General features: G+C 44.4%; 1 protein-coding gene and 1 pseudogene across 6 annotated transcripts; one reads left to right on the top strand and one right to left on the bottom strand.

Moving 5' to 3' along the window:
* Positions 1-33968: 33968 nt before the first annotated feature.
* On the bottom strand, positions 33969-113251 carry MAN1A2 (mannosidase alpha class 1A member 2). 6 transcript variants are annotated; one of them, XM_084835265.1, is made up of 14 exons: positions 112306-113251; positions 92993-93248; positions 91632-91728; positions 81198-81316; positions 78659-78739; positions 70461-70555; positions 70028-70151; positions 69791-69884; positions 67680-67795; positions 64182-64401; positions 62123-62295; positions 49892-50007; positions 47313-47378; positions 39471-39826 (listed from the first exon to the last, which is right to left on the bottom strand). In XM_084835265.1, exons 1-14 carry the CDS (start codon positions 112614-112616, stop codon positions 39805-39807), a joined length of 1890 nt encoding a protein of 629 aa, XP_084691391.1. In that variant the 5' UTR covers positions 112617-113251; the 3' UTR covers positions 39471-39804. The 6 variants fall into 6 exon arrangements, with proteins under 6 accessions (XP_084691390.1, XP_084691395.1, XP_084691391.1 ...); XM_084835266.1 differs by lacking the exon at positions 39471-39826 and adding an exon at positions 45243-46915; XM_084835264.1 differs by lacking the exons at positions 39471-39826; positions 47313-47378 and adding an exon at positions 33969-35476.
* LOC146352955 (signal peptide peptidase-like 2B pseudogene) lies at positions 84304-86058 on the top strand (annotated as a pseudogene).
* Positions 113252-121778: the final 8527 nt, after the last annotated feature.

The following is a 121778-nucleotide window of genomic DNA, read 5'->3' as shown; positions in this document are numbered from 1 at the left end:
AGCCGGATTGCGCCGTGAGCGTCCACAGCAGCCTTCCCTCAGTGTTGCTATGTACGTACAAGAGCGGGAGTTGCAGCAGCTGTCCTGAAAGTGGCTAAACTGGGCTGCTGCCAGTTGTTCGTTGTTTCCTCTGAAATGGGACGGTGTGAAAGCCAAACGCCAAAACAGTGGCACGTGTTAGAAACACTTGAGAACAATATTTTAGGACTGAAATCCTTGCAATATTATATTATTATCAATCCCATAATGCACAGAACAGAATGGTCCAGAACGGCAACGTCCAAGCAAGCCAAGCCAACCAAATTCACCAGTCACACATAGAATCATAGAACAGTAGGGTTGGAAGGGGCCTATAAGACCATTGAGTCCAAATCCCCTGTTCAATGCAGGAATCCAAGTCAGCATTCCCGACAGATGACTGTCCAGCCTCCTCTTGAACACCTCCAGTGTGGGAGAGCCCACCACCTCCCTAGGGAATTGGTTCCATAGTCATATTGCTATAACAGTCAGGACGTTTTTCCTGATGTTCAGCCGGAATCTGGCTTCCTGTATCTTGAGCCCATTATTCCGTGTCCTGCACTCTGGGATGATGAAGAAAAGATCCTGGCCTTCCTCTCTTTGAGAACCTTTCAAGTATTTGAAGAGCACTATCATATCTCCCCGCAGTCTTCTCTTCTCAAGGCTAAACATGCCCAGTTCTTTCCGTCTCTCTTCATAGGGCTTTGTTTCCAGTCCCCTGATCATCTTTGTTGCCCTCCTCCCTCTCCAGCTTGTCTGCATCGTCCTTAAAGTGCAGTGCCCAGAACTGGACACAGTACTCCACATGAAGCCTAACCAGTGCTGAGTAGAGGGGAACTAGTACTTCCCAGGATTTGGAAGCTATGCTTCCATTAATGCAGCCCAAAAGAGCATTTGCCTTTCTTGCAGCCACATCACATTGTTGGCTCCAGCTTGTGATCTACAACAATTCCAAAGATCCTTCTCACTTGTAGTGTTGTTGAGCCACGTATCCCTAATCTATCCAGATCCCTTTGAATTTTGTTTCTGTCTTCCAAAGTATTAGCTATCTCGCCCAATTTTGTGTCATCTGCAAATTTGAACAGCATTCCCTGCACCTCCTCATCCAAGTCGTTAATTAAAATGACAAAGAGCACTGGGCCCAGGACTGAGCCCTGCGGTACCCCGCTCATTACCTCTCCCCAGTTTGAGAAGGTCCCATTGATAAGCACCCTTTGAGTCCAATTCTGTAGCCAACTGTGGATCCACCGGATCGTTGTTTCATCTAGCCCACTTTGAGCTAGTTTGCTCATCAGGATATCATGGGGCACTTTGTCGAAAGTTTTGCTGAAGTCGAGGTATATGATGTCTACAGCATTCCCATGGTCCACAAGGGAGGTTACTTGATCAAAAAATGAGATCAGATTCGTCTGGCAGGATTTGTTCTTGACAAATCCATGGTGGCTTTGAGTAATCACTGCATTGTTGTCAAGGTGCTTACAGATGGATTGCTTTATAATCTGCTCCAGAATTTTCCCAGGAATTGATGTCAGACTGACTGGTCTGTAGTTCCCAGGTTCCTCCTTTTTACCCTTTTTGAAGATAGGGACACTTAAAATTCCAGATTTTGTTGTACCTCCTTCACTTCATGGCTGAGTGGGGACTGGAACCCAGATCACCTGTGTACCAGTCCAGCACTATAACCACTACACCCCTCTGGCTGGTACCATGTCCCTCAGATCAGCCTCTGTACTCGAGGGGTGGAGAATGGCTAACGTAATGCCAGTTTTTAGAATGGGGTCAAGGGGGGATCTTGGAAATTGCAGGCCGGATAGCTTAACATCTGTTCTGGGTAAATTGGTTGAAAACATAATTAAACATAAAATTAGTAAGCATATAGGAGGACAAGCCCTGCTGACAAAGAATCACTGTGGCTTCTGCAAAGCAAAGTCCTGTCTCGCTAATCTTTCAGAGTTCTTTGAGAGTGTCAGTAAACATGTGAAAATAACAAAGAGTCTTGTGGCACCTTAAAGCCTAACAAATTTATTGTATTTATCACGCAACAACTTTTGAGAATAGCAACCGTTAAGGTAGTTATCACTGTGTGTACTTTTTCTGCATTTCAGTTCCTTCTGATAATGCTGCTTACAGCTTTCCCACCATTCCCTTCATGTTATATAGATCATCCAGTGTGAGATTCACGCTTCATGTATCTTATGAAGTAGACAGTGTCCACAAAATCGTATGCCAGAATAAATAAATGTGTTAGACATTAAGGTGCCACAAGACTCTTTGTTGTTTTTGGTGCTAAAGACTAACAGGGCTACCCTTCTGGAAATAAACATCTGGACAGTGATGGGTATTGGAACAAGGTTTTAGTAGACGTTTTGTGGCTTTTGCATCGCTCCCATACAGTTATGTGTGGATGGTAAGTTTAGTAGGTTTGGTTCACTTGGAAGTTGCCGTTCTGGCCTTTTTTTCAGAATATGGTTTATTGCCTGGAATGGGTACCAAAACATGGTTGCTGTGAAAGTTTTGTGGCTTATTACTCCCCCCCCCCCCGCCCCCATCCAGTTATGTGTGCCTGGTTAATTTGGTTGATATGGGCCACTTAGACATTGCCTTCCAAACCATTTTGTGGAATATGGACTATGGCCTGGAACAATTACTGAAATGTGGTGCCTGTGGAAGTTTTGTAGCTTATTGTATCAATCCAATCTAGTCATGTGTGACAGGTGAATTTGGTTGATTTTGCTGTCTTGGAAGTTGCCATTCCAGGCCATTTTTCTGCATTACACACTATTGCTCAGAACGGGTGCCAAAACGTGGTTTCTGTGGATATTTTGTGGCTTATTGCATCCCTCCCATCCAATTATGTGTGTCTAGTTAATTTGGTTAACTTGGCTCACTTCAAAGTTGCTGTTTTGGACCATTTTGCAGAATAAGGACTATTGCCCAGAATCACTACTGAAACATGGTTTCTGTGGACTGTTTCAGCTTATTATATCAATCCCATGTAGCTGTGTATGAATGGTGAGTTTGGTTGGCTTGACTCATTTGGAAGTTGCCGTTCTGGGCCATTTCATTCTGTTCCAGATGGGTTCTGGGTATTATGGGGTTAATAATAATATACTAGTGCCAGGGTTTCAGTCCCAAAAATATTGTTCTCAAGTATCTCTAACATGTGCAATCGTTTTTGGCATGGTTCTTCTTTGTGGCCTCTGTGTATCACATATATGGGGCTCTGTGCCTGTGCGGAGCCTCTTGGGAGCATTCTGTAGCTGGGGAAAACATTTTCGGCGGGAACCCTCCCCCACTGTCTACTGCGCATATGCAGCAGGTTCCCGCCCGTTCCCTCAGTTCTCCTTCAACCACCTTGCTGCAAGGATGCTTCATTAGGACTTCTCTGTTGCTACACCACTGAGGTAGTTAGGAGCTCTTCTTTCTTCCTTTGCTCTTTCATCTATCTATCTATCTATCTTAGTTTAGCTAGTTAGTTCTCTTTTTGTCTTTTCGCAATCTTTGATCACCATTTGGCAATGCTTGGCCGTGAAGGCTCCCTTTCGTAAATGCATCCGGTGCAGCACTAAACTACCTCCCGCTGATGGATATTCATTTTGTTTGTTTTGCCTGGGGGAATCTCATGTTTTCGAGACCTGCAGACATTGTATGAGCTTTACAAAGCAAACTAAACACCACTGTTTAGACCGCTTAAAAGCAATCTTGTGGGGGGAAAGCCTTGGAATCCATTGATTCGACAAAGCCTTCTACTTCTCAAATGACAGAGAAAGTTTAATCACCATCTGTGGATCGGGCCAGGACTCCGACTCTAACCACGGGTCACACTGATCCTCCCACCCCAGGCAGATCTTTGACAATCTCCACAGCAAAAAAGCTATCTAAGAAAGCGAAGGCTCCAAGGGCTTCTAAGATGGTGACTGAGATTCCTAAGAAAAAGAGAAAGAAGGATCACAGTTCCGGTCTTTCTCCTACTCAGTCTGCTGATCAGCACCAATTGCTGATCCCACCCCCCCCTCCACTTTTGGACTCTCCGATACAGAGAGCTCCTTCGATTCCATCGTCGAGAGCCTCCTCAGTACCGTTGCCTGAACCATTGCACACGGCATCGACGTCCGAAGGAGAAATCAGGGAAGTGTCGCCACCGATAGTTTTGCATGACTCCCCTCAAGCACAGTTGCTTCCTCCACCGGTACTGAGAGAGCGTTTTTATAGAGAAACTTCACCAGAATCATTTTGTTCTGGGAGATCTAGCATGCCACACTGTGATCACTATGAGAGGGATGTGGGCTATAGATCCCGTTCACCAATACATGATTGGGACAGATATGGTGACTAGTCTTTTCCACCTACAGCACGCTATCAATATGATGATTGGTGTTATCATCATGAAGCTTCCCATGATTGAACGAGGTATCTGGGAGCGACATCCCCTCGAGATCGGTCGGCATTTTCAGCATCAGTTGCAAGACCACCTAGAGAGGAGCCCTTTATGCATCCTTCTCCGGTTCCGGCACGTTCGACTTCTCTGAGGGGGCCATCGACTACATGTGTCTCCTGTCCACTTCTGCCTACCTCAGTACAGAAGGAGAAAAACAAAGTTCAGGATTGAGCAGAAGCAACGTCCCACCAATCCATTGATGATTATTTGGCAGATTCAATGTCTGTATTCTTGGTACTGCCTTCAGTCTCTTCCCCAGATGATGCAGTGGGTACAAGAGAGGGAATTTCCCCTTCTGAGGATCTTTGCAATTTTACTGAGCAAATACTATGGATAGCACAGTCCTTGGGCATCGAAACCCAACAACACACTGAAAAGTTACAAGACCCGGGCTTTGATGTGGTATACATGGAGGCTTTGGCTCCAGTGTCCATTCCCTTCCTTCCAACTTTACTTCAGACTGTTAAGGGATCCTGGAAGGCCCCTTCTTCGATGGCACCCATGTCAAAACGATTAGAATCCCTGTATAAGGTGGGAGAGAAGGATGTGGGGTTCTTATTCACTCACCCTCGCCCTAATTCTATTATAGTATCATCTCAGGGCAAATTCCAGAGGATTCATGCTTTGCCAGCTGATAAAGAGGGACGTAGGTTAGATTTATTGGGCAGAAGAGTTTGTTAATCCTCTGCACTTGGTCTCTGCATGGCAAATTACCAATCAATGATGTCAAGGTATCAACTTTTCTTATGGGAAAAAATTGGGTCTTTATGTGGCTGTCTCCGAGAAGACCAGAGAGAACTTGCTCGACTTTTCCAATCAGAGGCAGTAAAGTTGTCTCGACAACAGATCAACACCACTTGCCACCAAGCGGATTGTGATGCGAAGGTGATGGTGGGGGCTGTAGCCCTTCCGCTTGGCTCAGGTTGGCAGGCTTAATGCCAGAGGTGCAGTCATAGAATAGAATCATAGAATAGTAGGGTTGGAAGGGGCCTACAAGGCCATCGAGTCCAACCCCCTGCTCAATGCAGGAATCCAAGTCAGAGCATCCCTGACAAATGGCTGTCCAGCCTCGTCTTGAAGGCCTCCAGTGTGGGAGAGCCCACCACCTCCCCAGGTAATTGGTTCCATTGCCGTATTGCTCTGACACTCAGGAAGTTTTTCCTGATGTTCAGTCGGAATCTGGCTTCCTGTAACTTGAGCCCATTATTCCGTGTCCTGCACTCTGGGATGATCAAGAAGAGATCCTGGCCTTCTTCTCTGTGACAACCTTTCAAGTACTTGAAGAGTGCTATCATATCTCCCCTCAGTCTTCTCTTCTCAAGGCTAAACATGCCCAGTTCTTTCAGTCTCTCTTCATAGGGCTTTGTTTCCAGTCCCCTGATCATCTTTGTTGCCCTCCTTTGAACCCTCTCCAGCTTGTCTGCATCCTTCTTAAAGTGTGGTGCCCAGAACTGGACACAGTACTCCAGATGAGGCCTAACCAGTGCTGAGTAGAGGGGAACTAGTACTTCCCGGGATTTGGAAGCGATGCTTCTATGAATGCAGCCCAAAATAGCATTTGCCTTTTTTGCAGCCACATCACATTGTTGGCTCATATTCAGCTTGTGATCGACGACAATTCCAAGATCCTTCTCGCTCGTAGTGTGGTTGAGCCACGTATCCCCCATCTTGGAACTGTGCATTTGGTTTCTTTTTCCTAGGTGCAGAACTTGGCATTTGTCCCTATTAAATGCCATTCTGTTGTTTTCTGCCCAGCACTCCAGTCTATCCAGATCACTTTGAATTTTGTTTCTGTCTTCCAAAGTATTAGCTATCCCTCCCAATTTTGTGTCATCTGCAAATTTGATCAGCATTCCCTGCACCTCCTCCTCCAAGTCATTAATAAAAATATTGAAGAGCACTGGGCCCAGGACTGAGCCCTGTGGTACCCCACTCGTTACCTCTCCCCAGTTTGAGAAGGTCCCATTGATAAGCACTCTTTGAGTCCGATTCTGTAGCCAACTGTGGATCCACTGGATCGTTGTTTCATCTAGCCCACTTCGAGCTAGTTTGCTCATCAGGATATCATGGGGCACTTTGTCGAAAGCTTTGCTGAAGTCGAGGTATATGATGTCTACAGCATTCCCACGGTCTACAAGGGAGGTGACTTGATCAAAAAATGAGATCAGATTTGTCTGGCAGGACTTGTTTTTGACAAATCCATGTTGGCTTCATGCATAGAGGATCTTCCATTTGACGAGGAAGGCCTCTTTAATTCCAAGACTAATGAAGCAATGGATGCCGTTCAAAAGGTGAAGAGCACTACAAAGAAAATGGGAAGTTCGCAGCAGTAGCACCAACAACCATTCAGACAGAGGAGATGGTATCAACAACAGCAGTTCCACAGGAGCCCCATATTCTATCAGCAACAACCACAGAGGAAGCCACCCCCTGCTAATCGTTTTCACCAACCATGCTCCAAAGGGGACAATTCCTCTAAGCAGTAGCTTTGACTCCACCAAATGCCAGATCCATCACGACCTTTTTTGGCCCATTTTTGGCTCCCTCCTGTCTCACTTCCACACAAATTGGAGGGCAATAACATCGGACAAATGGGTCCTCGACATCATTCACACTGGATACCATTTGGAGTTCGAAGTCCTCCCTCCACTCGGTACCATCCATGGTACACTACCTTTGGAAGCTCTCCAGCTGGATACAACCACACTTTTAGAGAAGGGAGCTATCAGAAGGGTTATACCGTACCAAGCAAGGAACGGAATTTTTTCCCGTTACTTTACGGTACCGAAAAGGGATGGAGAACTTCACCCCGTTCTCAGTCTCAGAAACCTCAATGTATTCCTCAGGACAAGAAAGTTCCAAATGACTACTTTAGCCACTGTTATCCCTCTTCTTCGTCAAGGTGTATGCTTTGCTTCAGTGGACCTCAAAGATGCTTACTTCCACATAGCCATCAGGGAAGATTACTAGAAGTACCTTCGTTTTGTCATAGGAGATCAAATGTTCCAGTTCACAGTTCTTCCTTTCGGACTGGCAACCGCTCCATGCGTCTTCACCAAATGTATGGCAGTGGTGTATGCATATATTCGCACTCGAGGCATCAAGATATACCCGTACTTAGACGACTGGTTAATAGTGGCACTGTCAAAACCTCTTCTTACTTGAGCAGTTCTTCTCATCCAAAACCTATTGATCTCATTGGGGTTGTTAATAAACGAGGAGAAATCCCAATTGGAACCCACTCAGGTGATCCACTTCATCGGTGCAGTGCTGGATGCGACAACTGCAAGAGCTTATTTACCTCAAGACAGACGTTGAGCTTTAATGGAGTTGGCTTCCAAGATTTCTCGCTACCGCAGAACAACGGCGTTTCAAATCCAGAGGCTTCTGGGTCTCATGGCGTCTGCAGTTTATGTTGTAGCATGGGCGAGACTCCACATGAGGTGCCTACAAGGTTGGTTCCTGAAACCCTTCGATCCCAAGGCCAATGCCCATAAGGTGCACTTGGTACTACCAGATGAGGTAGCCCACAGCTTAATTTGGTGGATGCAACCAAGCAATCTCTTGGCAGGCATACCGTTCACACTGCCAATGCCATCTCGAACCATCGTGATCGATGCCTCTCATCTAGGTTGGGGAGCCCATTGCAGATCTCTTAGGATTCAAGGTCTTTGGCATGGATTAGCTACATATCAACACATGGGAGCTCTTGGCAGTAAGAAAAGCACTCCAAGCCTTTGAATCTCACCTTTCTCACAGGCATGTCCAGGTATTAACAGACAACAGTACGGTACTGTGGTATTTGAACAACCAGAGGGGAACTCATTCTCCAACCCTAATGGACATGACTGTTGAACTTCTCCAGTGGGCAATCAAGAGGGGGGGATCACATTCACAGCCCTTCACATAGCAGGGAGGGACAATGATCTGGCAGACTCTCTAAGCAGAACTTATTGGCTGTCGCACGAGTGGCAACTGTCACGTCCCATCCTCAGATCGCTCTTCAGGACGTAGGGACAGCCATGGATGGATCTCTTTGCTATGGCTCAGAACACAGTATGCGACAATTTTTGTTCCAGAGGGGGTCTGGGCGAGAGATCACTAGGAGACACCTTCCAGGTTCTTTGGTCGAAGGGTCTTTTCTACATGTTTCCACCATTTCCTATGATGCCCAGGGTTCTGCAAAAAATTTGGATGGACAACACAGACTGTATCCTAATAAAGCCATGGTGGCCAAGGCAACCGTGGTTTGCCCCCCTGTGCAGTCATTCAAACATGGAGTACTTACAGCTGCTGTCGATTCCAATGTTGTTGACCAAAGATCACGGTCGAATCTGCCATCCTGACCTCGACACCCTCCACCTCACATCATGGAGAGTTCAGTCAATCTGACAGGCTTATCTGTGGAGGTTCAAATGGTTCTGGATTCAAACCATCTACCTTCAAACTAGGGATGGCGGAGAATTCTGCCATGAACCCCAATGAGACCAGATTCTTTGGATTCTCTGGCCTCTGGAGTCTGTGGTGGAACGGGGCACTTACCTCCACCTCCCTCCAGAATCCGTCCAAGCCGGCTCCTCTGTGCAGCGATCCTGCGGAGCTGGCCACCGGGTCCACATTGCTGGTGATATGGCCAGCCGCCATTGCCGTGCTGTATCGCTGGGCTAACTCCGGATGCAAATGGCATCCATTACGCCGTTTGCGGCTGTAAAGCTGTTAGGTTAACCTAAATTCAGCCGTAGATGGCTGAATTTAGGTTAACCTAACAACTTTACGGCCGCAAATGGCATAGTGGACGCCATTTGCATCCCGAGTTAGCCCAGCGATACAGCACAGCAGTGGCAGCCGGCCATATTGCCAGCGATGTGGACCCAGTGGCTGGCTCTGCAGGATGGCTGCACGGAGGAGCTGGCCCAGATGGATTCCATGGGGAGGGACGGATCACTTCCCCCCAAGGGCGGAATCTCACCCAGACCAGCGGGTAGGAAATCCGCCCATCCCTACCTCAAACCACCTACAAGATGAGTGTATAATAGTAACTGGAACAGTTTTTCCACATTCGCTTCTGCGTGAGGCCTTGATCTTTATTTAGTACTGTTACCGACTGTACTTACTTTTCTTCATGGTCTATTCCAAAAGGGATTGAAACTTGCTTTGGTTAGGGTTTATTTAGCCACTACACACTCCTGTAGATGGCTTTACTGTATTTTCACATCCACCCACGCAACAGTTTTTGCAAGGACTAAAGAATTTGGCCCCTCCATCTCGACCTTTTGTTCCAGAATGGAGCTTATCCAATGTATTGAAGATCCTGACTTCGAAACCGTTTGAGCTGCTAGCAAAGCTCCATCTTTGACTTCTGTCTTGGAAGGTGGCATTCCTAGTAGCTATAACTACTGCATGGAGGGCGAGTGAGTTATGTGCTTCGTATGGATAAGCCATTCCTTATTTTTCGTAAGGACAAAGTGGTGTTAAGAACTGACCCCTCCTTCCTCCTGAAGGTTGTGTCTGATATTCATGTAAATCAAGATATTGTTCTTCCCGCTTTCTTTCTGGTGCCGTCCTCTCAACTGGAAACAATGCTCCATACTTTGGATGTACATCGAGCGCTGGCTTTCTACAAGTCTAGAAAAGAATCCTTTCACAAATCCCAAAGACTCTTTGTTTGCTATGGAGATCCTTAAAAAGGGTTGCAGGTTTCCCCTCAGTTTGCCTCTTGGATTGTACATACCATAAGGTTAGCTTATGAAATTGTGGTATTGGACCTTGATGATCACATCAAAGCTCATTCTACTAGAAGTGTGTCCACTTCCACAGCATACAGTTGGGAAATGTCGATACCGGACTTGTGTAGAGCTGCGACATGGTTGAAGCCTTCACCCTTCATCTTGCACTATAGACTTGATGTTTGGGTGGGAGAGGATTGCGGTTTTGGCTGTGCAGTCCTGTCATCGATCCTTCAATAGGACATGACAATATTCTACCCCCCTCCAGTACATAAGCTTGTCAATCACCCGTATGTGTGATGCGCAGAGACCACGAAGAAGAAATGCAGTTTGCTTACCTGTAACGGTAGTTCTTCAAGTGATCATCTGTGTATTCACACAAACCACCCACCCTCCCCACTTTGATGTCGCTGTCTCTATTGTTGTCGATGTCAGAGTGAGGTAGTTTCCTTGGTAACGAGACCATAAGCAAAATGCTTATAGAAGAGGTTGCATTAAACCACAGTTCAATCTAAGATGAAATTTATAGATATTGGGGGTTTTGCTCCATAGAAGAGGTTGCAAAATGCTTATAGAAGAGGTTGCGTTAAACTGCAGTTCAGTCTAAGATTAAACTTTATAGAAATTGGGTTTTTTGACATGTATGTCACAGGCAGGATAAGCTCCAAGTCTTGGCAAAGTGAGAGGCAGTTAACAGTCTGACTGAGGCTTCATGCTGTCAAGATGGATCTTCGTGACAGGTGATAAAAAAAAGTTTTATTTGGGGCTATACCGACTTTTACCAGGGTGGGAGAGGTTGAATGATTTACAGAAGTGGCTCACGTGGGTCCTTCTCTGCGTATGTTGTAAAGCCGAGGTGCAGAACCAAAACTGGGTGGGGGAAGCCCCTTTCCCAAGGAGGTAGGGTGGGTGAAGCCAGGACAGAGTCGGCAGCAGTCCCCATTGCTCCTCCGTTGGAGGACTAAGGGAGCTTGACTGCCTCGGCTTTGCTGTGTATGGGGCGTCCCTAAATAAGAGAGCCCATGAGCAATGAAGCAGCAGTGCTGTGGAATGCCCACTGTTTGGAGATCAGAGAGAACTATAGGTATTCCTCTCCCTGCGTCCTCCCCAACCCCATCCGGGGCAGGGCTTATAGAGGGGTGGGGCTTGTAGTGCTGATGCAGGGTCTGCAGAGGTGGCACAAGCCTCCGTGGGCCGGATTAGTCCTGTGGGTGGAGGTCCTGCACCTTGTATTGGCCCCAGGAGCGTAGCCAAGTCATTTATACTGTTAAAGGGGCCTAGAGATCCATAATGCTTGCATAAGTTCATTATTGGTGCAATTCCAATGCTAGTAAGCCTCTGAACCTGTGCAGATGAGTCAAAAGGCTGATAACAGCCTTCTCAGAACATTTCTTGCTAATGAGGAGAATGTCTTATCACTGATGAGCCTGAGAAGCAGAGTTTGTTTACCTTAAAGCTGCAGGTGGCTATGCTTGAGAACCAAGTGCTGTTAGTTTATGCTGAGAATGAACGCTAGGGGTGCGTGCTGCTGAAATGCTGCTTATTGCTAACCTGTAGAGTCTAAGACCCATTGTACCCAGTGGCTCATTGTTCAGAGAAGCTGTCTGATCCAACCATTGGGTACGCCCGTGTGCTATAAGTCAGCGGTCCCCAACATTTTTGGCACCAAAAACCAGTCTCGTGAAAGACAATTTTTTCATGGACCAGGGGGGTGATTTCGCTGGTGGACTTCCGGCCTCCAGGACGCAAATGGGATTTGCGTCCATGTTCTTTGCAGTAATAAGCTATGTAAAGATTTACATAGCCTATTACTTGAAGAACAGGGATACAAATGGTGTCCGCTACGTGGATTCCATTTGCTCCCAGCAGCTGGAAGTCCACCAGCAGCTGGAGCCAGCCAGGAGCTCCACAGACCCGCCGCAGAGCAGAGCCAGCAGGGGCCAGCGAGGATTCGGGGGGGGGGACGGATCGCCTCCCCCCCACCCCGTGGACCCAAGGTAAAGGGGTTTCGCACACTCCTACTGAGGCCTAGTTCCTAACAGGCCACAGACTGGTACTGGTCCATGGCCTGGGGGTTGGGGACCCCTGATGTGTTGTTGTTGTTGTTGTTCAATCGTTCAGTCATGTCCGACTCTTTGTGACCCCATCCCGGAGTGTCTTTACAGCATCGGATTTTCTTTTCACCACCAGACACATCCACAGCTGAGTGTCCTTTCGGCTTTGGCCCAGCCGCTTCACTCTTTCTGGCGCTACTTGGAAATGCCCTCTGCTCTTCCCCAGTAGTATATTGGACACCTTCTGACCTGAGGGGCTCATCTTCTGGTGTCATATCTTTTAGCCTTGTGATACGTTCCATGGGGTTTTCTTGGCAAGAATACTGGAGTGGGTTGCCATTTCCTTCTCCAGTGGACCACATTTTGTCAGAACTCTCTGCCATGACCTGTCCGTCTTGGGTGGCCCTGCACGGCATAGCTTATGGCTTCACTGAGTTATGCAAGCCCCTTCGCCACAACAAGGCAGTGATCCACCCAATAAAGTACTCCTTGTAAGTAAACCTTTGAGTCTGATTTATCACTACCTTGGCACTTCTAACCTAAGAATTCAACGCCCACTGCAGGGGCGACACACACCCCAATTGTACAGGAGATGTAGCCATTTGAACATTTGGTTGCCCTTCACATAAAATGTTCCACCTGTGTAATAACACAGTAATTTGACAGCTGGAGCTGTGTACAGAATAAAACATAAGAAGCAGCCCATAGAAATGGCAAGATTACAATAATTATGTAAATCATGAGTTTATGTAGTGCACAAGCCATTTAGGGCTGTATTAATTAAACGTAGAACTTTGAATTTAATTATTAATTTTTATTTAAAATTATTTTTAGGCTGCCTTTAAAGGTAGAACCCACTCAAAACAGCATACAAGATAAAAACCATACAAAACAAATCCAATTTTTAAAAAATCAATACATACATGTACAATAAAAATCCAAGAAAAACAGTGGTTATCAATAAAACCAGCAGTTCAAGAACTATGAAAAGGTCAGTGAAAACAGGTGGGTTTTAAGCTTTCCTGGAGACCTGCAAAGCCGGGGCCTGACGAATCCCAAATGGAAGTTGATTGCAGTGGGCCACCACCGAGAAAGCCCTCTCCCTTGTACTCACCAGCCTAACATGTAACCCTATAAGACATGCTGAAGCATTGGTGCAATATGCTCTTGATGTCACAATACTGCCTGCAGGTTTGTCACTGCGTTTTGAACTTGCTGAAGCTTCTGAAAACTCTTCAAGAGCATCCATACACAAAGAGCATTGCAGCCATCAAGTTCTGAGGTTATGAAAACATGAGTAATGGCAGTACAACTATCCCTGTAAGGTAGGAGACGTTAGCAAGTATTGGGAGGTGGTAATTCCTTAGAAGGAAATACCAAAAAGAAATTCCAGATACCATGAGGCACATGATCCTATTGAACAAGAAGTATTCAGCCTCTAAGCTGACCTTTGGTGAAGTAACTTTCTATTACTTGTAGGACTAACTCTCTCTCTCTCTCTCTCATCTCACAGGTTTGTTTCTGCCATCTGAGGTATCTAGGGGCAGATAACATCAATCTCCTGGCCTACTCTTCCACTAGTCTGTGTTCCTTGAGCATCAGAAAACCATTGCATGTTTTAAAGATAGTTTGCAGCTCTCTGCAGGATTTTTGTGGGCTAGAATTGTTTTCAAACTTTTCATCATATATGAACTTTTCTGTTATGTACTTGGCCACTCTGAGTTTTTGAAAGCCTCCTTACCTTGTATAAAACTTAGTTGAATACCATTATGACAGAAAAACATTTGGTGAAGGAGAATGAATATATTAAGATTACGATAGTCTAGGGGGGAAAGGATGGTAGAGAAATGTGTGTTCTTGACTGGCAAAAAAAAGACAGCCAGTTACATCAGCAAAATAATCCTTTTAGTCTTTAGGAAGTCTGTCTTAAAATTGTTTATGTAAATTTGAGAAGGGACCCTGGTTTGAAAGGATACTTCACAGTTCCGTAATACAGAGTTATTTGGGACACTGTTATTTTATTTCAGCCCCCACTTCTTTTTTCAAGGGTTAAATGTTTTGCTTTAACCTTTAGATCTTTTTTATATTGGTTATTTTAGCAAGCAGCATTCTTGGAAATGATATTGTTTCCCACAGAAATACTCACAAGAAACAGTTATTTCATTTGCATCCTAATTCATTCCTGATCTTATGCAGCTATGCCCAAAACAAATGTCATCAGTGAGCTCCTGCAAGCTTTCATGTCAGCCGGCAATGTGGCCAGAGTCCTACTCAAACAAATCCTGGATGACCTGAAGAAGACGCCAAGATCACATGGTTAGACATTAAAATGTAGCTAGGCCAATTCATGGATCACTGCCTCGTTGTGGCGAAGGGGCTTGCGTAACTCAGTGAAGCCATAAGCTATGCCGTGCAGGGCCACCCAAGACGGACAGGTCATGGCAGAGAGTTCTGACAAAATGTGGTCCACTGGAGAAGGAAATGGCAACCCACTCCAGTATTCTTGCCAAGAAAACCCCATGGAACATATCACAAGGCTAAAAGAGATGATGCCGGAAGATGAGCCCCTCAGGTCGGAAGGTGTCCAATATACTACTCGGGAAGAGCAGAGGGTATTTCCAAGTAGCGCCAGAAAGAATGAAGCGGCTGGGCCAAAGCCGAAAGGACACTCAGCTGTAGATGTGTCTGGTGGTGAAAAGAAAATCCGATGCTGTAAAGAACAATATTGTTTAGGAACCTGGAATGTCAGATCAATGAATCAAGGTAAGCTGGAGGTGGTCAAACATGAGATGACAAGATTGAACATCAACATCTTGGGAATCAGCGAACTAAAATGGACAGGCATGGGCGAATTTAATTCAGGTGACCATCATATCTACTATTGTGGGCAAGAATCCCTTAGAAGAAATGGAGTAGCACTCATAGTCAACAAAAGGGTGGGAAAAGCAGTACTGGGGTACAATCTCAAAAATGACAGAACGATCTCAGTACGAATCCAAGGCAAACCATTCAACATCACAGTAATTCAAGTCTATCCCCAACCACTGATGCCGAAGAAGCTGAGGTTGATCGGTTCTATGAAGACCTACAACACCTTCTAGAACTAACACCCAAAAAAGATGTCCTCTTCATCATAGGGGATTGGAATGCTAAAGTAGGAAGTCAAGAAATCACCGGGATAACAGGCAAGCATGGCCTTGGTGTACAAAATGAAGCAGGACAAAAGCTAATAGAGTTTTGCCAAGGGAACACGCTGATCATAGCAAACACTCTTTTCCAACAGCACAAGAGACGACTCTACACATGGACATCACCAGATGGTCAATATCGAAATCAGATTGATTATGTCTTTTGCAGCCAAAGATGGAGAAGCTCTATACAGTCGGTAAAAACAAGACCTGGAGCTGACTGTGGCTCAGATCATGAGCTTCTTGTTGCAAAATTTCAGCTTCAATTGAAGAACGTAGGGAAAACCACTAAACCATTCAGGTATGACCTAAATCATATCCCTTATGAATATACAGTGGAGGTGAGGAATAGATTTAAGGGATTAGACCTGATAGTGCCTGAGGAACTCTGGACGGAGGTCCGTAACATTGTTCAGGAGGCAGCAACTCAATCCATCCCAAAGAAAAAGAAATGCAAGAAAGCCAAGTGGCTGTCTGATGAGGCTTTACAAGTAGCTCACGAAAGAAGGGAAGCGAAAAGCAAGGGAGAAAGGGGAAGATATATCCAACTGAATGCAGAGTTTCAGAGAATAGCAAGGAGAGACAAGAAGGCCTTCTTAAATGAACAATGCAAAGAAATCGAGGAAAACAACAGAATGGGAAAGACTAGAGATCTCTTCAAGAAAATTGGGAGATCTCAAGGGAACGTTTTGTGCAAAGACGGGCATGATAAAGGACAAAGAAGGCAGGGACCTAACAGAAGCAGATGAGATTAAGAAGAGGTGGAAAGAATACACAGAAGAACTATACAGGAATGTCCCTGATAGCCATGATAGTGTGGTCACTGAACTTGAGCCGGACATCCTCGAGAGTGAAGTCAAGTGGGCCTTAGGAAGCATTACTAACAACAAAGCTAGCGGAGATGACAGTCTTCCAGCTGAGGTATTTAAAATCCTAAAAGATGATGCTGTTAAAGTGCTGCATTCAATATGCCAACAAATTTGGAACACTCAACAATGGCCGCAAGACTGGAAAAGGTCAGTTTACATTCCAGTTCCAAAGAAGGGCAACGCCAAAGAGTGTTCAAACTACCGCACAATAGCACTCATTTCACATGCCAGCAAGGTGATGCTCAAAATCCTACAAGCTAGGCTTCAGCAGTATGCGAACCGAGAACTACCGGAAGTACAAGCTGGGTTTAGAAGAGGCAGAGGAACTAGAGATCAAATCGCCAACATTCGCTGCATCATGGAGAAAGCAAGAGAATTCCAGAAAAATGTCTATTTCTGCTTCATTGACTACACTAAAGCCTTTGATTGTGTGGATCACAACAAACTGTGGCAAATTCTTAAAGTGATGGGAGTACCAGATCACCTTACCTGTCTCCTAAGAAACCTGTACGAGGGTCAAGAAGCAACAGTAAGAACCAGACATGGAACAACCGATTGGTTCAAAATTGGGAAAGGAGTACGACAAGGCTGCATATTGTCACCCTGCCTATTTAACTTATATGCAGAGTACATCATGAGAAACGCCGGGTTGGATGAATCACAGGTCGGAATTAAGATTGCTGGGAGAATTATCAACAACCTCCGATATGCAGACGATACCACCCTAATGGCAGAAAGCGAAGAGGATCTCAAGAGCCTCTTGTTGAGGGTGAAAGAGGAGAGTGCAAAAGCTGGTTTGAAACTCAACATTAAAAAAACGAAGATCATGGCATCTGGCCCCATCACTTCCTGGCATATAGAAGGGGAAGAAATGGAAGCTGTGACAGATTTTACTTTCTTGGGCTCCAAGATCACCGCAGATGGTGACTGTAGCCATGAAATTAAAAGACGCTTGCTCCTTGGGAGGAAAGCTATGGCAAACCTAGACAGCATAGTAAGAAGCAGAGACATCACCTTGCTGACAAAGGTCCGTCTAATCGAGCTGTGGTTTTCCCAGTAGTAATGTATTGCTGTGAGAGCGGGACTATATGGAAGGCTGAGCGCCGAAGAATTGATGCTTTCGAACTGTGGTGCTGGAGAAGACTGTTTGTTACGAGTCCCCTGGACTGCAAGGAGGTCAAATCAGTCAATCCTAAAGGAAATCAACCCTGAGTGCTCATTGGAAGGACAGATACTGAAGCTGAAGCTCCAATATTTCGGCCAAATAATGCGAAGAGAAAACTCTCTGGAAAAGACCCTGATGCTGGGAAAGACTGAAGGCAAAAGGAGAAGGGGACGGCAGAGGATGAGATGGCTAGATAGCATCACCGATGCAATGAATATGAACTTGAGCACGGTCCGGGAGAGAGCGCAGGACAGGAAGGCCTGGCATGCTATGGTCCATGGGGTCACGAAGAGTCGGACACGACTGAACGACTGAACAACAACAACAGGCCAATTCAAGAGATGGTGAGCGTAAACTCCTCCTCAATACTGAAATACTATAATGTCTAACAAGTCAAAAGAGATTGCGGAAAAATGTCCAGAACATGCAGCGAGCCATGCGTTCAAATAAACCAGAGTTCTGTTTATACAAAATTTCATTGCCTGGTGGGCCCTTGATGAATTTACATCAAGCCACACTGTCTTGCCTGTAAGCCTTCTACACAATCCCAGGTGTACGGGCATGGTGCTTGGAGATACTCAGAGATGAAGAAACAATATGCCAAGTGGCACTCTGCATTTGCTTTTGTTTTGAATTTATTTTCATAAGAGGCTCCTTCACACTGAGATTGAGATTGCTCCTTCACGGGAGTTTGCCGGCTCTTTACATGACGCTGTGATCATTCAAGGCATCTCCTGCACTAAATGTCCTTTGTTCCATTTTTAAATAGACCACAGATAATGAGCTATCAAATTACCCCGTTGTGCTGCTTTTCCTTCCTTCAGAGGAAAAGCAGCAAGAAGAGGAGAGAGATCAATGAAAGATAATGGAAGGCTCAGATACGGGGAGAAGGAGGGGGAAGGGGGTGGGAGGAAAGGAAGTATGTGAAAAAGGGAGTCATTGTGATCCTGCATTTAAAACGGAAGGAGAAAGCTCCATTATAAATGCAGGATTTTAGGCCGGTGTAGAGATGCCCAAGGCCTAAGGTCTGAACGCTGAGATTGAATGCTGATTCCTGGCTGACCTCTGGCTTGGATCAAGCCCTACACCAAACATTATGAAATGACCAGTATGCTCTGAAAATGTCCCCTTATTCCTTAGACCAAGGGGGTGTCTCCACAACAACAGAAGGAGAAGCCAATGGTGGCTTACCTGGATTTTGTAAGGAGCCGGCTTTGATCCATGCAGGGCTCCATGAACAAGTGCACCACACCATTCTAAGTCCCTTCACAGGAACATACTTCTGGGTGGGGTGGGGGGATTAGAGTGAATGTCAACAGACTGGCAGGGGCTGAGGAACCAATGCAAGAGGCTCCCCCCTCAATGTGAGAGGCTTCCCCTGTCCTTCCTTACAGCTGACAAAGCTGCAAACGATCAAAGCTTCAAAGCTTTGCATTAATTACTCCCTTACAGCATTAATTACTCCCTGGAGCTAGCTCACAGCAAATCAACCATGAAGACACCCCCCAAGCCTATGTAGTTTGTGACATCTGTGGATGCACTCAGAGATATTCTGGTAGTCTTCAGAACTACTTCCCAGCACAAGTGACCATCAAGCTGCTAAAGTCCTTCTAAGACCAGCTGCTATCACAACACAGCGTCCTTGGGTCCTCAGAAAATGTGAAAGCAAAGGTAGCATTTCTCATCCCTAATATCTTTGTTATTCTCATTGTCACATATTTCATATTATCACAACAGCAAAGGGCAAACTCTTGGTATGTTTGCATGACATCTCAGATGATTTTTCATATGTTATTGAAATATATATTGATAACTGTAAAAACAAACAAACCTGGTCACATGACTGCTAGAGTGAGCCTGAGACCTCAGCCCTGGATTTGCCAGGCTCTACCCATGATCCTCCAAATTCTTTCAGATTTTGCCTTGGATGAAAGCCTGCACAACATCGTTGTGCACAGGACATTGCACAACATCATCACTCATCACAAGGCATGTCAGTTAAGGCTCTAGATTTATATTCAAATTTCCTGGATTTGTGGACCTGGAGCAAACAAGAGATAGCTTTAACTCTGGTCTTAAATCAGCAGGCTAAAAAAAAAAACCCAATTGAATATAAATTACACTGGTTTAACAACAGACAAATTTAATGTCAAATGCTACTTGGTACGACTAAAAGTTAAAGACACATGTTGGTAATTTTTGCGGTGGGTTTGATTCTGTTATTGTAATATACATTAAATATGGCTTTTAATTCCTATATTGAGTGGTAGCATTTGCTTATGGCTTATTGTATCACTTCCACCTAGTCATATGTGATCGGTGAGTTTGATTGATTTGGCTCACTTGGAAGTTTCTATTCCAGGCCATTTTACAAAATACAGACTGTTGCCTGAAACGGGTACTGGAGCACGGTTTTATAGTAGTTTTGTAGCTTAATATATCACTCACATGCAGTTATGTCTGGCTGATAATTTTGGTTGATTTGGCTCACTTGGAAGCTGCCATTCCAGGCCATTTTCTAGAATACGGACGATTGCCTGGAACAGATATCCGAACATGGTTTCTGTGGATGTTTTGTGCCACCTATGTAGTTATGTGTGACTGGAGAATTTGGTTGAGCTGGCTGACGTGGAATTTATTTATTATTTATTTTATTTATTTATTTCATTTCTGTACCGCCCAATAGCCGAAGCTCTCTGGGCGGTTCACAAAAATTAAAACCAAACAACACACAATAAAACAATTTAAAATATATAGAACATTAAAACCACAATATAACAATACAACCACAATAAAACCTAGCAGCAGTGCAAGAGTTTAAAATACAGATTTAAAACAGCAAAGCTAAAAATTTAGAAAGCTAAAATGCTAAAATGCCTGGGAAAATAAAAAGGTCTTCACCTGGCACCAAAAGGAGTACAATGTAGATGCCAGGCGAACCTCACTAGGGAGCTCATTCCAGAGCCGGGGTGCCACAACAGAAAAAGCCCTCCTCCTAGTAGCCACCCGCCTCACTTCCTTTGGCAGGGGCTCACGGAGAAGGGCTGCTGATGATGATCTTAAGGTCCGGGAGCTCGCAGGCCAGTCCCTGTTAACAATCTTGCTGCCCTATTTTGGACCAGCTGAAGTTTCCGGACCGTTTTCAAAGGCAGCCCCACGTATAACGCATTGCAGTAATCCAGATGAGAAGTTATCAGAGCATGGATAACTGTAGCTAGGCTATCTCTGTCCAGATAAGGGCGTAGTTGGTATACCAGCCTAAGCTGATAAAAAGTGCTCCGTGCCACTGAGTTCACCTGTGCCTCAAGTGACAGTTCTGGATCCAAGAGCACCCCCAAAATACGAACCTGATCCTTTAGGGGGAGTGCAACCCCCTCCAGAACAGGTTGAGTATCACCTAGCCGGGCAGACGAACCACCCACTAACAGTACCTCCATCTTGTCTGGATTGAGTTTCAGTTTATTAGCCCTCATCCAGTCCATTACCATGCCCAGGCACTGGTTCAGAACAGCCACTGCCTCACCTGGTTTTGATGAGAAAGAGAGGTAGAGCTGGGTGTCATCCGCATATTGATGGCACCTCAGCCCACACCTCCGGATAACCTCCCCCAGCGGTTTCATGTAGATGTTAAACAGCATGGGGGATAAAATAGAGCCCTGTGGAACCCCATGGCACAATTGCCATGGCACAGAGCAATAATCCCCCAGCACCACCTTCTGGAATCGGCCATCCAAGTAGGAGCGGAACCACTGTAGTGCAGTGCCTCAAACTCCCAACCCAGACAACCTATCCAGAAGGATACCATGGTCGATGGTATTGAAAGCCGCTGAGAGGTCCAGGAGAATCAACAGGGTCGCACTCCCCCTGTCCCTCTCCCGGCAGAGGTCATCCCACAGGGCGACCAAGACAGTTTCCATTCCAAAACCAGGCCTGAAGCCCAATTGAAATGGATCTAGATAATCCGTTTCATTCAACAGTGCCTGGAGCTGTCCTACAACCACCCGCTCAAGCACCTTGCCCAGGAAGGGGATGTTGGCCACTGGCCTATAATTGTTAACATCCTCTGGGTCCAGGTTAGGCTTTTTCAGGAGTGGTCTAATTACCGCCTCTTTTAAAGCAGCAGGCACCACTCCCTCTCTCAAGGAGGAATTTACAACCTCCTGGACCCAGCCAAACAACCCCTCTTTGTTTGATTTAATAAGCCATGAAGGGCAAGGGTCAAGCACACAAGTGGTCGATCGGACTTGGCCAAGCACCTTGTCCGCATCCTCAGGCCTCAGTAACTGAAACTTATCCAATAAAACTGGACCAGACGGTGCTCTGAATGCCTCTACCAATGGAACTGCATTAATGGTGGTGTCCAATTCATGACGAATCTGAGCGACTTTATCCTCAAAGTGCCGCGCAAACTTGTCACAGCGTGCTACCGAGGATTCCACCGTCTCTCTCCCTGGCCCAGAATGTAACAGGCCGCGAACCACTCGGAAAAGGTCCGCTGGACGACACTGAGAAGATGCAATGCTGGTGGAAAAGAACTGTCTCTTTGCCACCCTCACCGCCACAGAGTAGGCTCGATAGTGGGCTCTTACCTGTGTTCGGTCAGACACAGCACAAGTTTTCCTCCACCTGCATTCTAGCCGTCTCCCCTCTTGCTTCATTGCCCTCAGCTCAGGTGTATACCAAGGAGCTGGCCGGGCTCTGCTCAGAGGGAGAGGGTGCTTGGGCACGATCGTGTCAACCGCCTGAGTCATCTCTGCATTCCACAGAGCGACCTGGGCTTCGACAGGAGCACCAGCCATACCAGCAGAAAAATCCCCCAGAGCCCTCTGGAATCCATCGGAATCCATTAATCTCCGGGGGCGGACCATTTTAATAGGTCCCCCACCCTTGCAGAGGGGAAAGGCCGCCAGAAGTCTAAACCTCAGCAGGAAGTGATCTGACCATGACAAAGGGACAGATGTTAATTCCTCCACTTTCAGATCACCATCCACCTGCCCAGTCGAGAAAACCAGATCACGCGTGTGTCCTTTTATATGCGTTGGGCCGATGACATGTTGGGACAGCCCCATGGTTGTCATGGTGGCCATGAAGTCCTGAGCTGCCCCGGATACAGCGGCCTCAGCATGGAAGTTGAGATCCCCCAGGACCATCATCCTGGGGGTCCTCAACACCAAGTCCGAGACCACCTCCGTCAGCTCAGGCAGGGAGTTTGATGGGCAGCAGGGTGGGCGGTACACCAACAGAATCCCTAATCTGTCCCGGGTACCCAACACAAGGTACAAACACTCAAGATCTGCACTCGAATGAGCAGGAAGCCTGGAGAGGGAGATTGAATTCCTATAGACCACGGCAACCCCCCCTCCCCGACCCTCAAGTCGGTGTTGGTGCTGCACCGAGTACCCAGGAGGGCACAGCTGGGAGAGAGTGACCCCTCCCAGTTCCCCCACCCAGGTCTCAGCAATACATGCCAGGTCAGCCCCCTCATCCACAATCAAATCATGGATGAGGGAGTTCTTATTTTGGGCCGACCTGGCATTCAGCAGCAGCACCACCAGACCCGAGGGCAGACTGATAAGGCTGCCAGGAACCATCAGGTTGGGGGAAGAACCAGAAGAGGGGACAGCTGTAAGATGTCTAGCTCCTCTTCTCCTCAGCTGGCCTGTTAATCCCCCAACACCATACCTACCCCTGCCCGTGACCACAGTTATGGTGGCACCTCCCCCACCCCCTGAGTTGCCCAATAGTCCTCCCAGGCACATATTAAAAGGTTAGGATATAAAATGCACAACAGTTTAAAAGAATATAAAAGAGATAAAAGAGATCAGCAGCTAAGAAGGAGCAGATAGTCCACGTTTGCCCCTTCCCCTTGTCTTTAAAGCTGCTGCCCTCTGCTGCTGCTATTTGCTGCTGGTATTGTGGCTGCTGGTGTCTCTGGAGAGGCAGGTGGGTAGATCTTCAGATCCTATGCGACTCCAAGTGCGACGCTAAGTGCTCCTTCCTGAGCAGCCTCTGGCAGCCCCGTCTTAAGTACCTGTGGGCGGGGGCAGAAGCAGGCTCAGGCTCAGGATCCACCTGGTGCAGCTGCTGGCTGGTCCTCCTTCCCCAGGCTCCTTCCCTGGAAGTTGCTGTTCTGACCTGAAAACCAAAAAGGACACATATAGGAAGTGGAAGGAAGGCCAAGCAAAAAAGGAAGAGTACGGGCAGGTAGCACAGAATTTCAGGGATGGCGTCAGGAAGGCTAAAGCTGAGAACTAGCTGAGGTTAGTGAGGGATCCTAAAAACGAGGGATCCTAAAAGCAACAAAAAGGCTTTCTTCAGCTATGTGCATAGTAAAAGACAGAGGAACGAAATGGTGGTTCAGCTATTAAATAAGGATGGCAAAATGATAAGAGATGACACAGAAAAGGCAGAGGTGCTCAATTCCTACTTTGGCTCAGTCTTCTCCCAAAAGAGGGTCTATTACCCCCCTGGCAAAGGTGAAGTACAGGCTGTAGGGGCAGGATTGCAGCTTGAGATCGATAGGCATATGGTCAAGGAACACCTAATTACTTTGAATGAGTTCAAATCTCCAGGGCCAGATGAACTGCATCCTCGAGTAATAAAGGAACTGGCAGAAGAACTCTCAGAACCGCTGCCTATTCTCTTTGAGAAATCATGGAGGACGGGGGAAGTGCCAGATGACTGGAGGAGGGCTAATGTTGTCCCTATCTTCAAAATGGGTAAAAAGGAGGAACCTGGGAACTACAGACCAGTCAGTCTGACATCAATCCCTAGAAAAATTCTGGAGCAGATGATACAGCAATCCATCTGTAAGCACCTTGAAAACAATGCAGTGATTACTCGAAGCCAACATGGATTTGTCAAAAACAAGTCCTGCCAGACGAATCTGATCTCATTTTTTGATCAAGTAACCTCCCTTGTGGACCGTGGGAATGCTGTAGACATCATATACCTCAACTTCAGCAAAGCTTTTGACAAAGTGCCCCATGATATCCTGATGAGCAAACTAGCTCAAAGTGGGCTAGGTGAAACAACGATCTGATGGATCCACAGTTGGCTACAGAATCGGACTCAAAGGGTGCTTATTAATGGGATCTTCTCAAACTGGGGAGAGGTAACGAGTGGGATACTGCAGGGCTCAGTCCTGGGCCCAGTGCTCTTCAACATTTTTATTAATGACTGGGAGGAGGAGGTGCAGGGAATGCTGATAAAATTTGCAGATGACACAAAATTGGGTGGGATAGCTAATACTTTGGAAGACAGAAACAAAATTCAGAGTGATCTGGATAGACTGGAGTCTGGGCAGAAAACAACAGAATGACATTTAATAGGGATAAATGCCAAGTTCTGCACCTAGGAAAAAGAAACCAAATGCACAGTTCCAAGATGGGGGATACGTGGCTCAACAACACTACAAGCAAGAAGGATCTTGGAATTGTTGTCGATCACAAGCTGAATATGAGCCAACAATGTGATGTGGCTGCAAAAAAGGCCAATGCTCTTTTGGGCTGCATTAATAGAAGCATCGCTTCCAAATCCCGGGAAGTACTAGTTCCCGTCTACTCAGCACTGGTTAGGCCTCATCTGGAGTACTGTGTCCATTTCTGGGCACCACACTTTAAGAAGGATGCAGACAAACTGGAGAGGGTTGAGAGGAGGGCAACAAAGATGATCAGGGGACTGGAAACAAAGCCCTATGAAGAGAGACTGAAAGAACTGGGCATGTTTAGCCTTGAGAAGAGAAGACTGAGGGGAGATATAGTAGCGCTCTTCAAGTACTTGAAAGGTTGTCACAGAGAGGAAAGCCAGGATCTCTTCTTGATCATCCCAGAGTGCAGGGCACAGAACAATGGGCTCAAGTGACAGGAAGCCAGATTCCGGCTGAACATCAGGAAAAACTTCCTGACTGTTAGAGCAATACGACAATGGAACCAATTACCTAGGGAGGTGGTGGGCTCTCCCACACTGGAGGCGTTCAAGATGAGGCTGGACAGCCATCTGTCAGGGATGCTCTGAGTTGGATCCCTCATTGAGCAGGGGGTTGGACTCAATGGTCTTGTAGGCCCCTTCCAACCCTACTATTCTATGATTCTATGAATGCAGTAATTACTCAAAGTCAAGATGAATTTGTCAAGAACAAATCCTGCCAGACGAATCTGATCTCATTTTTTGATCAAGTAACCCCATTTGTGGATTGTGGGAATGCTGTGGACATAATATACCTCGACTTCAGCAAAAGCTTTTGACAAAGTGCCCCATGATATCCTGATGAGCAAACTAGCTCAAAGTGGCCTAGATGAAACAACGATCCAGTGGATCCACAGTTGGCTACAGAATTGGACTCAGAATTGGACTCAAGATGAGGCTGGACAGCCAAGGTTCAAGACGAGGCTGGACAGCAATCTGTCAGGGATGCTCTGACTTGGATTCCTGCATTGGGCGAGGGGTTGGACTCAATGGCCTTGTAGGCCCCTTCCAACCCTACTATTCTATGATTCTATGTTCGGGGCTGTTTTTTGAGAATGTTGACTATTGCCCAGAACCGATATCCAAACGTGGTTTCTGCAGAAGTGTTATGGCGTATTGTATCTTTCCCATACAGTCATGTGTGACTGGTGAATTTAGTTGATCTGTCTCACTTGGAAGTGGCTGTTCTGGGCCCTTTTTCAAGAATGCAAACTATTGCCTGGAATGGGTACCTAAACGTGGTTTCTGCGCAAGTGTTGTGGCTTGTTGCATCAGTTGTATGTAGTTATGTGTGACTGGTGAATTTGGCTGATTTGGAAGTGGCTGTTCAGGCCATCCCATTCTGTTCCAGATGTGTTCTGAGCATTATGGGGTTAATGATTACTTTTTCAAGGGTGTCTGTCCTAAAATATTGTTCTCAGGTGTCTCTAACACATGCCATCCCGTTTGGCATAGTTTGTTTAAATAAAGGGGCGTTCCAGCCCATTCCATTCTGTTCTGGCTTTTACATCATCCCTCTTCAATGCCCCTTTTAAAAATAAAAACCTTCCCTTTTCCCCTCCTAATAAAATGTCTGTGAACAGCAGGCACTACCGGTCTATCGACCAACATCACCTCATTGCCTGAGACAGCTCTACGAGCCCTGCTCAGCAAATCCATCAAGACATATTGTGAGTTTGACTGTTTCGTGCAGGAGTTGCTTTTGCCCGAAGCTTTGACTGAAAAGTGTCACCTGATAGATGAAGGGAGCCATCCTATCTGGGTCAATAGTTGCCTCTGAGCGTGGGGGCGACCACCTAGCCCATGCAGGGTGGGAGAACTGGTGAGGAGCAGATCTCCTCCTTGCTCACCCCCACCCGGCTTTCGCAGCTAAACAGCAAATCAACCCTGACTGCTCATTGGAAGGACAGATACTGAAGCTGAAGCTCAAATATTTTGGCCACCTAATGCGAAGAGAAAACTCCCTGGAAAAGACCCTGATGCTGGGAAAGACTGAAGGCAAAAGGAGAAGGGGACGGCAGAGGATGAGATGGCTAGATAGCCTCACGGATGCATTGAGTATGGACTTGAGCACGCTCCGGGAGAGAGCGCAGGACAGGAAGGCCTGGCGTGCTGTGGTCCGTGGGGTCATGAAGAGTCGGACACGACTGAACGACCAAACAACAACAAAGCCGTGGGACCTCGGAGCGCGGGAAGCAGCAGCCCGATGACACATAGGATGTGTCGTGGCAGCATTTCCAACTTCTCTGCCCCAGCACGCCCCCAGGAACGCCCCGTTTTGGTCGCTCTGTGCTCCTCTTCCGAGCGCGGAGCACAAGGGTGTTCTGTGCTGCCTATGAGGCAGTGCGGGAGGGGGTGCTCAGAGTGCGTGCTCCGAGGTCGGTTCCCAGAAACCGACCTATCCTATGGCCATCTAACCACTGACTAGCAGACACAGTGAGAAGGGAGAAAGCTGGCCCTAATTATTCATATTTTAGTCTTTGCTTATCTTAATTTCTCTCTCAGTGCACACAGTCCTTTGACTTTGAGTCTAGGGCAGCAGTAGTTTTTAGAAAGATCGCACTGCTCATTTGCCTAAAAACCAGGGAAAGTTCTAAAAACACAACATACATTTAAAAACAAGACTGAAGAACTAAAAGGCCTGGGGAAATGAGGCACGAACTAGGAGATTGCCTTTTGACACTCAGTTCCTACTTACTGAGTGGTCATGCTCAGATGCTAGACGGTCATCCCTACCCACAGCAGTAAAAGTGTGTTAAGGAATTTCAGTAAGTTCATTAAACTGGAGTAACTGTAGGACCAGCTCAACACAATCCTTCCTTCGAATGCCACATACTGCCATATAGAGCCACCATGAGAATATCCTGTATACTAATAGCCAATTTATTCCGTGTGCCAGTTCTTATGTAGCCAAAATGGTACCATGCATACATCAGAGGGAGGTGTCAGCAGGCTTGGGGAACCTCCAAAGTTGGCAAAAGTACAGAACTTTAGTACTCTGGAAAAGGGCATGGCTGGGTGGACCCCTGAATGGGAGCACTCCTTACTGTGACATTTTGTAGCAGATCCAATTGTCTCTTTAAAATAAGTAACAACAGGGATCAACTTAAGGCTTCACTTCCAGTCTTCTGCTGAGTTTCTAATAAATAGGAAAAGGAGTCATTTCAGTTAAATAAATGTATATAACAACAATAAAAACGATTCTAACAAAAAACTGTGTTCTTTGTAGTCTGAACATATGGCCACAGGATTAAGGCCACTATTCAATATGCAAATATGCTGCTAGTCTTTAATACTGTGACTATATGATACTTTGTGTTTCTTTAGTTTAGCACATAAGTTGTGGATTCTGTCTATTTTCTCCTACTTCTCAGATGGCAAAAACTAAGATACATGTGCTTAGGGAGCATAGGGCAGTATCCAGTGTGCCGCAAGCACTAATGTAAATCACACTGTGCTAGTGTAAGGGTACCCCCCCCCCGTTTTCTCTGGGCCTTCACATCTAATTGAAATGAGGGGTGTCCACTTGACCAGTCAACCCGTGTCAAATTATTAGAGGCAGCCATGGCAAGCAGCAGTGACTGATTTGAGGCACCACGGAAGGGCAACCACGAAAGGGGAGTCAGATCTGATTCAAGGGAATTTGCAATGAGAACATCTTGTGGATGATGCCTCTGAGAGATTTATGCATCTTAGGGAAATTTCAGCATGGCAGAACACAGCGAGTTACTCTACTAACTGAATGAAGCCAATCCCGCCCACTGCCCACATCTGTATTGCCATATCCTATTCAAAAAAGCAGACGGTCAGAGCAAACATTTTCTTTTAAAGACATTCTTTATTTTTATATACAATATTTTTAAACCTTTAAAAATTACATATGCAGGATGTCAGGTCAGAAGCAGCAAAACGTTTCCCAGTTCACAAGTCTGATTCTTGCCTTTTTAATATTTCAGAAGAAAAATATAAAGTTTAGGAAGTGAAATAGAAGCAGGATGACCGGCCAATCTCCACTATGAATAACAGTGTTTAAAAGTAGATCCACCAAGAGTCCTAGTTACCTGGGCGTAAGCTCTTTTGAACTCAGTGGGATTTACTTCTGAGTAGACATGTATAGGATTGCACTGTAGATCAAGTTGAGGCCAGTGCTTGTCAAAAACTGCACAAATATAGCTTGACATCTCAGTCGTAAGAGTGAGCCAGGACCAATATTATTTAATCAGTAATGGCAATCCAAAACACATGTGCTAAAAATACTCACCAACAGGATACATGAAAGACTAGACTTTTAATTGTCCTGTTATCTCCCCATTTTTTATGGTGTGAAAAGTAACTGTGAGTTACACAAGCAATCCAAAGAGTATTATGTATATAGAGTGCCTGAACACAGCATTAACCTACCCCTCTGCTGACTGGGCCCTTAAATGGATTATGCCCAATATATTTATGCCTTTTAAACATACAGGAAAGTTGCTGAGGGGAGGGGGTGCATAAATTCTTCCAACCAGCTAAATATAAAGAAGTAGGAAAAGCACATTCCTGTTGAAACAAACATCTAGCCTACTAACTTTTACCACTGGATGATCAAGAGTGATTTAAAAAACAGCTGGGGCACCTGTTTCTTTGTTTAGGTAACATCTACCGTGTGTGTGTGTGTGCGTGTGTGTGTGTAGCCCAAATGGATGACAGAATATGTGGTGTTTAAATTACTTTGTGTTCTTGGTCTAGCATAGGAAAAAGACTGCACATCTGTTCTCACAGCCCAGACACTAAAGCACCATCCTAAACACAATAGGACTTACTTCCAAGTAAACATGCATAGTACTGACCTGTAAGGCCTGGTTCACATTTGCGTGTGCAGAATTTTACGACTGCAAGACCAAGTGGTGATTTGTACACATAAGTGTGCCATCAGAGATATTACATCACACAGAGCACTTGCATCTCACCTCACATAATCTCAAACAATACTTTTCTATATAAAATTGAATCATATATTCATCTGCCAGTCAACAAGTGCACAGTAGCCTCATGCAGAAAAAAAAGTGATGTACGTGCATGCATGAACTAGCCATAATAAACCATACGCTCTGGGATATTCCATAGAAAGACATGTAAGTAGTAGATTTTCAGGAGTTGCTTTGGGGATGGGGAGTGGGCACATTATAAAAATATGGGATTAGCTATTACTGCATGTTTGGTTAGAATTTAGGGTTTGTAAATAACAAAATGCAAAATGTCATTTAAAAAGCCTACAGCAATGTTATGTAGGATGTCCGCAGTACTGTTTTCTTCTGTAAAACAAGAACTCAATACAATTATCTACTGCTGTTGCAGTGAGTCTACAATAGCTAGCACAATACATTGTTTAAACAATCATTATAATTATGTACTTCTTATCATAGATATGGTCCCAGTCAATCTGTGCTGACTTGATGCAGATACTTTTGCATGTTTACATTATCAGGTGACAACTACACGCATCATCTGAAAGTAACAGGGTATGCATTCATCCCTCAGTTTATTTTAATTTTGGAAAAGGAACAAGAAATTAGTGTGAGCAGTTTTGTAACTCAAGCCACAGCAATGGGAAAGCAAGCATCAGCGGGCATGAGGAGTTTGGACTCTTCTGGCTTGAAATCATTCTGTCACTGAACTCTGAATATAATTCGGGCAAGTATTTTATGTTTTGTATGTTCAGAAGCGTAAGAATGAACTTGGAGGGATTACAGTGCTTCCCTCTCACGCCTCCTGATGCAAATGAGGACTGAACAAAGTAACCAAGGGCAAAGCTCAAATTACTAGCAATTATAGCACGAGTGGAAAATCTAATTTTAAACCACTCCTTTAAAATGGAACAAAAGTACTTGCCCAAAGTCATTAAATACTAATTAGATAATTAGTTTTAATGATGCTAGGAAAGCAATTGTAGCAATTTCATTCAGCTTCTGGTTTCTAGTAAATAGTCATGCAAGTCAGAATTATAGTCATGCAAGTCAGAATTAACTTGAGTGGCTATTAATTATAGTAGTAATTATTTTTAACTACAACTTTTGTTTTTGTGATGTCAACTAAAGCAATAGATTTACCTGTACCATAGGAGAGCTCACTATAGGTCTTCTTCAGACTCTTCCCCTTCAAGTCTCAACTTTGGAGCAAAACATTTTTTTTCATTGACTTTGAGTACAGACATTTTAGGGTATAACTACGCATTGCCCTAATTCACACATAATGCTAACCCCTGATTTATTTAACCCATGGGTTGTTGTGATGTGTGAACCCAGGCATGCTAACAAACCATGGTTAACCACAAGCAACCCAGGAAAAGAACCCGTGGTTTGTTGTGTTGTGACCTTTGGGTTGTTTAACCCATGGGTTGTCATTATGCTGCACCCAGAAATATGAATTGTTCGTGTTTTTTCCCCCTCAGGCTACAGAGGCAGTGGGCAAGAGTGGGAAATAAACCCAGCCGCTCTACATGCCAGTACTATTGCAAAGGTATTTGGGATACAGCAAGGGCATGGCCAGAGGACATTAACAACCCAGGGATTGAAAAAACAAACTATGGTTTGTTTGATCATCTGCCAGGCAAACACTGAATAGCATGGTTAGTGTTACATACAAACCAGGTATTGTGACAGACATGGGGATACTGCTGAAAATGGTATCCCTTTGTCTTCTCTTCATGTCCCTCTAACATGTTACAATGTCATGACATAGTGCTTCCCTGTCCCCATTCCATGTCACTGACTGCTGGTGGTGGAGGTGGGGAACCACACTGTGGTTAAAGATAAACAGAGGCATTGTCAGCTCCAGGCATTTTTGAAGGAGGGGGGCTCTTAGGCAAAAGGCCCCCAAGATCATCCACTCCCTAAGTAGCCCCACCTCTTCTTCATTATTGCTGCTACTCATTCACTTGCCCTGCCCCTTAGGACTAATCTACATTACTGCCTAGTGGGAGACGGTAAAGTGAGTGGAGGCAGCTTATCTGCTGTTCCTTCTCCTTATTCATGTTCCCTCACTTGGAGGGGGCAGGTGAACAGATGACAGCAACATGTAGCATGGTCAGGGAGTTCTGGGGATGGCAGTGGGCCCCTGAAGGGATGTCAGCCCCAGCAGGTGCCCAACAATGCTGGCCCTGAGTGGATGTCCAGTAGGTTTGTTTGTTTCATAGGTTGGCTCTGCCCTACATGCGCTGACGGCTAGTTTAACCTGAAGAATGTCTAATATTAATTTTTGAATGCGTGTATGCATATTTTGCTGCAGTTGTTTGTGTCTTTTTTCGTCTTCTCTTTCCCCCACCCTCTTTACAAATTATCTATGCATGTGAGCACATTAATACACAATGCAAAAAGGAATGTAGATGTGATCCACAGTCACTTCAGGATTCCTTTTTGTACTGTGATTTCATAAATGGACATTGTGTACGTATAGCCATCACATCAGTATTCCTTTTTGCACATGTTTTTATCCAGGGGTAGACAGATCAGCCTTGTGGGATCTTAAAAAAACCCAAAAAACAGAATCCATTCTAAGGCCAGCGCAAAGTAGTGCTGTGGGAGGGTGGACATATACTTGCAATTAAGGAACAAGGACCCTCATAGCACATAACTTAGCCCAGGAATTTGTTTTCAGTACCAGATCTGAGATCATAGTCCTTTCACATAAAAATCCACTCCTAGTTTCCTTCAAGCTTTCTTAGTTTCAGCACCCTGATTCAGAAAACTGTGGGGTGGGGGCGTGGGGGAGGGGAAGAGAAGAACCTGTTAGTTGTTACTTACTGCAAGTAGCCCAGAGAACTACTGCCCACCTTTTTTAATCAATGCACTCATGCATCCTGGTAACCAGTAAGGGGGAGGGGGAAAGAAGCAAACTGGAAACTGTGGCAAACTGCATGCACAGTAGTCTGAATTTTTTTTGAAGGGGGAGAATGGAAGGACAATAGATCACTAGCACCATCAGGGCTACTCCACAAACAAGATCAGATCATCCCTATAAATATTCCTAGACATAACATTGTGTTGTTGTAATGTGTAGCTCTACTCCAAAATGGAAAAGGAAAAGATATTAGTCTGCACATTAATATCCAAGGGGAAGACAAATTTAGCAGTAATGTACTTCTAAGCACAAGGATCCAAGACTATATGTTCTATGCACTGTTTCCATATGCATGAGGTAGCTGAAAAATATTCAGTTTAATTCCAAACCCAACTCAATTAGGTTGGTTTTTTAGGTTGAGAACCATTTTAGCCACCCCTTGTATATTATTTTTCAGCAAAACACTTTGGACATCATGAAGAGTTTTTCCACCAGTTTCCATGTGAATACTCCAAATTAAGAGCAATAAAAGCAATAACGGTAGCTTCTGGAGACAGTTTCATTTTTCCACCCTGTACCAAACACAATAACTCTAGACTTCTGTGGTAAATATATCAATTTCTACACCTGGACTGTAGAATTGAAAGAACTTGGACTAAATTATTTAAAATTGTACATGCTGTTATTGAGATATTTTACTTGTTTTTTCATGCAGAATTTAGAATTCTGAGTTTATTGAGGGGCTGGGAAAGGAAAACGGGAGGAAAAAGGTGGGGTTTAGAAATGTGAAAAACAGATCTGGAGGGACAGTAAAACATGGGCTAGAGGCCATGGGTGTGTCTGGTAGCTGTGCTGAGGAAATCTCAACCTCCTGAAGCCTGAAATTCCACCTAGATTATCTTCTACGTATTCCATACATACTCCCAATATGTTTTTGGGGTTTATCTCTGAAACTATGTGGGCTCGAAGCATTCACAAGATACTGGATTTCATATTAGAATGCAGCATGATCCTCGCCAGACAGATCCCCAGCTGTGGATAATGTGCCACTGCAAACTGGTACAGTGATCTCCAGCATATGTACTGCAATATGCAAAATACATTTAATGTAGATTTCGCTACAATTGGATCATGGGTTTGTTAACAGTTACCTAGTTAAATGGTTTGCTGAGTTGCAGATCTGTTATGTCCTTGAGGCATGGTAAGGTCCCAACAGGATAACTTGGTCAATACAAGTTATTTTTAATCAGACTTTTGGATTTCAGCACTCTTTTTAAAAGGTATGCATACCAACAAAAAATAAAGGTTTGTTATCTGTATTCACCAGGAAATCAGATTCTAATAAACATGAACAATATTCACATGAAACGTTTAAATATCCTGCTCAGAAAAACAGATGCCCAAAACTTCTCTTTAATTGAAGCTGACAAGTCCATTTTTATAAATCAAAGCAGTTTCTAACCCAAATTGTTGTCAACAGCATCTAGTAATGATAAGGATGCACTGCAAAGTAAAAACCACTTTCAAATTCCTATTGATCTGTACTCTAATATGACAGATACCAATAGGTGTCATGTTTCCAGTTACCTGGAGATCAAATGGGAGGATTTCTATTGTGTATATGAAGATTGACAGCTCCTCCTCAGACTCCAGCTTTTACAAAAGATCCAGAAACAACCAGTATTACACTCAGGTAAGTCCTACTCAGAGGACTTAAGATTGGTAAAAAAACCACCCCTTACAAGGCAGTTCTTCAATTTTTGAATACTGTACAAATAAAAAGAGTGAGATCTGAATGAAACTCCAGGCTTCATAGACAAAGTTATTGCAGCTTAGCTGAAGGAATCTTGACCAAGTGGTAGACAGCATTGGGTAATTTCGTCATGATGGTTTAAAGAACAACTCTGCAGTGAATGAAGCTTTCCAAATCCTAAAATGACAGATGGAGGTGCTGATCCTTTCCATATCCCATTTACTGATGAACAAGAACACATGGCTGATAATTATTATTTTAATTATTATTATTTTATTATTATTAATAATAATGAGGCAAGGGTCTCAGAGGCACTGGGAATGGCTGCCAGTCTGGACAGACTGATGAAGAGTAGAAAATTCAAAACAAGTAGAGCAGCTTCAAATCTGGGTGCTATTAGTGCACTTTTGTTGCCTGTCATTGTTTTGCTCATGCCATCACCGAAAGAAAAAGCAAAGGACAAAATATCAGGAATCCACATCATCTGAGCAGGAGACAGATCACTACAAAGATCAAGAGTACCAGTTTTAGCTCACTCCTGTAATTGGGCAGGAAGTATGTTCCCTTAGCCTTGGAATCCTTAAACACCATGTTCCACCTTCTCAGTTGCAAATATACAAGGTCTCTTACTGACACACACTGCACTAGATTGTTTTGGTCATGTATAAAATGGAATTTTAAAATTTATCTACATGCTTAAGAGTGCAGTTTTGATCCTCTCTCTTGATTCAATGTTCTTGATTAATTAAACTCACATCAGTCTTCCCTCAAGGCTTAAGTCTGATGTGGTCCATGTAAACAAAACACAGCTAAAATAAAGTATTTTATCCTTGTCCTGGAATAGCCTCTATCGATATGCAGGATTTCCTGAAAGTGTTGTGTTGGCTAGATGTAAAACAGGCAGGGGATGAGCTTCTGTGTTAAAAACCCAGTGATCCAAAGGTAGGAGATCATCCCTGGAGAACAGCAAATACAAATACCTGCGAAGACAGAGAAAGCCCAAGTGAGCAACAGAAAGTTTGACACCACGTCTGGTCTAAACAAGATAACTTCAAACTAATTATGGATTATCTGGTTTAAAGTAGGTATATAACCTGATTAAAGAAACTGCAGCCAATCACTTAATCAATTAAATGTGCATAAATTTGCATATGACAAGCCACATTTCTGAAGGCAACATTTTAGATGACCAGGCCTGTGAAGATGCATTCCCCCTTTTCTTATATAGGAAGGAATGCTTCTTCGATGACGATGCCTGCCATTCAAAAATGTTTGCTAGTGCTTGCTTTAAAAAACATAATTCCAAATCTGCTGCCTAATTAACTTGTGGAACTATTTTAACAGTTAACAAATTCTAGTTCAAATACATTTTTTCATAATCTAATTTGGATTTTTTAGAAAGCTATTATACTGCTGTAAAATATAAAATATGAATTTAAGTTGAGCCATAGATTATCATCTTTGACTTCTGTTCTGTATAATGAACAAAACTATCACAGTAAGGTAACAGCTTGAGTGATATCTTCATTTGGACACATTCTGGAATGGTCTCAAATATGAACATGTTTAATAATGCTGTATTTCTGAACTTGGAAGAAATTGGTGAGTTATTAGATGGAAATAGCCCCCCTTTGTTTCAGTTTTTTCCCCCAACTATAGCATGTTGCTGGTGCTTTAATTAGAAAATATGGGGATCTGAGATAAGTCTGGTCAACCACCTATGTGCTCAACCCTTGCTCTTCATAGCTTATCACATCAAATAAGAACGGGATATCCGGCCGGGTCCAGGAGGTTGTAAATTCCTCCTTGACAGAGGGAGTCGTGCTGCCGTCTTTAAAAGTGGCGGTAATTAGGCCAATCCTGCAAAAGCCTAACCTGGACCTGGAGGAAGTTAACAACTATAGGCCAGTAGCGAACATCCCCTTCCTGGGCAAGGTACTTGAGCCGCAGGGCAATTCCAGGCACTCTTGAATGAAACGGATTATCTAGATCCATTTCAAGTGGGCTTCAGGCCTGGCTATGGAATGGAAATTGCCTTGGTCATCCTATGGGATTACCTTTGCTAGGAGAGAAACAGTGCTTTTCCAGCTGTACTGGCTGCCAGCCCATGTCTGGGCCTGATTCAAAGTGCTGGTATTAACATTCAAAGCCTTAAATGGCTTGGGGCCAAGTTATCTGAGGGATCGTCTCCTCCCATACAGTGCCTTGAGGAAGTATTCACGCCCTCTTGAGTTTTCTACATTTTGTTGTGTTACCACCTAGAATTAAAATGGATTTAATTAGGATTTCTTATCACTGATCTACAAAAAATAGTCCATAATGTCGAAGTGGGGGGAAAAATCTACATATTCTACAAAATGATTTACAAATGAAAAACTGAAAAGTCTGGATTGCCTAAGTATTCACCCCCTTTAATGTGACACCCCTGAATAAGCTCTGGTGCAACCAACTGCCTTCAGAAGTCACATAATTCACTGAATGGAGTCTACCTGTGTGCAATTCAAGTGTCATATGATCTCAGATTAAATACACCTGTTTCTGGAAGGCCCCAGAGTTTGTTGGAGAGCATATCTAAACAAACAGCATCACAAAAACCAAGGAGCTATTAGAAGAAGTCCGGGATGAAGTTCTGGAGAAGCACCAATCAGGGTTGGGTTATAACAAAGTATCCCAACTATGAACTTCCCCTGGAGCACAGTTAAATCCATTATTCCAAAATGGAAAGTATATGGCACAAACGAGACGCTGCCTAGAGAAGGCCATCCACAAAAACTCAGTGACCAGGTAAGGAGGGCATTAGGCAGAGAAGGAACCAAGAGGCCAGTGGTAACTCTGAAGGAGCTGGAGCGATCCACAGCTGAGAGGGGAGAAACTATCACCCGGATGCTCCACAAAGCTGGGCTTTATGGAAGAGTGGGAAGAAGAAAGCCATTGCTGGAAACAACCCATACCAAATCCTGTTTGGATTTTACCAAAAGGCATGTGGGAGACACAGCAAACATGTGGAAAAAGGTTCTCTGGTATGATGAGACCAAAATTGAACTTTTTGGCCTTACTGCAAAATGCTATGTGTGGCGCAAAGCCAACAGTGCTCATCGCCCTAAGAACACCATCCCCACAGTGAAGCACGGTGGCGGAAGCATCATATTGTGGGGATGCCCTTCATTGGCAGGGACTGGGAGACTGATCAGGATTAAAGGCAAGATGGACAGAGCCAAATACAGGGCAATTCTAGAGGAAAACCTGTTTCTGTCTGCAAGGGACTTGGGACTGGGGCGGAGGTTCACCTTCCAGTGTTGCAGAACCCAGAGTCAGAGAGACCACGGAGTGAAGGAAAAAGAGATTCTTTATTTAACGCGCGGGCTTAAGGCTGGAATCATTTCCAAAGAGCCAGAAGCCCCGATTTACATTAGCACATTGGTTTTATAGACATTGTGACACATATGAAACGGCTCCTCCTCCCCCTCCCGCATGGGGTTGCAATCCTCAACATTTCTTCTCTTAGCACTATTGTTTATAATACAAGAACTGGGTTATAGGGTAGCCATGATAAGGAGAGAACAGAAGAGAACAGCAGAGAACAAGATATACAACTGTATGACCTTTGACAAGATAAGGAATTCCTGTGTCTCGTCAGCTTACAACAATATATTCAAGGGAGAAAGAGCTCAGCAAGAACATGAAGCATGAGACTGCATGAGGCTACTTAGTCTGACCCCTGATATGGCTGCTACATTCCCCCCTTAAATGCATAATTTCATTACAATTATAGCATTACTGATAACTATACAAAGCTTTTTGTAACATACATATTACTTAGCCTCTTGTTGGGCTATTAGAGCATAGAGGGCAGCAGTTTTACTAGCTGAGACATAAAACAGATTGGTTAAACAGCGCATAAGACAAGGAACGCAGAGACATAACAGAACTTTTATGAACAATACTGGTAGAATTAGGATGAACAATGCTTTTAAGCTAGCTAAGATCTGGAAGCCAAGGGGTTAACTAATTGAGCTAATTGTTTTGTTTTATTGTTTTGTAAGCTACTATATTGTGCAGCTTGTTGATCTGTTCATCTACAGCATTGCCATTATCAGTTAAGTTAAAACAACAGAGCTTTTGGTGTGTCTCACAACTTAAATGATGAAGAAGGAAGAGGTAATCTATACCAGCTTTATTTTCTAGAACTGCACCTCTTAGATCACGCAGCTTTTTATTTAACAATGACAATGCTCGTGAGGTGGCATTTATGCTTTTGGCTAAGCTGCAAGCTAACCAGTTGTTCTTTAGACCATTAGCCAAGGCTAAACCTGGAACCCTAACTAGTGACATTGCTAAGGCCAATTTTTCTGAGTCAGAATATAACTGCACATGACTATTACAATTTTTAGTTAGTTGGAGTGCTCGAGGCTGCCATTGACGGATTTTTTCAGGCTACAGGGGAAGAATTGGCACCAGTTCAATTGGCGGCTGAGGCAACATGGGTGGTTATCAGACAAGTTGGCAGGAATGAATGACCAAGTGCGGGAATTACATGTCTAAAACCATCCATGAGGCAAAAGTATGTGGGCATCATTAAAAGATATGTTTTGAATTTTATTACAGTGGAAGGGGGCCAGGGATAGCTTTGTATTTTCTGGAAAAATTTTTGACAATTAAGCATTTGTGCACACGTAGCATTTGTTTCAGCAATGATGGGGGTGCGTAGAGTGAACTCTGTAGGGGGTAGGATCTTTGCAACCACGCCCCAATTAGCATTTTGGGAATAAGTTAAACTTACACCATAAACTTTTAACATGGTATCTTTTTGAATTTTCTCAGGATGTCTACAGACAGGTATTAGGCAAGAGCTAATAAGCCTGTTTGCAGGTATACCTCTTGGCAAACAAAAATGTTTTACTCTCGTGATGTTAGCCAGGTGAAGCCAGTAATTATCAGCAAATCACTGGGACAAACTTCTTTTTCCAGGGGCAGACCCCCCTTTTTCACCTTATTAAGGAAACACAATGCAACACTACTAACACTACAACACTACAATACGCATGTTTGATCTTCTTTGGGATCTGACCGTACGCTGGGCAGCTATTCACCTGGCAAGCTGCAGTAGGGTCTAGTCCCCTTCTTCAATTCTCCAGTTGCAGGTCTGACCGTACGCAGGGGGACAGTTTCCCGGTGTGTCCACAGTAAGGTCTAGCCTGAGTCTTCTTACTGCTTTTTCAGAATGATTTTTAAAGGATTTTCAGGATTTCTGTTTATGGTCTACTTTCCCCCTCTCGCTCTCTTGACTCGTGTCCAGTGTATCCAGGGTTTAACTCCAGCTGCTTTCATAGCTGTGGGGGTGGAAAGTATGACAGTTTTCAGTCCTCTCCATCTGGGAGTCAAAGGGTTATTTTTCCCTCTTTAACTCATACTTTAACTCTTGGTTGGAAAGGATGAACTTCTGTGATGGGAATTGGGGGCTTATTTTCTAAGACAAAGCGAGGCTGGGCTTGAAGACCTTTGCTCAGTGTTTGGACTTCTTGTTTAAGGCTAACGTTTGCTTGCTCTTGATGCTGCTCCAGTGTCAATTATGAAGTCAATGTCACGGCCCCTCACAGTCAATGTCACGGCCCTTCTCAAGCTGTCTCCCTCTTCGCCCATTCTGGCCCCTTTGTTTTCTCTTTTGTGTATTTGATTTATTTTATTTGAGCATTCATGCCACTAATGTCCATCTTGTCCACACTGGGCACACTGGTTCTTTTTTAAGAATCTTCTGCCTCTGCTGGGTCTTCTTCTTTTCTTATTTCATCTATGTCTTCTTGGGCCTCTGGGTTGAGGGAGGTATACTGGCGATAGGCATTTGAAAGACGCTCCAAGTACGCTCTGGGGCCTTGGTGGCACCTTGCAGCACTTTAGACACTTTGGTCATATTAACTGACTTCTTCATACCTGCTTTCATGGCTTTTAACAGCAGGGTTTGATACTGGGTGAGGCGCTCTAGCCCAACTTGTGTTTTGGGATTCCAGCGGGGGGGAGATTTATTTACAAGGAGACTTTATTGGGTAACTTACAGCACACAGGCGTACTTAATGGTTGGATCAGACAGCTTCTCTGAACCACGAGCTATTGGGCTAAATGGGTTTTATACCATACATGTTACCCATGAGGCAGCACAACACTAGCAAGCATTTTCAGCATAGGCTAGAAGTGTTTGGTTCTCAGGCACAGCTTCCTGTAAACAATTTCGCTTCCCAAAGTGCTTGATAACACTTTTATTTATTAGTATGGGAAGACAAATTTTTTCTCTTTCTTTTGCTTTCTTTTTCTTTGCTGATCTGCCTGTATTGCAGATCATGTTTCAAACTTTTTACACAAAACTTTCTGCTCCATGCACCAGCCTTGTCCCTTTATTTGTCTTTTTCAAGTTAAACTTACTTAAACTTTTCTGCCTTACACTAGTCCCACTGACACACATTTGGGATAGGCTCTTCTTCTCCTTCTAGTTAGATTTTCTTTATCTTAAAGAACTATTACATTATTGTGGCTACTTTACCCCAGGTAATAAGCTCCAGGCACAATCAGCTGCTTTTAATTTACCCTGGGGGCAACTATGGCCACGCTTCTTTTTTACAAATGTTTTTTCTTTGCCTTTTGCCTTTTCTTTTTCTCTCTTCTCTATCTGTCTTCTACTTTCTCTATTTTTTCTTTTCTACTTGCTTTTGTCTTTTCTCTTCGTCATCCATTGGGAACTACACTTAGTATCATTTGGAGTTGCAACTAACACTAATTTGCAAATATCACATATATTTCATGATATTTAAGAAATCATAAAATATACACAACAAACTTTTTCTGCAATTTAACACAATGAATGGAAAACACTTTTTGCATGGTAAGGCATGATGGAGCAGATCCAGCAATTATACTGCTCTTCTGGCTGAAAGCTCAGGGCTCATTAAAATCAAGGGACGGGCATACCCACACATGCAGAGTTCTAGGTCACCATTTTTGCATCAGCAACTCTATGCTGCATGAGTTTTAGCAGAAGGAAATCTAAAAGTTATAAATCAAACTTAGCCTGCTGTACACTGAGCTGACTACAAACATAGACACATGGTCCACAGCGATGAGAGTTCAAGTTTATCAAAAGCTTCACAGCACTGTCCATGGCAAGTCTTTGACAATTTAAAATTTTAGTTCATGTGCAGAGTGTCTCTAAAAAGCCCAGATGATGATGGAGGCAAACAGTGAAGGCTCTGGGCAATGAAGATGCGATGTTTCCAGCAAAGGCTCTCTACTTTTGCATGAGTTTAAAAAGGGAAAGTGTGGCCCTACACCCCTTTTGACAGACAAGGGCCTTTAACTTTTTAGCAAGGCCTCTGTCTAAACAGAGCGGCACAGCTCAGCTCTCTAGCCATGACACTTTAACTTGGGCAACTCCTCTGTAAATTTTATTTTACTTCTGTCAGGTTCTCTCACAGACATTTTAAAAACTTACTCTTTTTTTTTCTTTTCTAACCTGGTACACGAAAGCACTGAAACACTGAGTGCCGAAACTCAGGACGCTGGGGGGTGATGGGCATCGCCTTATACTTGCATTTTTCAGGCAGCCATTAATCTTCGGGGAGGCGGTGGGGTGATTTGCAGGACTTCAAAGGCAGGCTTCTCAGTTTGTTTGTATTTGTAAATCTCAAGCTCAAAACAGGACACGATGAGGTACAGGGCCACCAAATTCTTGCTTTGGCACGGGCAACAAATAACTCGGGTCAGCTTTCTTCGCTGGGGTCTCAAACAGGAAAACAGTCTTAATTTAAAGTTGTAACATCACTGACAGCGTCAGCCAGCCAGCTACACAGATCTCATTGTTTTTTAAGACAGTTGCTCCAATATTTTCTTTTCTTCTCAATCAGGTTGGGTCTCCCAGCTTACACAGTTTATTGCAGCTTTCAGGAGCATGGAAGTAGCGTGATTTTGGCTTGGCCAGGAACATGCTGTCTGGTTTCTCGGTCTCTTTAGCACACACACTTTGGCAGTGTAACACTGGACACTCAAATCAGTGAGATTTCTTCATTGCAGGGAATCCCACGGCAAAAGCTTAATGGTTACGCTCTTCAGAAATCATATAGCCGATGGTCAGTAGCTACAGGCTCTATGCAATTCTAACACAGTTCAAAGCTAAACACGGTTACCTTGACAGAGATCTTCAACATGGTCTCTCCGCTTCATTCTGCTTTGGGACAGTCTTATGGCACACTTTTCACTCGAAGAGGGGTCTAGCCTGTGCTCTGGGGGCTGATTCTTCACCTTTATTTTCTATTTTGCCTTCATCTTCTGGGTCTTCATTTTCAGTTTCCATTTCTTAGGGATTTTATCTCAATTAGGCGAGGTGATGATGTTGCACAACTCAGAACGTTGTGGGCAATTTTCCTGCCCCCCCCCCTCTCGGCGCGCTAGGCTAACAGCTACGTCTTTGGCCTTACACTCTCACGCTCCCACGCTTTGTTAAAAGCCAGACTGTCCTGCAACATTTTTCTAATTAACAGCCTCAGATCTTGTTTTTTTTCCTCTCAGCTCGACCTTGAGCTTTTTGCTGTTTTCTCTCTCTATTCTGAATCTTTTAAAAAAACCTTTTTCCTTCTTTGTTTGACATACATCTCAAGGGGGTGCAAGGTTTGCTTCCCCCACCACCCATAGCCTCCCTCCTAAATTGAAGACAGACACAATTAGGGAATGGGAATTGGTCAGTGAGTAAGGGGTCTCACTGGCCGACACAAGAGGATTTTTCACATCACGCACTTTGCTACTGGCCTGGGCACCCGGACGGTCAACGGTATGCGTCAGAAACCGCAGTAGCCACTCACACAATCATCAATCTCTCCACTACATCCATATGTCCCTGCCACCCACTTTTCCCACTTTTTACCAGAGCGGAAAACGGCTTCCCCAGCTTCCTACTGAGTACTGGCGTGCTAGGTACTGGCGCCCACTCGGGGGTGTGATCAAGCCCCCCTTCTACCCGCAAGGAGTAGGTTCTTTTGTATACGTATACCACCAACACTGACCTTCTTCATGAGGCGGGGCCCTCTTTTTTTCTGCCCAGTGGCCTTTCTCCCTAAAGGCGGGGCCCTCTTTTTCCCATATACTTGCCTTTCTCCTGAAGGCTTCCAATGTGGGTTTCAACTCAATTGCAGCTGCGATACAGGCAGGGCTCAAGTTCCTTCCTCCGTTTCCCAAGGTTCTCTTGCTGCTCACTACCGTTTGGGCGATCCCGGTGCAGGCTTTCTCCCATTCACTCGACAAAAAGGTCGGTGGCGCCAAGAAAGGGAGGCATGCGCCGAGCTCGTCTTCCCGGTGCGGCGATCAAGAGCAGGCAACTGCCACCTGTCTGGCTCAGAGCCTGCCACATCCGAGTCACGGCACCATTTATGTTGCAGAACCCAGAGTCAGAGAGACCACGGAGTGAAGGAAAAAGAGATTCTTTATTTAACGCGCGGGCTTAAGGCTGGAATCATTTCCAAAGAGCCAGAAGCCCCGATTTACATTAGCACATTGGTTTTATAGACATTGTGACACATATGAAACGGCTCCTCCTCCCCCTCCCGCATGGGGTTGCAATCCTCAACATTTCTTCTCTTAGCACTATTGTTTATAATACAAGAACTGGGTTATAGGGTAGCCATGATAAGGAGAGAACAGAAGAGAACAGCAGAGAACAAGATATACAACTGTATGACCTTTGACAAGATAAGGAATTCCTGTGTCTCGTCAGCTTACAACAATATATTCAAGGGAGAAAGAGCTCAGCAAGAACATGAAGCATGAGACTGCATGAGGCTACTTAGTCTGACCCCTGATATGGCTGCTACACCAGCAGGAGAATGACCCTAAACACACAGCCAAAGTTATACTGGAATGGTTTAAAAACAAGAACCTGAATGTCTTCGAATGGCCCAGTCGAATGGCCCAGAATGGCCTCATTCCAATTGAGAATCTGTGGCAAGACTTGAAAATTGCTGTTCACCAATTGGCCCCATCCAACCTGACAGAACTTGAGCAATTCTGCCAAGAAGAATGGGCAAGAATTGCAGGATGCAGATGCGCAAAGCTGGTAGAGACTTACCCAAGAAGACTCACAGCTGTAATTGCTGCCAAAGGTGCTTCTACCAAGTATTGACTCAGGGGGGTGAATACTTATGCAACCAACAAATGCCAGTTTGTTTTTGTTTAACTTTTGTGCCACAATACAAATATTTTGCACTTCAAAGTGTTAAGTATGTTGTGAAAATCAAATGGTAAAAAATGCCAATTAAATCCATTTTAATTCCAGGCTGTAATACAACAAAATGCGGAAAGTCAAAGGGGTGTGTGTGAATATTTATGCAAGGCACTGTATCTACCTGCCTGGACCCTAAGATCATATTCAAGAGTCCTCCTCTGGGAGCCCCTGCCGAAGGAAATGAAGTGGATGGCTACCAGGAAGAGGGCCTTTTCTGCTGTGGCACCCTGGCTACGGAATGAACTCCCTAGAGAGGTTCGCCTGGCACCTACATTGTACTCTTTCAGGTGCCAGGTTTAGACCTTTTTATTTTCCCAGCAATTTAGCATTATAGTCTTTTAACTTTGCTGTTTTATCTGTAAGATAAAAGACTGCTGCTGTAAGAAGATTTTCTTTAATAAGATTTTCTATTGGTGAGCAGAAGTCAAAGATGCCATTTTCCTCCCCCATCCACTTTGTGCTGAGGATGCCTGAATTTAGATGACTAGTACCGTCGGCAAGGTGTCTGCCTCTGCCTCTGTTGCTGGAATGATGCCTGTTGAGGCTGGAAGGAAGCAGAAAATTGTCGGTACCAGCGCCTCTGTCACAGTTATTGCTGATGCTGCTGTGTGAAGCCCATCCATTTTGCAGTTGTTCGAGCCTTCTGAATTGAGTCTAAGCCCTCATCTGTTTTTGGTATTAAATAAACCCTGCCCGCTGAAGGGCAGGTCCTCAATTCTTGAGTGCGCCTCATGAGAAAGGCCTGCCGACCTCAACTATGCATGTCAGCGCAATGCTATTGCTTCTGCGGGGACCTTAGAATCACAATCTATTTGATGCATCACTGTGTGGATTTGCTGCCTCGATAATTTCTGTGCCTCAGCATGAAACAGGCGTGCCAACTCCTTCTTATCATCCGGAAGGTGATCCATAAGCTTGCTAGCCTTATCCCAGAACAGGAGTTGATAGCCAGACATAGCAGCCTGGTAATTAGCAACTTTAAGTCCTGGTGACGCCGAAGAATACAGTCGCCTGCCTAAAAGGTCAAGCTGACGCCCCTCCTTGTCAACAGGGCAGGAGTGCTGTCTATGAGATTTAAGCAGCTGTCTAAGCAGCTTCCACTACAACTGAATTTGATGCTGGGTGCTGGAACAGGAATTCAGCATCTGCCTCTTGGATCTTATATAAACCTTCTCATCTTTTAGATGTAGGTGGCATAGATGAGAGGCTTTTCCATGACTGCTTAATCACCGTAAGTAGTGCAGGCAACATTGGAATCGAAACTGGCCACGGCGATTCTGTATTTATGGCATCACATACTGGATCTTGCGCAGCAGGAGTCACTTGCTGTGCCAATAGTCCCAATGACTGAGCCATTCAAAGCATTTGTGCAGCAAACTGTCCCAAATCTTCTGATGGGGAAATGACCTCTTGCGATGCCACGGCTGAAGAGACAGAAGGCTGACAAGATGAAGGCAAAGTGGACTCTGTCAAGTACTCTTCCGATACCGGAGATTCAACTGATGGTACTAAAAAATTTGGGAGTTTCTGATAACATCTGAAACTGAGTAGGTTCCCCTGAAAAAGATCTGACAAGTCCTTTGAAGAAAAAACTGTCCGAGAAGGAGACTGTATAATGTCTGTAAAACGTGACGTTTGAGGCAAAGGTAGGATGCCATCCAATGGTACTGATGGTGGAGCCACAGATTCTGCCCTATCTGCTCCCCTTCCCCAATTGTGATCGAAGGGGTGTTGTCTGTATTGTTTTCTACCCCGATCATGAGTGGTGGTTTTGAACTCCTCGATACTGTAGGTGGGGCAAGGAAAGTACCTTTGTTACCAGGCAGTACTGACACTGTGGCTGATGGTCTTTGGTAATAGCGATCATCATCTGGGTAGTCCCATCTTTGATAACGCCTATCGTTTTAGCCCTTTTCCTTTTGGGCTCAGTCTCCATTTTACTGATCTGCTTTGAACTCTTAGCTTTTTTAGTCAATTTTTTGGCTAAGGTTAAGGCTAGCGTCCAGCCCGGTGTTGGTGGCAGCTCCGGCGCAGATATATCTTGAGCAGAGGCTCAAGGAGAAGTTGGCTGTATTTGAGGAGATTGGGTATTAGACATTTCTTCTCTCAAATTTGCTGATGACTTCAGCTGGCAATTCGGGCACGATTCTACTACTTGCCTTTCCTGTAAGCACAGAAGGCATAAGGAGTGGCCATCTGAGGGGGGCAGCTTACTCCTGCACTGCACACATTTCCTAAGGGAGCCCTGAGGTCTATATGCCCTCACGGGCGATCAGAGGATCACGGTAAACAAAAGAAACAAAAATTCAAACATGAGCAGAGAAATAACTAAGAAGGAAAAGCAAAGAAAAAGAGAGAATAAAACGCCAAGCAAAAACAACTATACAAACTGATTCCACGAGAAGCTTCCCTATGACGCTTCTGCCCCCGCCAACAGGTACTTAAGGCAGGGCTGCCAGAGGCAGCGCCTCGGCATGCGCCTCGGCGTCGCGCCAAGTGCGAAGCTAAGTGCGCACTTAGTGTCGCACTTGGAGTCGCGAAGGATCTGAAGACCTACCCACCTGCCTCTCCAGAGACACCAGCAGCCACAGATACCAGCAGCAAATAGCAGCAGCAGAGGGCAGCAGCTTTAAAGACAAGGGGAAAGGGGCAAACGTGGACTTTATCTGCTCCTTCTTTATCTGCTGTTCTCTTTTATCTCTTTTATCTTTTATATTTTTTTAAACTGTTGTGCATTTTACATCCTAACCTTTTAATATGTGCCTGGGAGGACTATTGGGCAACTCAGGGGGTCGGGGAGGTGCCACTATAACTGTGGTCACGGGCAGGGGGAGGTATGGCGTTGGGGGATTAACAGGCCAGCTGAGGAGAAGAGGGGCTAGACACCTTACAGCTGTCCCCTCTTCTGGTTCTTCCCCCAACCTGATGGTTCCTGGCAGCCTTACCAGTCTGCCCTCGGGTCTGGTGGTGCTGCTGCTGAATGCCAGGTCGGCCCACAATAAAATCTCTCTCATCCATGATTTGATTGTGGATGAGGGGGCTGACCTGGCATGTATTGCTGAGACCTGGGTGGGGGAACTGGGAGGGGTCACTCTCTCCCAGCTGTGCCCTCCTGGGTACTCGGTGCAGCACCAACACCGACTTGAGGGTCGGGGAGGGGGGGTTGCCGTGGTCTATAGGAATTCAATCTCCCTCTCCAGGCTTCCTGCTCATTCGAGTGCAGATCTTGAGTGTTTGTACCTTGTGTTGGGTACCCGGGATAGATTAGGGATTCTGTTGGTGTACCACCCACCCCGCTGCCCATCAGACTCCCTGCCTGAGCTGACGGAGGTGGTCTCGGACTTGGTGTTGAGGACCCCCAGGATGATGGTCCTGGGGGATCTCAACTTCCATGCTGAGGCCGCTGTATCCGGGGCAGCTCAGGACTTCATGGCTGCCATGACAACCATGGGGCTGTCCCAACATGTCATCGGCCCAACGCATACAAAAGGACACATGCTTGATCTGGTTTTCTCGACTGGGCAGGAGGATGGTGATCTGAAAGTGGAGGAATTAACATCTGTCCCTTTGTCATGGTCAGATCACTTCCTGCTGAGGTTTAGACTCCTGGCAGCCTTTCCCCTCTGCAAGGGTGGGGGACCTATTAAAATGGTCCGCCCCCGGAGATTAATGGATTCCGATGGATTCCAGAGGGCTCTGGGGGATTTTCCTGCTGGTATGGCTGGTGCTCCTGTCGAAGCCCAGGTCGCTCCGTGGAATGCAGAGATGACTCGGGCGGTTGACACAATCGCTCCCAAGCGCCCTCTCCCTCTGAGCAGAGCCCGGCCAGCTCCTTGGTATACACCTGAGCTGAGGGCAATGAAGCAAGAGGGGAGACGGCTAGAACGCAGGTGGAGGAAAACTCGTGCTGAGTCTGACCGAACACAGGTAAGAGCCCACTATCGAGCCTACTCTGTGGCGGTGAGGGTGGCAAAGAGACAGTTCTTTTCCACCAGCATTGCATCTTCTCAGTGTCGTCCAGCGGACCTTTTCCGAGTGGTTCGCGGCCTGTTACATTCTGGGCCAGGAAGAGAGATGGTGGAACCCGCGGTAGCACGCTGTGACAAGTTTGCACAGCACTTTGAGGATAAAGTCGCTCAGATTCGTCATGAATTGGACACCACCATTAATTGGACACCACCACAGCACCGTCTGGTCCAGTTTTATTGGATGAGTTTCAGTTACTGAGGCCTGAGGATGCGGACAAGGTGCTTGGCCAAGTCCGATCGACCACTTGTGTGCTTGACCCTTGCCCTTCATGGCTTATTAAATCAAACAAGGAGGGGATGTCTGGCTGGGTCCAGGAGGTTGTAAATTCCTCCTTGAGAGAGGGAGTGGTGCCTGCCGCTTTAAAAGAGGCGGTAATTAGACCACTCCTGAAAAAGCCTAACCTGGACCCAGAGGATGTTAACAATTATAGGCCAGTGGCCAACATCCCCTTCCTGGGCAAGGTGCTTGAGCGGGTGGTTGTAGGACAGCTCCAGGCACTGTTGAATGAAACGGATTATCTAGATCCATTTCAATCGGGCTTCAGGCCTGGTTTTGGAACGGAAACTGCCTTGGTCGCCCTGTGGGATGACCTCTGCCGGGAGAGGGACAGGGGGAGTGCGACCCTGTTGATTCTCCTGGACCTCTCAGCGACTTTCGATACCATCGACCATGGTATCCTTCTGGATAGGTTGTCTGGGTTAGGAGTTGGAGACACTGCAGTACAGTGGTTCCGCTCCTACTTGGATGGCCGATTCCAGAAGGTGGTGCTGGGGGATTATTGCTCTCAAACGTAACTCAAAAGTAACTCAAAATGTTACGTTTAGGACGCAATCCCATGCATGTTTAGACAGAAAAAAGGCTGGCATGCTGGAAGTTGTAGGACTTTTTTCTGTCTAAACATGAACAGGATTGCGCCCCTAATCATTTAAAACATTTTATACTGCCCTTCATCAAGATCAATTCCAGAGTAGTTTACAAAAAAATAAAAAATACAGCATATGAGAAAAATAATAATTAAATGAACAACAATCCTATAAGAACGGCATATCTTAACATTATCTTCACAGTTCCAAGCTTCCTCAGACAAATATCAAGAAGAAAATCTGCTTACTTTAGTGTTTCAGCAAGAAAGAAGCTTTGCTGGACATCATCGTAAGTAGGAGCTGAGGAGTAGACATCCTTCACGCCAGAAAATCCACCACTCACTCGGCAGTACTTGTCAATGGCCTATACAAAAGGGGGAAACATAATAAATGCTCCACCAGCCCAAACTTCACAAATGGGTCCAGTTAGGTCCCATTCAATGGTATCACAGTGTGGAATACTACATAACCAAAATGCGGGAAGGCAGGAGAAAAATAAGACTAACACCAGGTATTTGTAACTGCAAGAAAAGGTAAAAGTTGCACAGTGGATATGAGCATGGCTCCTTATGATTATGGTAGCATAGTACCAACTCTTGGACTACTACAGCCAAAATGTCTGTTTAATCTGTTCTCACAAACCAGTAGAAATATGGAACATTATTCCTAAATTCCTCTTTTAAAAGATTTTGTACCCAACTGTTTTTGTAATTTTTAAGGAACATCTTCAGATCAGAGACAGCATATTAAGGTTCATCATAAGTTATGGGATGCCTCTTGTTCTTATGATTATTTCACCAGTAATTAAACTGTGCTATTACACTTGATTGCCCATGCAATACTACTAAGGGTTTCTTGTATGAAGCGTGCCACATGAAGACATCAGTCTAAAAAAGGGAAAGTGTTCCTTTACCTCCTTTATCTCATTATTTGGGATCAAAGCAACAAAGCTCAGAAATTCTCATACTGTGTATTTCTGTCCTCTGAGCATGACAGAGGGCATTCCTCACCTTGGATGGCACCTCCTCCTGGAGCAAACAGGCAGGGTACACTTCTATGGCAGTACCCAATACTGCTGTTGTGCTTCCACTCATTCCATTGTGCCTGTAGGGCCCACTGCTAGCGCAACAGTTAGCACTTCCTAAAGAAACCCCAGAAACACTCATTTATGGATATGGACAGATCTGTGGAGCTCCCTCCTGCAAGCTCCACTGACCCTCTCCATTTGGGAAATGACCGTTTCTGCTCATTTTCAGTTGCTATAAGAACTGCTAGCTACTCGTTTCTCTAGCCATGGGCCTCGCTGGCGTGTGGGCAGCACTGGACACTGCCCCTCATCTTTGCTCTCTCCAAGGGGAGAAGCTATCCTGATCCCCAGATTGACTGGAAGAGCAAGACTGCCCCTTGACCGCTTTCTCTGGAACAGTGCCATCAACAGCCTGTCCTCTACACTGACACCAACCATAATTTGGTCCCTCACTGAGAACTGCTATGGAACAATAAAGAAAGGTTGCTACCTGTAACTGTAGTTCTTTGAGTGGTCATCTGTGCATTCACACATATTGGCTCTGCGCCTGCGCACAGCCTTGATTCAGGAAATTCTAAAGCTGAGGAGTTTTAGGTGGGAACCCTTGCCCCACTGTCCAGTATGCATATCCCTAGTGGATACCCGCCTCTTCCCTCAGTTCCTTGAGACCGACGTTGCGGCCTCATAATTGAGAGAAGTATACACTTCAGTGCCCAACATCGAACTTGAATATGACACTGAAGCGGGGATGGTGGGTGGATTGTGTGAATGCACAGGTGACCACTTGAAGAACTACAGTTACAGGTAGCAACCTGTCTTTCTTCTTTGTGGTCTCTGTGCATCACATGTATGGGTGAGTAGCAAGCTAACTTACAGTGGAAGTGGGCTGGTGTCCTATTACTATACAGATGAAAGGATGTCACAACCAAAGGCACAGTCAGCTCTTGCCTGAGTGTCCAAAGGTGGACGGTGTCAGCAAGGTGGCCATGCAGCACAGGTTGGGGCTGGAAACCCCTCTGTTGAATGCAACAGACGTCGCTGCTGCACGAGTAGACTGAGCTCTAACTCGGGCAGGCAGTTCAAGCCCAGCCAACTCATACAACAGCTCGACAATCTTAACAATCCACGAAGCAAGGCGCTGAGTGGACAGAGGCTGGCCCCTCCGCTTACTGCCACAGCAGACGAAGAGACGAGGTGACAAACGAAACTGTTCAGCTCTCACCTTGTAAAAAGCCAGGGCACAGTGCACGTTGAGTGTGTGTAGGGTCAACTCCAAAGGCACAGATGGGGAGGCAAATAAAGCAGGCAAAACAACATCCTGATTCAAATGAAACTCTGAAAAACTTTGGGTGAAAAAGCAGGATCAGGTCGAAATACCACTTTATCTCCATGAAAATTGAGATATGGCTGGTCTACCCTGAGCGCACAAAGCTCGCTGGCATGACGTGCAGATGTTATGGCCACCAGAAATACCACCTTCCAGGAAAGGAGACATAAGTCCACAGTAGTGAGTGGCTCAAAGGGTTTTGATGAAAGTGCACAACAGAAAGGCACTTGGTACCGCAGATCGGGGTGGAGGTGCCAAATTCCTGATCCCTTTCAAGAATTTTTTCACTGTCAGATGTGAACAAACTGAAAACCCCCCAACAGGAGGGTGAAATGCTGAAACAGCTGACAGGTAAACTATGAGGGAGGAGAGTTTTAGTCCTTTCTCAAAAAGGGAGAGGAGAACTGGAGAACCTGGTACACTGAGCACCGTCTTGGGTGAAAGCTCTTTTGACAAGCAAACACCACAAAAATAGCCCAGTTCCTTGAGTAGGATTGCTGAGTAGACGGCTTACGTGCAGCATTCAAAATTCTCTGTACCACAGCCGGGGCTATGGGAATATCAGTCAGTTGATCCTCCATGCTGTCATGCAGACAGTGGACAGATTGGGATATTGAATCCGGCCATTCTCCCTGGTGAGAAGAGATGGCGTTGATAAGACATGTTGGTGCTGACCTTGCGCCATCTGCATTAGAGGAGCAAACCAAGGCTGGCATAGCCACCAAGGTGTTATCAATATGCAGACGATACCGTCTGTCGCGATCTTTGCCAGGACTCTGGTTATTAATGGGAAGGGAGGAAACACGTAGAACAGAGCTCTTTCCCACTGAAAAACAAAGGCATCCCCTATCGAGCCTGGACCTTGTCCAGCTCTGGTGCAGAAGTTGGGGTGCATGGCACTGTCCACAGTGGCAAACAGAATCATAGAATAGTAGGGTTGGAAGGGGCCTATAAGACCATCAAGTCCAACCCCCTGCTCAGTGCAGGAATCCAGGTCAAAGGATCCCTGATGGATGGCTGTCCAGCTTCATCTTGAATGGCTCCAGTGTGGGAGAGCCCACTACCTCCTTGGGTAACTGGTTCCATTGTCGTATTGCTCTAACAGTCAGGATGTTTTTCCTGATGTTCAGCTGGAATCTGGCTTCCTGTAACTCGAGCCCATTATTCCATGTCCTGCACTCTGGGATGATTGAGAAGAGATCCTGGCCTTCCTCTCTGTGGCAGCCTTTCAAGTACTTGAAGAGCACTACCACATCTCCCCTCAGTCTTCTCTTCTCAAGGCTAAGCATGCCCAGTTCTTTCAGTCTCTCCTCACAGGGCTTTGTTTCCAGTCCCCTGATCATCTTCGCTGCCCTCCTCTGAACCCTCTCCAGTTTGTCTGCATCCTTCTTAAAGTGTGGTGCTCAGAACTAGACACAGTATTTCAGATGAGGCCTAACTAGTGCTGAGTAGAGGGGAACTAGTACTTCATGGGATTTGAAAGCTATACTTCTATTAATGCAGCCCCAAATAGCTTTTGACTTTTTTGCAGCCACATCACATTGTTGGCTCATATTCAGCTTGTGATCTACAATAGACTGATCTTTGGCATTCCCAGAGCCTGAAGACATTGCCCAGAACAGACCTGTCCAGTTCCCATTCATGGGAGGTCAGCACTGTCCAACTGAGTAGATCGGCCAGAACATTGTCCACACCTGTGACATGAGTAGCCACTAAACCTTTCCAACGTGGGATGCACCAGTCAAAGACCTCAAGCATAAAGGCCAAAAGTGGAAACAACCTGGTACCTCCTTACTTGTTCAGGTATGCAGTCACGGTCGTGTTGTCTGATGTTACTTGGACCTGCCTGCCTGTCGGGTCCAGTTCAAAAGCACAAAGTGCTTTGTCCACTGCCCTTAGCTCTAGAAGGTTTACATAGTGAGCAGCTTCACCAGTGGACCACCTGCCATGTACTGTCAGAGTTCGGCAATGTGCCCCACTTCCCAAAAGGCACGCATCGGTAGTCAGAATCACAGATGGGGGAGGCTGAAGGAATAGGAGCCCCCAATCCAAGTTGGTTGGTACTGATCACCACCACAAGGGTTCTGTGATGTCAGATGGAAGTCACAGAGTCACTCGGTGAGCTCGTTGTTGAAATGGTGGATGAACCAATTTTGTAGGGGTCTCATCTGTAAACGCACATAGCAAATGACTGCCGCTGTTGCCATCATAAACCCCAATAAGCACTGAATCTTGTACGCTGTGGTCGATTTGCTTGCCAGCATCTCTGAGGCACAGACAACTAATATTTCCAGTCTGGTGTCAGGTAGGAAAGCTTGTCCAACTTGGGAATTCAACAACATCCCTATGAACGTTATGTTCTGGGTAGGCACAAGATGAGACTTCTCCAAGTTGATATATAGTCCCAGACTTATGAGAAGACTGCAGGTCACCTCTATGCACCTCAGGAGCCGAGTTCTTGTTGACACCACCAAAAGCCACTTGTCGATGTAGGGGCAGACTTTCACACCCTGAAACCAAAGATGGGCACACATGACTGCCATACACTTCATAAATACTCTTGGAGTAGTGGCAAGACTGAAAGGCAGAATGCTGAACTGGTAGGCATTGGTACCGATGGAAAAGCTCAGGCGGCGTTGGTGGGACCGGTCGATGATGATGTGGAAGTGTGCGTCTTTGAGGTTGATAGAGGTGAGCCAGTCTCCTCGGGAGAATGGGAGCCAGTGTAACCATGAGGAATTTCCTGGGTGAGATATACTCGTTGAGTTGCCTGAGATCCATTATTGTTCAAAGGCCACCATCCCATTTTGGTACCATGAAGTACTGGGAATAAAAACCGCCCGTCAGTTGGTTGTGCAGGACCGGCTGGATGGCTCCTTTGTTGAGGGGGGTCTGAACCTCAGTAAAGAAGGACTGGAGATGGAGCCGTCACCTTCACAGTACTAACTGGAGGGTTGGCATTGAATTCAATCTGATATCCTTTCCGGACTATAGTTAGGACCCATGAGTTTGTTGTGATGTTTCGCCAGGCTAGATGGTATTGTGACAGGCTAACCCAAAGGTTAGAGGTTGTTGGTTGATTGAATGAGGAGAAAGCAGGAGGTTAAAGGTACCATTTGCCCCTGCTGTCAGGTTTCCTACGGTAGTTATGGGACCTGGATAGCTGGAAAGACTTTCCTTGCCTGCTCAATTGTGGTTGTTGCTGCTGACCCAATCTTGTGTTGTAAGGTTGCTATCGAGGGGTAGAAGATTAGTACCAATGATGATACCTAGGTTGCTGCTGTTGTTGCTGCTATTGCAGGAGAAATCCTATCCGGCAGGCTGTGGTACAAGCTTTCTGGACTGTGTCCAAAGCTTCATCCATCTTTGCATTGAGCACTCCTTGCCCATCTTTTATTAGATCTTTTATTCTTGCCCTTGTTTCTTGAGGGAGACTAGAGTATCTAAGCCAAGCATCGTGTTGAAGGGTGATTAAGCTCACCAAGACTTTCGAGTTGTAATTTGTCTGGTGGCAAGACATATTTATCTGTTGTCTTGATAATTTAAACGCTTCGGCTCTAAAGAGGCAACCCATCTCCTTTTCATCACTGGGCAAAAGATTGAGGAGCTTGCCCACTTTGTCCCACAACAGCAACTGGTAAGTTGACATTGCAGCTTGATAGTTAGCGATCTTCAGGCCTATCATAGCAGAAGAGTAAAGTTTTCTGCCGAGTAAATCTAACCTTCTCCCCTCCTTGTCAGTGGGAGAGGAATGTGCTTTCTCTGACTTGCCTTGTGCAGCCTCAGCTACCATAGAATTGGGTGTGGGATGCTTGAACAAGTATTCTGCATTAGGGTGCTGCAGGCGGTACATACCCTCCAAGCGCTTCGATATTGGAGGCACCATGGAAGGGTATTACAAGATTGTTTGATGGTTTCATTGGGGGTAGGCAGCAAAGGAATAGCCACTGGTTTATAGGTTTCTGCATTTATGGCATCAAACACAGGATCCTGGATGGACGGCGTGGCTTGCTGTGTTTCAAATCCCAGAGCTTGTGCCATTCTGAGGATCTGGTCAGCAAATTCCCCATATCTTCAGGAGAGATGGATTCATTGGTCCCAACCAAAGTATCTGGAGAAGAGAGTGAAAGTGGATAGGGCGACTCGGAAGTAGAGTCAGATTTGTAGCCTTCTATTTCAGACAAATGTGCTGCTCATTGAGGAGCAGTTTGTGGTACCAAAGGTAGAAGAGATGGTAGGGTTTGAAACAGGGTTTGTGCTAAACTCTGTTGCGGTGGTGCTGGAGGCTGAGTCAGTGGAGACCTATGCACGGGAGGAGGAAGGACAACCTGTGGAAGGGGCTGCAAAGACTCTGGCGTGGGCAGCATGGAATCATTTGGTGCCTTCAAGATGGTACCTGACAGCCAGATCCAGGGGCAACCTTCCTTCCATACCGGGTGTTCAAGCAAATGATGATACTGCCTTACACTGCCATCCGGCGCAACCCATTGCCATAGTCTTATGGAGCCAGTGAGAGGGATGTCTTTCCCATTCAGAGTGTGGGGACCTGGAGTGCTCCCGGTAACAGTGATGGCCCCAGCTACTTGATTCGTATGACCGGTGAGACGATGTTATGGAGCACGCCAACTCCAGCGAACGTGGATGCCTGTCTCATCTGGGATTGTGATGATCATGCCTTGGCCAGGGCGGGTGAGGTGGAGGCTTAAGTGATGACAGCTCTCTGATCCCACCCTCCGATATGGATGTTAGGAGGAGGGGCTCCCTCTGTGGGGCCGGCATGGTTTGAACAGGTGACACCAAGAGCAGCGGTGTGGGTACTGGCACTGGTACCGATGGCGTCGGTATCACTGGTTGTCAATCCCGACGCATTGTTGGGATGGAGGCAGAAGACTCATCTCGAACAGACGTGCCTGGTGGTAGAGGAGGCAGCAGCTGGATTCGAGGAACAGAAGGATCGGCATGCGAGCCCTTAACTCGGTCCCAAGGAACGTCATGAGCCTTCTTGGTGGTCTTCTTTCGCTTCTTTTGTTCAGAAGACAGAAGGGTAGATTTTTAAGAACTTCTTACTTTCTTTGAAAGTCTTTTTTGTGAGTGTTAACACTTAAGACCGACCTGGTTTTGCGGGGGTTGGGTGCCTGGTGAAGCACAACGTTGAGGAGATTTGGACCCTGCCACTACAGGCTCTAGAACTGCCAGCTGTGGTGGAAAAACAGCCTCTGCCATTTTCTTAGGGCCCTCGATGGACTCTAATGCTCTTTTCCACAATGCAGCTTTTAGCCGATCAGAGTGATTTTTCCTTGCCTGTTTGGAGAAGGTGTTGCAGTGTTGACAAGTTTCCACAATATGCCCTTCTTCCAGGCAAAACAGGTACAGATTGTGTCCGTCCTTGTGGGGTACCTTTGCCCCACAATGGGTGCACTTTTTAAAAGGCGCCCTGAGGGCTATATGCCCATGAGGGCAATCATGAAGAAGATGAAAAATAAAATTTAAAAAATGTAGATAAACACAGAAATAATGATAGTAGGAGAAAAAGACAGAATAAAATCTCAGCTTTTTTGTTTTTAAAAGAGCTTTGTCAAAGACAAAACATAGAGAAGTCCCCATGAGGCACACGCAATGGTGGTCGAAAGATAACTGAGGGAAGGGGCAGGAACCCGCTAGGGATATGTGCACTTGGACGGTGGGGGAAGGGTTCCTGCCCAAAACTCCTCCGCTTTAGAAGTTCCCCAAATCGAGGCTCTCTCTATGGAGGCGCAGAGCCCATATGTGTGATGCACAGAGACCACGAAGAAGAAACATCAGTAATTCGGAACATGACAGAAAAAAGAACAACACTGGAAAATCCCTGGAAAGCCCTGCCTACCACCGCGCATGTACAGCGATGGCAGAAGCCTCTAGATATCACTGGTCCTGGCAGAAGAGGCAGATGGAATGCCCTCCACGACACTCAGAAAACAGACATTCATGGTAAGAACATTTCCATTTTCTTCTGAGCATTTCTCACTTTGGGATGAGAACAATGACTGTCCTGATTGGGTTTTCAAGGATCAGCGGTGTCTACCCTACACCTCTTTGCAGAACTTTGTGCCCAAATGCCGCAAAAGCAGAAGATAAGTTGTTCCTGCCATCCAGGAAAGAGACAGAGATCCAGTGGAAGCTCTCACTGGAGGGAAGGGGGGGTGATTTTTGCCAGTTCCCCCTTCCTTCTGCAGCTCCCTGCTCCACCTCCTACAGTGTTCCAGAGGGTCTATACAATGTCAAACACCATTGAGACCACAATATAAAACAATTATCTCTTGATGTACAAACTGCAGCTATCAACACCTCACCACCCTAAGTATATGCCCATAACCCCAAATACAGACTGCTTGTAAGACTCTTTCCCCATTTATAATAGTTTCAAATGTGAGAGAATAAAAAGTCCTACTTCTGATTTTCTTAACCAATGAGACAAAAAATGCCTGACCTTAAAGTGTTCAAATGGGCAGAGGGGGCTATGGTCCCTCCCTCAATTCTACCTTGTAATTCTGTGAAAATAATTATTTGAACATTTTTATCCAGTCTCTCTACTGATGGATCCAATCTATCAATTGGTAAAAGCCAAGGCCTGTTACGTTCTTGTTCTTGTTAAATTCTTCGTCAAATTATTGTTATTTAATTACTACAATACAGCTACTAGATTTATATAGACGCCCATCAATACATGTTGTCTAGGCAGCTTACAAACAAGAAATAATACAATACCAAAAATATAAGATAATAAATTTAAAAACATCAAAACCCACTAAAATCTAGCATTTAAAAAATCTCATTTCTACTGAAGGAAAATACAATCAATTAAATTGCAGCTCAATTTACAAAATAAGACACACCTTACATAGTGAAAACCAAGATGTTGTTTTAAAATGCTAATTGTTTAAACGGAGGGTCAGGGTCAAACAAAACTGGAGAACATCCAAAATAACCCAATAGAACAAAGGAACGAAATCCCAGCATGTTGAAAAAATACATAGTTTTATTCCTTGAAGCGGGCTACTTTAAGGAATAAAACTATTCTTTTCAACATCCTGAGACGTTGCCTCATTGTTTTAATTATTTAAAAGGCCTAGATGAATAAAAAGGCATTCACTTGAACACAAAAGACCAAAAAGAAAGACCAAAAAGATGGTGCCAGATGAGCCTCTCCACCAAGAAGGCCCCCTCCCTACTGGCCACCCACAGAACAGGCTCTCTAAAGAGGCTTTCAAGGTCCAGGGAGGTAAAGGCAGTCTTTCAGGTAACCTGGCCCCAAGTCGTTAATGGCTTGAAAGGTTAAAACCACCAGCTTAAATTGGGCCCCAAAATGCAGCCAGTGCAGCTCATAAAGCACTGGTATAATATGACTGAACCATCAAGTGCCAGTTAATAATCTGGCAGCCCTATTTTGGACAAACTGCAGTTTCTGGACTATTTTAAAAGGCAGTTCCACGTACAATGCACTACAACAGTCAAAACAGGTTAGAACCTATATAAGATTTATCCAAACACAAAAATTTCCTATATTTGTTCCAGGATTTCCACACAAGGTATAATAACGCTGCTTCCATAGGCTCAGTTTCTCTCTTTGGAATCCAACCATAATGAAGCATTCAAAGGAAGCTTACTTTTTAGAGTATTATTTGAAAATAATACTATATTTCTGCAAAATGCCTAGATCCAAGATATAAAGATAGTAATGTTAATGATAATAGCATTGCTACCAAGTTTGTCTAGATTACTATAAACAAGCAACTCTTAGGACTGATGTTGGAAAAGTGCCAAATTTCAGAATAAAAACATTTTGGGGTATTTGGAGCAAAGTAGAAGTTTGTCAAATACAATAGGCTGAATCCAGCTCCTTTTTTACCAGCAGGAGCATACCCTGAGTGGTGTTCTGCTCAGACGCTCCTGCTGGCCAAAGGGTGGAGGTGATCTTTGCCAGTTCCACTCTCCCTCTGGAGACCCAGGCGCCACCTCCCCCACTGTTCGAGGGTCTCCCAACCCTAGGAAGCATATTAGAGGGGGGCATAGCAAACTCTATGGAGAGAGGGGAAATTGAGGATCCTCCCCCACTTTCCACCAGAGGGATTCCTCCACTGGGTCAGAAGCTTCATGCAGACGGAAGGAGCCCTTCCACCTGGAGGAGGCTTATACTGGATCCAAATCATTGCTTTTGCAAGATTGTGCAATGCCGGGCTACGACACAGCCTCTGACACCTCTGCTTCTCATCTGCCTCAAATCGCTCCACCATTGCATCAAATGAAGTAAACTGATAAATGTTTGAAAGCACACCCATACAATCAAGGAACAAGCTAACATGTGGCACAGTTGGGAAGCTTGTTTCAATTCATGCAGCCTTCTGTTTTCTGAAGTCCATGCAACTCCCAAGTGAAAGTTCAAAATCAGAAGCTATGGATCTTTTAGACACTGATTGACGCTAAGTGATGCTAAGGTATTCACGGATATTGTGTTACCAAAACGGAGCGGGATATAAATAAATATGGGTACATGATACTAATTTGCTTTACAGTTACTGTGGTCACTTGCAGTCTGATCCTATGCAAGGTTACTCCAAAACAAGTTCCATTGAGTTCAGTGGGCTCGCTTCCAACTAATGCTGCAATCCTGTGCACATTTACTATGGAGTAAACCCCACTGAAGTCAGTGGGGCTTACTTACTCCTGAGTAAACATGCATAGGCATATACTGCATATGCATATAGAATTGCAGATTGTGTTTAATGCTGATATACTGTAATAAAATTTAACCGAATATCTAAATGTACTGCCACTCATCAATTACATTAGAGGAAAGGTGTCACCAGCAGCGGCCATTCCAGCAGGCTGTACTGAGGGAGATGAGAGAGGGAAGCCCCGCTGAAAGAATTAAAACTGTCCCTCTTCCCTCCGCAGTCCTTTTTCTTGGTCTGTCATGTCTTTTTAGACTGTAAGCCCTCAGGCAGGGACTGACATTTAATTGATCATATATAATCTACTCTGGGAGCCTTTTTCACTGAGGAGCAACAAAAAATGCTTCAAATAAATAAATAAATTTGTGAGCTTTCCCCTCTAAAATATGAATTTCTTCTGTTTCTGCATGATCATATTTAGGTTTACATTCTGTTTCTAAACCCAGATAATCAAACCTTCCTTTGTTCATCACAAAGTTGATAGTTTCAATTTCAACTTTTATTTTAAATTTCATCTATTTTCTTAATTGGCAAAGCTGCAATCCTATACCCACCAACATGGGAGCAAGCCATGCTGAATTTACTTCTGGAATAGATCTGTATAGGACTGTACTGTAAAAAAAAATATACCAGGTACATCTTAAAATGCAGCTACTTACAGCTCCATCTCTAACATGACATACATGAAGACTTGCTAAAATAGCCACACCTAGGCCTATATGTAACCGATGGCTTAGAATTGGAACACAGAATAAGGAGAATTGCAACAGAGAATAAAGAGAATTGCATGCTGCAGCTCTGGATTGCACCATATCAGACTGCAATGGGAATATCTAAATCATACATAAATCCCTTCTCTGCATGTCATGTCAGGCTCTCCCTGACATACTACCTTTTTGGTTGTGGGAAGATTCTTATATGGGACATCATTCAGACAGGTTCCCCCCTCACCCACTTCTGGGGGTGAGGGAGAATGGTATGTCTGGTCTGGAATGGTATAACCCAGCGAGAGTGATACTATTCTCTTGTGTTTCAACTCTCATGTTATGTTCCAACAAGCTGCCACTGAAAAATTGTATGAATGTACAGAATTGCTTTTATTCCAATGCTCATTTTACAGCTCAATTTTGTTACTCGTAGAGCAGGGCTTTAAAGTAGCACTTTTTATCATAATGTCATTTTCTAGTGTAGGTAAAGCTTTTGTGACCAATTGATAGGAAGAGGAACGAGGAATCAGAACTTTTGATATTCCATTCTTAGTACTGAGTTGATGGGTAGTTAGTTCATTTTCCCTACCTTTTTTTTTAGTTTCACCACCTGTGAAGCAGGCAACTATCCAAAAACAAAATACTTCACACGTGAGATGGATTGCCGCTAAACATTTTGACTTTCATACGGAAAAGCAGTCAATAGTTACCTGTGCTGCCTCCCATCCCCACTGCCTGTATTTGGGATCATGTGTGAATCGCCACATATACCAATAGGTTTCTATCACCTCTGGTCTTAAAATGTAGTATTTTTCATTCTGTCGCACTGCTACTGCCTCCACACCACCATCAAATTTGAAAGCTTCAGGACCCAGTTTTAATGCTGCAGAGGAAAGATGGGGGAAATGTAATCCATCAAAACTTTATAGAATTTCTATATCACATATGCTAGTTAGAGGAAAATATTAATCTACGTTTGTTTTTAACGGACACAAATATTTTGTCTACTAACATTTGTAACAGTTCCTGCAAATTTGACCAGCCCTTTTGTAACCTGAAAGAAACCTAAAACCCACTGAAGTTTAGGGAAATCTAAAGCCCACTCAGAGTTTTATATTCCCATCCTCCCTGTCAATTTTCAGCCCTAGCACTGGCTCCATAAAGAATGAACACTAAAGCAAAACATTTAAATTATGTCTGGACAACCTCTAGTGATGAATGAGTACCAGTTTGCTTACCCAAAAATAAACTGAGCCCCTCAACAGGATTTTGGGCCACTCAAGGGGAGCCTTATTCTCTCTTTCCTCCCCACCCCACCCAATTTATTCTTATTCTCTCCTATCAGTCAATTCCATCCCACAAGTGGCAAAAGCTTACCCTGGGGGCCAGGGGGCTGTGTGGATGTGAGAAGCCCACCTGGCCTCCCACTCCATACCCTCCATTTTGTTCAAAAGTGGAAAGAGATTCAGCCAATGCCTTGATGCTGTGACATCTTCTTCTGCTTGGGATCATGGGAGGTGAAGTCCACAAGAAGACATTCCAGAGTCCCCCTTTCGAGGTCGTAGCAGTGCCTATGGCCTGGCAGGGGGGTGCTCCAAAGAATCCTATGGTCCTTGGGACACTCTCTGGGGACCATAGGATTACTCTCCCCTTATCTCTTGCTTCTAGACATTCTGGCCCATTGTTACAGTTCTGTTCTATGCATGTTTACTCAGAGGCAAGTCTCATGTTGCCATTAGTTAGTATGCATGCCTATTCAGGAAATATATTCATTTCAAAACAAGAAAATTGATTTAAATCTATTTTTTCTTGGGAATTTAACATCAATCCACCCTGGTTGGAATGGCCTACACATCTTCCCAAGACTCACAGATCGCAAGTGTGTGCTTCCCTCATGCTGCTGGCAGATATCCCCACTAGCCTATGGCCCGGAAAGACAGGGAGTAGGTTTCTGAAAAAAAACAGCTTCTCAGAACTGAATTCCCTGTTTGCCCAGTTCCCTTCAAGGATAGAAGGGCCCAGCTTCCATCCACTGCTGAAGCAACCACAGCATGGGGTGGGGTTAGGCTCATTAAAAGTACACCCCTCAGGGCACTTCTGAGCCAAACCCCTCCAGTCTTCAGCAGTGATAGTCGCAGCTATCAGTGCTACCTTGCTAGTATTCAATGTAACTATCTTTGGAACATTCAGGCAATTGTTTCTTATCCTTCCGCAGGGTCCAAGAATGGATTTCATGTTGTATCACTACTAGCAGTTATACAAGAAAGGCCATAAATAACTCGGCCCCTATTTCAAGTGTTTGTCAGAAATCTCAGCTTTCAGGAAGACAATTTTGGATTATTTAGATTTTGCTACCTGCGTCAAGAAAAGGACAGGCAGAATTAACCCCAAAACATTTGGGCACAGATAGTTTCTCAGCTTTTAAGGATTTTTAATCTTAAGAACCCCCGTACTATTGTGGTTACCAGTGTTACAGGATTTTCTTGTTGGATTTAATCGCTTCATTTTCTAGTTTTCCCACAAATAATGACTATCAGAAACCTATGGTGCTTTTATGTAGTTTCCCTTGTCAAAATTAGGTTTAAATACACATAACACATTCTCCATTCAAATCAAATATCAGAGTCATGAACTAAGAACAAATCTCTTACAAACTTTATACCCTCTCCCCACTTTTCTTCTACACTCAACTGCCCCAAATCAGTCCCATTTAGGGCAAATAGTAAGGAAAACACACACTCAAAACCCAAGATGGGCAAGGATGCATACTTGTCCTGTCATATGATTCATGACATGTATGTGCAATCTCTGCTCCAAGCTGAAGGTAATGTCCAGCCTTATCGTCTCGGGAACCATCTGCTCCAAGTGCAAACATTCCACCAGCAAAGCATGTGAGATGGCCCATCTTTCTCTCAAGATGTCCATTCTTCCACTCCCCAATAAAAGTTAGGCCTCCATTGGACTTTCTGATAAGATGCTTCTCTATGGCCTGCAGAGAGAAATCAATACACTCCAGTTACTGGGAATGGCAAAAATATTCCATATTGTAACTGCATTTTATGATTTGTATTAAAATATTTTCCAAGATTTTTCTCTCTTGCTAGAAACCAAAGAACTACATACATATGCATACAATTGGATACACACAATAAACTCACAGAAGGGGAGCTGGGAGCTAATGAGCTGCTCTGCTTCTTCCCTCTCTGCCAAAGGGCGCAGTCGTGAAGGAAGTAATGTAGTACTTGCTCTGTCACACATGATGAGAGTTAAGCACCGAGTCCCCTTCATCCTTCCCCAAGAAAAGGTGTAGGGGGGAGCAGAGTTATAGCTTAGAGAGCCATACCTTAAATTCTTCTTCCCTTCCCCAGAGACTGGTTGGTGTGGGTATGGGCTGGTTAGCATTAGTGTGGAAGCAGCTTTTTTTCCTAAAGCAGGGGTGGGCAAATTGTGGCCCTCCCGAAGTTTTGGCTTTCAACTCCCACCATTCCTCACTACTAGCTATGCTGGCTAGGGCTGATGGGAATTGTAGGGCATTGTGTCCCCTCTGTCTAGCAATTCACTGGTGCTGTGTTCAGGTTGATTCCGTGCTTCGCTGAACTCTATTCTCATTGAAATACACAAATACACTCTGGCTTCTGTAAGACCTCTGGCTTCTGTAAGACTGTAGCACTTCAGCCAACAGACAGGAAGATCTACAAGACTATGGCTTGTATTTATTTTCCTGAGGTTGCTTCCATTTCTTCCCCAGGTTACTGTGAGGATGTGTGTCTGATTTTTGCACTAACCGGTAAGATTACTGTTCCTGCACATCTGCCTGTTTATTACTGGTCAAATACTGTTATTTGGCCAACTATTATTAACTGTAGAAAAAATATTCCATAAAACTAAGAACACTTCTGTTTGGGGGCAGTTTACCTTTTTAAATTTTATCATGGTGTCATTTGGTGGCAAGCGCATGAGTGAGGGCTACTTGCCCTGTAGCACTCAGGGCAAATCTTACAGCATAGCAAAGCTTCTCTCCAGTGGCTACCTCCTAGCAGTTAGTGTTGGACTAGGAGACCCTGGTTCAAATCCACATCCACACTCAGTCATAAAACCCACTGAATGACTTTGGGCCAATCCCTCTCTCAGCGTAACCTATCTCACATATTGTAAAAAAAAAAAATGGGACGGGAAGCCAAGTATGCTGCCCTGAGCATTCTGAAGGAAAGGAGGGGGATGCGGCTGGCATCTCCAAACAAGAAAAAAAATGTTTTCATTAATAGAGACCTAAACTAATATTCTTAAAAGTTATACATTAATTACTTGTTCTAATTTCATTGTTTCACAATAATAATTAATTTGTTTAGCGTAAGTATCAGTCCTGCTGTTGTTGTTGTGTTGCTAATGCTATATAAATAGCGGACTATTTTTGCACAATATTTTGGACAGTCAAATGCTGAGCCCTAATCTGATATCTTGTTCAGCAAGCTAGAAGTATAATAAATACCCTACTAGCAGTTCTTAAACTACTTTGCTTAGGACAATTTTATTATTATCATTTAATATTTATATCTCATTCTTCTGCTCACAGAGCATTCAGGGCAGTGAACAACATTTCCATGTAATGAAACAAATTGAGGCAGTCAGGGTTCTATGCTGTGTATGCAAAATTAATGAATATGGCTTAGAAACCAATCCTAAGTGGAGTTGGGGTGGTGGATCCTCTGCCACTTCCAAGGGAGAAGGGTGGCACTTACCTGTTTTTTTGTTCCTCGCAGCATTCCCACCCACCCACCCACCCACCTTTTCCTTCCTGTTGCTTTCAACAGGAGGTAAGATATCTAGGCCAGTCTGAGGCTGGTGTAGATAGGAAGTCTGATCCTGTGACCTCACAAGGCAATGCTCTGCCACTGGAGTCACCCATTTAGGGGTCTATCGCATGTGGTGTTCCCACCTGCAGACCCCTCCACAAGCTTCTTGACCTGATGTGCTCCCCCACCAGCAGAGCCTCTGTAAGCAGAAGGGCTTGTTTGCCCCATCCTAACCTCTACCATTCAGCGGATCTGTTAGTCACTACATTCAAATACTGATATAAACCCCTTGCACCTCAAGCAAATAAGTTGATGTGAAGAAAACTATAACTTGTTTGTAAACATTTAAGATGTGCCTGATCTCATCTGATCTCGGAAGCTAAGCAGGGTCAGCCCTGGTTAGTATTTGGATGGGATTCCGCCTGGGAATCAGGCTTCCTGCATCGAGCAGGGGGTTGGACTCGATGGTCTTGTAGGCCCCTTCCAACCCTATGATTCTATGATTCTAAGTCTACAGTCACAAAAAGCAGCACAAACCTGTGGATCGTGCTCTTGAATTTAAAAGCATAAATGATTCTTAGCATTATGTTGAAGATGCTAAAAAATACACCTTCTAAAACCCATCACAACAAAATATGTAGGTTGAACCTTCTATCAATGCTGATTAACTGAGAAATTCATGATTTAGAGATAGATACAAATTCTACCAATAATGTAAAAAAATTAATCATAGCACTGGCTGTAAAAGGAAGCAGAGCCCTGATACCTCTTTCTGCCAACCTCTTAATGCTACCCCTTGCAAATGATGTTCTTTGGAGCTCTCTGATTCAACAGCTACTCTGACACTGCAGTGCTTGTAGGAACCAAAAGGACCATAGTACTTTGCTTAAATCGAACCTTTAGGGTGCAATTACATAACTGATTGCACATGCTTAGCCATTAAAATGAATGAGCCTAGAAAGCCAGGGTCAGGATAACTATTTGTTCAGTTACAATATTGTTGAAGCAATTCAGAGTGGGAAGTCACAATCCAGTTCTTGCTATGTTCACAGAACCTACACAGCTGGTCATTTATGGTAAAACGTGATGCTTAATGGAGGCCTGCCCAACTTGTAATCTATCAGTCCCAATGCAACCCACTAGACAAGTGTTGTGGCCTGTAGGAGCTTGATGAACCTCCTGTTTTTGCCAGCTGCCTGAGACTGCAAAAACAGGGGTGGCGGGCGGGGGGAGTAAAGTTTATCAAGCATCTGGTAGGTCACAATATGTTGCTAGCAGGATGTGTGCAGTTTGGTGAACTTCATGTTTTCACACTAGTTTCAAACACTAATCAAAACAGAGAAAAATCTTGTATACCTGGCTGCTGTGAAAAAAGTTAAAAAGTAGATTATTTTGATTCTAAGGAAAAAAGTTTTTTTTTAAAAAAAATCAACATTTTTATTGTTGGAGGGGGGAATCAATGCACTATAATCACCTCAATAGCATCATCATACATTTTCCTTGCCTCCATGTCCATCTTATCTGACATCAACCAGGCTTTCAGCAAGTACTCATAGAAACTGTCTCCCAAACCACCCATGGATGTGTGATCTGCAACAAAAAGGGAGAGAGTATGTGTGAAAATGGGTGTATGCAATACTACCTGGATTTGCAAAGGCAAAACCCTCAGTCTGGATAAACTAATGATTTAAAACTATTTTAATCCACTCCAGCAATAAATTCAATAGAACCGAGGTTCTCCTGGTTCTCATTTTCTTGGAACCTACTTCTACAAGCCTTGTGGTTTAAATATTTAGCATTCTGAATACATATCATTTTGCATCACTCAATTAGACGAAATGAACTTCAACACAAGGAGAGAAAAGAACTTTGTTTCTATGATTGTTCACAATCCAGTAGTTGTCCATTGCCAAATGTTTGACATTCAATGCTCAGACTAAACCCTCCCACCATCAAAATGAGGAACAGTGGACTTTTCTGCATAATGTATAGTGGGGAACGGATGGCCTATGGGCTGGATCTGGCCCATGGGGCCTGCCTGTCCAGCTCCCAGCCTCTCCTCCACAGCCCTGTCCCCTTCTCCTCTGCCCCTCTCCTCCCTGCATGATGCCATCCCCATGAAGATCACCGCTCCCCTGGCTGGCAATTAAGACTTGAAAAAGCATCCCATCAGTTCCAATGGGAGGCTTTTTTCAAACCTAATTGCTGCAGGGGATGGGGGAGAGTGAGAAAGTCTGGATGTATGTGAATATGTATGAATGGGTGTTCTCTGGATGTGTGTGCTGTGCATGTGTGTTATGAGTGTGTATGTGTATGGATGAGATTACACCATGCTTTTGAGGAACAGGAATGAGCAGGAGCAAGCCTGAATTCATTTACTCCCTTCTCCACTTCCCCCATGCATGAGAGTAGGAGATTAGAAGTTTGCATTTCTAGTTAGCAACAAACCATAGCTTGTGTTTCATCTGAATAGAGCAAGCTATGGTTTACACAAGCTATAGTTTGCCCTCAAACCAGGATCCCAGGCCATGATTTAATTTTGATTTGAGGACATACCACGTTTTGTGAAAACGTATTATGCTATATTTAGACAAAATTTGCTGCAAACTAGAAGCAAAAGCTTCTAATCTCCTCGCTTGATGGGCAAAGAGTGAGCCCAAAGCTTGCTGTGGCTTGCTCTTGGAACAACATGCCAGCAGCTTAATCAGTGTTATAACTTCTGAGTGGAATCTAACATTGCACAAGTGGATGTCTGTTTGTGTGAAGAGACTTTCTCCTCTTCTTGCCATGCAACCCCCCATACCCCACAAAAACTGTTCCAGAGGGTTTTCCAACCCTCTGGAGCAGATTTTGAAGGTGTGTGGGGGGCTGCAAGTGGGAAGGGGAAATCCCCCCTCCCCATTCTGCTGGCAAAAGTTGTTCCGTAAGCAGGATGAGTTAACTGGATTCCACCACCTATATTTATATCTACTCAATATGGCACCTCATCATGCTTAGCTCATTACACACTAGTTCCACCGCATGCATTATCTTGGTCCCCCTCATCCGCAGCCTACTCAAATGCCTTGCTCTTCTGTCATTTCCTTAAAACCCTCATGAAATGCTTGATACATTTGCTTGATTTGATGGATACATTTTATTAGACAACTGTGCACCTTGATTTTTCCTTGGGTTCATCGACCTCTGTGCAGATGAGATGTACAAATTTCCATTTCACTATTACAGTAAAGCTTTCCTTGCTTCTTTACACTGTCAACGGGCCCATGGCTCTCTATTTGAGCATATGCTGTGCCTATAGAATGTTTCAGTTCAGTCCTAAGCAACTCCAGTGAAAGAACCTCAAGTAACAGACTAGAAAAACACTTGGTTTCCAATTCTACTTCAGAGGCAAATGATGCTTCGGACACTTGCTTTGGACATCCTGTCAAACTGTAATTACCATCAACCAGGAAGCTGGAGCATGAAGTTGGAGCATGCAAAGGGAGGAGGGAACATGGGAGCATGAAGCCTGTTCATGATGGCTAAACCATTTTTTGGCTGTGATGTCTGAACTGGTTTTGTCATTCATGAGAAGGAAATACTCACGCTGCCCCCAACGCCCAGTCCTTGGATTCAAGTAGTTTGGATAAAGCCCATTAGGGCGGTCCATTTTCTGAAGTAGTTTACGAATATGCATGACCTAAATGAAATAAAAAAGTCATCACCACAGCATATATATTTAGAAGTATACACATTTTAACATTAGTGCATTACTTCTATGTTATCATGTCAGTGTCATGAAAAATCTTAAAACCCACACCTGAAAGGAAGTACAAAACTAACCTTTTCATAGTAGACAGGATTGCCAGTTAGGTAGCTCAGGTGTACAAATTCCATGTGAAGTGTACCAAACTCTGACAGGATGCTGCTGCCAGCAGAAGCCCAGCCCCAATTGCGACCTACACCACTGGTAAGAGAAAGAACTAATTGGAAAGTGAATGGAAAAAACAAAGAAAAACATATATGTGAAATAAATTAAGAAAAAACAATGTCGAAGAACCAACAGTGAAAGTATCACACAGAATCTTGAGTACTGCAGACAGCTTAACATGACACCACAGCTGTTACAAAAAGAAATGCATCATACCATGTATATACTGAATATGCAGAGAATCCCTCAGCAGCCCTTGAGCGGTCCTAATCTACTAGGAATTGCCAAACATATGCTTTTCACTACTGCTGATTGCCAGTATGCTCCTCTCCCTAAATCTCATACCTTTTCAGATTCACCATTGCCCAAGGAATCCCTGTGGGTGTATTGAAGGCAGGAAGAAGTTTTCCTGCTAACTGCACTGCTTTTGTCTTGAATACCTGAAACAGAAGAAAGATGGTTGAACCATTGTCCATTATTTACAGTGCAATCCTGGACACATCTGTTCAGGAGTAAAACCCACTCAGTTCAATGTAACTCACCCCCAGGTAAGTGTGTATAAGTCCATAACCCTTTCTTGGAGCTGAAGGAACACTCCAGCCACACACTCACATACACCTGTACCTAGTCCTTAAGGGAAAGAGACACCCTTCTATAAACAGCCCCTTAGCCATCTCCTCCTCACCTCTCCACTGACAGGAAGGTGTGGGCATACAGAGATCCTGCCTGCTAATTCACATATACCCAGCCATGGCAATACTGACAACACTTCACTCCAAGCCTCTGGACAATTCTCCCAGCAGGTATAATACTTATACAGGTACTAAATAATATCAGTGTCAACATCTTTCCATCGCTGCTTGCAAGGGCAGGAAGCTCTACAGCGCTGCAAGCCAAGTGAGACCCAGTGCTTCTGCTGCTGCTGCCTTGCTGGGGTTCGACCTCCACCTGTGGGACTTCTGCTCTGCCTCCTTGCAGACCCAGGTCCAGCCAAGTGCCTCCCCACTCCCAGCTGCAACATTTGTGGGAGCTGGGGCATAAAACACAGGCTCCAGTGGGGGCAGGACCACCGCTGGCGGGAGTCGCCAACTAAGGGGGTGACACCAAAGGGGGGTCACCCACTGGGGAAGCCACTTTGGGGGAACACGAGGGCGAGGGCCGGTCCCCCTGCTTGAAAGGAGGGAGGGGGACTGCTTGCCTCAGTGTGGACTGCAGGATGCCTGCACTAGAGAGTCTGTTTCCCGCCTCCCAGCTGAGCAGAGCAGAGCAGAGCAAGCTGCTCCAGCTGGTCCAGGGACTACAGAAGCAGGCAAGCTCCCAGAGAGCGAGTGAACAGGGGGAGCAAACAGGAGTTGGCCAGGGGAGTTGCAGTGGTTGAAGAGACAAAGGAGACAAAGGAGACAGAGGCTAAGAGGTAAGTGGGTTGCAGGAAGCCCAGGGCGCTGCCCTTTATCCTTCTGACTGGCTGTGAGCTCACCAGGAGCTTCTGAGAGCTCCAACTGAATTGGAGGGGTGTGGCCTGAGTACTCCCAGCAGCTGACTGGGCGGGAAGCTTCAGTCTGTTTCCCGCCTCCCAGCTGAGCAGAGCAGAGCAGAGCAAGCTGCTCCAGCTGGTCCAGGGACTACAGAAGCAGGCAAGCTCCCAGAGAGCGAGCGAACAGAGCGAGCGAACAGGGGGAGCAAACAGGAGTTGGCCAGGGGAGTTGCAGTGGTTGAAGAGACAAAGGAGACAAAGGAGACAGAGGCTAAGAGGTAAGTGGGTTGCAGGAAGCCCAGGGCGCTGCCCTTTATCCTTCTGACTGGCTGTGAGCTCACCAGGAGCTTCTGAGAGCTCCAACTGAATTGGAGGGGTGTGGCCTGAGTACTCCCAGCAGCTGACTGGGCGGGAAGCTTCAGTCTGTTTCCCGCCTCCCAGCTGAGCAGAGCAGAGCAGAGCAAGCTGCTCCAGCTGGTCCAGGGACTACAGAAGCAGGCAAGCTCCCAGAGAGCGAGCGAACAGAGCGAGCGGACAGGGGGAGCAAACAGGAGTTGGCCAGGGGAGTTCGGCAGGGGAGGTCAAGGGGGAGGCCCCTAACATTTTTTTTTTATTTTTTTTTTACTAACTTTTTTTCATTTATTTGTCTTGTAACACACACTTCCACACCAGTGGGACTCTGCTTTTAACCTCTACTGAGTAGAGGAGCAGGCACAGGCTAGTCTAGAACAATCACAAAGCTAGACACAAAAAGGGAAAAGAGGCAATGGAAGGACAAGACTCTCCAGTGGTGGTGACCTGCAAGGTGTGTGCAATGTTTGTTTTCTTGCCTGAGAACAACATGGCCTACACCTGCAACAAGTGCAAGTTGATCACGCTGCTGGAGGAAAAAGTAAGTGGACTGGAGCGGCGACTGTCAACCCTCCGGGGAATAAGAGAACACGAAGAGTTCTTGGACAGAATGGGGGAACTACAGCAGCAAAGGGCAGACCAGAAGCTTGAAGAGCAACAGCAAGATGAGGCAGTGGGAAATGCTGAGATGAAAAAAAATGGAGTAGAGGATACTCCGTGGAAAACGGTGACAGTTAGGAGAAGAAGAACTAGACGCCACTCTGCACCAGTGGAAGCGGTGGAGCTGTGGAACCGATTCCAGGTACTTGCAGATGAGACTGGAGGACAGCCTGCAGAGGAAGAATCACAGGGGAACCTGCATGAGAGTGAGCAAGAGGCTAAAGGTCAGTCAAACAGAGGCGATGAAACCCAGGCCTACAAGAAGAAGAAGAGAAGAGTGGTAGTAGTGGGAGACTCCTTGCTGCGTGGGATCGAGACCCAAGTATGTCGCGAAGACCCGTGGACTCGCCAGGTATGTTGTCTCCCGGGAGGACAGATTAGAGACGTGACTGAAAGGTTGCCTGCACTCATAAAGCCCACTGACAGGTATCCCTTTCTTCTCATCCATGTGGGAACAAATGATACTGCCAAGCGGAGCTACGAAGAGATCACGTCAGACTTTGAAGCTTTGGGAAGGAAACTCAAGAACTTTGGGGCCCAGATAGTTTTCTCATCCATCCTTCCAGTAGTTAGAAGAGGGATAGAAAGGGAACGAAAAATACTCCGGGTGAATGACTGGCTACGAAGGTGGTGCCGACGAGAGAGATTTGGATTCTGGGACCACAGGCTATACTTCCTGGAAGATGGGCTGTTGGCTAGGGATGGGTTGCACCTCACAAAGGCTGGGAAGAATGTGTTTGGCCACAGCATGAAGAACTTCATCAGGAGGGCTTTAAACTGAATCCTACGGGGAAGGGAGATGTAATGTTGGGGGTAACAATGGACGTAGGCGCATGCACTGCAATGGAGAGAACAGCTCTGATAGCGCCCAATAATAGTCTTCAGACACAGGTAGGAAGAAAGCCAGACTATGAAGCACATGGTCATCGATGTCTATATACTAATGCCCAGAGTATGGGAAACAAACAGAACGAACTTGAACTCTTAATACAGGAGGGAAATTATGACTTGATAGGTATAACTGAGACTTGGTGGGATGACTCTCATGACTGGAATACAGCAGTTGAAGGATATAACTTGTTCAAAAAGAACAGGAGGAACAGAAAGGGAGGCGGGGTTGCACTGTATGTGAAAAATACATATCTCTGCACAGAAATACAGGAGGAGGAGCTTGGTAGCCCCATCGAGAGCATCTGGGTTGAAATAAATGGAGCAAAGAATAAAAGGAACCTGGTGGTCGGAGTCTACTACCGGCCACCCAATCAAGGAGAAGACAAGGATGAAACTTTTGAAAAGCAAATAGCCAATGTTTTAAGGAAGCATGATGTAGTAGTAATGGGGGACTTCAATTTCCCCGATATTTGTTGGGAGACAAATTCTGCAAAACATGGCCCCTCCAGGAAATTCCTGACTTGTGTGGAGGATAACTTCCTCCTACAGAAAGTAGAGGAAGGAACTAGAGGATCGGCTATCCTTGACTTGATCCTAACCAACAGAGATGACTTAGTGGATAAAGTAGCAGTTACAGGAACTCTGGGGGAAAGCGACCATGTTGTACTTGAGTTCTTGGTTCTAAGGGAAGCAAAAGCCGAGTGTACTCAAACGCGTACCCTGGATTTTAGGAAAGCTGATTTTAATAAACTCAGAACAATGATCAGTAAGGTCCCATGGCAAGCAATGCTAGCGAGAAAAGGAGTCCAAGATGGGTGGGAACTTTTAAAAAAGGAAATTCTCAAGGCACAATCACAAACAATTCCAACAAGAAGAAAAGGTGGAAGACAACAGAAGAAGCCAATGTGGCTTCACAAAAAGCTTAGGGATGACCTGAAAACAAAAAAGGACACATATAGGAAGTGGAAAGAAGGCCAAGTAACAAAGGAAGAGTACAGGCAGGTAGCACAGAATTGCAGGGATGGCATCAGGAAGGCTAAAGCGGAGAACGAGGTGAGGTTAGCGAGGGATGCTAAAAACAACAAAAAGGCTTTCTTCAGCTACGTGCATAGTAAAAGGCAGAGGAAAGAAATGGTTGTTCAGCTATTAAATAAGGATGGCAAAATGATAACAGAGGACAAAGAAAAGGCAGAGGTGCTCAATTCCTACTTTGGCTCAGTCTTCTCCCAAAAGAGGGTCTATGACCCCCCTGGCAAAGGCGAAGTACAGGCTGAAGGGGCAGGATTGCAGCTTGAGATCGACAGGCATATGGTCAAGGAACACCTCATTACTTTGAATGAGTTCAGATCTCCAGGGCCAGATGAACTGCATCCTAGAGTCATAAAGGAACTGGCAGAAGAACTCTCAGAACCGCTGTCTATTCTCTTTGAGAAATCATGGAGGACCGGGGAAGTGCCAGATGACTGGAGGAGGGCTAACGTTGTCCCTATCTTCAAAAAGGGTAAAAAGGAGGAACCTGGGAACTACAGACCAGTCAGTCTGACATCAATCCCTGGGAAAATTCTGGAGCAGATCATAAAGCAATCCATCTGGAAGCACCTTGACAACAATGCCGTGATTACTCGAAGCCAACATGGATTTGTCAAAAACAAGTCCTGCCAGACAAATCTGATCTCATTTTTTGATCAAGTCACCTCCCTTGTAGACCGTGGGAATGCTGTAGACATCATATACCTCGACTTCAGCAAAGCTTTCGACAAAGTGCCCCATGATATCCTGATGAGCAAACTAGCTCAAAGTGGGCTAGATGAAACAACGATCTGGTGGATCCACAGTTGGCTACAGAATCGGACTCAAAGAGTGCTTATCAATGGGACCTTCTCAAGCTGGGGAGAGGTAACGAGTGGGGTACCGCAGGGCTCAGTCCTGGGCCCAGTGCTCTTCAATATTTTTATTAATGACTTGGAGGATGAGGTGCAGGGAATGCTGATCAAATTTGCAGATGACACAAAATTGGGAGGGATAGCTAATACTTTGGAAGACAGAAACAAAATTCAAAGTGATCTGGATAGACTGGAGTGCTGGGCAGAAAACAACAGAATGGCATTTAATAGGGACAAATGCCAAGTTCTGCACCTAGGAAAAAGAAACCAAATGCACAGTTACAAGATGGGGGATACGTGGCTCAACCACACTACGAGCGAGAAGGATCTTGGAATTGTCGTCGATCACAAGCTGAATATGAGCCAACAATGTGATGTGGCTGCAAAAAAGGCAAATGCTATTTTGGGCTGCATTCATAGAAGCATCGCTTCCAAATCCCGGGAAGTACTAGTTCCCCTCTACTCAGCACTGGTTAGGCCTCATCTGGAGTACTGTGTCCAGTTCTGGGCACCACACTTTAAGAAGGATGCAGACAAACTGGAGAGGGTTCAAAGGAGGGCAACAAAGATGATCAGGGGACTGGAAACAAAGCCCTATGAAGAGAGACTGAAAGAACTGGGCATGTTTAGCCTTGAGAAGAGAAGACTGAGGGGAGATATGATAGCACTCTTCAAGTACTTGAAAGGTTGTCACAGAGAAGAAGGCCAGGATCTCTTCTTGATCATCCCAGAGTGCAGGACACGGAATAATGGGCTCAAGTTACAGGAAGCCAGATTCCGACTGAACATCAGGAAAAACTTCCTGAGTGTCAGAGCAATACGGCAATGGAACCAATTACCTGGGGAGGTGGTGGGCTCTCCCACACTGGAGGCCTTCAAGACGAGGCTGGACAGCCATTTGTCAGGGATGCTCTGACTTGGATTCCTGCATTGAGCAGGGGGTTGGACTCGATGGCCTTGTAGGCCCCTTCCAACCCTACTATTCTATGATTCTATTCTATGTGCTTTTTAAAGAAGCAGGGAGGTACTGGGAGCCAGGGAGTGGCCGTTCTGGTTCTTCAGGGCAGAGGGAGATACGGAGGGGGGAGACAGTCACACTCTAAAGGCACAGTGTATACCAACAGAGTGCTGACTGACCCCAAATTGTCCCCCAACTCAAATAACCTGGATGGCTCTGGCAACAGACCCCCTGGGTTGAAACTGCTGCTGCTGCTGAATGCCAGGTCAGTGAATGGTAAAACAACAGCTATCCAGGACTTGATCCTGGATGAACACACCAACCTGGCCTGTATTACAGAGACCTGGTTGGATGAAGGGGGGGGGGATCTCTCTCAGCTCTGCCCTCCAGGGTTCTCTGTCCAGCAGCGGGCAAGACCTGGGGGGTGGGTAAGTGGAGTAACAGTAGTCTATCAGGATTCGGTCCCCCTGACCAGGTGCCCTATCCCACAGTCTGCTGGGTTCGAGTGTGTGTATTTGAAGGTGGGTGCCCGGGATTGAATAGGGATTCTGTTGATGTACCGTCCACCTCCGCTGCTCAACAGGCCCCCTTCCTGAGCCAGACAGGGAAGTCTCGGGGTTGGGGTTGGAGAGCCCTCAGCTTGTTTTGCTGGGGGATTTCAACATCCATGCTGAGGCTGCCCTGTCGGGAACGGCTCAGGACTTCATGTCCGCCATGACAACCATGGGACTGTCCCAAAAGGTACCTTGCCTAGTTATGCTGTACCATTCTCTATGGGTACAAAAAGTCTGGAGAACAATCTTCTGTTGCCTAGAGAAAGAGGAGCGCACCTTAAGTAGGAAGTCAAGGTCCAGCTATAAGGGCAACCGGAATGGTCAACATGATAGGAGAAACATTACAGAAGAAAACTAAATCCAGAAGTGCAAAAGGCTCTCTAGTCAGGGCATGGAGTACAACATTTAGACCCCAGGTTAGGAATCAGTGGCCTTCAGACTATGAATGGGGGGATGCCCAGAAATCCTGGGTGGCTTACTCAAAGCACGTGGATGTACTACTTAACCCTTGCCACACTTTCTCACTCAAAATCCCCCACCCTGTGCCGATTTGTTATGCTACCCACCAGTGGAAACAAAGTGTTGGGAAGGGGGGAAATAGTAAGAAGCTTGGGAGTGCTCTCTGATCCTATGCTGTTGCTGGATCTTCAGGTAGCAGCAGTGGCAAGGAGTGCATTTGCACAATTACACTTGGTATGCCAGCTGCGATCCTTCCTGAGTCGGTCTGACATGTCAAGAGTTATCCACGCCTTGATTACATTATGTTTAGACTACTGCAATGGACTCTCTTTGAAGAGCATCCAGAAATACAAACTGCTAACCTAACCAGTGCACAGTATCAGGACCATAATACACCTGCCTTGAAAGACCTGCACTGGTTGCCAGTGGCTTTCTAGGCTCAATTCAAGGTGTTGGTTTTAATCTTTAATGCTCTAAAATGGCTTAGGGCCTGGCTATCAAAGGGACCACCTGTCTTGTTATGAACCTGTCCAGTTATTAAGATCTGCAGGAGAGGCTCTTTTATACCATCACCCACAAAAGCCCATTTGTCAGGCATGCATGAAAGGTCTTTCTCCTGTATCACTCCCCAACTGTGGAACATGCTCCCTCAAGAACTATCATTTGTCCCCACTCTCTTGGCTTTTAGAAAGGCTGTGAAGACACATCTTTTTAATCTACCTTTTAATTGATGTAGTTTTAATGTTCTAATGTTTTTCTGTTTTAATGTTATTTTTATTGTTTATTGTTTTAAATTGCTGTGCATGCCTTGATTGCTTTTTAGCAAATAAGGTGGCATATCAACATAAGCAAGTAAGTAAATAAGTAGGGAAACAGATGGAGAGAAAAGGCCTAAGAACTGTGGCCAAGAACCCAAATGTGATGCCAAAAAAAAGCTGGTTTATCCATCCTGAATACGTATACAAATTAAGCAAGCTAGCACAGATTTTCTTAGTATGCAAGGGAAGGGACAATGTGTTTCTCAGAGAACCAAAGCACCCTTTACCAAATCCCAAATCACGAGATTTCACTTTACTGCCGCTTCTAATTAAAATGAAGAGAGATTCTCAGGATGCTGATTTCTGTGACCAATACCAAATTCTGTGTTTCTTCTGGACTTGCACTGAATTTCTAAATACATGTAGGCCATGGCTACATCCATGATTACTTACCAAACAGACAATGAAGTGGCAAGAAAACAAGATTTTGCATTGTTTAAGACATTTCTGTGATGAACTGCACACATTTCCACAAATATATAATAATTCATTTACCTCCTGTCCTGACAGGTAATAGGCTGCAAGTAAGCCACCAATGAAACGGATATTGACTTCAAAGACAGATACCTCTGAATTCTTGGAACAGAAAAAAGGGAGATTCTTTAAGCTTGATGATAGTACAGTGCATTTACATTTAACACACATTCTTATGGGCTCCTCTATCAGCTCTTTTGGTTATATTAATTCATGTGACAGGATGGTACAGATTTTGGAGTCAGTGATACCTACTGAATGGATAAGCACATTAACAGCATAACCCTTTGGCTGAGAGTCTGCAAATGTCATGGTAAATCTGAATCACCTCGTGAAAAGCAGAAGTCTCATAAGGCTGCCAGCCCTTTCCCTCTACATTGCTACAATGGCCCAGCCAAAGACATTAAACCATGGCTAAGGAAGCTTAACTATGCTTCAGTGGATGTCTGAACTGGCAAATCATGGCTTATGATCAGCCAGCAGGCAGAATCAGAAATTGTTCATGTCAATTACGATTTGGTATGATGTCTGAACTGACCAACTATAGTTAATGCCATCACCATTGAGTGGAATCACCCAGAGTTTTGGAGTGCGTTGCCATCAGTATGCTGATGACACACAGTTCTACTTCTCCTCTTCATCTGCATGAGGTGAAGCTGTGGATGTGCTAGATCAGTGCCTGGCTGCAACAACAGACTGGCTGATAAACTGAGAGCTTCTCTACATGAGTCTGTTAATCTGCTGTATCTACTTTCAGTTTTGTCACAAAACTGAGATCTGAGCACTCCACGAAGAGCATTTCCTTTCCTGCTTTTCTGCTATATAACCTCAGGCGGCACTGCAGTATAGTGGAACAGTGCAATTAAAGAAATGAAAAAAGCATTTTCTTTTGCTTTCATAAATTATTATTCACAAATCATAACTGCTCTAAAACAACTTGCAGAAAGGGCTGTTTAAAAACAGAAATGAAACTGGAGGGCCACTATATCGTCTAAAGAACCCGTGAACAACTCTGAGTAGGGAGGGAATGATGAGCACACAACAAATGCCTTATGTAGAAAAGCTCTGAAACTCATTCCAGACAAGACTGAGATGCTGTTAATAGGTGGTTCTTCTGACAAGATAGATGGTATTCATCCTGTTCTAGATGGGGTTGCACTCCCCCGAAGGAGCAGGTTCATAGCTTACGGATTCTCCTAGAGCCGTCTTTGTTACTTGAAGCTCAGGTGGCCTCAGTGGCACCGAGTACCTTCTACCAGGTTTGGAAGGTGGCCCAGCTACGCCGCTGGACAGGGATAACCTGGCTATCAGTAGTCTATGCTCTGGTAACCTCCAAGTTAAATGCAATGCGCTCTACATGGGGCTGCCCTTCAAGACTCTTCAGAAGCTGCAGCTTGTGCAAAATGTAGCAGCCAGGTTAATTTCAGGGACCAGAAGATCTGAGCATATAGTAACGATTCTGGGCCACTTGCACTGGATGCCATATGTTTCTGAGCCCAATTCAAGGTGCTGGTTTTAACCTTTAAAGCCCTACATGGCTTGGGACTGCAATACCCGATGAAGCACCTCTCCCAGTATGAACCTACCCAGACACTACAAACAACATCTGAGGCCCTCTTCTGAGTGCCTCCTCTGAGGTAAGCTCAGAGGCTGACAACAAGGAAGAGGGCCTTCTTAACAGTGCTCCCCCCATTCTGGAATGCTCTCCCCACTGAGGTCTGCATGGCACCAACACTGTCATCTTTCTGGTGCCAGGTTAAGATGGTCCTCTACTCCCAGGCATCTGATGGCATCTGATGAGGCATTTATGTGAGTTTTTATCAGGAACAGTATCTTACTGTAACCCTTTTAGTGGTTTCAAATTGTTTTTAAAATTTTGTACATTAAACATTTTTTATTATCTTGTATTTGTGGCTTATAATTTTTGTGAACTGCTGAGAGAGCTTTGGCTATTGGATGTTATAGAAATGAAATAAATAAATAAATAAATAAATAAATAACAACTTCTTCACTAGAAGTTTCTGCACCACAGAAATAGGGGTACTAAAAAGATGGAAAATGAACTCAAACCCATGGAATCCTTTCACAAAGGCGGCTTTTAAATTTGTACTAAAATGCTTTCTTGTTTAAACACTACTGTAAGAATATTTTAAATCAAATTACTTTTTAAAATGTAGGTGAGACCTTTTTTCATGCAAATTAAAAGAAACAAACAAACACAGGGCTAAAATGGTGCCAACCTGAAAGATAATGGGGAAAGTATGAAGTGAACAGATAAGAGCCTAACCACATGAAACCTCACTAAATATATTTAAACCACATCTCTTTAAAAAGACTGAAAAGCAGTGTTAAGGTGATATATGTCAGTGGAGATCACTGCTGATCACCAGTCCTGTGGGTAGAAGTGTCCTTCAGGTACCCTGGTCTCAAACCATAAAGGCCACTGAAGGTCAAAAGTAGCACTTTAAATTGGGCCTGGAAACAGACTAGAAGACTGTTTCCCACAAGCTTCTCCAGACAGGGATTAGTTAATTCACATACTAAAAGAAGTCCTACTTACCACACTGAAATCAAGGTGATTGTCAATCCATTCCTGCCCTTCTCTGAATTCATCATGAAGGCCCATAATATAGAGGGTATCCAGGGCATCTACTATAGTAGCACCTAGTTGTGAATTTCCTACAGGTGAAAAACAAGAATTTTCATTAGAAATGTTTCGCTTACTGCCATTCTCTTCTCTTCCCACATCACTATGATTTATTCCTAAACTGCAACTACGGTCCCAGCTCACACAGGAGCTCATACCACAGTTGAGGAGTGACACAGGACGAAGTCCTTTCATGCATGCTCAAGAAATGGGCCTTTGTAGGTAATGGTGCTGTCAAAAGGGCCTCTCCTGCAGGTTTTAATACCTGAGCAGATTCATAACAAGACAAGCGGTCCCTTAGAACTCTAGGTTCTAAGCAGTTTAGGGCTTTAAAGGTTAAAATCTTCAATTGAGCCTGGAAAGCAGTTGCAAGGTCTTTCAAGTTACAAGGTCTTTCAAGACAGGTGTAATAAGGTCCTGATACTGTGCACTGGTTAGCAGCCTTTGTTCCTGACTTACGAATCCTGGCTAAACAAACTATTTCTGATTTGTTTAGCCACTCATGTTAGTGGGGGGGAATGGGCTGTGTGCAACAGCACACAACTTATTCTTAGTAAGCCAGGATTTCCCCAAATCCTGTTCTGTGAGAAAATGGCCACTGACTCTTTCAGCCACCTCATATGACCAAGAATCCTGTAACAGACAACTCCAAGTTTTCAGTAAGATATTCTGTCCTCATCAAAAATCATGACATTCTCACATTTGAGTCTCTAGGCAATATCACATCCATATTTTTCTCTAAGCACAAATATTTATAGCATGCTATCGTTCAAAACTCTTGAGATTCATCCTATGTTCTTAACTCGGCAGCTGCAGAAACACTATAGTGCCTCATGCACCTCCATACAGCCTGCCCACAGGTGATTTAGCAATAATGTCAATGCTACCACCCCACCCCCAAAATCTATTGCTAAAAAATTGTTAAAATTATACCACTTTGTATTCTTGGTATAAATAGTTAATATTCTTCACTCAGTATTTTTAAAGTAGCAATGTACGTTAATCAAAAATGTTAAATGACTACTGTAAATTCAAAGAGTGGAAGTAATATGTAATATATGAAATAAACATTGAGTTTTTTGTTACTGAAACAGAAGGAAATATGGGTGGTGATGTAGGATCATTTTAAGTATTTTGCATTTCTTAATCTAAGAGGAGTTGCTCACATCAGTGACAAATTAATGTAAATATACTCCCGTTCTCCAAGTTCCAGCTATCAGCACTGTGAGTCTCTCCATACCTAATTCTACCCAGTATCTTTAAGCTAGTGTTGAGCCAAAATAACAGTGGAAATGCATTTCATCTCCTATGAAACAAATCTCCACTTTCCAGGAATTATTCATATCCCTTTGTGCAATGGCACAAAATTGTTCACAAGCGGGCAGGTGTCAGGGGAAGAAGGAATGTTCCAACTGCCAAAGCAACAGAGCCAAGCTGCTTTCACATTGGGGTACACATCCAAATGCACATATCACTGAAAGAAAAGTACATTTGGCCATACAGGAATAAGTGGAAGTCACTCCTCTGCCATGCTTTGCTTTCAATGGGACTCGCATGCCAACGTGTGAGGACTTCTGCCTAGTTGCCTTGGCAATAGGGAAGAATCACCCACTCCCCCCAGCAGCAGATCAGGGAACAAGTACAAACAGATGCAAAAAATGTGCAAGAGCCTGGAGAACGTACGTTTTATTCACAAATATTTATATGCCCCCAGAAATGGCAACTTTCACAGCAAAAATAGAACCTCATGAAAATCTGGCAAGTCTTACTCTTTAAAAAAAGTAGTGATTTATTAATGTAGAGACTGATGTTGATATAGTAATAACAGCTTAGCCACATAGCTTTATCATTACAACACTGATACAATTATAATTTAACAACCCCAAGCCCCCATTTTCTCAGTACCAGTCACCAAAAACAAGGTGCCAAACATTATTTGGGGGGGCTGGGGGAAGGGGAAAGAAAAAGAGAAGAGCTGTTCCAGGTACAGAAAGCAGCATGACAAAAAGCATGGAGGTAGAGACAGGGGAAGGAGAAGAAGTAATAGTAGCTACATGGAAGATGAAGGCAGATGGAGTCATCTGGTGTGCAGGTTCTAGAACTGCAGCCCTCTTCAGCATAGGGCTATGTATTTCAGAGGCAACATTCTAGTCTGCTCCTTTCCCCATTCCAGAAGTGAAAAACTCACAAGGCCTAGCCACCTGCCTTCAAAACAGCAGCCATGTGTTAGACATGGCTATAATCTGAGTCTGTCTGTCTCCAACCTAACCTTAATGGGTCAGTACTTCATTAAGGCTTGTTGGGAGAACAGAGCCTTTACTGGTTGTCAGGGGACAACTCTTATTCACCACAGGAAACTGGTGAATTACAAGCCTGTGTTGGTTGATGATTAAGAAAAGTCCGACAGCTCCTTGATCTCATTATTCACTATGACCCTCAAGAGGTTTTCTGTTTGTACTCTTCCACCTCTCCCTTACCTTCATTATTCTGCTGTTTCCTACTGTAATATCAAAGCAATAAATATTTGACATTATATTTGAAAACCTCAGGAGAAGACAATCTTTATGAAGTGAAATGTTTACATCACAGCTGCTTCTGACAGAGTAACCACATTACACAAAACATTAAATTACAAAAGCAGTAATACAATCCCATTGCCAATGTGTAGTTCTGCCTCCATATCCATGGAGGAGGGTTAGGCTCACTATGTAATAAACAGCCTCACTGAGAAGTAGAAGGAACATGCTGTGTAAAAGCAAGAACTAAAGAAGATGGTGCCTGCAATGCAGTAGACAAGGGTGGGGTTCGTCTCCATGGTTAGGAAGCTGGGTTATTATGTAACAAACAAGGTTGGGGGTTATATCCATGGTGAGGGTGTAAGGTTATCAGGAAGAGTTTACCATGTAGCAAGCAGAGTTTGGGACCCAGGGCCTAAGCTTCACACTCCAAGAGAAAAAGGGACAGACCCTCTTTGACAAGAAGGGAGGGAAGCAGCACTTGACTACAGGTTCCAGAAAGGATGAAGGAAAACTGTGGAATGCCAAGGAGGAAAGTGCTGTTGGTAGCCAGTTTGTTCCTGTTCTTTATTCTACCAGTGCTTGCTCAGAATCCAGGAGTCATCCACATCAGTCCAGAAAAAGGAGGAGATTACTGCTTCCTCTTCCCTTCACAATGGATGAAGTCATATCAGTGGCTCGACCTTGAGCCATTAACTTGGAACCTCACTTACTCAGCCATGTGTTGCCTACCTTCATTCTTTGGGGAGGATGACAATGATGGTGGTGGATTCAGCACAAGAATTGCATCTGTAAGGGATGGCAACTGCAATCTCTTTGAGAATGCCAGACTCCATCAAATTAATAGAACCCAGGGGCTATTGACTCTTGGCGGAGATGCTCCATATCCCATGAGAAGTTGGAGATCCGGATACAACTGGGGTCACTGTGAGGAGATTACTATCCCAGGGGTTCTGCTCAGTGATGTGGACATTCTTTACTTACTGTTCAAGAATTTGATCAGGGACTTGCTATACAAAAGTGGGATCATCTACCTGATGTCAATGGGCATAGTCACCATAGGAAGCTACTGGGCAGGAAGTACAGAGAAAAAAAAGCAACAATATATCAAAAGCCAAATCGAAGATTTTGGAGAGATAACAATTGATACCAATATCTACTTCACATGTACTTGTGCAGTAATGGCTTCCTTCACGCTTCTTGCTCTCTACTTTTTCTATGATTACCTCGTACACGCAATGATTGGCATTTTCTGTCTATATGCCTCTTTTAGCCTATACTGTTGTTTGGCTCCACTTATGAGCAAGTTCCCATTTGGAAAATATGTAATCCATTTTCCATACTTTTACAAAGGTCTGGAGGTCAGAACATTGCTTCTGGCAGTGCTGTGTATATTTGTCAATGCAATCTGGGTTATCTTCAGAAATGAGGATGAGTGGAGCTGGGTTTTGCAAGACATTTTAGGAATCTCTATTGGCATTTACATTCTGAGAACAGTTCATATGCCTACCTTAAAGAACTGTAGCTTGTTTCTATTTGCTCATTTGTTTTATGATGTACTCTGTTTGTTCGTCACTCCTTTCCTAACCAAAACAGGAAGAAGTGTCACAGACATGACAGCTTTCAGGTCATCTGATTCTGAAGAGATCCCCTTCCTGTTGAAAGTACCAATATTACCCTCAGCATCAATTCTGGATGACCGTTCTTTTACTGCTGTAGGAATTGGGGATATCGTACTTCCTGGTTTTCTGGTAGCCTACTGCCACAGATTTGATATACAAGTCAACTCTTCAGGGGTCTATTTTCTAGCTTCTACTCTGGCTTATAGTTATGGCCTCTTGGTGACTTTTCTTGCAGCAACGTTTTTGCAAGCAAGTCAGTCAACCCTCCTATACTTGGTGCCCTGTATACTCATCACTACCCTGGCTGTTGCTGCTTCTCGCAAAGAGGTGATCATTTTTTGGACAGGAATGAGCTCTGCAGATGACCTGTCTCAACTTTCTTCACAAAAAGTCATCCAGCACTCAAATATGCTGAAAGATTCAGAAGGACAACTTGGTCAGCAAGGAAAGGAAAAACAAATTATGAACATCACATTCCACAAGGAAGAGCTTAGTACCGACAGCATATTCACAGATGAGTTATCTGACCTGAAGACACATAATGAAGAGATGATCAATTGCATGCCAAGTCATGAAGAACAGGCCAATCAACATGAGGACTACAAAAAGGAAGACGCCTGAGAAGCATAGTAACCACATTCTGTGAGGAAAAGAGGAAAAACCACCTCACATGAGAATGTACTATGCAACAATCCAGGCATTTCATGTTGATCAAATACAAGTCCTTTAAGCCTGAGCTGGGAAATAAACCTACATTGTCACCCTTATTGTGGAATTTAGTAATTTAGAATACACTGCTCATCATCCACTCATCCATATAAGCCACTTCCTAACCATCTCTCTCTCTCATGTGACGAAGAAACAGAACCCAAAATGAGACTATGCAGCTGAGGGGAGGAGCTACACAGATAATCACAGACTTGATTCTTAACAGCTGGAGTTACCAGGAACATGAAACATGCTTAGGATACATTAAATGTGCCCAAGTGATCAGTTTATATTCTCTCATATATGTGAACACCTGATATTCATCCCTATGAGGAAAAGTCAAACCTCACATTTAGGAATACTGATGAAAAGTCCACCTCCTATCCCTGACATTGGATTGCCTAACCCTCACTGACAGGGATCCCACAAAGAGATCCAATGTATATCTATTGGCAACCAATTATATAAGCAATTCTGGAAGATGTTTGGTTCTATTACGTGTCTGTTGTGACCTGTTGAGGTGTCTACGTCCTGACTGAGTACAGCACTGAAATCTCCTGCCAAAATTACTTCCACTTCTACCCAGTTATTAAGTTCTGAGATCAAACTTCTATAAACTGTACTCGTCCGATATTTGGTTTGTATATTTATTTATTGCATTTATATCCCGCCTTTTTTCCTCTTGCAAGGAACCCAAGGCGGCTTACATTATCCTCTTCCTCCTCTCCATTTTATCCTCACAACAACCCTGTGAGGTAGGTTGGGCTGAGAGTCCGTGACTGGCCCAAAGTCACCCAGTGAGCTTCTATGGCTGAGTGGGGACTAGAACCCAGATCTCCCAGCTCCCAGTCCAACATTCTCACCACTACACCACACTGGCTCCCAGTGTGTATGGGATACAGTGTTTATGTTTATACAACATAAAGTTAATTTAACCCATTCTAAAGTGTCTTTAAGGAAAAGGTAATGACCTTCAGGGTCCTCCAATACTGTATTTATAGAAAATAGTAATTGCTTCCTGAGCAATCATAACTCCTTTTGTTTTAGTAGGAGCAGCTCTGTGGTAACAACTCCTTTAAATACTGTCCCCAGAAATACCTGCAGGGTCAGTTCCAGAGAGTGGGATTGAGGGACTGTGTCTTGACCCTTTGGCAATTGTGATGTGGGGTAACACAGGGCACAATCCTGTCACCAGTGCTTTTTAACGTCTATATGAAGCCACTGAATGTGGTTATTAGGGGATATGGGCTGAGGTGTCATCAGTACTCAGATGACACCCAGCTCTATTTCTCTGTTACACCTGAGTCAGGTGTGGCCATACATAACCTGGACTGATGCCTGGATACAATGGTGGTGGGCTGGATGAGGGTCAACCAAATGAAATTGAATCCTGGTCAGAGGGAGGATCTGTGGGTGGGCAATTCCCAGGTCTGGGAGTTGGGTAATTTACGGTGCTTTGGGATTCGTCTCTGTCACTGGAGAGCCAAGTGGCCTCAACAAAGAGCACCTATTTCCAGTTTCGGCTAGTACAACAGCTATGACAGGGGTAGCCTGGCTACAGTGATCCATACACTGGTAACCTCAAGGTTGGCCTACTGTAAATGCTTTCTGTGGGGCTGCTCTGGAGTTTGGTTTTGAAGCCGCGGCTACTGCAAAATGCAGCAACTAGATCGCTCAGTGGCGCTTTCTACCATACATATATGACTCCTGTAGCGAAAGCTCTGCATGGGCTGCCAATTAGCAACTAAACCATGTTCAACATATTACTGCATGATCATAAGCCTTTAACAGCTCAGGACCAGATTATCTAAGAAACTGCCTCCTCCTATATAGGCTGCTCTGGTCTTTACCTTCTGAGGGGGAGGCCTTGCTGATATTCACTTGGTTGTGGTACAGAAGAGGGCCTTCTTCACCCGCTCTGTGAAATGATCTCCCCATTGCCATCAGGGGGGGTCCAAGTGTGGAGTGTTTCGATCGACAACTAAAGAGATACTTGTTTGCACAGGCATTTTCCTGTGTTACCACTGACAGCTATCCTTGGTTATTTTAATGGGATATTTTATTGTTGCATTTTATTATGATTTTTCTTTGTGAAATGTTTTGGAATTTTTTAAAAATGGAAAGAGGTGTAAACATTTTCTGAAATAAATAAATAAATAAATAAATAAATGAGACATTACATTTCAAGGCAACCCCCCCCTACACATTCTGTTCTTACAGACATAACATGTACTCTAGAATAAATTGTATTTTATGACATCATTTTTTCTACATAAAAGAAGGCAGGTCAAAATGGAACCATGGATTTATGCAGATCATACACCCATGAAATGAATGGCAACTTCTTAAAAAAAAAATCAGATTTTAGATGGAAACAATGTATTGCTGCTAAAAACCAGGGTCCTGGTGGATATAATAAAAAGAGAAATCAGAATTCTTTCTTATTAATGATCCATCAGAGACCCACACCCTATTAGGAGACAATTAATTACAGCAGAGATACATTACAAGGAAGAACAAGATAGAAATCCTAATATAATTCCATAATACGGAAGGACAACATAAGAATACTGGCACAGAAACTAGTCAACAGGATGGAAACAAACTGAGGTTACTAGATGCTTTGTTGTTGTTCAGTCGTTAAGTCGTGTCCGATTCTTCGTGACCCCATGGACCATAGCATGCCAGGCCTTCCTGTCCTCCGCTCTCTCTCGGAGTGTGGTCACTCAGCTACTAAATCTTTATTGTATTCAAACCAAAGAATATTTGAATATACTAATAAACTGGGAAAGTATCTAGCAAATCTTTGAGAGATAAAAAATATACAAAAAATAAATTCTATACAAAAATAAGATGGTGTTAGAGTACACACACACACAATTATCCATTTGTGTTTTTAATGAGAACTTTCATAAATATAATCCCTCAGTAGAAGAAATTCATAATTATTTGAAGCGTTCACATGTACCCACGTTTAACATGGACACAAAGAACAATTATTTTATTTATTTATTTATTACATTTCTATCCTGCCTTTTTTTCCTCCTTAAGGAACCCAAGGCGGCGTACATAGTCCTCGTCCTCCTCCATTTTATCCTCACAACAACAACCCTGTGAGGTGGACTGGGCGGAGAGTCTGTGACTGGCCCAAAGCCACCCAGTGATCTTCCATGGCCGAGTGGGGACTAGAACCCAGATCTCCCGGCTCCCAGTCCAACACTCTAGCCATTACACCACAATTAGAGACTAAAACCTCTGCAGAGGAGGTTCAAATCACAATTAAAAACATTAATAAAGGTAAATCTCCAGGTCCAGATGGTATAATCGGGGAATTCTGCCAAGAATTTAGTGAATTACTGATCCCAAAATTGGTAAAAATGTTTAATGAAGTATTACTGAGATAGATATATCCATAAACCAGGGAAGACCTAGATCTCTACTGAATGCCTATAAAATTATGACAGCTATAATAGTGAATAAAACAAACAATATTTTGGGAAATTACAGAACAGACCAAACAGGCTTCATGAAGCAGGTGGGGGCGGGGGAGAGAATTCAGGAAAATGGTAAATTTGATAGATAGATAGATAGATAGATAGATAGATGATATACAGAATATGAAGCAATATGCATTATTCTATTTTGTGGATGCCCAAATAGCATTTGATTCCATAGAGTAGAAATGTATGTTTGATACTCTTTGTAGGTTTATATTCAGATGACGTTTTTCTAATTTGATTCAGCTCATTTACACAGTGCCACAGGGCAGGATTCTGATAAACAATAAAATGTCTCCTACAATTAGCTTAGAAGAGGAGTTAGATAGGGATGTCCCTTGCCTCCATTACTTTTTAATATACCTATTGACATTATGGCTCAACACATGAGACAAGATGGGAGCATTAAAGGCATAATTATAAATGAACATGAATGTAAAACAGTGCTCTATGCAGACACAATGTCATGTTTACATCGCAAGAAAAGAATTCTTAAAACACATTAAATGCTTTTATCAATGTCTCTGGATATAAAGTAAACCCAGGGAAACTGGAGATATTATTGCTGTGAATGGAGAGTGATCAAAAAGGGGAACTTGGACTAATAACAGGATCAAAATGTAAAACAAGAAACATTAGATACTTGGGGATGTTTTCTGATATCACATATAATTTGATTAAGGATAACCATATGCATGTTCTGCATAAAGCTAAACAAGGTATGAAGTGGGCAAAACTACTTATTTTGTACTTAGGGAGAGTTGCATACTGTCTTTGAAAAACTATTGATCTTGGGGGTCCAGAAAAGATTACTATCTAAAGTATATAAAATATTAATAAATATTTTATATACTTTAGACAATAATTCTAGACCCCAGTAATTAAACAAAAGAGGGAAAGAGAATTTAATACATCTGTCTCAGAAGAACAATGGAATTATGTGTATAAAGTCTCTTAAAAATAATCAGATGCAGCTAACAAAGAATTGTTTAAATAAAATGATATACATGTGGTAGTACACACCTGAACAGATACCTAAAATGATTCTAGCAGTAGCAAATATGTATTGGAGGTACAGGAACAGAAGGACTTTTGCCCATACATGGTGGCAGTGTAATCTGGCAAAGGACTATTGGAAAGAAATCACAGGCAGCATCAGAGAGATTATAAACTATGAGTTGCAATAAACTCCAGCAACTATACTCTCGGGAGACATTAAAGACCTGATCCGTACACACTTTGGCATGAGAGTGAATTATATACCAACAGCTGCAAAGATTTTGTTAGCAAAAGGTTGGCAATCATTGTACACCATCTACTGCACAGTAGAAAAGATGATATGGACTCTTACACTGATGAATAAAATAACAAGCTACAAGCTGTTATGGGATAGAAGGATGAACTCCACATAGACCTTTCCAAAAAAATTAGACTGTTAATTCATTACTGGAAGAGGCCTAGGCCTAGGTATCTAGCAACCTTGTTATACTGTATATGTGTTCAACCTTATGTACATAACACCCATATGGGTGATTGTTTATGGAAATTTTATAAAACAAAGAAATGTAGCAGCCTTTAGGCTGGTTGGTCCCGTCACTATACTGACTGAAGTTTGTTTGGTCTCTTAAAGGAGCCTGGCCTGTTTTAGCAATCTCAGGCTGTGACCATGTGGGAGTGGCTCGGCTATGGTAGTATCCTCATGGCCCAAGTCCTCAGTGTCTGAGAATGATTGTGTGACTTTCTCTGGATGCAGGGGGGCCAACTCCTGGGGGTTTTCTGGTGAACTGGGTCCTGAGAAGGTGGAAGCCTTGTGAAACCTTTCTGAGGCTGAATCATCTCCCTGAGCCGTTAACTCTGGAGCCCCCTTCAGAGGACAAGGAGTTGGGATCCTCTGAGGATGAGTGATGGTGGTCCTGGTCCATGGCACTCACTTTATTAAATACCAATAATACAATGGTAAAAACAAGGGATGTTTACGTGGAATTTTCAGAATGAATGACCTACCAAAGATGTTGGTGGAATGTCCTTTCCTGGCAATGGGTTTCAGTTCATTATGTCCCCATCCATACTGCCGGTAATTATCCCAAGCATGTTTCATCATCTAAGGAATGGAAAACAAATAAAAATGTTAGAATCTTATATAGATTCTGGTCTAATCAACTACAGACATGACAAGTAATGGATCCACTGAAAAAGCATTCTGTGGGGTCATTTTGACCTCTGGTACTTTTTGTGTATGTTTTTCCAGTTTTCTCAGTCATTCCAAAAGGGACAGATTTGGCAACAAAAGCTGTATGAATTACACTGATTTTTCATTAGATTTAGAAGGAGAACCCTTGAAACATAACATGGCAATTCACACCTCATCATGATTGAAGAATACCTGTAGCATGAAGTTGTAGGAGACTGACACAAAAGTTATTTTTTTTCACTGCTGTCGAGCTATAGTTGACTCTACCTGTCAACAGAGGATTAAATTATTCAGATTCCCTTCCAAATCAGGAAGATTCCCTTCCACTCAGCTGCGGGCAGAAGCCTTGTACTCCATTGATTTGCATGCAACCATAGGGGCTGTTCACACAACACGCTAACCCACACTCAGTGGGTTGTTTTGAACCATGGGTTGCTTGTTGAACTGTAGGTTAGTGTGTTTTCTGAACGCAGCACATTTTCCGCAGGGTGGGTTATCGTGTTGTCTGAATGCAGCCAGGATGGCTTGTTAAGCATGCAGCGTGGCTTATTAACCACCCCGAACAACCCAAAAACAAACCACAGGTTCTCAAGTTGCCTTGTTGAGAAAAATAAGCCACGCTACATGAGATGATGAAGAGAAGATGAGAAGTAACTTGGAATTTACCTCTCTCTTATCACTGCATTGTGTCACCTCAGCAGTTAAGAGTTAAGCTTTTCACAATTAAGAACATAAGCATATAAGAACATAAGAAGAGCCATGCTGGATCAGACCAAGGGTCCATCTAGTCCAGCATTCTGTTCTCACAGTGGCCAACCAGCTGTCGACCGGGAATCCACAAGCAGGGCATGAGTGCAACAGCACTCTTTACCAGCACTACGGTAAAGAGAGCAACAGCAATCCTTTACCAGCACTACGAAATTGGCATGTTTCTCATTGCTTACCCTTAATTTTACAAGAAATAAAAGCAAGAGAAAACACAACATTGCTCACCTGACAGTGAAGAACACACTCCACTTGGAAGGAGAGGTCTAGAGGTGGGACTTGACAAATCAGCAAGGGATAGGGAATGAGCATAGCTACCATAAACTGTATGGTTTCTGAGAGTTTTATAGAAATAATCCTCACATCAGGAAACATGCCTAAATAATAATCAGATGACACAATCCATTACCTCTTTAATTTTGTCCCTTTTTTCTCGGATGTCTGGATCCACTGGATCTCCATCGTTTATCCCTACAAGATTTGGTACCGGAACTGGTGGCAGAGGCTTGCTGCTTTTGTTTTTCAAGCCCTTTACTATCTTGTTCTTCTCAGTTTGAATTTCTGCTTGGATCTCATCCCGTGACTTCTTCAGTTTCTCTTTTGCTTCTTCTAGAGCTTTTTCGTGGTCTGCACGAATTTTATTTCTCAAGAGTTCCTCTTCTTCCCTAAAGAAACGAATAGTAGTCAGAAAGCTAATTTCTTAAAGGCAACTAAAGCTCTGTTTTGGGGAAATGTTGTGGATCATATTAGCATGGGCTGACTTTAACTTGCTATTATATAGCAAGAGTCTATACTTCTTATTCCAACTGTAACTGAAGATAAGCAAATGTCTAACAATGATACATCTATTGGTGTTTGAGGACTTATGTACATTACATCAAAAAATGTTAGAAATAATTGGCACTGGAATATTGTAGAAGTTCTGGTGATTCAATGGGCCTTTCCTCTTATTCAAGAATTTCACTTAATTAGGCAACACTTAATGACTTGCAGGTTGATTTGTAGTAATAGTTCCATAGTAATAGATTTAATAGATCCAACTCTTCGGCCCTCGTTCAGCTCTAGTAAGGTATAGATAAGCATGTCTAGTTATGCAAGAATGTGCATCCCACTGAGAACAATGTAATGTGTCTGGACTAGAGCTAGGCTGAACCTATTGGTCCAACTTTTTTCAACCATTTGTGGAGGTGAAGCAAAAATCTCCACCCACCCACCCACCCCCCGATTTATTAAACCTGTAGCGTCATTCCCATGTGGTATTCTGCTGAGGAAGTGAACATGGTCAGGCTACAGCGTGCCAGCAAGTCAGCTTTTTTACAAGTTAAAAGAAAAGAAACTCTCGGCACCTCACATTTAAAAAATATTAAGGTAAGACATCCCTGTAAAAAGTCTTTGGAATTGTGTGTCTGTCCTCCCAAGATCAATGGAAATTCCCCACTTACACTTGGGGTGGGGAATGGCAGAGCTTTAGAATGTACATTACACTCACAGTTCCCAATCCAAAGAAGGGAATCCATGTTCCCACACATCATTACACATAAAATGGTTGCTCCTTTTAACTAAAAAGTTTATGTTATTGCTTGAACATGTCCATAATTATTCACATCACTTCTATTGTCTCTTTTAAATCTAGGTAAAATATTAGTTCTTTAGTTCAATAACATAAAACCCCATATGTGTGAGGAAGCAGGTTTTACACACATATATGCCTAGCTAGAAGAGCAAATACATGCGCAAGCAGGCTGCATATGCACAGTTCTGTTCTCTGATTCAACAGCTGGAGCTACATGCATGGACCCTTCTTTTAAAGCTAAAATCTTGCTAATCAGCTGTGTGGGAATAGAAGCAGGGGCAGGATTCAGTCCACTCACAGTCTTCCTTCCTGCTGAAAACTGATAGGCAAGATTTTATATTTTTAAAAAGGCACTGTACAAACTGAGCAGGATTAGAGTTTGTAGAGGAAATGCACCAGAAGACCATTGTATTTCAAGGAGACAGGAGAGTGGCATCCCACAATTGTTCCTTGCATGCCTAAATCTCCTGGATAATCTTAAAAATCTGGCCCCCTTAAGAGCTTTCAAGCCTCTAGGCTGGAGGCTTTGCTTTCCAAGGTCAGTTGTCTACTTGGGAGCAATCTTGAATCAATTAGGTTGGCCACTGTCCACTCGCTTTAGCGCAATACAAGAATGTATGAACATCATGAGATGCCAGAATCTGACTATCATCTCAGGTGCAATTAATTAGGGTGCTCCTCAAACCTGCACATAGCAACAGGGCAACTCAGGTATAAAAGTCACCGGAGACTTGCCCACAGTGAGCTTCAACGCAGACCTGGACCACGGAGGTGCTGCTTGCCAGCTGTTTGACTGGGGTCTCTTCATCGTCGTTCACCTGGAGCTCTGGACAACTGAACGGGAAAGTAAGCTATCTTGCTCAGTATCAGTGTTTTATGTTTCTCTGTATCATTTTTCCGGCTCTTTAATAAAATCCTTGACTTCTATTCACTTGTGTGTTTATTGCTTCTGAATCCTAAAAGAACCTTTGCCTCTTGGCAAAACAGAGCTATATTGTGTTTGATATTATTTGACGAACCTGCATTTTTATCCTTAGCATAAGACTCCATCCAGAGTGGATTATGCCAGGAATCTGGGCTGGAGGTGGGAACTCTCTGTACTATTGAACCAGTTTACAACAATGTGCATGTAACTACTTGATAAACTGCCAAGGTTCCCCATGAGTTTCTGAGATATAAAGAAAAAGTACAGTCCCCTCATAGAGTTATAAGGAAAAAATGGGTAGACACTAAAGCTCAATTCAGATATCACAGCAAACTATAATTAAGAAAGTGTAACCATGGCTTGTGAACTGCACATTAAAATCAGAAATCATGGTTTAAAGTGAGTTTACAAATCATGGTTTGTCCTAACTATGGTTTGTCACATTCAGACATCACACCAAACCAACGTTACAGCTATAGCTCTACCTCTAGAGGCCTGTGCACCCAAGAAATGGAAAATGAAAGCAGGCAAGTAGATCTAATCATAGTTTGGGTACTAAACCATGGTTAATGCAAACCACGGTTTTATGCAATATCCAAATACCTAAACCTTATTTCTGAATATTTCTAATCCCACTCTTCAGTCAAAGGCTCTCAAAAGCAGCTAAGAATTAAAAGTACAACAAAACAATAAAACCCACACAGTATAAACAAACATCCGAGCCAAAGATTAAAACAAGGATTAAAATATCTAAAGGCCTATAGAAATGAAAAGCTCTTCACCTGGAGCTGAAAAGACACCAGACCTGTGCCAAGGAAGCCTCCCTGAGAAAATCATTCCTGAATCAGAGCACTTCATCAAGGCACTATCAGTGATGTGGGTTTTCCAGAAAATTTTGAATCGGAAAATTTTCCAGGGCAAAATATGCTAATTAGGTTACTTTGCATAAGGTCATTTGCATAGGAAAATTTTCAGTTTACATTTAAAAATGTTCTGATGCCCTAGAGGAGTGGGCAACTTTTGGCCCTCCAGACATTTTGGCCTATAGCTCCCACCATCCCTCATTATTGGTTATGGCAGTTAGAGCTGATGGGAGCCACAGGCCAAAACTTCTGAAGGGCCACAGGTTGCCCACCTCTGCCCTAGAGAGATCTAAATTAGCATGTTTACTTGTATTCAGTAAACAAAACTTTAAAAGTACCCCATGTTAATTTTCTGTCCCAAGACACCACAAGTATTTGACCTGCAATATTTGAGAGGAAGAAGTAAAGCACTTAGGGTGCAATTCTATGCATGTTTGGATAGAAAAAAATCCTAAAACGTGATTTAAATGTTATATTATGTAAAAATATTTATTAGAATACTTGTAAAAATGTAAAGACAATAGCATGTACTTCCTTTACATTGTTTACATTTAAGGTACTGAAAAATGTTGACAGTGTAATTAATTTGGCAACCCCCCACCCCCGCAAAAGTGCATGGTATGCTGACAACCACTCATCTATTTCAACAGAATTCAACACTCTTCCGTTACGGTAGTTAGGACACCTTTAGCTTTGCTATCACTATTTCTTCCATTTCACTCAGACATAGAGAGACATATATGTATTTCAACAATGACATATACATGTTCTCTCACATACTTACTAGGGATAATCACCTGACAAACATTAATTACAACTTTGAAATTGCCAAGCTTGTCTAATATTGTATTTGCAATTGGCATACATTCATTTTTACTAATGAACTTACAAAATTTTCTGTGGAAAAATAAAGCACTGGAAAACGTTCAACCCCACATCACTGGGCACTATCTCACCTTGCCACCCACATCACCTCCAAAGAAAGGGGGAATCAAGGAGCAGCCCCTGAGAACCATCTTAATATCTGGACAAGTTCATGTAGGAAAAAGCAGTCTGCAAGGTACCCTAGTCCCAAGTCATTTAGGGCTTTAAAAGGTTAAAACCAGCACTCTGAAATGTACCTGGAAAAGGATCAGGAGCCAATTAAGTTGTTTTAAGAGTGAAATGTTATGTACCATTTACCAGTCCCAGTCAGCAATCTAGTCAGTGTATTTTGTGCCAAGTGACATTTCCAAGCAGTCTTCCAATTCCACATACAATGCATTGCAGTGATTCAAATGGGATGCTACTAGTGCATGGATTATCTTCAAAGCATATCAGTTTCTACTGTTAAAAGCAAAATGGTGTTAGCCCTTACTCATACCAAGTATGCTTGAAAGGATTTCTAAGTCATTCTGAATATAGCCAAGAAATAAATATGGCAGGAAACCATTAACACATGGAGAATTCATGAGGAGGGTTGGATTGTTGTTGTTTTTAATAACCAATACATGTTTTTAGAACTTTTTGTGCTTGCCTCTTTTTTTAAAAAGGCAACCTGGCAATTATATCAGCTGGAATCTTGTGTAATACCTGCACTATTCAGATTTATAGCCCTATTTATTTAAAGTATTCATATCCCACCTTTCTGCCCGACCAAAAGGTCATCAAGGTGACTTACAATAAATGATAATTCACACACAAACCATGTTTTATCTTGTAATATTGATGAGTTTACTCTGTTAGTTGGGAACCTTCTTTGCCAACTTACTCCAAAATCAAGGATCAGATATTTCCATTCATGAATGCTATATGAAGAGAATGAACAAAATATGCAAAGCTCTGACTGGATGTTATGTATGTAGGGCAGAGACAATACTCAATTTTTTGCCACGAAGGACATAGCAAGTCAGCTTAAAGCCTTCATGGAATCAACTGGAAATACTTCAGGCATTCAGTGGCTGCGTTCGGACAATCAGAAGGGGAAATGTCACAGTATGGGTTATTTCCCCCACCCCTGCACGTCCCAGTTGTGGGACCAGCATTTCCCTTTTTACCCGTGCCGTGTTATGGGTTGCCATGTTGTCTGAACCCGGCATGGAGGGGGCGGCTTCTCACTATCCCACAATCCCTACTGCAAGCCATGGGTTGTAGGCTGGGTAAGAAGCGACATCTGCTGTACACTGGGTTCGGACGACACAGCAACCTACGACACAGTGTGGGTAATTAGGGAAATGCCGGTTGCATGACTGGCACGTGTGGGGGTGGGGGAACAAGCCATGCTGCATTGCTTCCCCTGCTTGGCCAAACCCGGTCAGTTTCTTCAGAGTGTCAAAAATATGACTGATACCATCTCACCTTCTATGAAAAAATGACGTCTCTTGTATAAAATATGTGCTGCAGCTGCATAATAATTGGAGAAGGTGCACTGAGTGCATTTTGTTTTATTTGGGAAGAAGGGTCATCAGGTGCCACCAACCTTAGGAATACTACAATAATGTTTCACACAAGCCTATGAAATGGCATTTGTTGGAAAAGTGAAATGAAACCAATGCCATCCTTTCCAACAAGGACTGAATACAGTCTATAGATCATTACTCAATTCCAATATAATACATAGATATTCCAATGCCAGAAGCCCTAATAGAATTGTGATAGTTTAATTGCAAAATGGGTTACAGCACAGTCATGCACCCATAAATACATGATCCACTGATAAAACCTTTTTAAAAACAGCAACACTACATGTTTTAATCAGCTCACCAATGCAAGGATGTCTGTATTATCACTCAATAACTGTTCTGTGAATGGCCATTGTTAATAAGGTAATTACCATTTGTACTTTCTGCATTTCATTTCCCTCTGACCTCACTTTTTACAACCCCACCCCGCCATATGTACTGCTACATATTTCTGCTACACTGTAAACTCAACACAGGAGCCAAATCCAGCCCTCTAAGGTTCCCCAGTTGGCCCTGTCTCCTTCTCCTGACCCCATTCCTTCTTCCCCCCCACACACCCATTTTTGATAGTTTCCCAGCTTTTTTTGCCATGTCCACCCCCATTCTAAAAGGTTGAAATGCCTCTCCTAAGGCTTAGTTGCTGATAGTAAGAGATTTGAGCTACAACAGGCTGGCATTTTTGCCCCGGCCCCTTGCCTTCTGCCCCACCCCCCACTGGAAGCGCCTCCAAAATGGAACTCCGCCCTCCCGCTGAAAGACCTTCCCTCCCCCTGCTATGAAGGACAGAGGACAACTGCTCTCTGACTAAATGCTTTATTATGCCTTTTAAAAGGGGGGAGTACCAAACACTCAAGCCTCTATTAAAAATTGAGTTTAAAAGCTGCTTTAAAGGACCTGATCTGTGAAAACCCTCACAACTGTCCTCACCCTGACTGTAATTCGAGGGGTTGCTTGTTGAGTTAATGATTCAGACGTTTCTTTCGGGTTCCTATCTTTAGACAAACACCCATACAAACAAAAAAGAAATAGTAGAGACTTTCAGCCATGGTGTCCACATGGGCTAATTTTTCGGGGGGGGAGCTGTATACCACATTCAGTGGTATATTATTGTAATTTGCACACATAGCACACACTAAAACACATCTGTGGATTTTCCTTGGGTTGTATCCAACGGTGTCACTCCACTGATGGAAATGGTTCCATCAGTGGCAATGGGAAGGGGAAACTTCCCCTCTCCCCTGCAGCCCCCTGTGCACTCTCAAACCTGCTCCAGAAAGCTGAGAAACTCTGTGGAGCAGATTTTCAGGTGGTGCAAAGGGCTGAAGTAGGGAGAAGAGAGGCAGAAAGTCCCATTGTGTTAAGAGATGGCTGCTAATGTGACATTGGCTTTAACTTCATGTGTGTGCATGCGCTCATGCTTTGTTGCTTAGTGTCACATACCATGATATATAAAAGCCTAGACAGAGTAGCAGAAAATCCTGGGAATTGAGAGCACTAATGCAGAATGTTATAGTTAAGCTCCACACATCAGGTATCATGAATTCCAATGAATCATTATTTGGAGTTTTTTTTTTTTTTTTAAATATCCCTAAGCACAAGGGAAAAAAAATACAGAGATGCATAAACATGGTACAGCAGTCTTAAGAATGTATTGGGTATTTTCTGGCATCACCTCCTATTCTGGCTATTCTAGCACATGGTGACCCTTTCCCTGACAAATCATACAAAGTTGATTGACAAGGGCCCCCATATGCTAGAATAGCTTCCTTCACCTTGGAAATGTTGGTGAACACACTGTAGAGAGTAGCAGTGAAGATGCAGGGAGTGTCTTCAGCAGGGGGAGGAGAAATGAGTATTTTATTTATTAACACATTTATATGCTGCCTTTCTTCCTCTCCCAAGGAACCCAAGGTGGCTCACACAGTCCTCCTCGTCTTCATTTTATCCGCACAACAACTCTGTGAAGTAGGTTAGGCTGAGGGGAAGCAACTGGCCCAAAGTCACCCAGTGAGCTTCATGGCTAAGTAGGGACTAGAACCCAGATCTCCCAAGTCCCAGTCCAACACTCTGACCACTATATCACACTAGGTAGAATTGGTAGGTGTGATCAGGATTTAGGATTGTAGAGGAGCCCGGACTATTCACTTTACTTTTCACATTACCTGCCACGTTCTACATCAGCTGACATAATACAACTTTTGCATTACTTGAATTTTGATCTGTACAGATGTTCTTTTGGAATTGTACATCTTGTGTCTGGTTGTACCTTAAAAAAAACTCTGATAGCATCAGAGAACAGGCCTATCATTTCTGGTAGATCTAGTGACTGAGCAGCAAGAAGCCCTGGATCTACTGAGACAGACAGAACTGGCTTCTGAAAAATTTGTACATTAGGTCCACCCCGCTCTGTGGTGTCCAGACAATGTCTTTCCATCCATAGCTGAAATATTCCATTCTTTCCATGGCTCCCTTCACCCCTGGAATGTCACTTGGGTATGATTAATAAATAAGGGGGCGGGGGCTACCTCCTCAACATGTAAATACACTCCTATGACTCAGGTACTTTCACAACAGAGTTCTTTATTACTACAACACATGAGAAAAAAAATTAACTTCCGAGAAGGTGCATGGCACACTGCCGTAGCTCCAAGGCCTGCACTAAGAGAAGGAGAGGACCCACCCAGGCCTCCAGAAGGAAAGAGAAAATTAAACTTGCAGTATATATCTTAAATCTGTATGTACACATATCACAACTCTTCTATCCATTCATAAATAGCACTGCTGCTCAGGGCCAGCCCTACCATTAGGCCCTACCATTAGGGGTGGTGAGTGGTGGCAATTAGTTGGAGAACAGAGCTGTGTATGCCACATGGCCTGCCATGGCCTCCCTAAGCTAGCCTGCTGTCCTCAGATCGAGTGGAAGAGGCTGCCCTGCTATCAGCTGAAGTAAGATTCAATCGCTAGGAAGTCAACTCTTGTCCACAGAGTGGGGTGCCACCTTGCCCTTTGCCTCAGGCAGGAAAATATCTTCGGCTACTGGGCTATAGAAACATAATAAATAAATACATACATACATACATAAATATCTTATGCCAGCTCAGCTGGTACTACAATGAACTTCATACCCCAACCCCCACATTTCCCTTTAAAAAAAACCCCCAAACCAATACATCCACTGGACTACACTGCAGGGTTGCATATACCTGATTCCCCCATCCCATCAAAATGGGTATAATACTAGGCTACTCTTCAGGGCTACTATAACCCACAGTCTCTCAACCACAGCCCACTTCCTGCAAAATAGATATAATGATGGGTTATCTGAATGCACTGGCAGGGTAACTAATTAATTAAATAAATACCTGTTTACAAACTCAGAAAAACATTAAAAAAAACACCTGAGTTAGAAGTATCATGAACTCCTGTCATTGCTACTCCATTTTTCTGTTTAGGGTAGACATGCCACTGTTCTGTCACAACTACACTAAAATTCTGGATTTCTGAATTGTTTTTTATGAGGCAGCAATCACTTCCTACCAGGGAAGACCCAAAATGGTTCTAAATGACCTAGGAAATCCCTTCTCCACACAGTGAGTATGTTGCTATTATTGCTGTAACTTCATTCATTGACTAAAAACACTGAAAGATGGGAACAGGCTAGTGTCTTACAAAATGAAGAGGTAGAACAATGGCTTCATATTTTTCCTCATATCTCAGTTTCTACACAGACTTGCTTTTTACTAGCAAGCTGGGAATGTGGGGATTATGGCTTATATGGGGGAGCAACTACCCCCCTGCAGATGCCCATAGTTTCAGCCATAACTGCCCCCAACTTTACTGACCATAACAACTTGTTCTAAGTCTGCAACAGAAGTCCGCAAGTGTGCTCACAAGAAGCAAGTCTGTATTTCATTCTAGCAAATGCCTGCCCCAACGCAAAATAAGGGTGGGCCGAGGCCTCAGCTCTGAGTTCACACTGGCCTTGGAAGACACTCAGGAGCACCCTTGCTGCTTCCAAGTTCCTCTGAAGCTAAGTGCAAGATCAAGGATGAGCCCACACCATTCTCCCAAGCCTAGAACTGGAGACTCTGAATGCCTCCAAAGCACAGCCTGATTTCAGAGACAAGGCCCCACTGCTTCCCAAGTTGGAGAGGGTTACATTCAGTGCTAACTACAAGTTCTGGCTGGCTATCAACGACGCCTGGTTTGTGGAGAATGCCACAATCCATTTCTGCATACCAGGGGAGCAACTCAAGCCCAATGTCTACATTACTAATAAGAAGGGACAGGACAGTAAGCGAGAAAGACTGGGAGACTAGTGATGCGGGGCAGAGAATTTTCTAGAGCTTTATTTTTCTGCAGAAAATTTTCCATTTCATAAGTTCATTAGTAAAAATGAAAGCATGCCAGTTGCAAATACAATATTAGGCAAGCGTGGCAGTTTCAAAACTGTAATTAATGTTTTCCAGGTGATTATCCCCAGCGAGAGAGAGAGAGAGAGTGTGTGTGTGTGTGTGTGAGTGAGAGAGAGAGAGAGAGAGAGAGAGAGAATGTCATTGTCATTGAAATACATATATGTCCCAGAGTGAAATGCAACTAATAAGTAGTGACGACAAAAGTGAAGGTGGTCCAGCAACCGTAGTGGAAATGAGTTGAATTCTGTTGAAATAGATGAGTGGTTGTCAGTATATCTTGCACAGTTCTTTGGGTTGGTAAACCAACAGATTTCAGTACTTTTGTTTTTGTTTTCCTTAAATTAGACAATGTAAAGGAAGTGCATGCTATTCTATTTAAATTGTTACAAGTATTCCAACAAAAAAATCTGCGTAATATAATATTTAAGGGAGGAATCCTATTGCCTGTACATAGCATCTGAGAGGCCATAGGATAGTTTGGATTCCCTGATCTGAGGTCAGAGACAGTGCTCTGACCTTGGAAGGGAGAATCGGAGATCTGATCCCCCTCCTTCTTCCCCTCGCAGCCAGCATGGAAAGAACCATGCTAGCTAGCTTCCGAGGATGGGAATTCGACCTTGAAGGGGGGGAAAAGGGGGTGTTTTGGTGGGTGGCAGGGAGGAGACTCAAGAGGCCAGGATATGAACTATCCTGAGCCTCTGCCAGCATTCTTCCTTCCGCCTCCAAAACACCTTCACTAGATGGGCATAAAAGCCCATCTAACGAAAAATGCAGGGCAGAAGGACAAGGAAGTGAAGATCGTCTCTGCCGCTTCTACTGCCCTGCATAGGATGTTCATAAGACTCCGTGTTCGGGGGCTTACAGTCATCAGGGCGCAACCCATAGGATTGTGCCCTAATTCACATTATGTGTGCTTTTAATTTTTCCTCTCAAATATTTCAGGTCAAATACTTGTAGTGTATTGGGACAAAAATTAACTTGGGATACTTTTTAAAGCTTTATTTACTAAACAGAAGTAAAATATACATGCTACATTAGAAGTCTCTAGGGCAGACATGGCAAATTGTGGTCCTACAGACATTTTGGCCTATGGCTCCCATCAGCTTTAGCCAGCATAGCCAACGATGAGGAATGGTGGGAGTTGTAGGCAAAAACATCTCCTCCTCTAGGATATGAGAACATTTTCCGATGAAAATGACCCTATGCAAATTAACCTAATTTGTACTGGAAAATATTCCAATTCGAAATTTGCTAGAAACCCCACTTCACTGGGTCTATTCATACAATGACAGAGGGGTGATCGTGCAAACCCATGGACTGTTTTAGGCTTCTGGGGTAGCTTCTTAACCATGGCAACAAGGCAACCTTGTGAGTTCGCACAACATGGCAAGCTGCACCAGCGAGGATAATTATGCAAATCCACCTCACCCCCGCCCCCAGCAGTCACTGTGGGATACTTCAAGGTTGATCTTGAACTTAATAACAACAATAGTAATAATACATTTATATCCTGCATTTTTTCCTCTTGCAGGGAACCCAATGCGGCTTACAAGGTCCTAGTGTGTTAGTGTTGCTAGTGTTCTGCCCTAAACTACTTGTTATGGAGGGAAATGCCAAGCCTAAGAGTGTCAGTAATACAAAGGAGGTAAACACCATGCAGAAGGCTAGCTGGGAATGTGAGGGGGAAAGGGCAAGAGGGAAGATATTGAACTGTGCAGAGGAACATGGAGCCTGTAAGGTTTGGGTGCTACAACAAAGCAGGAAACAAGTGGGCCTCTCTCTAAAATATTCAAAGACATCTGGTAAGAGTGGAAATACATATAGTTGTATGAATGAAAACTTTTCATTTAATTTACAAAGGTGTAGCAATAATGAACTCTGTATTCAATATCACTAGCAATTTGCAGATTTCACATTCCTACCCCAAACACTCTCTACCCACCATGTTTTTGGCACAAATAGTGTAGGCAATGTCAATGACAAAATAAAGAAGACCCACATCTGTGATTGCAAAATTGACACTGACAGTTCAGAGAACTGCACAATCCTATGCATGTTTAAGCAAAAGTAAGTCCCACTATGTTCAATGGGGCTTACTTGTAAGAATGTTAGATTCCCCTGATAAAGCTGATTTAAAAGGGATTTAAAATTCATCAGAAACTTGACATGATGGACCTCAGCTTCCGCTTATCCCACAAGCTTTAAACTACTCAACACTGTTAAAAAGGTCACAAAACGTTCTGAAGAAAATACCATTACCTGATGTCCTAAACTTTTACTACTGGCTATTTTAAGTATAAAACAAAAGACAAAATCATTTAGGGTCCTGTCATTTCTTTGAGGTTCAAGAATGACAAATAAGTCATCTCAACAGCAGCTTAGCAGTTAGACAGCTTATTTACAACAAATGAGTAGCAACACCTAACGACATTAAACTCAGTGCTGTTAGTTTAGTGCCTTGTGTACTGCTATCCCTAGTACCCATTATGAGGAGATTGGGAAACCAATGGCACACTTCAGCCGGCGAATCACAATACTGTAGCCACTGCACTTTCTGTTTCAAACTGTTGCTACTGCCAGACTCCACTACTAGAAGGTATGATGTAGCAAGGCAAGTAAGGCACAATCCTATTCAGACAGGCGGTCGCCTCCCAACTCGGAAGTGATGGCTTATCCAATGCAGGGCAGGAGAAGCATGGAGGGGATCATTCCCTCCGTGCTTCTCCTGCCCTGCATTTTCGGCTAGACAACCAACTGCGGCTGTCTAGCCACAGGAAGGCTGAGCGGGGGAGGAGGCTGCTTGTGAGCGCAGAGGATGGGGCTGTTCCGCGATGCCCCCGAGGCAGCGCGGAAGTGGGGGGAGGTCGGTTCTCTGGAAACCGACCTCGGAGCGTATGCTCCCAGGTTGGTTCCCGGAAAACCAGATATCCTATGGCCGTCTAGCTGCTGTCTAGCAGCCATAGGATTGCTCCCTCTGTCTGTGTTCCTAAAAGTCACAGCAGTGGCTAAAGTAGTCCCTACTTGTTCAAATCAAATGGCTGACCTGAGAGACTGGCTGGAAAAAGAGTAAAGGGAAGAATACTGTTTTTAAGCTGTGTTGTTTTTATTGTTGGATTGTTTGTTAAATTGTTTCTAACTTTGTACGCCACCTAGAGTACTCATATATAGGGAGGTTATAAATTGAATAAATATTTTTTTAAAAAAAATTCTGAAGTGTTCTCCCTCACTCCATTGATCTGGTTCAAGTCAGGCTACAGCTTCAGTTCCTCACAACTATCCTTTTTATAAAACTTCCTGTGGAAGTATCTATCAATTAGTATACAATATACTGCTGTTTATACTAGTAAATGTAATTTTATGCTGGATTAATCTGAACCACTAGGTCTCAGAGTTTTTAATAAGGTGGAGTGCTAAAGGTTTTGCAGGCGGAAGACTTTAATTCTGCTTTCATTCACAGAACGCAAACCAAGATACAGATGAAGTATGCACTTCTTTTTAAATAAGAGTGCAGGTCCATGCTCCTCTTTGTTCATTTGTCAATGCTAGCTCGTGAGAACAATATAGGAGTACATACTCCTCAATAACAATTGCTAATTGCAAGGGTTCCTAATGGCCCAATTTTGATGGAACTTATCTTGGCTGCTGAAATATACACAAGTCTTGTGTCCAAGTACTCTGACCTTGCACTGCCCCTTTCCCATTCCCATCTCCACATGCCATGACTAAAGGCTTCCTGGGTTAATTAACAACAGCTTCCTGTTATGGCTGAACTGGGAAAGTCTGATTACCATTTTCAGAACAAACCAGGATTTGAAACTGACTTCAAACCATGGTTTCAAACCTGGTAACAGGCTTCAACAAATCCACTTGCCCAGGGGAAATCACTACTACTTTAGAGTAGCTGTTTAAAAGGTAAAACTTTCTGTAAGATTGCTTACATTTCTAATTAAAAAGCAAGAGATCGTATTCGAACTAGCTGAAGAGTCTTCATTAAACAAATGTTTAATATGCATGTTTACTCAGAAGTAAGCACCACTGAGTTCAGTGATGCTTACACCTAGGTAAGTATACATCGGGATGCAGTCTTAGAATCAAAGTAGGCAGCTGGGAACAGCTGGAAATTAGGCAGTATTTTATAGTTGGAATACAGCAGATTTCTCCCATCCACCTCACATTTTGAATAGAGAAAATTACTCAGTTTTAAAAGAAAAAAACTTTTTCAGCTCATGGAAACATTAATAAACTTGACAATTCATGTAAATACGTTTGGCTTTATCTTGCCAAATTTGGGTTTTCTCATTGGCATTAAGAGCAAAGTGGTATCTGGTTGTGATAGTATGATTGTTATCAGATCATTTGTCATGCAGGCTGTTAAAGAAGGAAACAAATGAACATTCCAAAGGGCCTAAATGATGCCAAAAATCTGGTTTTCTTATGAACTCTGGCTTTTTTAGACCCCACGGGCAGAGTGTTTCACTGATCCAGCTTGAAAAAAAAATGCATCTGAGAAGTAGATTGGTCTAACATATGAAAACTCAGTCACACCACGAAGAAGTTTGATCTTTAAGGTACCACATGTCTCCTTCTTGAAAAAGTAGTAGAAACTAATACTTAGCTACCAAGCCTATCCATAATTTGTAGACCCCTGCCTGGCTACCACAGTTTCCCATTTTGCACACAACAGGAAACTGTGGTTGATTGAAAACTTCCTGAGTTAATCATGACATGAGAAGGAGGAGGGGGAAAGGGCTGCAGACTGGGGGAGAGTGTTTTCACCTGGTGCTTTATAGTGTGTTTGTTCTGCTGGTTCTTCCCCTGACAGATAACTTACTCAAGCCTTGTGGATTACTGCAGGTGTAAACCTCTGGCAAGATCACAAGGACTCTTGATTTGTGGTTCTCAGCCACAAGCAAGTAGCTGAGAGTCTTTCCATGGCTGACAGACTTGGAGGTGACTGAGGCCTGCTATGTGTTCTGGAGGTGAGGAACATGGGGCCACCATGGGCCTGTCCACACATCATGACAGCCCACCATGACTTAATTTACCCATGGGAGTGGTTGTGACATGCTGGGTTCCATGCAGTCACCATTTTTAGCTTCCCACATGCTTGCCATGTTGTGCAAACCCTGGTAGCAACTTTCAAATAATCCTAAAACAAGCCACAGGTTATTTGAGAGTTGTTTAACCCTCAAACAACCCTGACTGCCCAGGTTTGCATGACATGACAAGCCACAGCAAGCTTGGCACCTGGCACAACACAAGAGCCCCCGTGGGTAAATTAAGCCGCGGTGGGCTGTCGTGTCATGCAAATCAGATCTAGAAGCATAGTGCGTGGCAGAGGGTGTTTTGGCGGTGGAAGGCAATGCTGCCAGGGAAGGCAACTGAGACATATATGTCCCGTTTCCTCTTCTGGCTTGCCTCCCAGCCTCAGTAACATTGGGGGCTTGCCTGCAGTCCCCTCAAGTGTGAGGGTGCTACTGATGGTATTCATCAGTAAATCAAATAATGGGAAAGGGTGCCTTATTTCAAACTTAATTCTGGAACAGCATGCCAACCTGGCTTGTATCACTGAGACCTAGTTCGATGAAGGGGTGGGGTCAACTCTCCCAAATGTGTCCACCAGGGTTTACGCTGTTTGGGTCTGGTCTATAGGGAATCCATCTCCCTCATCAGCCAGCCCTGAACATTAGGATCTCAAGACAGGACTGATATTCCGTAGGTGTACAAATGACCCAGCTGCCTGTCTTCCTGCCTGAGCTGATGAAAGTGATCTGCCTGGTGTTGAGGATGTGAAGGTTGGTGGTCTTGGTGGACTTTAATGAAGCTGCCTTGATGGGGTGGCTCAGAATTTCATGGCCTCCATGTCAATCATGGATGGGCCTATCTCAGTTAATATCTAGCCCAACACATGTGGCAGGACATACTTTAGATATGGTTTTCTGTACTGGATTAAGGGACAATGATCTGTGCATAGCGGAACAGTTAATGACTGTTGGCATAGACAGATACCTGATCAGTTTTATCCTTCAAGCTGCCTGTAACCAACAAATTTGATGGTCCACCCCAGAAGACAGATGAATCCAGATGGTTTTTTGAGGTCTCATAGCAATTTTCCTGCAAGCTTAGCCAGCAATACTGCCAAGGCCTTGCTCCCCAGTTGGAACAAGGCGATGACCCAGACTCTCGATATGATCACTCCTGAATGTCCTCAACCCAGTGGCAGAGTTACCTCAGCACCCTGGTATTCTGGGGAGCTGAGGGCAATGAAACAACAGGGCTGGCAACTGGAGTACAAATGGCAAAAGACTTGGAACCAGTATGACTGAAAGACCCATCTTAAATCTTATTTTATGATAGTGATGGTGATCAACAGGTTGCATTTCTCTGTCACTATTGCATCTGCTCAATGTCGCCCAGCAGATCTCTTTTGGGTGGTGATGGGACTTTTTGGAGTAGGCCCTGGAAAAAAACAACTTGAGCCCTCAAACACCCACTGTTATCAATTTGCTGAACATTTTTCAGATAAAGCCACTCATATCCATGCCAATTTAGATGCCACTCTTGTCTTAGATGAGGTTGCACTCCCCCAAAGGACCAAATGCAGAGTTTGGGACTGCTCCTGCACTTAGCACTAACTGTGGAAATTCAGGTAACAATGCTGGCCAAGAGTACTTTTTACCAGCTTATGCCAGTATGCTAATTATCGGAAGAGGGAGGATCTTGCCTCAGTTATACATGCTCTGATGACATCCAGGCAGGACTAAAGCACTGTACATGGGGCTGCCTTTAAAGACATTATGAAAACTTCAGCTGGTGCAGAATATGACCACCTGGATATTGGTTGAATCTGGACAATTAGCTCACATGACGCTGATACTGCACCAGCTGCCAGTGCATTTCTAAGCCCAATTTAAAGTGCTGGTTTTAATCTTTAGAGCCTCAAATGGTGTGGGCCCAAGTTATAGAAGGACAACTTTTTCCCATCCAGCTGCCTGCGCTCCAAACCCATCAGCCAGAGGCCCTTCTCACTTGCCTGCTGCCAATGGTGGTTAGGCTGGTGACTACAAGGGAGAAGGCCTTCTCTGTGGTAGCCCCACACCTATGGAATCAGGTTCCATCAGGGATTCATCATGCCCCTTCATTGCAGGTCTTCAGGAAAGTTCCAAAGACCCACCTGTTTTCACCAGCCTTTCTGTAAGTTCTTGAGCTGCTGGTTTTAGGCAACTTCTGCTTATATTGGTGTTGTTGTTTTTAATAAGTAACCTTTCTTTTTATTGAACTTTTAATGAATATATAGTGACTGAATTTTACTGTATTTGTTTTGTGGGGGGGTTATCTTGTACGCCACCTTGAAAGGGTTTTACCCTTAAGGAAGCTTAAAAATAATTTTAAATAAATACAAAGAGCATGAAGGCAGAGCACACAGGCAGAAGGCTCATGCATGCTATTCAGGGGAGATGTGCTATGTCCAAAGGGTCCAATGTTGTTTTTCTTTGTTCAATTAAATGCACTCAGGGAAAGCACAGGATGGAAGGTACAACAGATAATTTTATGGACATAAGGGAGCAGATACCGTTTTCACTCTCTTCTACACAGAAAATGTTACCATGTTTCAAAAAGGTCTGTCTATACATTCAGTTCTCTCTCCCCTCTGAAGCCCCACATGCCACCTCCCATGCTATTTCAAAGGGTCCCCCCCGTCCATAACATGTTTGGAGGGGCACGGGAGGAAGGGGAATTGCTGAAAATCACTTTCCTCCCCATTCAGCTATTGGAAGCCTCCACTAGATCAGATAGCCTTCTGTCAACAGAAGGACACCAACTGGATTCAACTCTAAGAGTAAACTATGGGTTTTGCTATTTCACATGTGCTATTTTACAGTGCAAACCTATGCATGTTTAGACAGAAAAAAGTCCTACAACTCCCAGCATTCCCCAGCCAGCCATACAAGCCTGGGAATGGTTGGAGTTGTAGGACTTTCTGTCTAAACATGCACAGGATTGTGTCCTTTTAGTCTTTAAGGGTGCAATCCTATGAAGAGATCTTCGAGGCGGGCAACTATCCTATTCAGGGTGGCTGGAGCACAGAGGGGATCCTCTCCTCCATGCTCCGGCCACCCTGCATTTTCGGCTGGATGCATGATTTCGTGTGTCTAGCCAGGGACTCAGGAGCAGGAATGGGAAGGCTGTGTGCCACATAAGAAGCCTTGTAAAGTGGCTTCTGTGGTCTCCTCCTGTTCCCCAGGACCACTGCTTTCTCCCATCTCCATGTGGAAAAATAGCTAGCATGGAAAGAACCACGCTGGCTACGAGGGGGCAGGAGCAAAGAGCACAGTTTCTGGGAACTGCATTTGGGACGCTGGATCCAACCTCACTTCCCAGAAAACAAAAAATCCTATGGCCCCCTAGCCAGTATCTAGTGGCCATAGGACTGCTCCCTAAGTTAGGTACATCATGATAAGTTGCCATTGTAATGATGATGAATTTGGTTTTTATTTTTGCTATAAGCTGCATCAAAGAGTGGGATAAAATTTAAATTAAATGAAGACCCCATCAGCAATTTTTCCAATTATGCTTGCTAGCGACTTATCTTTATTCTTCTGTAGTAAAATTATTTCATTGTGTACCTTTCCTTCCAGCATTCCATACACCTTAAAAATAAACCAAGAAAGGGGAAGTAAAGCTCAGCGGAAGAAAGTTTGCTGTGGTACACCCAATAAGTTTTACCTAATAATGTAAAATATCCTTGCCCCTGAAGAAGACTCTCATGTTGCTGCAGTGGGAAGTTGGGGGGTTGTCCTTTTGGTCCTGCCTCTCTTTTTTCCTGTTCCATACACATTGTGCAGTGAAAAGAAACTTTTAATCAACAAAACTTTCCAGTTCCATAAATCACACACCAAGTCTACTTATAGCTGTATTCAAATGCATATGACGGGGCATTATGTTTATACTGTGCCACCAAGGTACATGGTACAAGTCTCTGCCCTGAGGACGCTGAAATATTCTTTTTCCAGGTTACTTAGGGGCTATCAACATATTCTCTGGCACAATCCAGACATAGCAAAGTTTTAGCCCATACAATTCCCACCAGGCCTACATGTCCAATACAGGCAGGCAGCAGACCAGCACCTTCTAATTCCCAACCACTGAAAGCCATATCCCAGGAAAAAAGGCATTTGCCTTTTCTTTGGGCATGCCTTGTATTACAGCACAGAATGGCGCTGGACTGGCACGCGCTTGGTTTTCAGAAGTCCAAACGTGTGACTTACCTTCAATGAGAGGAGTCACTGCTGGCAGGGGAAGGGAAGGGAAAGATAAGCAATATATATCAACGCATCAAGTATTTGATCAGGAACTATTCACATCTCTAAGCAAATCAACTGTTGCTGGGGACTGTGGCCCCAAACTGAGACCTAGTAATGCTTCAGCGAGGCATTACACCGCCTCTTTCTCTTTGCTGAGACCGAAAGATACTCCGTGCGGAGTTTTTATGGGGCAGACTTACCTGTGCCTGTGTTGGTCTCGGCCTTGCCCATGGATCAAGTAGCCGCCCACGTTTTTGCCCCCTTCGCCCGTGTCCACGTGAGGAATCAAGACATCCTCCAAGCCCAGGTCGAAGCGTTTGTGTTTCGACGAGTCCGGCAGGAAGAAGAAAGCCCCGAAACACAGCGTGATGAAGGCACTGAGAATCAGCAGCAGGATGAATTTCTCGGAGAGCCGCAAGGTAGCCCTGTGGTGAGGGAAGGACGAGGACGGGCCCACGTTGCGAGGCGGGATCCGGCGCCCAGAAAGAGGCAGCAGAGCCGGGGTGGTCATCGCGCGCGGGAGCGGCGGGAAGCAGCAGCAGCAGCCGCCGAGGGACTCTTGCGGATCAAGCCAGGGAGCCGTTACGGCTACTGACGTGTCTTCACGAGGGCCGCCTCGCTCCACGTAGGGAGGCCGTCATCAGAGCGGCTCCCGCCCGGGCGGGGCACCCCCAATCCCGCCCGCCCGCGATGGATCCCAGCCGGCTGCGCTCATCCGGGGGGCAGGCGGGCAGCCGGGGCGGCGAAGCCTCCGCCGGGAGGCACCTGGCCGGGGAGGGGATCGGCGGGGCCGGGCCGGAGCGGACGCTTCGCCTCGCCTCGCCGCGGGCGGGGGGAGGCGGCAGGGGCTCACTCACCCCTGCCGCATTCCTGGGCCGGGGACCGGGCCGGCGTCTTGCCCCTCAGCGCGGCAGGGCAGGCGCCGAGCGGGCCCCTCCGCCGGCCGGCAGCGCCGATGGCAGGCGGCACCGGCGGAGCGGCGGGGCCGGATTCGCCGCCTTGCTCCACCGGGGACAGGCGCCTCCTTTCCCCCGCCGGGCCGTGGCGGCTGCCTCCTCGGCCGCCGCCTCCCCTGCGATAAACACCGGGCCAGGCGACAACCGACCCCGGAACCCTGAGCGAGCGAGGCAAGCCCCCTCTGCGCCTGCGCACACTCGGAAAACGGAAAGGGATGCGCCTCTCGCTCTGTCGCTCATAGACTTCTAACAGCAGACTAATCCGCGGAGCCGGTTCCTGCTGCGACAGCAATGCGCTCTCTCTTTTTTTTCCTCCCTCGAGGCGGAAGTGAGCGCTCCCATAGAAACCGAGGGAGAAATGCCGGGATTTGGTCTAGCTGTGGTTGTATACCAGCGTGTCTACGCCCACTCCAACAAGGGCAATAGCACAGAGAGTACTTCTTTCTCTTTCTTATTAATATGAAATTTAAACAACATGTTTCCGTTTCTAAGTATTTGAAAATAGCCCTGCAGCTCATTGTCCCCATATTGAAGATTGTGGCTTCGAGCATGGGATGTAGCCCAGCCAACATTGCAGGATGAGGAGTCGGACTGCAATGTAGCCATTGTTATTATACCCCATTGTAGGGGGGGGGGGGTGGGCTGGGAGTCACAGCCAATTTGTATCATGTTCTCCACGTTATCAGATGAGGCGAATACTGATAGACAATCCATTATAATTCTGTAATAACCGCTGTAACCACTTAGGGATTTTATTATATGAAGGGGCATATAAGTATTACTAATAAAGGCTTCAAGACTTTCACCTATTTGATCTTTACTAGTAAAATCCAGCAACACAGATCAACATCACAGTAGTAAACAATTCACCTATCAGTATTCTTAAACTATTTTTCACTGACTATATTAATGAAGAATATCACCATATGGCAGGCTGGGAGAGTGCTGCTGAAAGAGTGGCTCGAATCTCTTTGCATATTATTCTAAGCATTGCAAATCTATCATTTCCATGGTTTCAAGATACGTATTATGGTATATATGGCCTGTCTCTTTAAGAGACATGTGATTCCTTGGAGCTACTCCCCTCCCTGGGTGGCGGGAATAGTTCAGAAGGAGACTTGAACGCGTGCATCTTGTCAAGCTTACCAAACTACAGGTCCCTGGGCAAAGTGGTTCTGGTTTACTGAAGGTGGCATCCCACTCCTGACACCATGTATGGTTTCCCTTTTTGTGTGGTTTACCGATAAGGATACTCACCCTTTGGTAGTGTCTGCCCTAAGCCCAGGAAGCAACAGGTTTCCAGAGTTCAACAGGAAACTTTATTAAACTACAGCAACAGAATAGCAACAAGCTGTTCACCTTCTAGAAGCAACAACAGACTGAGCTATTCCCACCGCCCAGGGAGGGGAATCGCTCCAAGGAATCACATGTCTCTTAAAGAGACAGGCCATATATACCACACCTATACTTCCTGCTGCATGCACCATAGACTTATAATGATAGACTGAGAGGCAGGGCTGATATCTGCTTCATAAACTGTTCTTTTCTTTTTCTCTTCTCCTGGGAATGAAGTGAGAGATAGCTATAGAAATCAGTGGAGAAATCCAGGATTTTAGAACAGGTGTCATTGGACACTAGCCTGTCTAGAAACAGAAGTTATCAGCAAAGACAGGCGTTCCTGCTTTTATTTCGTGTGAAAAGTTTAATATATTTGGGCAGGGGGTGGGGATGGGAAGAGACATTTTAAAGCGCAACGTGGCTGTAAGCAAGTCACTGGAGCACAAGGCTTCTATATGCAATTGAGTGTAGGATTGGGGCTGGGAGGAGGACTGAAGGGGTAATTTAAGGAAACTGAGCTTTCCCGCCACCTAAGAGGTCTTTTGTGTGAGTGAATTTTGGCTGGAAACCCAAAGCAGCTTCAGCCCCACCTCTGATCTACAATATTAACACTGAACTATTTTACAGGCTTCTCATATGCTACTCCCTCTGAGCCTTAGCTGGACCCCCAACCTGCAATAAGGTAAAATAAGACTGGACTACACTGTTTTAATCCATTCTCAGCTACAGCCTGGCCCCAAGCCTACAATATTTGCACTACATTGCAGGGCTGTTGTAAACCACTATCTTTCAGCCTCAGCTCCTCACAGTGTGCAAAATGGAGTGTATCAGCATTGGAATTTGGAGTCATGGCTATTTAAAAATCTTTAGGGCACAATCCTATCAAGATAGGCGACTGCCTACCCAGAGCAAGGCAGGAGAGGCACAGGGAGGGAGGGGGACCTTTCCCTCCGCGCCTCTCCTGCCCTGCTATTTTTCGCTAGAGAGAGCCGTTTTCGGCTGTCTAGCTGCGGGGTGGCCAACCGTGAGAGGAAGCTGCTATACGCACAGCTCCGCTCTTCCTGCCCCGGAACGCCCTTTTTGTCACTCCACACTCCTCTTCCGAGCACAGAGGATGGGGCTTCTCGGCGCTGCCTCTGAGGCAGCGCAGACGAGGGGGGAGGTCGGTTTTCTGGGAACTCACTTCGGAGCGCGGGCTCCGAGGTTGGTTCCCAGAAATGAGCGTATCTTATGGCCCTCTAGACTGCATCTAGTGGCCATAGGATTGCTCCCTTAGAAACCCTCCAAAATTACATGTTTTGCAAAAAATAAGACCAGATTAAAAAGAAGCACGAATTCCTCTCTTTGCTAGTATCTTTTGGTCATTCTTTTCAAGGGGAAGGCATGCTGGTACATAATTGCGGCCATAGTAAAAGATAGGATTTCTCTGTTCTTTACTATATGGGCAGCTCTCATTTTCACCCTGGCGGTCATTTGAAAATGGCTTCTCTAATGTGAACTCAGATATTACTGTGTGGGGGTCATTAAGGAAGGGCATGTTAAACCACCATTATCCTAGGTCTATAGGTTCCATAAAAAGATTGATGCTTTAGTGTGGATGAACACTGGCTTTTGATGAACTGAGCCAACTTACATCACTGGCTTTCTACATTCATTAGGTTAGCTCAACGAAGATACTCCCCTGTCCCCCCATCTCCCCCTACCCAATTTATGGCAAGGAACCTCTTTGGCTCTCTGTCTCCTGTGTGGGTTCAGCCTCTCTTCAACCAAGTCCTCTCTGGGTGTTAGCCCATATGCAATGAGTGCCTTCTCTTTGGGCTCCTTCACACTGGGCTTTTATCCTGCAATTGAAATTGCTCCTTCACGGAAGTGTGCGGGCTCTTTACATGATGCAGTGACCCTTCCATGATCCTCCCTTTGTTCCATTTTTAAATAGATCGCAGATAATGAGCTATTAAATTACCCCATTGTGAGGAGCGAGATCAATGAAAGGTAATGGAAGACTCAGATACAGGGAGAAGGAGGGGGGAACGGGAGCGTGTGTAAAGGGAGTCAGTTGTGATCCTGCATTTAAAACAGAAGCAGAAAGCCCTGTTCTAAATTCAGGATTTTAGTAGGGATGGCGGAGAATTTCTCCACGAATTGGTGGGGAAATTCTCTGCTGCCCCCGCCCCCCGGGATGGGACTTACCTCATGCGAATGTCCCTCTCAGCGGCGGGTCCCAGCAGCGGTTCGACAGCGGTTCAGCGGGGGCGGTGGCCGGTCTTCTGACCGGCTGCCGCCACCACTATTGCAAAATAAAAAAGGAAAGTAAAAAAAAACAAACACACACCCGTGATAGGCTACGTAACAATTTACGTAGCCTGTCACAGCTAGATTTCCAAAGTCAGCCGTGATAGGCTACGTAAATCGTCATGTAGCCTATCACGGGTGACTTTGAAAAAAAAAAGTGCGTTGCGATTTGCGTTGCCCTTATTTTCGCCGTAGTCTACGTAAATCTTTACGTAGACTAGACGTGCCAAACTAAGGAACGCAAATGGCGGCGCCCCATGGGCGCTGCCATTTGCGTATGCGGGTTTTTGGTTTTTTTTTCAAAGTCACCCGTGATAGGCTACGTGACGATTTACATAGCCTATCATGGCTGACTTTGGAAATCTAGCCGTGATAGGCTACGTAAATCGTTACGTAGCCTATCACGGGTGTGTGTGTGTGTTTTTTTACTTTACTTTTTTTTTTTGCAGCCGGGTAGACGGGGCGCTCCTCCCTGGCCTGAATTTCGGCGGCGAGGGATGGGGCGCCTCCCCCCCGGCCTGAATTTCGGCTGGGCGAGGCGGGGCGCCTCCCCCCCCCTCGCCTGAACTTTGGGGGGAGAACTGAAGCGCCTCCCCCCCACCGCGAAGCAAGCTGCAGGACCAGGTAAGTCCCTTTCGTCCATCCCTAGATTTTAGGCTGGTGTAGAGATGCCCCTTGAGTTTCTCTTCAAGGAGACTGCTGCCACCAAGTCGCCATTGCCTCCAGCATTGACTAACAAAACCTGAGAGCCCCAACATGGAGATTTCAGTTTCCTGGGATGGGGTCATGGTTTGTGTTCCTTTGCTACCTTCTAGATAATGAGGTATAAGAAAACTCAACCTGCCTAGGGTGATTTTTTAACAATATAGTCCCTTGCCCCCAATGAGCAGTAAATATTCCTCCCTCATCATCCACTGCTTTCAGTGTTTCCCTCCTCTGTTTCTCTCCACTGACTTGCTGTCCCCATCCTCTCCTTTCTCATTGATAGCTGGTGCCCAATGGAGCTGGTGGGGCTGAGGGCAGGTTCACCAAAGATGGAGGGGGCACCAGAGATGGAGCAATCTCTTGAATTCCCAGCAGCTACTAACCAACACCTCAGAATGCAGAAACTAAGGCACATGAACTTTAAGATCATGACTGCAAAGCCGGAGGAAATTCACACGCAACCACACAAAATAACTCCTTTGGACCCACATTCTCGTTTTCCGCCAACAGCTCCCATTGCATGGAGAATCAAATTACTTTATCATGATGGCAAAATGGGGGCAGGAGCAGGGGAGGGGGGAACCCACACAGCCACAGAAAATGATGAGGAAGGATTTAGATAATATCCACATGAAAAAGCCACACACAAAAGCATTCTTTGGAACCCAGCAGCAATTTCTGAGAACATGCAAAATCCACCCCTTCGTATGTTGTTGTTGTACTTCTTCTTCTTCTTCTTCTTCTTCTTCTTCGTATTATTATTATTATTATTATTATTATTATTATTATTATTATTATTTGTCCTCAGATGCAAATGACAGAAAAGCAGTCTTTGGAACCTAGCAGCAGCCCATTGCAAAAAGGGACACTGAAATGATGATGATGATGATATCCTCAGGGCCACACAGAAAAGTATCCAAAATCCACCTCTTTCACCAATCATCCCCAAAGCCACCCCTTTCCATAACATCTCAGATATAACAGCGAGAAGCAACACAGTACAAAAATCCAGTTTATGCATCTGTACTCACAAGTAAGAAAGACTGGATTATTCAGGAGTAAGCATGGGGAGTAATTTCTGAGCATCCAAAATTCACTCCTTTGCTGCTGCTCTGTGCTCTCTCCAATGGACCAGGAACACAAACAAAGACGACTTTCAGAAAATGAAACATAGGGTGGCTGATACAATATGTGCAAGTGTATTCCAAAGTGAGGCAGGCAAGGAGGTCATGAATAGTAACTAGATGACCTTTGTTAAGGAAATATCCAAGGCAGGTTAGGTTGAACAGTCAGAAATTTATTAAAGCATATCACGGCTGTGGGAGAGACAAACGAAACTGTCTCTCTCCAAAAAAAGAAAGAAAGAAAGAAAGACAGATGGGATGCATTCATACAGACTGAAAGTTGCAGAACAAAGAAAACACACTACGCATGCTCAGAAACCAATTAGCACTCAGCCAGTCTTATCAGCCCCCTTCATGGATCACTGCCTTGTTGTGGCGAAGGGGCTTGCATAACTCAGTGAAGCCATAAGCTATGCCGTGCAGGGCCACCCAAGACCGATAGGTCATGGTGGAGAGTTCTGACAAAATGTGGTCCACTAGAGAAGGAAATGGCAACCCACTCCAGTATTCTTGCCAAGAAAACCCCATGGAACGTATCACAAGGCTAAAAGAGATGACGCCGGAAGATAAGCCCCTCAGGTCGGAAGGTGTCCAATATACGACTGTGGAATAGCAGAGGGAACTTCCAAGTAGCGCCAGAAAGAGTGAAGCGGCTGGGCCAAAGCCGAAAGGATGCTCAGCTGTGGATGTGTCTGGGGGTGAAAAGAAAGTCCGATGCTGTAAAGAACAATATTGTTTAGGAACCTGGAATGTAAGATCAATGAATCAAGGTAAGCTGGAGGTGGTCAGACATGAGATGGCAAGACTGAACATCGACATCTTGGGAATCAGCGAACTAAAACGGACAAGCATGGGCGAATTTAATTCAGGTGACCATCATATCTACTACTGTGGGCAAGAATGCTTTAGAAGAAATGGAGTAGCACTCATAGTCAACAAAAGGGTGGGAAAAGCAGTACCGGGGTACAATCTCAAAAACGATAGAATGATCTCAGTACGAATCCAAGGCAAACCATTCAACATCACAGTAATTCAAGTCTATGCCCCAACCACTGAGGCCAAAGAAGCTGAGGTTGATTGGTTCTATGAAGACCTACAACACCTTCTAGAACTAGCACCAAAAAAAGATGTCCTCTTCATCATAGGGGATTGGAATGCTAAAGTAGGAAGTCAAGAAATCACTGGGATAACAGGCAAGCATGGCCTTGGTGTACAAAATGAAGCAGGACAAAGGCTAATAGAGTTTTGCCAAGAGAACACGCTGATCACAGCAAACACACTTTTCCAACAGCACAAGAGGCTACACATGGACATCACCAGATGGTCAATATCAAAATCAGATTGATTATGTACTTTGCAGCCAAAGATGGAGAAGCTCTATACAGTCAGTAAAAACAAGACCTGGAGCTGACTGTGGCTTACATCATGAGCTTCTTATCGCAAAACTTTGGCTTAAATTGAAGAACGTAGGGAAAACCACTAAACCATTCAGGTATGACCTAAATCATATCCCTTATGAATATACAGTGGAGGTGAGCAATAGATTTAAGGGATTAGACCTGATAGACAGAGTGCCTGAGGAACTCTGGACGGAGGTCCGTAACATTGTTCAGGAGGCAGCAACTCAATCCATCCCAAAGAAAAAGAAATGCAAGAAAGCAAAGTGGCTGTCTGATGAGGCTTTACAAGTAGCTGAGGAAAGAAGGGAAGTGAAAAGCAAGGGAGAAAGGGGAAGATATACCCAACTGAATGCAGAGTTCCAGAGAATAGCAAGGAGAGACAAGAAGGCCTTCTTAAATGAACAATGCAAAGAAATCGAAGAAAACAATAGAATGGGAAAGACTAGAGATCTCTTCAAGAAAATTGGAGATCTCAAGGGAACTTTTGTGCAAAGACGGGCATGATAAAGGACAAAGAAGGCAGGGACCTAACAGAAGCAGATGAGATTAAGAAGAGGTGGAAGGAATACACAGAAGAACTATACAGGAAAGATCTGAATGTCCCTGATAGCCATGATAGTGCGGTCACTGAACTTGAGCCGGACATCCTAGAGAGTCAAGTCAAGTGGACCTTAGGAAGCATTACTAACAACAAAGCTAGCGGAGATGACAGTATTCCAGCTGAGCTATTTAAAATCCTAAAAGATGATGCTGTTAAAGTGCAGCACTCAATATGCCAACAAATTTGGAACACTCAGCAATGGCCACAAGGTCAGTTTACATTCCAATTCCAAAGAAGGGCAACGCCAAAGAGTGTTCAAACTACCGTACAATTGCGCTCATTTCACATGCCAGCAAGGTGATGCTCAAAATCCTACAAGCTAGGCTTCAGCAGTATGTGAGCCAAGAACTACCGGAAGTACAAGCTGGGTTTTGCAGAGGCAGAGGAACTAGAGGTCAAATCGCCAACATTCGCTGGATCATGGAGAAAGCAAGAGAATTCCAGAAATCGTCTATTTCTGCTTCATTGACTACGCTAAAGCCTTTGATTGTGTGGATCACAACAAACTGTGGCAAATTCTTCAAGAGAGGGGAGTACCAGACCACCTTACCTGCCTCCTGAGAAACCTGTACGAGGGTCAAGAACCAACAGTAAGAACCGGACATGGAACAACCGATAGGTTCAAAATTGGGAAAGGAGTACGACAAGGCTGTATATTGTTGCCCTGCTTATTTAATTTATATGCAGAGTACATCATGAGAAACGCCGGGTTGGATGAATCACAGGTCGGAATTAAGATTGCCTGGTAGAATTATCAACAACCTCAGATACGCAGACGATACCACTCTAATGGCAGAAAGCGAAGAGGATCTAAAGAGCCTCTTGTTGAGGGTGAAAGTGGAGAGTGCAAAAGCTGGTTTGAAACTCAACATTAAAAAAACTAAAATCATGGCATCTGGCCCCATCACTTCCTGGCATATAGAGGGGGAAGAAATGGAAGAAGTGACAGATTTTATTTTCTTGGGCTCCAAGATCACCGCAGATGGTGACTGTAGCCATGAAATTAAAAGACGCTTGCTCCTTGGGAGGAAAGCTATGGCAAACCTAGACAGCATAGTAAGAAGCAGAAACATCACCTTGCCGACAAAGGTTCGTATAATCAAAGCTATGGTTTTCCCAGTAGCAACGTATGGCTGTGAGAGCTGGACTATAAGGAAGGCTGAGCGCCGAAGAATCGATGCTTTCGAACTGTGGTGCTGGAGAAGACTCTTAGGAGTCCCCTGGACTGCAAGGAGGTCAAATCAGTCAATCCTAAAG

The sequence above is a fragment of the Heloderma suspectum genome, chromosome 2 (assembly GCF_057233095.1).
Source record: "Heloderma suspectum isolate Gila_16-S chromosome 2, 16-S_ref, whole genome shotgun sequence".
Taxonomy (NCBI): domain Eukaryota; kingdom Metazoa; phylum Chordata; class Lepidosauria; order Squamata; family Helodermatidae; genus Heloderma; species Heloderma suspectum.
This window is presented reverse-complemented; position numbering and strand designations above follow the sequence as displayed.

Bases quoted from the DNA above. Each gene is read 5' to 3' on its own strand.
- MAN1A2 (XM_084835264.1), bottom strand. From the start codon at position 112,616: ATGACCACCCCGGCTCTGCTGCCTCTTTCTGGGCGCCGGATCCCGCCT. The intron at 93,249-112,305 runs GTAAGTCTGCCC...TCGTTTCTTTAG, and splicing joins CGAGACCAACACAGGCACAG to GGAAGAAGAGGAACTCTTGA. The intron at 67,796-69,790 runs GTGAGTATTTCC...TTTTTGTTGCAG, and splicing joins GACTGGGCGTTGGGGGCAGC to ATCACACATCCATGGGTGGT.